The sequence below is a fragment of the Apteryx mantelli genome, chromosome 27 (assembly GCF_036417845.1).
Source record: "Apteryx mantelli isolate bAptMan1 chromosome 27, bAptMan1.hap1, whole genome shotgun sequence".
Taxonomy (NCBI): Eukaryota; Metazoa; Chordata; class Aves; order Apterygiformes; family Apterygidae; genus Apteryx; species Apteryx mantelli.
This window is the reverse complement of record NC_090004.1, coordinates 6,138,728-6,264,805: the sequence shown is the minus strand read 5'-3', so window position 1 is coordinate 6,264,805 and position 126,078 is coordinate 6,138,728. Positions and strand designations below refer to the sequence as shown.

Below are 126,078 nucleotides of genomic sequence, written 5' to 3'. Positions count from 1 at the left end.
ACCTGGGGGCATGCGCGTGCATGCGTGCGCACGTATGTGCATTGTGCAGGTGCATATGTGTGTGTGCACACGTGTGCACGCATGCACCCGCAGCCAGCGTGCAGGGGTCCCACAGCACACGGAGCCCAAGCAGGGACCGGAGCAGGGAGAAGCCCGCGTGCCCGGCCCTGGCAGGAGACCCCCCCCCCCCCCAGTGCTGCCCCCCCCCCCCCCCGGGCTCCCAAAATAAAACCAAGAGACCGGTTTAATCAGGAGGTTTACGGGCTTCGTTGGCTGGACGGTGCTCGCGGGCCGTGCCGCCCTGGCAGCTCGCTCGTGCCCTACTCGCTCGCACCTGCGCGCGCCCACACGCGCCCGCCTGCGCCGCGGCGCTGCCGAAAGCCGAGCGCCCCGCGGGGGCCGGGGGCCGGGTGGGTGCCCCCGCGAGCGGCGCGGCCCGGCCGGGGTGCAGCGGGACGGGACGGGACGAGCGATGCAGAGTTTCCTGCGGGTGATTCACTCGCTCCCTCGCACTTGCTGCCGTACAAGCGGCAGCTAAACTGCACAGGAAACCACAGGGCTTTCCAAAAGGGCTCGGAAGACTCTCCCAACCCCCCCTCCCCCGCCAGCACCGACTTTCATGTCCTCCCCCCTCCTGACCCTCCCCGGCCCTCGCCAGGGCTCTGCCCGTGGGCGCTGCAGGATCCGGCCTGGCAGCCCCCGGCTCGGAGCAGCCGGGCCGCTTTCCCAATGCCGAGACCTCCCGACGGGGCGCTCACAGCCGCACCGCGCTCCGCTTTCCCACGGGCCCCGGCCGACGGCTGCCAGCCAGCGCAAAGCCCCTTTCCGCGGAGGCTTGGGTTGGGTTTTTTTTTTTGCTTTTTTTTTTGCTTTCTTTTTTTTTTTGGAAATCACACGTCTTTGCAATCCCAAAATTGCCTCCGGGGCCTGCTTGAACGCAAGCAGCAGAGCAATAAATCCCGCCGCTCCCAGGGCTGCTCGCTCCTCCGCAGGTCACGGCCGCCGGCGGAGCGGCGCGCAGGAGCACAGGCGGCTCAGCACAGCGCCCCGCGCCGCCCCCGGCCCCCTCCCGCGTCGCCTCCGGTGTTTTTCCCCAGCGCCCCCCCGGCACCGCCAGCCCGGAGCACGCGGGGCCCCCGCTCCCGGCGAGGGGAGGGAAAGCGGCGGCGGCTCTGCCAGCGCACGTCGCTTTAGAGCAAGGGTTTGCGTCGCCGGGGGCGAAACGCGGCCCCTCGGGGGCGAAGGCGCCGTTGCGACCCCGCGGGGCCATCAGGGACGGCAACGCGCCCCCGCCGCGTCCCAGCCGGGCGCCGGTCCCCTCTCGACGATGCCGCCGTCCTCCCGGCCCTCCGGCCGCTTCCGGATCGATTCCCTGCCGTTCAGCCCATGCAGGCGAACAGGCGTTGCTGGGTTTGGCCATCGTTGGCTTCAGAGGGCTGATTTTCTTGGGTTTTTTTTATATTCTGCTTAAAAAAGGCTTCAACTGTTTTAATAAACGTCTCCCCCTCGCTTCTCCTGCCGCGTCGCCACCCGAGCAATCCGCCGCCTGCGACGGGGTTTGGACGGTGCGGCCAGGGCGGCCGGGCGCTGCGGCACGGCGCCGGGACGGACCCCGGGAGGAGGCAAAGCCTCAACCCCGCAGCCCCGCGTGGCCGAGGCCGCCTCCGGCTGCTCTCCCGCCCGGCACGCAGCCCCCGGCCGGGGCAGAGCCGCGCTCACCGAGGCCGCGGGCTGGCGAGAGCCTCGCGCTGCCCCGCTCAGCCCTGCTGCGGCCGAAGCCAAGGTGCCGCGGCGGCTAGATCAGCTATGCAAACGAGGCCAAAATTAAATCAGCCGAACGGAGGAGGAACCCGTTAACCCCTGCCGGAGCGGTGCTGCTGCAAAGCACCTGGCCACGCGCCCTGCGCACATCTGGGCAGATGTGCACCGGGCGGCTGCAGCCGGCAGCGCTGCAAGGGGCCGGCGCCGGGCAGGCTCGGCCGCCCGCCGCGTCGGCGCAGGCGACGGGACGAGGACGGTGGGTCACCCCCAGCGAGTGGGGGAGGCCTCAGGCACCCGGACACGAGCGCGGAGCAAGCCCCGCGGGCACACAGCACCCGGGACCGTGGCGGCACTCAGCCCCCAGCCCCAAGCGCTGCGGCTGAGGCCACACGCAGCCGTGACATGGACGGGGGAGGCGACGGGGGCGGATCTTCCACAGCTGCTGCTTCCCGCGGGGCCCAGAACGTGCCCTGCGCCGGAGAGCCCCGTGCGAGTGAGCGGAAAGGGTTAGAGGTGCCGTAGCTCCTCCCAGGAAACCTGCCCTTGCCCTTTTCCGCGGGCGGTCGGCGCCTCTCCGGGGCGCAGATCCGGGAGGCCGGGGATGCGCAGGGCGGCTCCTGCACAGCGGCAGCATCGCCGGGGCGAAGGCAGAGCCAAGCTCTCCCCGCGGGCACCCCGAAACCGGGGCTGGCGCGAGCGCAGTGCCATACCCCCGCTGCCCCGACCATGCACCGGGCCCGCGCGCGACGCTCGAGGCTCGCTGCCGACAGCGCGCCCCCGCGAGCGTGCACGTGCGTGTGCGTGCGCGTGCACGTGTGCAAGCGCCTGCAGGCAGCAGCCTGCATTTTATGCATTTTTTTCAGAAGAACAAGGTTAGTGGGTCACTCCAGCGCCGGAGGCTTTTCTCCAGCTGAGCTGCTCCGCTGCCAAACCCGTCAGGGCTGACAGCTCGGCGGCCGGCGCGGCGGCCGGGGGCCGGGGCGGGCAGGGGCAGGGGCAGGGGCAGGGCGGGCAGAGCCGCGGCCCCTCTGCCCCGCCGCCTCCCCCTTCCTCCTTGCCGCAGCCCTCCGGAGCGAGTCCCAAACGCACCTTCCTGCGCCTGCACCAAGCGGCCTCGCAAGCCTCTCCCTGCCCAGCCGGCGACCGGGCTGCACCGAACCCTAACCCTAACCCTAACCCTAACCCTAACCCTAACCCTAACCCTAACCCTAACCCTAACCCTAACCTTAACCTTAACCCTAACCTTACCCTTAACCCCGCCAGGGTGCGGCGGCGGGAGAGGAGAGGCCGCCCGGCACCGTTCGCCCCGCACACGCGCGTGCAAAGCAGAGCGCCGGGCATGCTGGTGCTGGCGGGAGGCAGCCTCTCCCGCGCCGCGCGTGCCGCCGGGATGTGCTTTGCACTCGGATACGCGCCGGCAGCGCTGCCGGAACCGCCGTGACTTCAAGCGCGGGGATGCTCGTCGCCCCCCACCAGCCGGCCCAGCCGCCCCCCCACCCCCGCCGGCACGCGGCCCCGCTGCCAGCCTCCGCCGCGGCCCCCCTCGCCCGGCGCCGGCCCTCCGCCCCCGCGCGCCCACCCCTTCTCCCGGCCCCCCCGCCGGATCCTGCAGCCGGAGCAGCTGTTTCCATAGCTACGGACATGCAAGTCTTGGCGAAGATGCATCTGTCATTGAAGTGTGCCGAGCGGGTGGGGGCGGGGAGGGCTCCCGCGCCGGCAGCGCCCGGCTGTGCCGGCTCCCGCGCACCCCGGCGGTGCCGGCACGGGGGGCTGGAGGCCGTGGGTCGCCGTGGGTCGCCGTGCCCCGGAGCACCGCTGTGGGAGAGCGGAGCGGCCCCGAAACCCGCTGAGCCAAACCGCCCCACGACGCCTGGGCTGCACGGAGGGGCTGGGGGGGGGGAGATGGGACACGCGGTGCGGCGTCCCCCTGGCACCACCCAGGACCGCGGTTCCCAGGCTCCGTTTCCACGGAGACCCACCAAACCCAACGGTTCGTTTCCGAAAGGGAGCACTGGGGCGCCTCCAACCCATCCTGTCCCGTCCCGCTGCTCTCGCCCACGGGGCCGCACGGCAGCGAGGGGCCTGCGGGGGCTTCTGAGCCCAACCAGCCCGCCGGACTGCCGGCACGTTCCCGACGGCTGGGCAGCAAAGCGCCACCCGGCACCCGCGGCGCCAGGCTGGGGCAAGGCGCAGCAGCGCCCAGGAGCCCCTCACCCGGGTCTCTGGGCTCCGCTCGCAGCCGGGCTCCCGGCCGGCGCAGGCACCCCCTGCCCGGCTCCCTGCCCGTGGTCATCCACGGAGCGGAGACGCCAGAGCCCCGGGGACGCTTTCGGTTTTGTTCTGAGAGAGAGGGGAATTTCGCTCCTGGCGATTGAGCAATCCTGGCCGCCGAGGGCAGCGGCCCAGGGAAGGAGGGGATTTCTGCTGGGAAGTTGCAGGCGCTCCCAGGGCTGCCTGCCGCCCTGCGGGAATCCCCCCGGAGCTGCGCTCGGCCGCCCCGGCCCTGCCCGAATCGCCCGTGCGATGAGCACAGCGGGCAGCCGGCGCTCTGCGGAGCGCGATGCCGCCGGTGCTGCGCACCAGGGTCCCGCCGCGGCCCCCGGGCTGCTCCCGATATCCTGCAGAGCATTGGGGCAGACGGCAAGGAGAGGATTTCTCTGGAAACGCTCAGAGAGCTGCAGCAGGGGCCCGGGGAGCGGTTTCTGCCGGGTGCACGCGGGGCAGAGCCCAGCTGCCGGGCGCAGGCACGGAGGGAGGCCGGGAAAACCGGCTCTGTGCCGCTGAGCCACTGCTGCCTCCGGCCCGCGCCGCCCCGCCGAGCTGCCAGGGGTTTCTGGTGGAGGCAGCAGCAATGAGAAGGTCGGCGGTATCGACACCTACGGGTTCCTAACGAGGCTTTGAAGTTAATAGTCCGTTAAGATGCCTGGGGCGGCAGGGCTGCATCTCAGGGACGCTTCCTCAGGCTGTTTGGGTACCGAAAGGTAACGACACCGCAGGAGAGGTGGCACGTGCTACCCCTGGGCTCCCATATTCCCCCGCATCCCGGCCACCCCCGGGCAAACACCCAGAGCACGGTGAGCTCAGGGCAAACACCGCGGCGCTGGAGCATCCTACGGCCGGGAAAACCAAGCACCCGGCAAAGCTTGCAGCCCCTTGGGCCCCGTGGAAAGGATGGGCCCGTCCTCCCGGGCGCCGGCACCCCAGCATCCCTGCCTGCCTCCTCCCAGGCACCAGCACCCGAGCATCCCTGCCTGCCTCCTCCCAAGCATCCCTGCCTGCCTCCTCCCAAGCACCGGCACCCCAGCATCCCTGCCTGCCTCCTCCCAAGCATCTCTGCCTGCCTCCTCCCAAACACCGGCACCCCAGCATCCCTGCCTGCCTCCTCCCAAACACCGGCACTCCAGCATCCCTGCCTGCCTCCTCCCAAACACTGGCACCCCAGCATCCCTGCCTGCCTCCTCCCAGGCGCTCCCCTTCCCTCCAGCCCTTCCTGCCCGGCCGCGGCGGAGGCCCGGCCGGGTCTCCGCGTCCGGCATCGCTGCGGCTGCCCGGGTTGTCCAAGTCCCTTCCCCCACCTCCGTCCTCCCGCGCACACTGGCCTCTCTCTGCCTGGGCCGTCAGATGTTGCTGAAAGGGAACAATGCGACGTATTGTCTCGCCCTGCTCCCAGGCATCGCAACCCGGCAGCACAACAAAAAGACACATTGACTCGCCGGGAGAAAGAGGCCCATACATCCCGCTGCCGCGGAGGGGGAGGCACCGCTGCGCCCCACCATCCCAGCGCCGCTTCCCTCCCCGGCTCCGGCCTGCGACGCGCCCGGCTCCCCAGCCCCAGGGTCCGCGCCAAGGGGGTCACCGCAGCCGGGTGCGGCGGAGGAGACCCACGGCCGCCAGTGCCCCATCACCGCAGCTCCCCCAGCGTCGGCACCGTCTCTGCCCGGGCAGAAGTAGGAAGATGGCTCGCGTGCAATGTGCACGCTGGACCCACGCCGGCTGTGCACGCATGGCCTGGACCCACGTTGGCCGTGCTGGACCCACGCCGGCCGTGCACACACAGGCTGGACCCACGCCAGCCTTGCAAGCACACCCATAACCCCAAGATCCTCGAACAGGAGCAGCCCAGGTGCCAAGAGACGGGTCTACCCTGGCTCTGCCACGGCGGGACGGCATTGCAACCCGGCCCCCTTCCCCGCGGCACAACCGGAGCCAGCGAGCGCCTTGCAACAGGGAGATGCCCAAACCCCCCCTTGGCCCAAGCACGTTTCCTCGCTGCACCCTCCCGCCCCGGCGGCGGGCAGCGTGCGGACACGTTCCTGCTGCACCTCCGCAAAGGGCTCCGGAGGAAACGGAACGGGAAAAGCTCCATTTGGACTGAGAGTCGCTTTTGTTTTCGTTATGAACTTCCCTTTTAACGAGGAAGGAGGCTTTGAACCACGGTCCCCGCTCAGCCCCCGGCTGCGGGGACCCTGCCAGCAGCCGGCAGGGAGGCAGCGCCGGCCGAGCCGGGAGGGAGGGAGTGAAGCCCAGCCGCCCTCCCGGCCTCCGCTGCCAGTTGGCCGCCGCAGCCCCTTTTCTCTCCGGCTAACCGCTGGCAGCTGGCCTGCCACCGTAATGCGACCGAACCGGCAACACACGGCTTGGTCAGGGTCAGGCAGCTCTTTATCAGCGCTGAAATGTAGCCTACGGCGGGGATGAGGGCGATAAGGCGCGTGGGGCGAGCGTCCTGCGCCGGCGGTAGCAGTGCAGCAAGTTCCTGCTCTCCCGGGAGGAATGGGGAGAGCCCGGCCGCTGGGAACGGCGATGCGGAGGCGCGTTCCCGGGGATGCCGGGCACGGCCTGGCACCAGCAGCGGCCCCCCGCCGCCCCCGGGACCGAGCTCACGGCAGGGAGGGAGCGCGGTGTCCGGGGCCCCGGGGCGATGCAGCCCACTGGCTGCACGCTGATTAGGTTAGAGAGCTCTGCGCTGTTTGCAAACGCTCAAACTCCCGGCCCAAAAGAAGGGCAGATGGTGTCAGAGATAAGAAACCGAGTGGATCGGGTGGATCGCGCTCTCTTTCCTCCCGGGCGACTCACAGCTGCCGCCCTCTGCCTCCAGCCTCCCCTCCGCGCGGGCGATAGCTTAGGTGGACGGAGGAGGTGAGGCAGGTCCCCGGGGCCCCCCGGCACCGCGGCACCCCTGCGCCCCGCGACGGGGGGGAGCCGGGCCGGCCGGGCCTCCCGCGCGGGACGGACGGATGCGAGGAGTATGTCAGCGCACTAAAAAGCAGGCACAGAAATAGAAAGCGCAGTTACACAAGGCTCCGGTTGCCATGGGATCTTCACAACCAAAAATGACGGGCCGCTGGCAAACGCAAGAACGGGCCCTTTTATGGGTTTCTATGGGAAGCCGGCGCCTTGCTGCAGCCGCCCGGGGCGGGAGCCTTTCCCAGGGCGGCAGCGCTCGGCGGCCCCTGCTCGCTCGCCACGAGGGGACCCGGCAGCGGCTCAGCCGCGAGCTCCCTCCGCTTTCCCCGACGAGTAACTGGCTCCCCGCTCGGCCCTGGCTCTACGCTAAATCCAAGCCGGGACACGGCCGAGAGCGGGCCGGGAGGTGACCAACTTCTGCTTGCGCGGAGAGCTGGAAAGACCCCTCAGCCGCTGCGCCGTCCCCGCTCTTCCTCCTGCCCTGCCTCTGCCGCGGCCCCGCGCTCTTCCCCCTGCCGAAATCCCCGGCTGCGAAACTCAGCAGATTCCCCTGCCGCGCTCGGCGAGCCGGACCGGGCGCACGGGCTTGGACCGCATCCCCAAGCCGTGCCGCAGGTCCGCAAGGCAAAGCCGAGCCGGGAAACAGCCGGGAGCGCACCGGAGGCATCCGAGCACGGTGTCGCCAGCCTGGGGGAGGCATCCCAGCGCGGTCAGACCCGGCACCTTCGCCGGCGGCTGCAATTTTCAGCGCGGCCTCCGGCAGCCCAGGCCTGCTGCGCTCTCCGCTCTCCGCGCTGAGGCCGTGCCGGTGGCAGGAGCAGCTGGGATCCGTCCGCCCCGGTGGCGCCCGCAGCCCGGCCCTGCACGCTCCCTGCTGCACTTCTCTCCCCGGGAAGAGCTAATTAGCTAATTCCTCCGCTATTTTTAAATCAATATGGAAATCCCTCTGCTTTATTCCCAGTGTCGCGGGCTGCCCTGGCTGGGCCTCCGCTAACTCAGTTAAGGGCCTAGAGCGGCCGATCGGACACTCGTGAATGGCTCTGGATACATGAATAAATAATTGCATTAATTCTTCACCGGGGCCGGGTGAATAGCGACGGAGGCAGGGTCAGGGCGCCAGGCCGTGAACTGCACCAGCCGCCCCCGAATCCAGCCGGCTTGTGCAGGGGCTGCGTTCGCTGCCACATCTTGCCGACTGTCGGTGCTTAACGCCCAATAAATTAATAATCAACAGCAGTTTAAGTAGGTCTGCAAAGTGGAAAATAACATCAGCAAAGATCTTTCCTCCCTGAGGCCTCGTAGGCAGCAGCGGCAGCGCGGGAAGGCAGATTTGTCTGCCTGTCCATCTGCTAGAGGCGCAGACAGACCCCTAATCTGTCCTTCTGCCTGCACCCTGCAAATCCCCGGTGCTTCCCGGCCAGCCGCAGCCCTGGAGCCAAACAAGTCCTCCCGCTCCGTGGAGCCAGCCCCAGCTCGGCCCGTCCTCCATGAGCAAAACAGCCTGTTTGCAGGTTAAAAGCTGGGAAAACAACATGCCCCGGGCGGGCGAGCGGGTCCCGGAGACCCCCAGCCCCTGCGAGGAGCACGGGGGCTGCGGCAGCAGCTGCCGCCGGCGCGGCACGAAGCCGATGCCGGACCCAGCTGAGCACCGGTGGTGCCACCAACGCCAGCACGCGCAGGATAGACACCTGCCGGGAAGACAGGCCTTCGGAAGAGGAGACGCGCTTGGAAGTCTGCAGGGGAATGGGTCTATTTATACACACATCCCTTATGCAGCTTTGCAGGAGAAGAGGGGTTTTAAGAGAAGCTGGGATCAAGGGAGATGCAGCGGCCGGGGATTCCTCCGAGATGAAAGCCGCGGGCGAAACGCAGGCGAGACGCGCCGCACGACGTTAAGGGGGGGCTGCCCCTCCCCAGCAGGTCTGCATCCTGACCTGCCTCGCCGCGCGGGCGCTCGCCCTTTCGAGACATCGCATCTGCCTCCCGTCCCTCCAGCGCCGGCCGCAGCGGGGTGCGAAGCGCTTTCTCCCCTGTGGCCAGACGAGGAGGGGATCTGGGATCTGCAGGGAGGGGGGGACGCAGAGCCACCGTGCCGGCCCCCCCGGCCCGACAAATCCCTCCCAAATAAATGAGCCCTGCCGCTCACCCGAGCTTCACCCAACCCTTCATCGAGGAAAACATCCTTGCAGCAAGCAGGGCCGTGGCGGACAGCACGGGCGCCTGCCCGCTTCCATGGGGGAGAAACACGGACCAGGACACACGCAAACAGGGGTTGCTCACACGGGGGACCGGGCTGAGACCCCCCGCACTCACTGCCGTGAACCTCGCGGGGCTTCCTGAGCCCGCTGAGCCCCCTCACAGCTCGCTGCACCCGCGGAAGGGGGACGGCGGGTTGCTCACGGCAGCGCTGGCCCTCGCTGTGCTCGCGTCTCTTACCGCGGTCTGGGAGCGGGCGGACGGGACCCTCCGGGGCCGTTTGGTGGCTCTGCGACACGACGGTCTTGGCCCATCTGCTCCGGTCTGCTGGGCGCAGGCCATGCTGGGTGCACGGCCGGGAAGCGCGCGGGCTCCGGTCCTCGCCATGGGAAGGCAGCGAGCACGAGGAAACTCCTCGCTCTGCAGGGGAAAAGCAGGACAAAATGGATCTCTGCAGACCAGACAGCAACGTGCCCCCACGAGCTGGGGAGGAAAGCGCCGGCCGCAGCACTGCCACGGGTGGGTTGGCATGAAACCGCCCGGCACCGGGCAGCGGGACGGGCCTGATGCGAGCGCTCGGCTTCTGCATCCCTGCCCGGCTGTGCTCCCCAGCGGGTAACTGGGTTAGGCTGGAGCTCCCGGCTTAGGAGCAGCAAAAAACCCGCAGCGGGTTTATTGCCCAGCGTGATGGACTCACTGGGACCACCGCTCTCCCCAGAGCAAGCGAGCGCCTCGCAATGCTTTCAAAAACGTGTGTTTTGGAGCCTGGTAAATCCTCCACAGCTCCTTTCACAGCCCTTATGGCTGCTTGGGCAACTCCAGATTTTACATATGGATTAAGGAGCAGGCGGACAAGCAAGAAGCTGCAGAGCAGCCATTCAAAGGGCTTTATCAACTGACAACCAAAAGTCAATAAGGAAGATGCCGCCTGTTTTAATTAACACAGAAATTTCGCTGTAGCGGGGGTGAGATGATGTGTGTCGGGGGGGGAGGGAGGCCAGAGACAAAACATGACCTTGTTGGCGAAGCGCACATAGCGGCGCATTGTTTTCCCCGCGGAGACGCTGGCCTTGATCCTGCACGTAGCTCGTGGCGCGCAGCTGGGCGCCGCGGCGGGGCGCGGGAGCGCGGGGCTCCTGCCCCGCCGGGCTGCAGCAGGTTCGGCAGGACCGGGGCCCCCGTCCGACAGCTTTTCCGAAAGGCGCCGAGGCTCGCGGCTATCGGCACGTCTTGGCCCACTGCAGGCCAGCGGGATGTGGGCCGGCGAGGAAACGCCGCCGCTCGGAGAGGCACGAAGGGGCCTCGCTTGCGGGAGCCGCCAGCGCCAGCAGCCCTGGCTGGGCACCACGGGGGCTCGACGCCCCGGGAGCGAGGCCGTCACCTGCCCGGCTGCGCCCAGGCGGCCCCGGGAAGCTGCAGGCCCCTCTCCGGCGGTGGCACCCATTTGGGTTCAGTCCTACTTCCCTTTCTCCTGCGCTCTCCCTTTCCGGGAAAGAGGGGAGGAGGAGGAGGAGTCGGAGGGGAAAATCCTACCCGTCCGCACGCGGGAGGAGCGGAGTGGAGTGAAGGGCAGGGCACAAGCCGCCAGCCGGAGCGGGACCCCCCCCCCCCCGGGGGCGGTGGGGCCGGGGCACCACGGGACCCTTTTGGGGGCTAGGGGGGAGCCGCACCCCGGGGGGGGGGAGCGGCAGCGCGGGGGCAGCTGCACGGCGGAGGTGACGGCGTCGGGGGCAGCTGCGTTGGGGACTCCCCCTCGGGGGCGATGGAGCGGGGGGGGGGGGGGAGCTGCCCCCGCCGCCCTTCCCCAGCGCCGCCCGCGGCCGGGGCGGGAGAAACCCCCCCCCCCCATCCCCGACGGGGCGGCGGCGGCGGCCCCCCGCCTCCGGGGCGGGCTCGAGACGGCGGCCCGCCCCCGCCCCGCGCCTTATTACCGGGGCGGCGGGGGGCTCTGCCCACTGCCTCTCGGCGCCGCTCGCCCGCCGAGCCCAGCGCCGCGGCGGGGCTGCCGGCTCCGCGCCGACGTGCCGCACCATGGGCAGCCAGGGCTCCAAGGCGGCCAAGGCGGAGGTGAGCGCCCAGCCGGCCGGGGCCGCCGCCGCCGCCGAGCCCGCCAAGGCCAACGGGCAGGTAGGTGCCGGGGGGGGGCGGGCGCCGGGGGGGCCCCGCCGGGGCGGACAAAGGAGGCGGCGGCCGCCGCGCACCGGCGCCGCCTGCCCCCGGGGCCGCTTCCCCCCCCCACCGTCCGCCCCGGCGGCCGGTACCGGGCGGGGGCGCCGCCGGCGGAGCCCCGTCGGCCGCCCCGCCCCGGCACCGGGCGTGGAGCGCGGGCGCCGCCCGGTGGCGGCGCAGCTCGACCCGTGCAACCCCCTTCTCTCCCCCCCTCCCCCTCCCCCGAGCCCCCGCACCGTCTGCCCGGTGCAGCCCCGTGCCCCGGCTCGGGCCACCCCGGTGCAGCCGCCGCCCCGTGCACACGGGCTGGGTTTTCCCGGCTGAGCCTCGCCCCCGCCATCGCTTGCTGCAGAAGGGGGGGGGGGTTGGGGGTGCTTTTTTTTGGGGGGGGGGGAGAGGGGGGGGTTAATTCTGGCTCCAGCGGTGCCTAACGCGGCGGTGCGCTCTCCGCAGGAGAATGGCCACGTGAAGCTCAACGGGGACATGACGCCCAAGGCGGGCGTCGAGGCTGCGCCCCTGAACGGCAACGGCTCTGCTGAACCCCTCAAGGAGGAGAGCAAGGGCGAGGCGGGCGGCGGGGATGCCATCGAGCCTGCCCCCGCCGCCGAAGGCGGGGAGGCTAAGCCCGAAGGCGCTGCGGCCCCCAAAGACACCCCCAAGAAGAAGAAGAAGTTCTCATTCAAGAAGTCCTTCAAGCTGAGCGGGATCTCGTTCAGGAAGAACAAGAAAGAAGCCGGGGACTCCTCCGCGTCCTCTCCCACAGAGGACCAAGGCAAAGCAGACGCCAAGGGAGAGGAGAACCCCGCTTGCTCCACGAGTGACACGGAGCCGACGGCTCCTCCCCAGGAAGGGAAAGCGGAGGAGAAGGGCAGTGCAGGGGAGAGCACTACCACTGCTGATGGGCAGCAGGAAGCTGAGCCCAAGAGGGAGGATGCAGAAGCAGGGGAAACCAAGGAGGAAGAGAAGCAGCAGCCAGGGGAAAGCCAGGGGGATACAGCCAAACCAGAGGAGCCCTCAAAACCTGCAGGGCCTGAGCCTACAACAACTCCTGCGGCAGCCGAGCAGAAGGAAGAGTAGAGCCCACTTGGTATTGTCCTAACTTAAGACTCTTATGCTGTCTTCTTCATCCCCGTAACACCACGGACTCGCTGCCTTGCCCACACACCTTCCGTATTCAACGTAGAACTGACAAACGCTCTCTAAAATTGCCCCCCCTGAGTTATTTCTTCCCCTCTCCTGTTAGAAAACTGGTCTGGATTCCCACCACCATCACCACAACTTGGAGTAGTTTTACCTGAATCCTTTAAAACTGTGGAGGAAGACTATCCTGGACATAACTGGAATTTACAGTTTGATAAGAACCCAGATTTTTACATCCTGCTCTGGTATCTCTGCTGGCCTCCTGACTGTTCCCACTATCTTCCAAGCAGCCTTTGAAGCCCAGCAAGCCAGTGACTGTTCAATGGATTCTTTTTCTCAGTTCACATTCCTGGTTCTGACTTCATTTAAAGTATTTTGTGCTTTTTATAGAAACCAATGGTTTAAAAGCTAATCTGTTTAGTTTTTTTATAATGTCTTACTATTGGCTTAAAACCATAAAGCTTGTAAGTCCGCTGTGTTTAATTCTGCTTCTAAGGGATAACTTTTGGGGTGTGGGGGTGGAGGGAGGGGGTGTGCCAGCTGTATAATGTGAAACAATGTTGTTTTCTCTGTAAATAATTTTTTAATGGCCAAAACACTTAATTTGCAATTTTCTAACTTCTAAAAAAGCTGTATGGGTTTTATTGTAACATTTGAAAGGAATAAATGGTGACCCCCTTTATGGGTGAGCTTGAGTCCTTCTTGTCTCAGATGCCAAACAAGGGCCAGTGAAGATAGCAGTTGCTGATTTAGTTCACCAGCTGCTGCATTTAATCACTCTAGCCCTAGCTCTGCTAGCAGTTAATTGACTTGCAGCAGATGTAGAGCTACAGCCACAAAGGACTTTCTCACACAAGCCTCTTGCCACTGCCTTAAGATCACTGTTCATCTAGCTGCTCCGGACCTCTGTTTTCTTAGAGGTCTACCCAAACTTCTCCTGGGGGGTGGAAGGTGAGCCCACTCTTTACTCAAACAGGTGCAGGAAGGTACTGAATGAAGTTTCTCAGTGTAGGTTTTTTGGGTTTTTTTAATGCATAGTTCCTTTAGAAAAAAACTCAGCATAAAATCTGTTCTTCTCTCCTAAAGAGGAGTACCAGATCATAACTATGGTCTTTGCCTCCTTCTAAGCACTGGGAGGGAAGATTCACTTCCCAAGGAAAAAAATGAAAGCAAAGCAGGTGCCTCTATCACTTCTACTGTGATCTGTGCAGGGATACAGGCCAGCTAGGCATAAAACAGGGTAGGAGCACTACCCTGCTACAGCAGCTCAGAGCATGAAGGTTACAGCCTCATTAAGAGCTCTTGCTGCCAGCTTATTGACTGTAGCAACAGTTCACAGCCTCTTTCAGTTGGTGGCCTACTTCCAATTCCCTGATCGATCAACTGCCTCTGCTATTTCAGCTGGCAGAGAGGAGTCCAGGGAAAAGTGAGGCCCACCATCGGCACCGTGCCTGGTAAGCCAGGGGCTGGTGCAGGGATGATAGATGCTCTCCCGCAGCCCTTGAGGTAGATGGAAGCGGCCTGACTCTTAGTTTTTTTACGCAGTGCATCCTATCAATGGTGCAAAACTAAAGCAAGGGACCTGCTCCCAGATTCAGCAGCTGAGGGGCCAAACCTGGTCTTTTAAATAGAGGCACTGTGATCTGCACAGCATTTCTAAGCTTGCAGGATTGCTCCGTGTGCCACGCTAGACGCAGCTGCGGTATGCTCCAGCTGAGATATCGGGCTCAACGCATCTGACAGGGCGAGCAGCATTCGCTACCATACAGCCTCACGGCAGCCATTTTAAGAAACACTGAAACAGAGAGAAGGACTGCAGTGGCACACGGGCAGGCGTAAACTTGAATTGTACAGTTATTTTTGTTGAAAGAAAGAGCATTTTGATTGTCTGCTATAGGAAGAAGGATAACTAAGTATACTGGAGTATTATTACAGCAATGAAAGTCAAGTGGGCCACTCAAAGCTTTTCTTTAACTAAATAAACAGAAGATTTTACGAACCTTCAGTCTGCATTTCAGCTATGTGATCAGCACTCAGTTCTAGCAAGGCAAAATTAACCTGCTCCTATTTCATTAAAGAAATTTTTTCACTTCAATACCAGATAAAAAGCGCTTAAATTCATCCAAAAAATGGTCCCTTCCCATGACTAATTATTCCCGTTCCAGATTAACATTGCTCTCAAAGCAAGAGCCAGCTGCATGAAGTACTAAACTCTGAACAAACCGCAAACCCAGTGAGCATCAGCAAAGCTGCTGGATGTGAACGCAGATGTAATTTAGGGAAGAGAGAAGAATAACCCAGTGATCTTTAGTGGAAGAGGTGTGAGCAAACAAAACCGATGGTATTTCCACTTACCTTTCCTGGAGAGAAGAGTCACGAGGAGAATTTCAAGGCTATTTTATAAAGTGGAGGAAAAAAAAGGCTACAAAAGGAACTAAAGCAAGCTTTTACATGTAGCACAGAGTATGTATCACATAAAATGCTATAGGCTTCGACGGATCAATTTTGGCCAACATATCTAGCCCCCTTCTGGAAAGAGGGGGGGGAAAATAATCCTGCCTCACCTTTCCCCCCAAAGCCTTATTTCAGCTGTCTTTTGTTGTTGTTGGAAGCTATACCACATCATGATCATGATCAAGCTACTGCACCATTTTCCAGCAATGACTGAAAACAAACAGAACTCCCACTCTAACCTAGTGTTTCCTCTCAGCAGAAAGCAGTACAAACTCACGCCAACCATAGAAATGTACCAGTTTTATTACAAAGATTCTCAAAATTCAAAATAAAAGCATCTTTAAAAAACCACAATATATTTTCCCCCCAGACACAAAGATACACTGATCTCTCTCGCTTCACATACAAACACTGAAGAGCGGGAGTGACATGTCACTCAGATTCAAAGAGACTAAAAAACTCACGGTGGAAAAGGGGAAAAAAAGTATTTAAAAAAATAAAACATTTAAAAAATAACCTGTGTTAAGTTAGCAGCATTATTAGAGTTGAAACCATCAGCAGCGCTCCGTGGGAGGTACAGATCCTCTTGTGGACAGAGGAATCCCCCTGAGAAAGGAGAGCAGTGAGTCAAAACTGCCTGCAAAACTTCTGCAAAGCTGGAGCTCAGCAAAGCATTTCACAGAAAACTCATCTAACAATCAGCTGTAAAAAGTGAGATGCAAGAAAAAGGCCAGTTCTGGTCACAAAAGACCTTTGGGGGTGAGATAATGTGTGGGAGCAGGAAGAGGAGTAGTTATAAAAATGCACAGAGCCCCATCTGCTGTTCCCTTGTAAAGATAACAGCTCAGACTGCAGATAAAAAGGTTCTCCATGTTTACTGGCCTTGACAGCAAGAGAGAGAAAAGGTTCAATTTGAAAACATTTGTACTTCACTTCAGAGAAGAATTTTTCAGTGAGTGACACACGTCGACAAGAGGTTTCAGCTGGGCTCTGTTCGGTCTGGTCTTTAGATGACTTGGGAATTTCTGCAGTGGTTTCGGCCTAGGACACAGATCGGTACTGAGAAAGCACGTTACAGCATACGTAGCCAAGGGCAGAACAAGCAGGGAAAGAGAAGTTGGAGGCCAAATGGGCAGTAACTCACTTCCCCCCCCGCGAAGAGGGGCATTGGTACAGAAAAAGAAAAATGTATAAAAAATTCATCCCTTTTCTTACTTGAGATGCATAATGTTGCCACACTAACTGGATCTGCAAGATCGTGGAAAATGTTAACCACCACATTAGGGTGATTTTCATTTTGTGTTTTCCAGATCTGCACCTGGAGGGCTCTTGGGCTGATTCACTAAAGCGCTTTTCAGATCTGCTTTTAAGCTGCTTCATCTCTTTCCACAAGTTTGCTGCAGGGAGGTAGCCAACTCTATTCAAGAACTGCACTATTTGACCCTGAGAAGTGGCACCAGCTTGCAGTTACTTGCCATGGTGGAATCAGACTGAAGACCAAAGGAACAGTCAGTCTCTCACAGGCTTCATTTGGGAACTCATATCTCCCACCAAACAAACAAAAAAAAATTTCATGGCCATCTTTCCACCTAACCTGAAATGCAGATACTACTTCTACTTAAATTATTCTTTTTCAAGGGTGGTTATTTCAGAGGAGAAAGTAAAGAAAGGAAGTGATTTTTTAAAGACACACCAAGGAGGCAGTGGAAGGCAAGAGTGAAACTTCCCAGTCACCAATTCTGGGCAGTGCAGGTCTGTCTACTCCGCAGAATCCTCCCTATCTGCTCCCAGCGGAGTGCAGCAAGGAATAATTTACAGTTCTCAAGTCATTTATATATTTATATAGAAATATATACAGAAACATATATAAAATATAAATCCTGTGGAATGGGAGGCAACCAGAGAAGCTAACCTATGATAACTACGCACTGACAGGTACTGTCCAGCTGCAGCCATCTTAGGCAGATTTAGTCTCTTCCTTCACCCTGTGAAAGCAAGAAGTGGAGAGTTTGCTTTAGACAAACAACTCAGGCTGTGCCAAAGCTTTAACAACAGGCTAGAGCCACAACACAAATAATGCTGCTTAGATGGCCTATCCTAAAAACACTTACCATACTCTGATGTCAAGCTTTATCTAAAACTTGCGCATTGCTGACATGCAAAATGTTACTGAATGAATGCCTGGCATTTTTCAGCCCTTTTCACTGAGGGCTCTTGCAGTGCTTTATCAGTTATGCTGTTCAACGCAAGCAAACTCCTTCCTATCACAAACACACAACAAAGCTATCCAAACTACCATGTCTCACCTCCAACCCTGCAAGGTACGCAACATGCCAACACAGGCATAGGCAGATGCATAAGGAAATACAAACGCAGCTATTTAACTGCCAAGCCAGGATACAGGGCTCACCCTTTGGGTTCTGCTTTCTCCTCTTTTGCTTTTTCCTCTTCTTTCTCATCTAGAAAAGAAAAAAAGACACATAGTAGAGCAGTAGGAAAACAGCCTGCAGGGACATGGGACATGAAAATGGAAAGAGGATGTTAGACCAGAACTGATTTTTTTCAGGCACAAATTAAAAATCAGAAAGTAGAGCTCCTCTCAGTCCTTCAGAAAGAATAAACGTCCCAAGCCATGAGAGAACAAGACAGAGCCAAGGGTATATGCATGCCAGAAAAAGTTCCATGAAGCTAGGAGGACTTACAGTCCTAGCTCTCATGCTTACCTTTCTTCTCCTCTTCCTCCTTTTCTTCTTCTGTTTTCACACGCTTAGCCTTCTTAAAGTTGGCAACATTTTTGCGGCCTCCTTCCCCTTCATCTTCAGAGTCGGAGAATTCTTCGTCACAGGATATTCTCTTATCAGAATTGCGGACTGAGAATGAAGGGGACAAGTGGTTGTTTCAGTGGGTTTAGAAGTCAGGAAACAGCAAACACTAACTTCTCACACTGGAATGAACTGAGCCTAAATAAGTCACAATAAAGCCACAAGAAAAACACTTCATCTTTCTACCTGCTTTATCTGTTAACTGATCGCTCTTGACTGCTTATGCCTAAGATCCAAGACCATATATGCAACTTGGATTAGGCACAGAGCAATGTTTAGACTTGACAGCATAAGCAGGTTAACCAACCTCACACTGAGAAAGTCTGACTGCCAGGTCTAAAGGCCATCAGCCAATCTGGATATAAACCAGTGTTTTCACTGTGGAAGGCAACTTCTGGGATCCAACCTGCCAGTCTCCTGGAAAGTACTCTGTCATTGCATCCACACCACAGTAATTGTTTAAACTCTCACATTAAAGCCCAGGTTCTTCCATTACAGAAATTATCTGGCAAAGGTGCCGTTTCTTCAAGGGAGAAGGAATCTACCGGCCCTGCAATGCTTAGCATCAGGGCTTGATTTTATAAAACCAATCACAAAGGTGATTCAAACTGAAGGACTCCAGAGTCAAGAGAGAAATCTGTATCATATATCCTCCTCTCTTTAACAGAGTAACTCAGCTTAGAGCCTGCACACCTCCCCAGCTTCCTGATCCTGTTCAGCTGTGGCACCCACAGGCTCTGCACAGCGTGTTTCCCAGCAACGCAATGCAACCATGCGCAAGGCAAGCACTCACTTGAAATGCGTTTCTCAGGATCTTCTTCCTCTTCATCTCCACTGTCTTCCTGAACAGCATCCTCAGGAATTGGCTGCATCTGGACGCCAGGGGCATGAGGCAGCATGCGCAAATTCTCAAAGAGACGTTGCCTAGATCCAGCCAAGAAAGGAACACCTCCATCAGCAAGGAGCCATCCACAGCTGTGAAGCCCCCAGCAGAAGATGCCAGTCTTGCTATGAGAAGCAAACACTTACTTGATCTTTTCGAGATACTCATTTGTATTCTGGTTGGTCATGTTTGAGGGACTGATGTGGAGTTTAAAGTCCGGCCCAAAGTACTCAAAATAATCATTATATGGAAGTTCTGCAGAAAAGTCAAACCAGAGCAAATACCAAATTATCACTGGACCACTAGTGAAATACACACTGCACTTCAGTGCAACGTAAAGACACAAGTGCACTACCCTAGAGGTAAGAGCTGAAGTTCTCATAGGCAAAACTCAGATCAAAGCAGACAACTCGGCAACAGTGAGGTCAAAGCTCACCTGGCAGTCAAACACTATTAGCATGCACAAAAGTTTTCAGTAGAAGGCCATCTCATTTCAGTAAGACAGCAAGACTGCTGGATACTTTTTGCTGGCGGTGAGAGCTACAGGACTAAAATGTAAACAAGAACAGCTACTACAAATTAGGTTTTCTAAAAACTCTTCCACAGTAATAATCAAGAGCTAGTGAAATATCTCAGGGTTGTTACACCTCACACAGCAACATCATTTTCCTGAGCTCTGTTACTACATAGTCATTTTCTTACTCTTGCTTCAAAGACTCCAGGGGAGAATTACCGTTTGGAATTTCAGTGTCCAAAGCCACAGCAGTCTCGTAGGTCCAGCATCTAGCCACATTGCGGATTGTATAGCCACCTCCTCCCAGCATCAGCATAGGCAAATTAAAACTTTTTACAAACTCCACACACTTGGCATGACCTGTAGCAAAGGCAGTGGGAAAAAGGTCATAACCTCATGGCATAAGGAAGAAAAACTTTTCAATGCAATCTAACTATATTAGTTATGCCAGTTTAACATGGACACTCTACTGCACAGCTCCAGCCTCTCAAGATCACAGACCCGGCCCGGCTACTTTGGTGGCAACGCTGTACTCTTACCTTTGATGGTCAGATTAAAACAACCCAGCCTGTCCCCTGACAGAGAATCCGATCCGCATTGCAAGACAACTGCACTAGGCTGGAACGTCTCCATCACTTTAGATATCACCTAAACAAGAAACCCGTTGTTACACACTCTCCACAGGACAGTGTCACAATAACACAGCAATGTCCATGTCAGTAAGTGACATGAAGACATCCCTAGTGTTCTCACAGCTGTTGACTCCCCTATACTGATAACACTGGGGCTCTTACAAACAGAAGTCTACAGATGACAGGCTGCAATTGTTAGGCAGGAATACAGCCCTGAAGAATCTTATAACAGAGGACAATCTCCCCAAAGAGCGCTCCCCCGAGCCACCAAGACGACAAAGTATCACCCCATCACTCAGCAAAGACGCTTACCGGCTTGAATATTGCCTCATACGACTCATCATCAATTCCGTCCCGGAGGGGATAGTTGACAGCATAATACTTGCCTTTGCCTGCACCAATATCCTATTAGAGTGAAAGACAGGAGAGACCACAATGTCACCAAAGAACCAAGTGCAACACACAAACCATGTGCCAACTTAGGAAGGGAAGTCTGGGATTCCATCAGTCTTATCCAAATCTAAGCCTAGGCTCTCTGGGACAAATACTGTCTTGGCATAAAAAGACAAGAGCCAGTTGACTCCAACAGAGCCATGGCAGAGCCATGGCAACGTGGCATAAGTGGGTGCACTTGGCCCTCACTATTCAACTCACTACCTAGACATTAAATGTCTGAGAATATTGTGGAATTACATTCAGAAAAGGGAATGAAACAAGCACCTTGGCATTCAACCTACACCATAATCATTTCCTCAACAGGTAATCACTCACAAGTGAAAGGCAAGAGAATTAGATCAGGGGAATGCAATTCCATATTACACTAAAAAGGGCATAAAATGAGTAAAGGACCTTTCACCCCGAGAACAGCATGCTGGCAACAGCAGAAGTCAAAGTGAACCACACCTGTATCTAACTTAAAAGAGTGCCACAGGTAACACCACATGATTCATTAACACTCAGAACTGACTCATAGGAGGAAATGCCGACAAGATATACCAACACACACAAAAGCACTCCCTGATAAATATACACCAAAAAGCTCCTGTGACCAAACTCAGTTTGCAAGTAGCTACAGATGACCAAGATGCCATCTTCAGAGTCACCTTTCTGAGCATAATCCCACCAGAAGGCTGCCAAATGACTGATATTCAATTCCTAGTTTTATTACTGTACAGACTATACATGATCACAGGAACAAAGCACCCACTCCAGGAGTGGAGCCAGCTGCCTCACATATACACATTTCCTCCTCAGTAAAAGGATGCTATTTTGAGAGCATACATTTAAAGGAGGAAAACCCAGAAGAACAATGATTTTAGTCAAATTAGCATGACAGCAAAGAGATGGAAGAAACCAAATTTCAAGGGAATTTTCTGTTAAGTCTTCATTCTCACCCTCAGGTCCCCTGTTCCTGGGAAGTATTCTCCATACTTATGAAAGGACACAGTCATGACACGGTCTGTGGTATAAAACGCTTCCTCCACGCCGTCTCCATGGTGAATATCAATGTCAATATACAGCACTCTCTGATGATACCTAGGATCAGAAGGGAGTCAAAATGCTGCATTTCTTCAGAGTAGAAGCTGCCTTCACCAGCAGAGCAAATGGGAGGAGAGCAAAGAACGCGGTGCTAATCCCCAGGCTGCACAGCTACCAGCCAGCTGTCTCTCTGGAGTCAAAGCAAAAGAGGTGCGCAGAACAGCCATATGCCTTGGTCAGCAGTGGAACAGAATCACCGAGGAAAACAAAGTGGCTTTTACCGCTGCAACTGATCTTTGAAGGCAGATTCAACTCATTTCATTCACATTCAACCAATAGACTCTGCGTTTTATGTTCAAGCCTCCCACTGAGGTTTGCCTTGAGCAAAAAGCTGTCAGGGTGGTAACCAACAGACACATCTTACAGCAGTGCACCCTTTTTGTGGGGGGGAAGAATGGTCTAAGAGCAGTCAGACAATGCTCCAAACCTTTTGCCTACTGCACAATGCCACAATTAGAGAGACCCCTTCTAGAGAGAGGGCACTGCATCCCAAAAGATATCTGATTAAACCCTCCCCAGAAAACACAGAGCTACAAAGGTAACAAAAGGAGCAGACAGGAAAAAGAAATGCTAAAATTTCAGAGGAAATGCAGCAGAAAGGACAAATGAAAGGGGTAAGTGGTACTGTGCATACTTCAGGAGCTCCAAGATAGCTAAGACAATGTCGTTGACATAACAGAAGCCAGAAGCCTCTGACTTCTTAGCATGGTGAAGGCCTCCTGCCCAATTCACGGCAATATCTGTCTGTTGCTTGTTCAGCTTCACAGCACTGGCTGTAGGGATAAAAATTATAAAATGTTAGCATGAGGGCAAAGGACTCAGGACAGAGACTGAGGGGCAAAACACAGGTCCTTTACGATCACATCATCGCTTGTGTGTGTGTGGAGAGGGTATTTTACAAAGCACAAACCCAAAGTTTTAAACACTGGATGTCTCAACAAACTAACAAAAGGCAAGGGAAAAGAAATTCAGCCTCTATTTTGCCTGCACAAACCTTTGACCACTTCCCACTTGTGCCTCAGAGCATAAAATCTGCAAAAACAAGCCCACAGCATTCTAGCTTGGGTCGCAGCTGAGCGTAGTCTAGATTTCTCATTGCCCCCGACAAAAAACTGTAACAAAAAGTTTTATCTAACATATATTTAGGCCCTCACAAAAATGCATTTAGGCAAAGGAAGTTCTCCTCTTCCCCCAGCTCCTTCACAAAGTTTCCGCAATTTTGCAAGTCTCCCAGGACGAAAATAAATGATATTTTCTGTGGGATCTACAGCCTTGGGACCAGAGACCATAACTATTTCAAAAACTGCTATAGTCAGTACTTGTATAACTGCTGAAGTGTGTTACAGGAAATAAAGATTTCTCGATGTCATTGTGGGAGTAGCAGCCACAAAGTTTTAACGCCTATGTACAGTAATAGAGTTCCGCAATACTTTGTCTTTCTGCAACAAAGTATCTGAAAACAGTGAAAGCATTTTAAATGTTCCAGCTTTCAGAGAGCTTTCTGAAACCTTTCAAATCCTATTTTGCCTCATATCCAGAGACAAGTAGCTTTTTGTTAAAAGCAACAGAAAAAGTAGTTTTCCTTTCCACATTACACCGACCTGGAACAAGGCTTTTTACAAACAAGGAAGATACCTTTTCTGTAAAGCTCACGTGAATTTTTTATTAAACCCTCATTGCTGTTCTTGTTTTTAAGTCATCACTTGCAATGTTGTTACATCACTCAGACATTTCTTCATACATTCACTGAAGTAACTTGGACTAGTGAAGATATGCTTAACAAATGTAGAGAGATCTGTCAATATGCAAAGCCTTCTCACATGAGAAGAAATATGGATCTAGTTTTTAAAGAAATTAGAAATAGGTTCACAGGGCTTCAGTGAGTTCCCCACTACCACCATCAACAAATTTCTCTCCTAGACAGAAATATATCACATACATCTGCTTAAGAGAAGAAGAAAAGCACATATGACTTGCGAGCTTACCAACTGAGCCTCCAGCAGAGAGCTGACAAAATTCAAACAACCCATCAAATACAGGGCAGTCTTCCCCAACATTGACTTGAAAAGAATACAAAAGAGTTAGTAAGAGAAAATCACAAATAAATGGCAAAGCCTATACTACCAACCTGATTTAAAAGCCGAGCGGATAAATTATCAAACATTTTAAGCAAAATGTCACGCGCGTACAATAAAAAGTTAATGCAATCAACCTTGGATTTCCCAATGAGGCAAAAAGGTTTACTGCTGCTACTTTAAGGAAGATGCTCCCGACCTTCCTACACTTTGTAAGGAAACATGAAAGCAGGTTCCACAAGCTCTGGCGAGAGAAGCACGCCATCTACCGGAGTATGCTACAAGGGGACCCAAAAACCAGTCAGTCGTGTTGGAAAATGAGTGGGCGGAGAAGAGATGCTATCAATAAAAGCTGTGTCATATTGATACACATCCTTAGCCGTAACTTGAATGTCATTTGTTGAGACTGCACATTTACAGTATTTTGTTCTATTCCAGCAGCACACGCTGGTCACCAGGGGCGTGTGATGCAAACGGCGCAAAATGGGCGCCAGCGCCCGTTGCTATCCCACGCGGGTCACGAACAGAACCGGGCCCGTCCCTGGAAGCTTACACCTCGCAGGAGCAGCACTGCCTAGCCCCCAGGCTCCGCGCTTCAGCCCCGGGAGAGGGCACCGCATCTGCTGGGGGGAGCGTTGCCATTTCAGGGACTACAGAGCTGACGCTGAGCTCCACGTCACCACCCCATCTCACCCCATCTCACCACGGTGAGCGGGAAAGGTCTTTGCTCCCGCTTCCTGCTGTACTGCTGACACGGAGCTGAGAAAGCAAATAGTGCCAGCACTGCTGGAGGAAAGCGGGGAGACAGTGGATAACTGGGTGTACTCGGGGAGGAATTCACATCCACATCTGTTCTTTTACACTTTGTATATTCCTTTTACTTCATATTGGACAGTCAACTTTTAAGTTCTCAGCAGTACTATCATTTTGGCCTGGATAAATTTCACAGCAAATAGTTTCATGATTAAAAATAAAAACAGTAACAACAAACTTGCACTGAATCTAAGATTTGCTTTTATGAACAAAAAAATCTGTATTTTTGTAACAACATCTGTAGAATATTTTCTTCCACGCTTAATGAGGAAGGAATAAATAGCACAGATCCTTGCAGCATGAGAAACTCCTCAGTGCATAGACTCCACAGAGATTGTATGGTCTGATAAGGGAATTTAAACGGTTTCAATTCAGGACTGAGTTCTCTGAAATGGACAACACCCATCAGGAGACCCAGCAGGAAATAATTGCTCCTGCTTTTCCAACCCTTTCAGCAGGGCACTGCAAGTGGCAGAGTTGAAATAATTAATTCAAAGAGGTGGTTGGAAGCTTTCCCTGTTAAGTGAGGAGGATTTAAGTTGTCAATTTCTGCGTGCTTCCCATTACAACAAATTAAGTTTCTTGCCCTTCAGGTTACAGAGGAGTCTACCCAAGGCCTCCGACAGAGAACAAGGCATTAGCAGAAAAAAATTAAAGACACTGCTCATTAGACACTTCCACTGGAAGGTGGAAACATCCTTAGGGAAATCCCAGCACCTACCCTTTCCTCAAAAATGAAGCTAGAGCACCAAGCAAGCTACAGAGACCTGCCACTGTACTTGGGAGTGGTGACCTTGCCTTCTGTATTGCTAATCTCTGTTCTAAGCCTCTTGAGCTAGTTCCCTAGCTAGGCAGAGGCTAGTATTTTGCAGATCTTGCTGAGAAAAGATCCATCTCCTGCATGTTTATGATTAGTTTTCATATTTTGCCTCTTTCAGGTAAAAACATTTCCGTGAAAGTACAGTGCAGAAAATATTGACTATCAGAGAGCGCAGAGTGGGTGTTTATGAGCCATATCAGCTTCAGGGGTAAACAGTTCAGTTTGTGTAAATATGTACTTTGGTACATTAAAGCATATTATTTTCTGTAGGAAGTCTTTTGACATATATTACTCATGAACCATATTACATTCCTCTTATGCGCTTGCGCCTAAATATCCTGTCCCTTTTGGCTTATACCAGATTTTCAAGTGCATCTGCTTCAGACTCGAGACCCATAATTCTTCCAATTTGGAAATTACACTTATTTCGCATAAATGAACCCCATGGGCTAACAACTGTTTTCTGCTCAAAGACTACAGTGTGCATGATCAAAACACTCTTTAAATGAACTTTGAGCCTTCCCCCACATTTGTCTATACTAGCTAGAAACCTAGTCTGCTGCACAGTAATTGCCAAAGAACATAAAAAGGTTTCTATAACAATAAAGTTGCAAAGAGATTCTTAGTACTTTCACAGACTCAAGAGGTTAGAATGAGAGATTAGCTCTTAAAATTCACCACTCTAACACAGACGAAATGGACAGTTATCACTACGCAACTCAGATAACCTGTATTTCCAAACCCTTCTCTGGACGTGAAAATCCTTCAGTGCTGCTGCAATTTTGGACATAATCAAGTACCTTCTTTAAGGGGGGAAAAAAAAATTGCACAGCCCTTTCCCACCTGAATACCTTTTGGTTAAAGATAAGCAATGACACAAAATACATGCAGCACAAATGGAGTAGTTTGGACATCTCTGAGCCAGGAAGATAATTTAGAAAGGCTCACATTAAAACACAAGGCTAAAAGAGACGGAACCATTTTTAAAACGCTTGATTTGCTAGGTAAATTAAAAATAAATCAGGAGATATTCAAGTTTCCTGGGCTTCCTCCTACTCTTTTTACCACAATCCTCTAAAGTAGACCCAGGAAGCAAGAATTTTACAATTAGCAGAAACTATACCAATATATACATAGCTTACATCGTTGCATCTGCTTGCTGTACTCAGACATGTTATCTGGGCGAATAGATCTCAGAAATTTTATGTAGTCATCACTGTGGTACTTGGTCATTTCTTCTGCATTTGCCTTGTGAGGACGCTGCAAGGACAAAAAGAAAGCAAGGTTTGTTTTGAAATATATCTCTTCTCTCTCCCTAATTCCTATCCGCAATCTCAGATTTACTCTCAGGAATAGCAGAAAACTCAAAACAGCAGCATTGAAGAAGAGAAACTGATTTTCATAGGCAAGATTTATTGGAGACTGGAACTTTTCACATATCCAGACAGAGAAAATATTTAAGTTACAGGGAGGAAAGCAATTTTCCAGTTTTCAAAGCTTATCTGAAGCAAAGAACATCTCACTACAAGAAAGCAGAAATATATCAACTCAACTATTTCCCCCCACCTCTCCTCTTTGGCTTGTCAAGAGAGAGCATGACCGTCTGAAGCATCAGAGCTAAAACCTTACAGGTAAAATAAGACCTCTCCTACACATTTTTCTTCATGACCAGCCCTGTACTTACATATATCTCCATCTTCCTGTAGAGGCCATAGTTCAGCAGTAGGTTGTGGGTCATCCGGATCCTGTGGGGTTTCATTGGATGTCCCTGGCCATAATAGTAGTTTCCAACATCACCTAGGAGCAAAAAGGATTCAGTTACAGCAGGGAAAAATATGAATTCCTTCAAACAGAATCACAGCTGAGCTTCAGGAACCACCATCAGTTCATCTGTCATTTTATCTGTCCTTCAGCACTGCATCTCTTCACAGGGTCTTGCTCGCACACATATCTCTGTAGATTCAGAAAACTTTATCCTCGACTCAGATGAGACAGACATTTGTAAAACAAGGTTTGGCCAAACAAGGGAGTTTTTAATGCTGATGCTGGGAAAGGTACTCCAGGTACAGACAGTCTGAGCAACTAAAATCGTACTGTAGAAGTTAAAAAGGGGGAGCTCCAGCTTCCCCTGGGCAGGGCAGCTTTGGGCACCACATTTGCCTATCCTCGCTCAACAAAGGACAATTCTCTAACACCCTCTTAAGATGGTTCTGATCCATTTATGACACCTCATATTTACAGAGCGTACAGATTTCACTGGAGAAATGCAGCCGCACTGGGAGCAGAGACGCAGGTGCCAAGAGGCCTGCAAGTTTAACCCCGGCTCAGGCAGTGACTCATCCCACACAGCAGGTCTGTCAGTTTCCTGCCATTTCCTCAACAGAAACGGGATACAAAGTAGCTAATTCTCACCCCAAGCAAAACCAATACAGCTGTAATTTTACAGCTCCAATTATTTTTGCCCTTTACCATTGCTTGAAATACTTCAGAAGAATCTCAGCCCCTATCAACCGCGCACCCCCACAGGTGCACCCCGATAAGCTGTTCTTTGGGCACCAATGTTAAGGAAGTTAACTTCCTACAAATGTGCCGCACGGGTCATCTCCCCATGTGGATTCTCTGACACCTAGCGAAAGCTGAGTTTGTACTGCAGTCTCCCATGGCAGGGGCCATTACCTGGTTTTTTTCTTCCTCCTCTCCCAGGGTACTTATTTTCATGAAACTTACAGAAATTTAACTTTTAGATTTCTGCTCCATCTGATTTGTTTAAGAGATGCACAACCTCAAAAGTTGCCGCGAGCAGGAAATAAGCAGACAGCCACATACTAGCAATATCATGTAAGCCTCATTTTCTTGGGGAACCAGACTAAGAAGTTCTTGTAGCTTTACAACTCTCAAACAGTTTAGGAAGCAAGAGACCCAATCCGGTCTGGCTGGTGACTCAGCTGGGAGTATTAATATTTCATCATTAATCTTAACATTCAGGAGAAACTGCTACTTCCTCACAGTGCACAGCTGTAACTCTTCCTCGTGTGGATATGGCTCTATTTTCAGTCAAGCAGATGAAATGGTGCAAATCCCACACCCAAATGATTCTGCTGCTGAAGTTTAACTGCATGTAGCACTACAGTGAAAATGGATGTTCTTTGTCTATGCTAATGTTTTTTACTGAGGCAACTATGTCTATACTAAAACCAGGTTAAATCAAGCTTTGGGGAGCTAGAGGTGCTCAAAACCCTATCTAGAAAACACAAATAAGAAATCACAGAAAGCTCTGGAGAATTATCATCTGCCTTCTTTACTGCAAGCTGTCAATGAAATGCCCCAGGCAAGCCCCAACTTCCAGAGTCTGTTTGGGTTCATTCTGCTAAATATAATGCACCAAACTCCCACAGAGCAGCAGACGAGCCTACAGCTTTTAGCAGCTTGCCTGCATGTTCAAGTCAGCGTAGATTAAGAATGTGTGAACTTAACAGATACCTCTTCCTGTCTGCTAGGGTTAAGTAAGTCCCCACATGGGAGTTAATAAAGGAGAAGTTACTGTTTAAATTCAGATCCTAACTTAGCAGTTCCCAGAATTTCCACAAAGGACCCTTAAGATACCTGACTACTTTTTCCCCAGCTTCCATCTCCTATCTAGACTCTCCCCTGTACTCAGGGAATAATCTCTATGGCAGTTTCCTTCTCCATCCCAGGACACCTTTCTGCCACCTGAAATTTATGCTCAAGGAACAGACCCACCCAGTATCCAGAACAGCCTCCCAAGTGCCCAGGGACCTCCCTTTTAGGAATTACTGCACTAGATTATTCCACCCTTTACCTCCCTGCGTAAGAAAAAGACCATCATAAGCCGGCCTCCTACAATTGCAGAGTATGCCTTCCCTTACAGTAAAAGCACACTCTCGCTCCAGGATGCACAGTGGACGCTTGCCAGCCCCTCATAAAAGAACAGCGGAAACAAGGCACTAAAACTTTACCACAGAGTAAATTAGTGAGGTCAGCTATAGACAAGACTGTATAATGCCAACTTCACATTGCTACCATGTAATAAAGACTACAAGGATATCATCTCTGCTTAGCATTTAAAAGCAAGATGACTAGTTATTTTGTGTTTAAAACATCATCTTGTATCTCTAAAGATTTTAGCTTGCTCACAAACTGACAAGCTCTTTGTGGAAACTTTATATTCTAAGGACAAGGAGCAGTTTGGACACAGAGTTTTCTTTCAACGCCTAGGCCACTTGCACACGTATGTCATTCTGATCCTTCCCGCAACTATTCTTCAAGTTTAAAGTAGGCATTTTAGGGCCCACGGCACCAGTACCCCATTGTATTTTGATCTGCTGGGTATTGCACAGAGATCAGTTGTATGCAGCACTGGGAAGGAAAAAGATGGTCTGTAGAAATCAGGCTCGTTGTTTCACTGCACCGAGAGTCCTAATTCACACTCTACCTTGCCACACTCCCCTGAAGACTCTGGCTGAGTCAGAGACCTGGTACAGCTATTATTGCAGGTTATAAACCTATCACTCAGATTTTGAAAAAATAAATGCCCTCACTATATGCCTGATACACTAAAGCAGTTTAAGAGAGCTCACTTTACTGCCTAATGAACACTGAACACGTCCACTTACCACAGGAAAAAGCACTGAGAAAAAGTTTTTATTTGACTTCAGAGGCTGAAAGCCATGACGAAATAGAGGAGAATTGCACAATACCTTTCACACAGGGTGAACACAGGCGGCAATAAAAATCAGCTCACCCACCACCAAAACACCAGTTTCCCCCTCCAAAGGGGGGGCAGTTGCAAATGCGCGCAGACTGCCCCTGCTAAAGGAGAGGCAGTTGTGAACGTGCACAGAGATGATGCAACTGTGATTTCTCTCAAATAATATAGGGGAAGATAGGGAAGCCACACAAGTTACCTTGTCTGAGATCTGGCCAGCTCTAATACCCTATTACTTGCCTACCCCGATGGGATGATTACATGGCCAGAAAGCAGTGTTTCACTATCCTCGTAAAAGAAAAGCAAAACAAAGCAAAAACACACAGTCTACAATCCAGCCAAGTTTAGAGACAGAATTAAACAATACTCCTAGACGCAGGAACTCCCTGCAAATAACCAAGCCATTGGTCTGGCTGCCAACGTCTTCATTTTGTCCCTTGCTTCATAGTAACACCACTGATCCAAATGGAGTTTCAGGAGTGCCTCTTCCTCTTAACATGGCTCACAAAGGCTTCATCTCCCCTTAACCCTTCCTGTCCCCCAGCATCTCCCTGAGCGCTCCCCATCCCCCCTCAGACACCTTCCTCAGCGTCTTGGCACAGCTCCCAGAGCTCTCTCAGCCCCTTGCCCTTCTCCCCATCTTGGCCCCTTCGGAGCCTTTCCTACTTCCACCCCACCTCCAATGTCCTAGTTTTCCACTCCTCCCCATTTTATTCCACCAACCTCCTCCTGTTTTCCACCAATGCTGCTCCCTATCTTTCCCTTGCCCCTCATCCTTCCCTTCCGCCCTCCAGCGTTCCCCCACATCCCTACGATGAACCCCACTCCTTTGCAGGCCTCCCAGTGCTCCCCTACATCCTTCCCATGCTCCCCACATCCTTTCTGTGACCCCCAGTCTTCCCCAACCCTTCTCCCACCTTCCAGTGTCCCCTACCCCTCCCCTCACTGCAGCCCCCCATACATCTTACCCCCATCCATGCCTTAACCCCTGTGCCCCCATCCCCCAGTGCAGTCCCCATCCCTTACATGCCCCTCAGTGTCCTCCACTAACCCACGCGTACCCCAGTGCAGTCCCCAGCCCCCTATGTCCCCCCTTTATCCATCCCCCTACCCCCCAGTGCAGTCCCCAGCCCCCTATGTCCCCCCATTATCCATCCCCCTACCCCCAATGCAGTCTCCAGCCCCCTATGTCCCCCTATTATCCATCCCCCTACCCCCCAGTGCAGTCCCCAGCCCCCTATGTCCCCCCATTATCCATCCCCCTACCCCCCAGTGCAGTCCCCAGCCCCCTATGTCCCCCTATTATCCATCCCCCTACCCCCCAGTGCAGTCCCCAGCCCCCTATGTCCCCCCATTATCCATCCCCCTACCCCCCAGTGCAGTCCCCAGCCCCCTATGTCCCCCCCTTTATCCATCCCCCTACCCCCCAGAGCAGTCCCCAGCTCCCCATGTCCCTCAGTGCCCCCGTTATCCAGTCCCCCATCCTCTAGTATAGCCCCCATGTCCCCCAGTGCCTCCACTACCCCACCCCCCTCCCCAACGCAGCATCCATCCCCCTATCACCCAGGTCGGCTCACACCCTCCCCATGCCCCCCAGGCCCCCTGTTATCCTCCCCCAGCCTCCAGCGCAGCAGCCAGTACACCCATTATCCAATTCCCAGTGCAGCCCCCAGCCCCCCACATCCCCCAGTCCCCCTTTATCTGTCCCCCAGCGCAGCTCCCAGCCCCCCACATCCTCCAGTGCCCCCATTACCTATCCCCAGTGCAGTCCCCAGCCCCCCACGTCCCCCAGTGCCCCCATTACCCACCCCCCAGGGCAGCTCCCAGCTCCCCAGCCCCCTTCGTTCTCCCCCCCCAGCCCCCAGCGCAGCCCCCCAGGTCCCCCGTACCCCACTGCCCCCCCCACCCCGTCCCCCTGCCGCCTCCCCTCCCCCCCCCGGCGGCCCGTCAGACTCCCGCCCGCCTCCAGCCCCGGCCCCGCCGCCCCCCCCGGCCCGGCGCTGCCCGCAGCCATCCCCGGAGGCGCCGCGCGGCCCCTCACCGTCGTAGTAGTAACAGACTTTCCGCTTGGTCCCCTGCGTCAGCGCCATTTTCCTGCCTCCCGACAGCGACAGACCCTACCGCCGCGCAACCGAACCCGCCCCGGGGCCAGGCGCCCCGCCGCCCCCCCGCAACCCCGCCCCCGCGGGGCAGCCGGCCTATCGGGGAGGGGATTCCCGCCCCCTCTCGCCAGCCGACCAATAGGAAGTCCGGGCGGCGAGGGAGAGCGGGCGCGGGGTAGCTAGCAGGCTAGTTCGAGCGCCAGGGTGCTTGGACCGTACCATTGCCGGCGGAGGAGGGGTCGAGGAGGGGGGGGAACCGGGGCGGACTACACCATCGCCGGAGAGCGGGGGGAGGATGGTCGGCAGGCTAACGGGCAGAGGGGGGGCCCAGGTGGATGGGGCGGAACCATTCACGGGGAGGGGGAGCGCCAGGTGGGACTAGACCATTCCCGGGGCGGGGGAGGGCAGCCCTCAGGCAGGGCCTGGCCAGGACGGGCATGAGGGGGCCAAAGAGGGCCAAAGGGGGCCAGGGTTGGCATGAGGGGGCCAAAGGGGGCCAGGGATGGCAAGAATGGGGCCCCGTGCCCCCCCCCCCCAGCACGCCGGTCCCCCGCTCCCGGCCTCCCCACGGCCATGCTCCGCAGGTCTCCCTCTCCCCGCAGCTGCCTCGAGGGGCTGGTTCAAAGGCCTTTATTTTCCAAAAATGAGACAGCAGTACGAGACAGGTCTTGGCGAATAAAAAAGTGGGGAGAAAGAGGATCCTACAGCCCACGTCCGGTCCGTCTGGGTGGCCCATTCCTAAATGGGGAGAGTTTCTGCTGGAAAAGCCTTTGATGGAAGCACGCGGAGTCCCCGGCGCCGCAGGAACCGGGAAACCTTCCCGGCTCCGGCCCTCGCCTCCGTGCAGCTCCTCCAGCGCTCCGGGGGCTGCAGGCCGGCCAGATCCCCGGTCCCCGCTCTGTCCACTGCTCCTCCTCCTGCGAGACCAAATCCGGAGGAACCGGGGGTCCGGGGAGGGGGGGGGGGGGTGCGAGGTGCCGGCCAGGGCGCATCCGTGCGGCGGCGAGGCGTGGAGTGCTCCGGCGCGGGAGCTGGGACAGCTGTTCTGGGGCTCTCCGGGCGGAGGTTGCATCCGTGCCTGGGGCGAGCGCGGGGACCGAGGAGCCTCCTGCCTGGAGGAGTCGTGCGACAGCTTTGGGTCATCACCGTCTTCTGGGGGGGGGGGGGGAATCCGCTGCTCCGGAAACGCATCAAATCTTTACTGTCGCCGGCGAGAGCGGCGAGGCGCGACCCGCGTTGGCGAACGAGGCGTGGGGACCCGGTGGACGGGGAGCGGGTCCCTCATGGCTGCTGCTGGTACTGGCCCTCGGTGGCCGTGAAGAAGTCCTCCAGCACGCTCTTCATGTACTCGAAGGTGGGGCGGTCCTCGGGCCGCTCCTTCCAGCACTGCACCATCAGTTCGTACAGCTCCCGCGGGCAGTTGTCCGGCTGCGGCATGCGGTACCCGCGCTCCAGGTTCTGGATCACCTCCGGGTTCGTCATCCCTGCGAGGGCAGCGCGTGCGGCGCCGGATTCGGGTCACCCCAGCGCATTCCCGGTGGCACCTTATATTTGCAAACCCCAGGGAAAGCTTTCCCCTGCCTCCCCCCCCCCCCCCAACCACCACTGCGGATATCCGAACCCCCTGGACGTCTTTGGGGCTGGCAACGTGCTTTGGAAAGAGGTCAAAGCCGTCGCGGGCCGGGGAGGCAGCCGGGGCGGCCTGGGAACGTGCGTGCGTGCGGGAGCGCATGTAGGCACTGGAGCAGCGGCCGTGTGCGCCTGCGCGCGCCCACCGCCAAGCGCCGCAGCTGCTGGGAAATCCTGACCTGGATACGGGATCCGGCCGTAGGTGACGATCTCCGTCAGCAGGATGCCGAAGGACCAGACGTCCGACTTAATAGTGAACGTCCCGTAATTAATAGCCTCCGGCGCCGTCCACTTAATGGGGAATTTAGCCCCTGCGACACAGAGAGGAGGAGAAAACGTTACGGCTGAGCTGGAAACAAGCCCTCTGCGCCGCCGCCGGATAGGGCTGCGATCCCACCGAAAGCGGGGCTGGGTGGGCAGGTGGGTCCCACCGATGCAGCCCAGGGGGCAGGAGGAGCCCCATGGGATGGGACGGGATGGGACGGGATGGGACAGGACGGGACGGGACAGGCCGACGCACCCTCGCGAGCCGTGTACTCGTTGTCCTCGATGAGGCGGGCCAGCCCGAAGTCGGCGATTTTGCAGCACAGGGTTTCCGACACCAGGATGTTGGCGGCCCGCAGGTCGCGGTGGATGTAGTTCTTGGCCTCGATGAAGGCCATGCCTTCAGCGATCTGCGGCGCACAGCGGTTGCGAGGGGTTCGGCGCCGCCGGCGGGAGCGGGGCAGCCCCGGATCCGCCGCCGGCCCCCGTTCCCACCCGCCGGCAGCAGGGACGTCCCCACGGTGCTGTGCCCCCTCACCTGCGCGGCCATGTCCAGCAGTTTGTTGACGGTCAGCTTGACTCCTTCCGAGGTCTTGAGGAAGTCCACGAGGCTGCCTGCAACGAAGCCGGCGGGTCTCAGCCCCGCCAGCAGCTGCTGGGGCTGTGCATTGACGGGAAGGACCCGGCACCCGCGCCGTCCCCGCGCCCTGCAGCGTCACCCCCCGGCGCCGGGAAATGCCCTGTGCCCGGGGAGCAGGGAGCTGCTCCCGGAGCGCGGTGGTCCTTGCAGGGACGCAGGGCTGGGGACGGGCCGGCTGACCCCGGGCCAGCAGCGCGCAGGCAGCCTCCGGCTGGGGACCTGTTGTCGCAGCCATGCATGGCAGATCCGGCGCGTTTCCTCCGGGAGGACTGCCAGCTTCCAGAGGAAGCCCTGGACCCGGAGAGGAGCCTGTCCTTGCCCTCGGGCTCTGGCCTCTGCAACACCGCTGCTGGGAAGCTCGCAGTGCCCGGAAGGGCAGGCGGGGAGCAGAGCGGGCGGGAGACCGCCGTGTGCGTGAGGTCCTCCCCTCTGCCAGGAATAACGCCGGAGCCTCATCCGCTGCCGGACTGTTATCGGCGCGAGGAGGCGAAGGCAGGCGAAGGCGGCCCCGGATGCAGCAGCCAAGGCCGGACAGGCGCGAGCGGGCGCTAGCCGGGAGCCGGGGTGGGGTTTCCTGCGTCTGCACTCACCGGGGACAGGGACGGGACAGGGAAGCACCCCAGCACCTCCCAAACCCTGGCCACCTCCCGGCACATCCCCACCATCCCATCCCCGTGCGGAGCAAGCGGCCGGCATTGTGTCCCCTCGGGAGCGCGGGGTCCCATGCCCCATCCTGCTGGCACGGGTGACGCCTGGTCGGCCGGCGGCAGGAGCCCAAGCCTCGGAGACCTGGAGCTGACCACCACGGCACGCTTCCTCACTGGCCACCAGACGTGGGGGGACAAGCGGCCCCGCGTGGCACAGACGCCACCGGCTCCACGTCACCCCTCTGCATGGCCCTGCCGAGCGGTATCCACCGTGCCGGGCCGCGTCCGGCGGCTCCCGCGCCCCCACCTTTCTCCATGTACTCGGTGATGATGTAGATGGGCTCCTTCGTCACCACGGCGTAGAGCCGCACCAGCCGCGGGTGCTGCAGGTTCTTCATGAGGTTGGCCTCCGCCAGGAAGGCGCTGGGCGACATGCTGCCCTGCTTCAGGCTTTTGACGGCCACCTTGGTGTGGCCGTTGTAGAAGCCTGCGGAGAGACGGGGCAGCGCGTGACGGGGGCAGAGGGACCCGCGGCGGGACACGGCCAGGAGGAGTCTGTCGAGCTGGAGCATCCCAGCCCGAAACCGCACAAGCCAGAGATGCTGGAGATGATCACGCGAAGGGCAGCTCTGTCCCGTCATCCCAGAGATGATGGAGACTGCAAAGACGGGCTCAAGCCCCGCCATGCCCGGCTGGGGATCACCATCCCTGGAGGACCATGCGACCGCATCTCTTGCAGCCAGGTGGGGGGGACGATCGCAGCTCCGTGCTGTGCGCTGCCGCCTCCCGCGGTAAAATCCCCAGCTGCGTTTGAGCCAGCAGGCAGAGATTTCACACGCGGCTTTTAGCCAGCAAGAGGAGAGGAAGCTGCTGGCGCCGGGCTTTTAGCTCGCCGAGGCTGCAGCCTCCCAGCAGGGACGAGTAGGGGAGCGGGGCTGGGATAGCAAAGCCGCCCCAGCCCGTCTCCTGCCGGGCACCCGGGGGGGCCCTTCGGGGGCTGCAGCACCCGTGGGAGCGAAGGCAGGCGCGGCGCGATGCGGGGGGACGGCGGGGAGCGCGGTGGCCGCAGCTTCCCCCCCCGCCGGGGAGCCGGAGGCGCGTTTGCAGCTCCGCCGCGCGCGGTGGCTTCGCGCTGCCTCCGAGCCCCCGGCTGCTCTGAGCCGTCGCAGCAGCGACCACAGCAGGAGCCGCTTCCCGCGTGGGGGGGGCGCGCGCGACGCTTGTGGCCCGCTGCCAAAACCTGCCAGCGGCTCACCCGTCCTGGCGTCGGGTGTCCGGCCGGGCAGCGGGCGCGGGGGTCCCGGGCAGCCCCGGACGGGGAGCCGGGAAGCCTGAGCCCGTCCCCTGCTAGGGCAAAGCAGAGCAGCCCCTGGGCTGCTCTAGCTCCGGTTTTAGCTCCTGCTCTTGCTCCTCGCGGGCCCGAGGATGTGGCGGTTCCCGGCTGGCAGTGCCCGTGTCCAGGAGGAAGCGCTCTGGTTTCCCCCTGACTCACCCATCCAGACTTCTCCAAACTGCCCCGCTCCCAGCTTCTCCACCAGCTTGAGCGACTCCCGCGGCACTTCCCACTCGTCCTGCCACCACGGCTTCTGCGGCTTCTGGGTCCGGCAGGGCTGCCCGAGGCGGGTGCACAGCCCGTCGGAGCTGCCTGCAGGGCGGGGGGGCAGAGCCGGCGTCATGGAGGGCACAGGGGGACATGTGGACCCCGCACAGGGGACCCCGGGCAAGCTGCTGCCACGGCTCCACCAAGGGAGAGGAAGGGCAGGTAGCAAACGGCGTGTCCTGCTCCTGCCGTCCCATCCCATCATGTTCCATCCCTTCCCATCCCATCCCATCCCATTGCATCCCATCCCAGCCTCCTCCTGGAGGTGAGACCAGCCCTTGGACCACTGGTGGTCCCTGCCATCCCATCCCATCATATTCCATTGCATCCCATCCCATTGCATCCCTTCCCAACCCATCCCATCCCATTGCATCCCATCCTAGCCTCCTCCTGCGGGCGAGACCAGCCCCTGGACCACTGGTGGCTCCTGCTGTCCCGTCCCCAGGGAAGGGGCTGGGACCCCGCCGGGCGCGAGTGGCGTCCCGCAGCCCCGTGCCCACCCTCCCCGCGGGGCTGGACCCCACGGCCCCGGACGGCGCGTACGTGTGTAGTACTCCACCAGCTCGTGCAGGCTGCCGAAGGTGACGCGGGGGGAGATGTAGTACCCGCCGTTGTCCATGTTGCGGATCTTGTAGTGCTTCACCGTCTCGCCCTGGTTCTGGTCAAAGTCCCTCACCGACAGCGAGTAGGAGCCTGGGGGGACAGGGCCGCGCGTCGGCGAGGGGCCCGGTCCCTCCTCATGCCCGTCCCAGGGGTCCCTGCAGCCGGGGACGACGGAGGGTCCCACTTCGTGGTACCTTTGGAGGTCTCGCTCTCGCGGATGAGGAAGGAGCCGTGCGTGTTCCCCGAGGCCAGGAGCTGCCGCTCCGCATCCTTCCTGCTGAGGTTTTTGAAGAACCACCTGGGACAAGGGCAGAAGGTGAGGGTGGGTCCAGGCCCCCTTCGCCCGCCCGCGCACCGGCGATGCACGACGAGTCCCGGGCTCCCATCCGGAGACATCGCCATCCCAACCCGGCATTTCCCGGGCTGCAGCCGATCCCCTACTCACGGCTCCGGCTCCAGGCTGTTGACCATGGCCACAAAGTTGTAGGGGATCAAGCCCTCCTGGCCGGTGGTGAGCGACTGCGCCTTCCACCACTCGCCCGTCCTGCAAGGAGACGGCGAGGTGAGTCCCCCCGGGATGCTGGGACCCCGCTGCCGCCCTCCCTGGCGGCACCAGGATGCTGGCCGGCAAGTGGGGGGACGCCGCCAGCGGGGACGGCGCTCGCTTACTCTTCGAGGATGCGGAGCTTCTCGCCCTTCTGCAGCCCCAGGTCTCCGTCGTGGTTGGGCTCGTAGTTGTACAGAGCCACCACCAGCTTTTCTGGGGGGGGGGGAAGCGGATGAGCAGGGTGGAGGCAGTGAAATGGGGGGGGGTCCCGCGGCCGCCCCCCGCCACAGCCGGTCCTTACCTTGCAGCGGGGAGCAGGGCGGCGAGGTGGCCTCGTAGGACACCAGCGGGTCTCGCACCTCAGAGCCGTTGCGGATCAGCCTCTGCGCGGGAACGAGGGGCCCCGTGAGCGGCGGCGCCCCCCGCTCGCCCCCCGCTCGCCCCCCGCTCGCCCCCCTCACCTGCCGCTTGCTGGCGGGGTCGATGGGGTAGTTGCAGCGCTCGCAGATGTCGATGTTCTCGATCCAGTCCTCGTCGTAGTCCGAGCTGCAGCAGCAGCCCATGGTGGCTGCAGCGGGGCGAGAGGCCCTAGGGGAAGCCGCGGCGTCCCTGCGCCCGCGTCCGTCCCGCTGCCCCCCCCCTTCATTTTATCATTAGTAGCCCGTTAGCAATTAAGAATTCCTTGCATGGCGTTGCATCAAGCGTTTTACAAGGTCTTTGGCCTCAAAAGCGGCTCCCGGAGGCAAGTTGAGGGGGGGGTGAGTGCTGGCGCTCTCCCCCGCGCACCCACGGCGTCGCCCCCGGGCGTTCGGCAGCCCCAGCCCCGGGGCCGGGGGACGAGCAGGCGCTTTACACCCCGCTCGCTCCTCGGGGGCCCCTCGTCCTCGGCAGCTCGCCCCGAGCCGGCGGGGACCCCCCGACCTCAAGCATCCAGCAGCTCCAGCTGGGCTGCAGTCCTGGAGGCAGCTGCCTTCGCTGGGGCTCCGCGCGCCGCCCGGGAAGCTCGTGCCTTCCCGCGAAAGCCGAGCGCGGCATGAAGCCGGGAGCGCCGGCGGCGAGTCCCGGGAAAGGGCAGCCCGCGGCCCTGGAAAAGGCTCTTCCGCAGAGTCCCCGTGCTGCAGCGCGGGCGAGAGCGCCCAGCCGCACCGCGGCGGTGGAAACCCTCGCGCGGCCGCACGGCTCCCACGGCCGGGGCTCCCGGGGTGGGAGGGGAGCAGCACCGCCAGCATCTGCCCCCACCGAGCCCTCACCCAGACCCCCCTCACCCCCGAGCAGCCGCGGGGCCGGGAGCGCAGGAGGGGGCGGAAAGCGCCCGGCGCCCGGCTGAGCCCTTGGGAAAGGGAGCAGCGCTGCCAGGGCTGCTAATTCCGGCACTACCTTTGCCATATTTTTTTCCTTCCTGAGAGGCCTCCCCTTCAAAAACGCACATCTGGTTTTACAAAAACATCCATTTAGCTTCGCCCCGGTACCTGCTGGGGGAGGGGGCGGAGGGACGCAGCCCTCGAGCTGTTTCGCTTGCATGTGCGTAACCGCGCGGGGCAGCAGCCGCCGGGGCGTGGGAACCGGGGGGTCCCCGGGGTGGCACCGGCCCCCCAGCACCCGCTGCCGGCGAGGAAGCTCCCGGGAAGCGCTACCGCCGCCTCGCTGCCACGTCAGCGCCCAGGGCTCGGGCTGCGTTTTTCGACATTTTGCATGTTTTCTCCTCCCTGCGCAGGGGCGGCTGCGCCAGGGGCGTTTTTGAAGACGGCGAACATCCTGCCTCGCCTCCGCGATGGCAAAGCGCAACGGGTTCGGCATGGCCGTCCTGGCGGGGGGACATCCGCCCCACAGCACGGGCTGCCCCTGCGGGCCAGCAAGCCCCCCGCGCCGTGCAGCGCCGCCCCGGGGCCTGAAACCCCCCAAAACGCCCCGCTGCTCTCAGCTTCTGGCTACACCTACGTATCGCTCGTGAAAACGCTCCTTGGCGTTGCTCGATGGCCCGAGGAGGGCAGGCGCCGGCGGTGCCCGCGCGGCATCAGGGCTGCTCAGCAGGGCACCGGCCGCGGGCAACCAAACCAGGGCGAAACCCTGGCCCGGCCGAGGAGAAGCCGTCCGGCCTCCCAAACCCGAGCTCGGAGCACTAACGCGCTCGAAGGCGGCAGGGCCGAGGGGTGTTTTTTCCTTTCTGCAAGAAGCCGGGGAAGGGAGGGAGGGAGGTGCTGGTACTGCGCACAGTTTTTTCTTTTTTGTGTACTCAAGCCACAGCGCAATTTCCACCGAGCAACCGTTTCACCTGCTCGGCATGAGGGGCGAGCTGTGGCGCGGGGCGTTTGAAGTCGGGTTTTGTGACTGCATCTGCGTAACCGAATTTCTCATGCCAAGGCTGCGGGCGAGTAACGTGTGTAGGCGCCCTCGCCCTGCGCCGGTGCCCGGCCCCAAGGTGCAGGGCTGCGCCTGGCGGCCCGCGGTGCCCGCGTGCGTGCAGGTACCTGCGTGTGCATGCGCGTGCCCGTGCGTGTGCCCATGCGTGTGCATGCAGGTGCTGCTCCCTGGATTTGCTCGTGAGCGTGTCCACATACACGCAACTGTTTCCGGAGGAGCTGCTGCGTGCCGGCCCGGATGCCGTGTTTCTGTGCACGCACTTTTTCGGCCAGGCCTGGGCTGGTTCATGCGCAAGCACGCGCAGGGCTGAGCGTGAAGCCTGGAGAGGGCTGAGCGCCGGGCTGATCCCCTCCCTCCGCTCTCCAAGGGGCCCTGGGGTGCCCCGGCGGCCCCCACACCGGCTCGGGTCATCGAGGTCTCGCGGTGGCAGCCACGAAGCCGCTCGCCGCAGGAAACCCTGCGCCTGGCGCTGCCCGCAGGACTGACCACAGGCGGCCGCACGGCTCAGCCCCAAGAGGGGCTGCCGCGGCCCCAGCACCCATGGGTGCCGACGGCCCCGCGCCAGCGCGGCCGAGCCTTGCAGAGCCGCCAGCGCCCCGAGCACCTGCCCCTTCCTGCCACTGCGGCACGGAGACGTTTGCAGGGAGAAAACGCCTAAAACAGTCACTCATCAGAGTCTAAAACCAGCCGGGTTTAACCGGGCGATGGGCACCGAGACCCAGCCTGTCCCTAGTCCCTGCTGCCCACAACAGGGAGCTGGGACCCGGCACCCGGCTTTGCCCTTGGAAGGGGGCTTGGGGCCGGCCCCACGCGCCGGGAACAGGCTCTCCTCGGCCCCAGCACGACCCGAATCCCCATCTGCCCCCGAGGCCGCGTGCCGGCAGCGAGCCTGAGCAGCAGCACCGGCCAGCTCCCTCCCAGGCACCGCTCCCACGCCATCCCCATCCCTCCGGGGTGACTTTGGGGATGCAAAGGGCCCCCCAGCCCGGCCGGGCTGCGGCAGCGCCCGCGGGGTCCCATCCGGGTGGCGCAGCGCCCGCGGCCCGCCGCGGCGCCCCGGCTCCCCGTTACCTGTCGGTGGCGAGATGGGAAACGGCCACACTCAGATTCCCATGGCCCGGCAGCGGGAGCAGAGGCGCCGTCGCCGGTCACGTCCTGCTCGCCATCCCCGGCGCGACCCGGCCGGGCGAGGAGGCGAGAGCCCGGGTGCGCGCTCGCCGCCGCCGCCGCCGCTCGCGCTCGCTCGCCGCCTTCGCCGGTTTCCTGCCTCGCGAGCAGACGCTAGAGAAGCTGGGGCGCAGCTCGCGCCCGACCACAAACGCGAGCGACAAACCCCGGGGCTTCCTGCCATCCCGGCCCGGCTGCTGCGGGCACCGGGCACCCCGCGCTCGCCCCAGGGACCCAGCCCGGCCGCCCCGACGGGGCAGCCCAAGAGGGGAAAGGATAAACGTGGGTCCCCATCGCCCCGCGACCGGGCAGGGAGCAATGCGCGCCGGGCCATTCGGGGTTGCTCCGACCCCCGAGTGACGGCAGTGCAGGGGGACGGGCTGCGCCGGAGCAGGCAGCGTCACCCCCGCCGTCGGCCACCCCGCCGGGACCCCGGCTGGAGCGGGAGCAGGGTCTCGCACGATGCTGCAAGGGGCTGGGCAGGATTTTATCGCGCCCCCCCCGGTGCCCTCCCTGGGGCGGACGGCGCGAGTCGCCCTGCACGTGGCCGCCGGCTCGGCTGCAGGGATGGGGGCCAGGGCAGGGGGCCAGGGCAGGGGGCCCGACAGCGGCAGTGGTGGGGGCTTGGGCGGCCGTGCGCGCACCGCCGTGCCACCTCGCCCGCCCCGGGTTTTCGGGGGGAGCGGAGCGGAGCGACCACAAAGCTATTGTCTTGGCTTCCGCGCTCGGAGGCGAAGCCGCAGGTAGCTGCAGGCTGCCGCGCTGGCAGGGGCAGGAAGCCCGGCCCGCGCCGGGGGGGCCGGGGGGGCTCGGCGGCGGCTGGCAGCACCCCCCCGGCGGGGCCGGTTCCCAGGGCTGGCGAGAGGCCATGGGAAAGAGGAGGGGGACGTAAGAGCCGGGGCTGGGGGCTCTCACCCTCGCGGCTCCCCCGCGGCGCAGCGCCTCCGGCTCAGCCCGCACGTGGTTTCGGCATTGCTTCCTGCCCCGGGGCACCCACCCGGCCCCGCGGGAGCACTGCAAGCCCCCGGCGCCCACGGAAGCGCTGCGAGCCCTCGTCCCGGGAGCGGGAGACGGCAGCCACAGCCTCCCCGGTGCCGCTTGCCAAAAGCATCCCGGGAAAACGGCAGCCCCAGTGACGGGCAGCGGCTCTGGCTGCGGTTTTGGGGTTAACGGAGGGGGGGAAGCAAGGAGCAGGCAAGGCCAGGGCTGGGGCCAGCACCGGGGCCACTCAGCCCCTGGTGTCTCCCGCCCTCAGCCCCCAGCTCCAGCCAAGCGGGACCCATCGGGAAAGGGGCATTTCCTGCAATGGTGCAGCCCCCCCGGCACCGAGGGGGCCTGAGGAGGATGCAGGAAACGAAGCCCCCAAAGTGGAGATGGTGCCTGCCCCCGCGCGGCACAGAGCCCGGGACCACCCCGCAGGGCGACGCGCCAGGTGCACAAGACACGTAACGTCCCCTCTGGCCATCGGCTCCATTTATTCCTTCTCGGAGGGTTGCTTCCCACATTTTCCACCATGGCTCCCCCCCATCTGTGGCCCCCGCTGGGTCTGGAGGCGCCAGGCGGGCAGAGGGAGCGGGACGGCAGCGGTGCCCACCCGGAGCGCTCAGCACAGGGAGAAGCGGCGGGAGTTGATGTTCATGCGGGTGACGCCGATGTGCTTGAGCGGCATGGAGAGCAGGAAGGCGGCCTTGGGCGGCACGTTGCAGAGCAGGTCCGAGTCCTCCTCGCAGCCCTCGAGGCCGAAGGTGGCGTCGTCCAGCATCTCCTTGTGCCGGTGGCAGGCCTGCTCCACCTTGAGCCGGTGCAGCCGCCCCCGCAGGCGCATCAGCTGCCGCGCCAGGAGCTGGTCAGCCGCCTGCATCTCCCGCTGCGGGGCGAGAGCGGGCCGTCAGGGCACCACGCGTGCACACGTGTCCCCAGGACTGGCACGGGGCCCGTGCACCATGCATGCACACACATGCACACGTGTCCCCGGGACCGGCACGGGGCCCCTGCACAGCTGTTGCCGCCTGTGCCACCTGCTGCAGAAGCCAGCGCGGCCATGCCACGCTGATGCCATGGCCGTGCCACCAGCGGAGCAGAGTGGAGGGGGTGATGCGCAGAGGCGGGCAGACCCCAAGCCCCCATCCACGGCGCCGCGCAGGGGAGACCGGCAGGGCCATGGCACCACAGAGCCATGCACGCCTTGAACAAATCCCCACGCCCGGCCACGCTGGAGCACCCTGCGCCCCGCACATCCCCGTGCCCCCAGCGCAGAGGAGCCCCGCGGCCGCCCCAAGCCCTTCCCCGTCCCTCGGGACCCCTGAGGGGCCGCACTCCTGGCAGCGGCTACTCACCAGCTCCGTCCTGAGCCACTCCAGAGCCTCCTCCATGGAGGCAAAGCCGCAGAGGCCACCGGCTGGCAGCTCCTCGGGGCACGTGGGGGCCCGCTCTGCCCCCCGCACGCCCCCAGCCCCCTCGGACACCCTGCTCTGCCAGGGCTGCCCCTGCACCCGCGCCTTCCACTCCAGGTAGGACGGCCGCCGCGTCTGCAGCTTCAGCTTGGCCGCCAGCGCCTTCACGCTGTCCAGGCTCTCCTCGTCCGAGCCGGGCTCCTCCTCACCCAGCTCCTTGAACTTCAGGTGGCCGAAGGGCATCCTGGCACGCCGCTGCAAACGCTGCCGTCCCCCCCGCAAAGCCCTCGTGCAAACGCTGCCGTCCCCCCCTCCCCCCCCAAAAGCCCCCGTGCAAACAGCGGAGCAAGAAGCACTAGCTGCTAGAAGCCGTTTGCCCCAGCTGTGCGTGAGCCGCGGCTATTTATTTATCCCTAGAACAATAAAGGTTGGGGACGTCGGTGATAATTATAACGAGCAGGAACTTTACTTATCCAGAGGATTGCGAAGGGTTGTTGTGTTTTTTTTTTAGCTCTGTTTCTTTTTTAGTGTTATTGTCTCCAGCTGGGAGGAGACTCCCCGCTCTCCGGAGGAAGCTTTAATGAGGACAGAGAGGCCAGCAGGAGTGTGAATGATTTATCCTTGGGCGCTCCTGCCCTCCCGCGCTATTATCGGCACAGGGCTGACACCGACTTCCCGCCGGGGCCGGGAGCGAGGGAGGGCTGCAAGGTCGCTGCGACTCGGGGCTGCTGCGGAGCAGAGCAAAAAAAAAGGGGGGGGGGGGAAAGGAAGAAAACAGGCTGCTGCCTCGGCTCAGTCCTGCAGCGCCGGGCTCCGCTCTCGGGGCTCGGCTCGGCGCCACGTGGGAGGGGGATGCTCACGCCAGCCCGAGACCCCGGGTCTGCACCCTGGGGTGCTGCTGGGCCCTCCCCGGAGGGCTTTGGGTGGCCCCGGTGCCAGCTGTGCAGCCAGCTGTGCACGGCCAGGTCGCTGCAGCCCTCGAGCTGCTGCTCGCAGCTGCGCCGCCGTTAAGGTGGAACCTGCCAGCGCTGGAGGGAGCAGCGGCCCCAGGAGCCCCGCGGGCCGGGCTCGGCCGGGCCCCCTCCGCAGCCCGCTCGTCCTGGCCCCGGGAGCCCCGGGAACGCTCCCTGCGGGGTCCATGGGTGCCGGCACCCGCCGCCGCGCAGCACCCGCCGCGGGGACCTGCAGGAACGAGGGCAGCTTGCGGCCGCTGCTGCCGCCTCCTGCCGCCGCCTCGGCGAGGAGAGCGTGTCCTGCCGCCTCCGACCCTGCGGGAAACCCGGAGACGTCCCCAAACACCCTGCCTGCAGCTCCCCTTGGCCCCCCGCGCTGAAAGCCCCTGCAGCCCCTTGCACCGCCGTCCACGCTGCAGTGCCCAGGCTGCCCGGGGCTCCCTCGGCCCCTTCCCCGCCCGGGTCCGAGCATCCCGCCCTGGCAAGAGAGCGGCGCCGAGGCCGGGCCACCTTAAACGCGACATCCTCCCGGGCGCGAGCGGGGCCGCGAGCCTCACCCGCAGCCCCGCTGCTCAGTTCCTGCGGCCGGCGCTCGCGGCGGCGGCGACCGCGCGGCCGTTCCCGCGGCATCGCGCCCGCCGCGGCATCGCCGCCGGCCCCGCTGCCGCCCGCGCCCGGCGAGCCCGCTCGCCCCGACGCCGCCCGCTCGCCGCCGAGGGCCGCGGACCGGAGCGGGTAAGCACGGCGGCGGCGGCGGCAGGGGCGGGCGGGCGCTGCCAGCAGCCCGGGCCCCGTCGCCGCGTCCGGGCGGGCGCCGGGGGCGGAAGGCAGCCCGCGGCGTTCGGCCCCCCCACGGCAGGCCCCGCCGCCGGCGGGGAAGCACCCGGCGCGGCTCCCTGCAAAGCGGTAGTTGCATTTTCGCCAGCCACCAAAACCCCCCCTCGCAGCGGGGACGGGGCGCGGGGGTGTCTGGCTCGGCGTCCGAGCGCTGCCGGGAGCCAAAGGATCGTCACCGGCTCAGCCAGACCCACCGCTGCCCCGTGCCTCAGTTTCCCCAATGACAGTGCAGCCGGGGGGGGGGGGCGGAGGAAATAAGTGATTTCCCCCCGCGTTTTGCAGCAGGAAGCGCCATATGCTATAGGTGCCGTGGAAGCCGGAGCCTCTCGCGTGCTGGGGGGCCGAGGGTGGGAGCCGCGCTGCCCCGGCCCCGCGCGGCGCGGAGGGAAGGGGGTTTCCGAGGCCGGGCCGGCGCGCTGCAGGGTTTCCCCTTTCCCTCCCCAGCCTCCGCGGGAGCAGCCGCCGGCGCCGCCATGGAGTTCGCGGAGCTGATCAAGACGGCGACGGTGGAGAGCGTGCTGCTGTCGGGCGCGGGGCTGCCGCCGGTGCGGGGCACCCTGTGCATCACCAGCCACCACCTGCTGCTGTCGTCCCGCCCGGGGGGGGACGGTGCACCGGGCACCGTCGAGCTCTGGCTGCTCATCCGCAACGTGGACGCCGTGGAGAAGCGGTGGGTGGCCCCGTCCCGCGGCGTCCTCCTAGGCAGTTCCCCAGGCTCAGCCGGGCCACGGCGCGGGCTTTAACCTCCTCTTCTCCCCCGTGACTCAGAGTGCAGAATCTAGGCTGGTACCAGCCCCCCCGGACTAACAGCTCCCAGCGAGACACCAGGTTTGGCTTTTCGCGCCCCCTTGACTCTGCTAACCTTCCCGGCAGCGCCCGGCTTCGCGCTAACCCGCGCGGCTCCCCGCTCACGCAGCAAAAACGTGAATTGCAGCTCCTGCCGCTGGGACACGCACGCGGCCCACGGGGGCGAGCGTGCCGCCCGGCCCCCCGCGCTTCGCTGCCCTGCGCCTCGGCCCCCACGCGGGGGGCTGCTGACCCCAGCCCGGCTTCCCCCAGGCTTGCCGGCTCCTCCGGCACCATCACGCTGCGGTGCAAAGACCTGAAGGTGCTGCAGCTGGAGATCCCGGGCATGGAGGAGTGTCTCAACGTCGCCAGCTCCATCGAGGTGAGTGGCAGGCCGGGGCGGGGACCGAGCCACCCGCGGTGTTTGCTCTGGCTTTGGCATTAACGTGGGTAAACATGCAGCTCCCGGCCCCTGTTTGCACAGGGCACGGCCCTCCGGGGCTGCTGGCATCGGCCCCTGCCCGCCTGGTCCTTGCTCCCGTGCCTGCTCCGGGGCCCCAAGCTCCCGGGGGGACCCAGCCCGGCTGCGGGGGCCGCGCGGTGCTTGCGGCAAGGCTGAGGGAAAAGCCCCGGCGACGCTGTGGGGGGCTTTTTCCTGCCCCCGCAGCGACGGCGTGGCCTCTGCTCCCGCTGCAGGCGCTCTCCTCCGTGGACTCCGTGATGATGATGTACCCGTTCTTCTACCGCCCCCAGGACCTGAGGCTCGAGGCAGGGTGGCACCTTTTCCCCCTCGAGCAGTACTACCAGCAAATTGCCACCCAGGTGAGCCCGGAGGGAGGGAGCGGGTGGAAAAGGGGCCGGAGCCAAAGCCTTGGCCCAGGGGCACGATGCCCCGGGGGGCAGAGCGGCCCTGCGGGAAAAAGCGCCCGTGGGAAAAAGCGCCCGATGTCGCTTCTCCCCCAGACGAGCCAGTGGCGGCTGAGCGGCGTCAACAGGGACTTTGCCGCCTGCCCCACGTACCCACCCGCCGTCATCGTGCCAGCGGCCGTGGACGACGAAGCCTTGAGGAAGGCGGCGCGGTTCCGGCAGGGCGGGCGCTTCCCTGTCCTCAGCTATTACCACCAGAAGAATGGGACCGTGAGTCCGTTTCCCCGTCCTGCCCCGCGGCTCTTCTCCCGCCGCTGCCGGGCTGCGGGCAAGGATGGCTCCCCGGGCCCCTCGCCCGCAGGTGATGCTCCGCAGCAGCCAGCCGCTGACGGGCCCCAACCGCAAGCGCTGCCGCGAGGACGAGCTGCTGCTGGGGACGGTCCTGGACGAGGGCGAGCGCGGCTTTATCATCGACACACGGTCGGCCCAGGCGGCAAAGCAGGCCCGCATGACGGGGGGCGGCACCGAGCCCAAGTCCTCGTACCCGCGCTGGAAGAGGCTGCACCGGCCCCTGGAGAGGTGAGCCCCGGGGCTGTGCTGAGGCCCGGCCCTCTCATGACATGAGTGATCATGCTACTCCATCGTCAGTGCCCCGAGTCCGGCCTGGGATGATTTCGCAAGCCCCTGATGGCACTTTCCATCCCTCGCAGAGGCCGGCCGCTGCAGGAGAGCTTCATTAAGCTGGTGGACGCCTGCAACGACACCTCGCTCACCATGGACCGGTGGCTGAGCCGGCTGGAGAGCTGCCGCTGGCTGAGCCACGTCAAGGCGGCCCTGAGCACTGCCTGCCTGGCCGCGCAGTGCCTGGACAGGTGAGGGAGGGCCGCGGCGGCGAGGGGCTGCGTGCGGCCCCGGCTTTCCCCCTTGCACCGCCGGAGCATCGCCTGCTGCGGTGCGGCGCCCCGACGGCCTGCGTTTTTCCGCAGGGAGGAGGCGTGCGTCCTGGTGCACGGGGCGGAGGGAACGGACACCACGCTGCTGGTGACGGCGCTGGCGCAGCTGATCCTCGACCCGGGCTGCCGCACGCTGGCGGGCTTCCAGGGGCTGCTGGAGCGGGAGTGGATCGAGGTGGGAGCCGCGGGGGGCTGGGGACCCCTCGGTGCCCTCGGTCGGAGCCGAGGCTCCGCATTTACTCCCCTATCCCTTCCTCCCTGGCGGGGCCAGCAGGCCGGACACCCCTTCCACCTCCGCTGTGCCCGCTCTGCCTACTCCCACGCCCGGCTCAAGCAGGAAGCCCCGCTCTTCCTCCTCTTCCTCGACTGCGTGTGGCAGCTGGGCCGCCAGTTCCCCTTCTCCCTGGAGTTCGGCGAGCGCCTCCTCCTCACCCTCTTCGACAACGCCTACGCCTCCTCCTACGGGACCTTCCTGGGCAACAACGAGAAGGAGAGGCGAGTGGGGAGCGCGGGGCTGGGGAGGGGGACGGAGACGGCACGGAGGAGCGGGGCCACCAGCGCCCCGTGCCCGTCGGGGTTACCCTGCCTTCGTGCTGCCAGATACGGCTGTCCGGCCCCGCAGACCCTCACCCCCGCACCCAGCACGGGTCCTGTAACCCATCCATCTACCCTGGCCCCAGCAGAACAGAGCCCTCACGTAACAGCTCGGGGTAAACCCGGCCCCACGCTGGGGGCGAGGGCTGAGACGCAGCTCAACTCTGCTGCAGGTGCCTGTGCAAAGTGAAGGAGAGCACACACTCCCTCTGGGCCTGGCTGAACCAGCCCGAGGAGAAGAGGAAGTACCTGAACCCTCTGTACTCGCGCAACGCCCTGGTCATCTGGCCCTCCGTGGAGCCCCAGAGCATCCAGCTCTGGCAGGGTGAGTGGGGGCCCAGTTACAGCGCTCAGGCAGCAGCGCTTCCACCAGATCCTCAGTCGGCTGCAGGGAGCCGCGCTCATCCCCGAGACTCCACGAGCTCGGCTGGGTCAGGCGAGGAGGGTCAGGGGAGGCTGCTCTGCTTTTCCCTCTCTTCACAAGGCTACGGCACAGCTAACGTAACACAAACCCACCGTCTCCTAGGTTTATTCTTCCGATGGATCCGTTCATCCAAATACCTAGACGAGGCCTGGGCAGAGATCCAGCGGTTAGTAGAGAACGACGACACCTCCGTGGAGGAGAGCGCGGGGAACAGACGGAGCCAGTCGCTCTCAGACACCGCTGCCCAGACCGAAAACGAGCGATGAGTGGCAGCACGGGTGACGACAGCAGGGCAGGCGCGGGTCGCAGCGCTGTCGCTCCCTCCTGCCGCCTCAGGCTCCTGCAGGCTGCCAGGCCCAGGCCAGAGATGCTGCAGCTTTCCGCAGGAAGCGCTGTGCGGGACACACGCCCGGAGGAGCCCAGACACGCCTGGAGCGCGAAGGACATCCTTGGGAGGGTGGGACGGACTCACGCTAGCAGCCTTTGGGCTACGCAGACTGAGCTTGTTACAGTAAAGTGGTCTCTGTCGCAGTCCGCTCCTGCTTTCCGTGCGGGGTGTTCCTCAGGCAGGAGCTGGGCTTGTTCCCGGTTTCCTCCCCAGCAATATTTCAGCAGCTTTTGCACCTGGACCCGCCAGTGGAGCAGAAGGGCAGGAGACAGCAGGAGGTCGATGTGCCCAGCAGCAACAGCCTCCGACAGCTCCCGCTGCTGCGCCTGCCTCGCAGCCCCTGCCCCGTCGCTGAGGCACGGTTGGCACAGCAAAAACTAAGTGGCAAAACACGCTAAACTCACACCACCCCCTGCACAAAGGGCACCTTGGCTGCGGCCTAGGTATTGCATCAGTCGCTCCGAAGGGGGAGCCAGCCTGAGAAATCTGCCCTTGAACCCAGTGTCAAGGAAGGAAAGAGATGCAAACCAGCCCTCCAGACAGGGAGAGAGGGTGGAAGGATCAGGAATTGCAACACAGCCTTCCTAGTGCAGGAAATAACTGTTCCATGAGGAAAGTTGGCTCAGAGTCAGTCCAGCAAATAAACAAAGCACCAGAACTGGGCGCGAGTGTCATCGGGAAAACAATGCCTGGCTACTACATTTCCAGCCTGTTTACAGATTCAGCGTTTCTAGGCTTTGGCCTGAACAATAGATGTAGATCATCACTGGCAGAGAGTTAACCTGGGCCTGGGGGTGGAGAGAGGCCCGGGGAAAACCAGCATTGCTGTCTTCTGACAGCTGGAGCGAGCAAGACAGCCAACACAGCCGGGAAAGCAAAGAAGTCAGGTTAGTTTTTTCCCAGGCCAAAAGAACAGAGGCACTTTTCATTGTGTTTAAAAAAGATTTCTATTTATTTCCTGTTGGTTTTTTTCCCCACTGATATATAAATATGCCCAGCAGGGCAGGAAGTTAGCATCCACAGGGGCAGGCAGGGATCCAGCCCAGCTCCTTTCCCTGCCTTCACTCTACCTCACGCGAAAGTCAGTCCTGCCATTTCAAGTTGGTTTGGTTCCTAGTTCACCACCTTCAGGCAGCCCCAGAGTGTGCTGCTAACCACTTCCTGCTGCCTCCCGTGGAGCCGACTAACTTCAGACCTTACAACAGTTCTGCAGAGAAGCCAATGGATTGGGAAATGGAGTGGAAGAGGAAAGAAGAGGGGAGGAAGTGCTCCTTTAAGCTTCAAATTCAAACTCGAAGTACTGGGGATCGAAGTAATGGATGCGAACATAGCCATCCTCACCACCACTGCTGTAACTGCATGGGAGAAAAGACAAGATAAAAATCACCAAACCTCGCCAGGAGCTCACTGCTTCTAGGTTTATACCAGCAAGCGTTAAGAGTCTGTTTTCATAACTCCCTCCCCAATAAAGGAGTCACAAGCTGAAAGCCCAACCAGGTATAATCTGTGCAAGGTGGGTGTCAAAGCACCCTGTCTGCAGGGGCAGGGGGAAGGCCTGAAGGGAAAGAGCCCCGAGTGTGCTTCTGCAGAAGTGATGTTAGAGAACTGTCTGCCAGCTCCTAGGAGAGGTCAGTTTTGCGTGTTGTGGCACTCAGGAAAATAGAGAGGAAAACAGAAGTTAGAAGTCAACAGGTGTAAATCAGGTGTTAAGCAGCCAGTTTATCAGCAGATGTTTTTGCACAGGCCCCACAGCACCAGCCTTGTTTAGCTAAGAGCCAGCCTAGCTGCAGGGATTTCTGTCCCCAGGACAGCAGTGCAGACTGCAAAGAACATGGTGTTTTCTTCTCCCAAGAGTCTGGAGATGCTGCGTGTTAGTCTGAGGAGTCAGACACAGCCAAAATGTGCAGCAGGGCATAAGTGAAACCCCCAGCCAGCTCTGAGGGAGGCAGCAGGGTTGGGCAAGGTGCTGGGTCTGTTCCTCCTGCAGAGCTCCTGTGAGGCCAGCCACAGTCCACACTTCGGTTAGGATAAGCTTGACCTGGCCATGCTGCAAGACCCACACAAATCCTCACCTCTTTCCATCAGGGTGAAAAGCAACGCTATTTATCGGACCGAAGTGACCCTTCACTCTGCCAAACTCTTCTTCAAAAGCCAAGTGGAAGAACCTGGGAGAAGGAAGACGGTTTAAATTATCGCAAGAAGTTGGGAGTCCTGACTGGGCACAACCAGGGTTTCCTGAATAAGCTCTGCAATTTTAATGACTCCTCCAACTCTGCCAGGAGCAAGATGCTCTGGGAACAGCATCCCCCAGCTGGGAGGACTACTTTGAGTGAGGAAAAGGACCAACCTTGCCTCAAATTTGCCAATCCTGGTGGAGGTCGTGGTCACATCCATGGCCTCTTGCCCACCACCAAGCACGACCTGCAAAGGGAGAAGTCACAACACATCAGCGCTGCTTACACCATACGCAGCCAGCAGGAGCCAGGAAAGCAGAGAGCCAAGTCTCAGGGAAGCCTCCTACTAACGCGGCAGATCCCACAAACCCGTTAACAGGCCAGGTTCCAGTCCCAGAGAAGTTCCTGCCTCCCAAACACCTTTTTTTGCAGATAGAGAACACAAAGCCTTGTTTCCTACAGCAGGCAGCAGCTGAGTTCCCTGGGCCCGCCCCACAGCCACATTTTTTAGCACAGACTGGGCTGGTGACACCATGCCTTCCTAGTGGAATTTCCCAAGGAGCTCAGCACGCCTCCCTCCCCTCCGCATCCCCAGCCGGCGTCATGAGGCGGGCGATAGCGTGGCTGCCGCAGTCAGAGCTGCCAGGCGGCACCACAATCTCACAAGTGTTTACGCTGATAGACACTACAACAACTCCGAGCAGGCCAGGCTCGCAGCCACGCTTCTCCGACGCTGCGCTGCTGGGAAAGTCCTCGCTCCCCTGCTGCAAGGCTCAGCAGGCAAAGCCTTTCCCCACCATGTTGCCTCTGCCAGAAACTAGTTTACAGGCACCTGCTTCACGCCAGCCCCCGCCGGCACACAGTGACAAACGGTGAAGCAACGCGCAGTGTATGCGCTTGCAGGGCTTCCTGCACCAGGGATACAGTGCGAGCACAGAGAAGGGAAAAGGTAGCAGCACTAGAGACACCAATAAATAGGATGAGTATCACTTTCTATAATCCTCCTCACATCCCCACACGGGAAACCCCAAGGAACTCCTCTATACGCACCCATGCATGTGCCTCCCATTCCCGCTACCTGGGACAATGCGGGAATCACAGTAGGGCCTAATAAGATCATTCTTACATGATCAAAAATGGGGGAGAGTGCTGCAGAGTTCACTGGTCGCTCTGTCCGGAACGTCTTCAGATGCTCAAGAGTTGTGCAATCAAATAGCTAGGAGGCAAAAGGAAGAGTGTGGTATTCTGCAAAAGAGCTGGGAGAATCGTCCACTTACAAGCAGACCCTGTGTTTTTTGCAGAGGCAACAAAAAATTATAAAGCAATTAACTCATACAAATCCCATCCCCTGGCTGCCAGTCTTCACCTGAGCAGATGTTAGCTCTCCAGTCTCTAAGGCCATTCATGGGCACCCAAATCCCCAAGACGTTTCCACAGAATCCCAAAATACCAGCCTAAGGTAACTCCCACCTCTATCACCTCCTGGAAGCAGCAAACTGCAGTCTCAGTTTTGGCAATATTGTCTCCAATGCCTGCGTGCTAATCTAACGCCTCCCCTCACTTGCTGAACTTTTCCACTGAGCTTTGACTTTATGCCTTCTCCAATTTCTAAGGAGTAAACCTCCGAGACAGCCATGTCTTTGAACAGGGTCCTGCAAGCAAGCGTCAGCGTCCACTGTGTTACCAACAGGAGGCCTCACCTTGGCTGTGTTGTCCTTGGAGGCAGTGATGAACATGGTCATGTCCCTGGAGGTCTGAATATCATTGATTTGCTTGGTGTGCTCCTTGATGTTTGAAAGCTGCTCCCCTGACTGAAGGATAAACAAGGCAGTTTCAGTGTGCTGGCAAGCAAAGAGAGCGCAGAAAGATCCCCCGTACATGCGACTTCTCCATTAAAAACAACTTAGGAGATGTCACCGTCAGCAGTAGGGCTGACACTGATGCATTAGCCTTGCTCAGAGAAGCCGCGTATTTTAACTAGTCTTTCCACAAGTCTGCTGGTTTGAGCCAAAAGTCCATATTCTGCCCCGTGGCCACAACAGGAACACTGCAGGATCCTCCCCCGCACACAGATGCCAGAGGGAGACGCTGCTTCTTATCGCACTGACCTTGGCACTGAACTGGTTCAGCTCTCCACTCTCGTGTCCCGCAATGATGAATTCTCCTAGAGGGCCCCACACAGCACTTGTGATTTTAGAGTCACTGCAGGGGATTTTCATGTAAGGCTCATTTTTCTCTGCAGGAAGGAAGGAAGGAGACAGACAGACAGAATGGCACCAGCTCCAGCTATCAACGCTTCCCCTTAAGTCCCTTGCGCCGGCATTGCCCAGATTCCTTACCAATCTGGCTGGAGTCACGAAGGTCAAAGAAGCTCACAAAACACTGATATCCCATCTGCTTGTCTGTGGAAAACATGATGATGTTTCCTCCAAAGTCAAAGCCACATGTCCTCACGGCTGAGCTAGTCTTCACCAGAGCAAGCTGCTTTCCTAAACACAGGGCAGAAAGTGTCACCTCACTTGGTCTTTCACGGCAAGATTAACGAAAATGATCAGTTTAAATACGAGGTTAGAGCAACAGTGAGAGCATCCAACATGCTGACAAGCAGGTTCGGTGACCTGCAAGCATTAACCGCGCACTGACTGCTTGGGCGGTGAGATGAGTAAATTAACTAAATGTTCATTAGAGACCAGGAACATAAACAAACCCTTTCCTCAGACAGGCTGAGTTAGGATTCAGACATCTTTCAGCAGGTTAAATGAGCACATGTTCTGCTGCCACCAAGCAGACTTCAAGGCAGAGCTGTGAGTCAAACACAACAACTTGGGGAAAGGGTCTTACCTGTCTCACAGTCCCAGAGCCGACAGCTGTTGTCTGCAGAGCCAGTGAGCACATGTCGTGTGTCCCCTAGATCATCAGTTAGGGAATCTCAACATGCTCCCAGTTCCAAAAAGCTACTGTCTAGATACACAGCTAATAGCTATACACAAGATAAAAAAGCATTATTACACAGAGAAATTGCAGATTGAGCAATTTCTCTTCCAGGACTGGCAGTAATTCAGTACAGACAGACACAGAGTCCAAGTGCTCCTATTGCAAAACCCCAAACTTTTCTACTTGAAGTATTAAAGAAAAAGGTTCCAGTTCCCACAGTAACATAACCTTTGCATGCTTCCATCTCTGTTATCTGCTGCTGGCATCAGAGACAGAAGATCTTGTGCGACTCAGGCACCCTCCCAACACTCCCAGGGCCCCGCCAGCAAAAGCAATGAAGCACAAGTGAGAGCAGAGGGCGCATGTTCCTCACCACTGCAAACTGTTCCAAAGAACAGCTGGGGAAGAAAGGAAAAATATCCACAACAGGGAGCAAGGGAAAGACATCAAGGCAGCTAACTGGATTGCAATACCCCTGCACTCCTCTTCAGGAAGCACGGCAGCACAGCTGAGAGGAAATCACCGACCGGGACAAGCTGGTTCGAGCAACCAAAGGATACAGTCTGCATCCACGCACCAGACAGCTCCCGTGTGGCCGTTGTACGTTCCAAGCCTCTCTCCGTTGACTGAATACCAAACGTTGACGATCTGGGAGAAGAAAACAGTCAAGCACTCCCCCCCTTCGCTGTACTGACGGACTAGCGAGGCCCGTTAAGCGCCTCTTTGCTGAATTATCACGACTTTTTACCACCGCACGCGCGGGGAAGGGGGGGAGAAACAGTCTCCGCGGAAGGGGAAAGCCGCACTCACGGGGTCCTTGGCCACGGTGAAGAGCAGGTCTCCCTCGCGGTTGTATTTGATCTGCGTGATGGAGCGCTCGTGGCCCTGCAGCAGGATCGGCTTCTGCGGGGAGGGGGGGAGACGCCATTTAACGCCTCAGGCAAGGCGCGGCCTCGGCCCCGACCGGGGCTCCGGGCCGCGGGGGGGATCGGGGGCGGCAGGTCCCTGCCGCCCCCGATCCCCCCCGCGGCGCTGGAGCCCCGGTCGGGGCCCACATCGCCCGGCCACGCAGCCCGGCCCCGGTCCCCCTATCCCCCACTCACCATGGCGGCGGCCCTGACAGGATGGTGAGGCGCGCCGACCGCTTCCGGGTCACAGAGGCCACCCTTCCCGCCGCCGGGCGGAAGTGCGTCACCGTAGCTATGGTGTCGGCGGGTGAGCTTCCGGGGTAGCCTGTTGCTAGGGGACGGTGTGGGGCTCTGGGGGGACGTGGCTCCGGGCCAGGTGTGGGGCCTTCCCTGGGGGGGGGGACATGGCGGCAGGTTGGGCCCTGTGTGGGGCCTTCCCTGAGCAGGGACATGGCGGCAGGCTGGACCCGGTGTGGGGCCTTCCCTGAGCGGGGATATGGCGGCAGGTTGGGCCCAATGTGGGGCCTTCCCTGGGGGGGGACATGGCGGCATGCCGGACCCGGGGTGGGGCCTTTCCTGGGGGGGGACATGGCGGCAGTTCGGGCCCAGTGTAGGGCCTTTTCTGAAGGGGGCTTGTCAGTGAGCCAGACCCAGCTGGGCCTTCCCTGAGAGGGGATTTGGTGGCAGGCCAGACCCAGTGTGGGGCTTACCAGAGGGGTACGTGGCCCCCACACGTTCCCAGCGTGGGCCCCCTTGGGGGGGGGACAACAGCCAGCTGGGCCTGGTGCTCGCTGGGATCAGCAGCCTGCTGATGCACAGCTGTGCTGCAGGAGAGGCAGCAGCGCTGGTGCTGGTGGCCGTGCTGTGGGGCAGCACCGGGCCGTTCCTGCGGACGGGCGCCGCGGGGCTGGAGCAGGTCCGGGACCAGGGCCGCCTGCGGCAGCTACTCGCCGAGATCCGCTTCCTGGGCCTCAACTACAAGGTGCGACCCCACTCTGGCTCCTGGGCCAGGGAGGTATCTGGGTGTTAAACTGCCTTTTGGGTCATTTCTATCCACTCACTTCTAGACTTGCTGTTTTTATTTGAACTACTAAATAATCCAGCTATCATAAGAATTATTTATTCTCTGTAATATTTCATTTACTTACCTACAGCACTGCTCTCCCCTTGCAGAATTTAGACCACTTTGTAGACAGCAAGTCATTAAGCCTCTTATTTTGCATAAAATAAGCACTGTCTGCACTGTCTGCCTTTTGCAGGTTAGGAGACTAAGACTTTGAACAGCTTGTTACTGGCAGCAGAATCATTAGCGCACTGTATTTCTGCTGCTAAACAAATCTCAGAGCAAGGGGGTCTGGGTTCCTTCATTGCTCCCTCCTGGGGCTGCTTCCACGGGGCGAGCGATGGTTTTGTGTGCAGCGACTGACAAGCTTGTATTCTCCTTGCAGTACGTGGTGCCCTTTCTGCTCAATCAGTGTGGATCGCTCCTTTTCTATCTCACCTTGGCATCCACAGGTTAGTTCTCATTGCTTCTGTGGAGTGGGTGGATTGGGACTTTGGGAGGAGCAGTCTTATTCATTAGTCTGGTGGCCCAGCTAAACATCCAGTAGCTGCCTTGTAATAGCAGCAAAGTCATTTACATACTTAATGCCTGTGATTTGTACAAGATCACTCATTTTTAAAGTGTGTTGAAACTGTTCCATTTCAGATCTGTCCCTGGCAGTACCACTCTGCAACTCTCTGGCTTTGATAGCCACACTGGTGACTGGGAAGATTCTAGGAGAGGATACTGGTGGTAAAAGTAAGTTAGACTGGAAATACATTTTGTCACAGTGCCTCCTGCATGTATTTGCTAACTTGATAGTGTAGGCTACCATGTTTTGGTGCGGTCTCTAGTGTTTTTGGTGTGGTTACTGTTTATTTCTGTAGGGGCTGTAGCAGGAATGCTGATCACTGTCCTAGGAGTCACACTCTGCGTAGCTGGTTCATAAACAAGACACAGTGAGAAACAGCAGGAAGAAAACCTATTCCAAGGTAACCCCCGGGTCTGAAGAGAGGAGTTTCCAGCTCAGCAGCAGACCATTGGGCTCAGTTGCATCTAGGAAGCTGCATTTTGACACACACATCTAAAAACATGGATTGTAGTCCCTTAGCACTATGGTGGAGCAAGGCATTTTTCAAGGACATCCTACTTGATGTCCTGGATTACGGAATTTTTTCCATGAGCGTTTCAAGGCAGGGATGACTGAATTATCTTGTTTGGCGCTAGAGGGATAATAAATTGTTAATAAATCCTTCAAAGAGACTCTCCTTTGAAAATGACTTTGCCTTAATTATGACCCAAATGATTTTCTGTAGAAGGAATCGGAAGGAAAGTCTCCTCTCTCATGGCTGAGGCTGTGAAAGCGGCTTCCTTCATTGCTCTCAGCTGCAGTGTATCCAGGTCATGTTGCACAGCCCAGAGGAATACCACAGGGCTCTTCTCAGTGTTCTTCATTTTGTAGAATGACTCTGAGCTGTAAAATAGCAAGTGTAGTTCGCTGCTACAAAAGGAAGTGTCTTTCTTTTCAGTGAAATAATCAGTCCAAAATACCAGATAGATCATTGAAGGAACATCTTCGTTACCCTTGTAATTAATCATGAACTCTAGGGAAGGATACATTAAGTCTTGCACAAAGAGTGTTGAGACAATAGCCATTTATTACTACGACTTTTCCTGAATTAGGCAGATATTCTTAAAACAAGTCTACCAAATTTGGGAGCAGATTTGATTGCTGCAAACATTATCCAAGCACTCCAAATTAGAGGGACAATGATGCTATGAAATATTTTTAAAAGAAGTATCTGACACAACAAAGTTTCTGGCAGATATTTTATTATAAAGGAGTAAATTCTATTTGGTAATTCTTCCTCCTCAAATTCAGATACAAACCAATTTCTTAATTAGAGTTCAGAAAAACAGCCCTGTCCTCTGCCAGATCATCATACTGTAGAGATGAGGAAAGGAGGAGTACTTACATTATTTAACAAAACTGTGCTTTTGATTCCTAGTTCACTGGTAGTTTCCCTCACAAGCCCAGATAATTAGGGTGCTTGATCTTAGAAGAGTTTGTTAATTCATCAGAAACCTTGGCCAGTCTTTGGTGTTACATAAATCTGAGGATCACACACTTTTATTATCTGCAGCTATCCAGAGAGCAATCTCCCTAACTGTCCCTCTCCTATCACAGTCCCTTTGTGAAGTCTTCAGAGTTCCTTGCTGCCAAGGAAAGACATCATTCAGTGCTTTTCATCCTTGGAGTCACTGGCATACCTTTGCATTGCCATGGTCTTTTGTGATTTGTCTGTACTCCACACCTTTTTGTGTTAAAAAAGAAATACAGTTATTAATGTAGCACTTTCTGCTGTTTCAGACAGCTTCTGGGACTAAACTGGATTCCATTTCCAGTCTTGCCATGGCTTTGGCATGCAGACTTAGGTCCCTAGGCATTAAGTAAGCCAACTTTGAATTTAATTGAATGATTCTATCCCACTGCAGGGGAGAGCTGTGAAACTCAGATACCACCACCTGTACAGCAGTGTGATCTCATGGGGGAGGAAAGGCCAACTTAAAGCAATGGCACTGGAGTGCCTCCCCACGCCCCGGTAAAGAAATGCTGGCCCAGCCTCTCGGGTAAATACAGCACATCAGACTCCACACTGAGCCAAGAAGTAGCTAATTCTTTACTAAGGCTTTCTCTAATTTAAGTTCAAAGGATGTGTTTTCCTTTGAAGTTTTAGTTAATCCACAGAGACTACCTAAGCAGAACTGTGAATCATCTTTAACATAACGCGTGCCATCCCATTACATCAATTCTAAACGTCCTTATGAAAAGTTTAAAACATGAATACTCCACTAACACTAAGCATCTTTCAGACATTTTTCACACTGATTTTTGTTTCTGAAGAAAAAAAATCATAGTGTCTTTTTAAAGTTTCAAACTTGTTATTACCTAACAAATGCGTTCAGTCATTTTAGGAATTACATGTTTATATCCTGCTGGCTTCCAATCTGCACCTGGCTAGAGGCAAGTTCTGCTTAATGGTTATATCTGAGGCTACTAAGTTTTAGTGTAAAAAAAATCTGCACTAGAACACAGCCAGGAAGGATCTTACACATTTCACAGAAACATCAATAAATACCTTGTCGTGGTTTCTCATTTTGGCTTTTTGTATAAATTCTTCCACAGTCTCTGCAACTCTCTGGAAGAGGGTAAAGGACAGAAGTAGGACCAAAAAAAAAAGTCTAGGAAAGCCTTTGATATCTCCACTCTAGTGGAGCAATGCTACTCTTACATACCAGGAAAAGTGAAATGTTCATTACCCAGATTACAATCTCCAGACTTTCTAAAATGCAGAGCCCTGCAGTAACCACTGTCCTCTGGCTTCTGAAGTTCCCCCTCGTGGTTACTTTTATTGTTACAAATTCCAGAGGAAAGTACTTTATAAACCTAGTGTAGAGCTTGACTGAAAAAAAGCGAGAAAAAACGAACCACTTCCTCAAACCATTGCTATAAACTACTAATTAATCTGTTCTCGGGGCCGTCTCACAAAAAGGAAGCATTTCTTTATTGGGATACTTCTGAGACGTCCCTCGAATGGCTGTCTCTTGGAGTCGGCCTCCCCGCTGTGCAAAACCAGGAGCCCCAGTAGATTCTAGTGGAACCATGAATATCTCCCTGGAGAGACTCCTGAGAGGGCAGAAAATTGTATCTCATACCTGATCAATGGGTACCTCCAGCTTTGTGTGTTCATCCTCTTTTACTTCCTTTGCACCTCGCATCTCCTTCCTGGGATCTTTGGCTTTATAAACACTTCCTTCTGCAAGGAAGAGAAAAGCTGTTAAATGGGTATTGCAGGTAGCCAAGTTACAGAAAGGTCAGGTCCTCATTATGTGCCCTGATGAGAGAGGAAGGAGCAGAAATGCAAAAGTTATTAGGTACACTGCATGGCTGCTTTCTTTTAGTGCATCTGCAAATATTTTGTCCTTTAGCATCAAAGTAAAGCCAGTCTTTCTGAACATTTATAGCAGAATGTCCTTTACCTTGATCAGGCCAGTGCTGCACATTCGTGTTACTCCTCCTGTTTTGTCCTGCACGGACAGGTTTAGCATGGAAAACAGATTCTTCCTCTTGGAGGTGAGATTTCCTGGCTTGCTTGTGCAGTGGTGGAAAAGTAACTGGGATCTTGTCTTTCTCTGTGGCTTCTGTGGTCTGCACCCTGTGACAGTCCAGCTGAAAGTATTCATCACATACTTCTGTTATGCCTTCATGATAGAGCAGTTTATGAAATGAGCAGTTTTGCAGGGCAATCCAGTAAAAACTCTGCAACTTCCTGCCCGTGAGCCCTAACCCTGACTGGTATGAAGCTGTAACATTGCATTCTCTTAACAAGATTTTAAGTTGATATTACAAGTGAATAGGTACAGGGAACACACAAAATTATTTCTGTAGTCACTACCTGTTGAGGTGGGAAAGCAAGAGCAGAGTCACTAGCTCTGTCTCGGGAGGCGGTGTAGAGTTTGCCAAACTGAAAACAAGAGGAAAATGAAATTTTAAAAGCAAAATAACACTTTCAAAATAACAGAGATAGCACAGATCCAGCTTTCAGTGGACAATCCAGCCCAGCTGCTGTACCTGCAGTCTCCACTGCATATTTTTCCCCACACAGCGAGCAGGAGAGAGCTCTCAGCCCCAGTATGAATTCTCCCTCTCCACCAGCCAGAAAGGAGAAGAGATGAGTAAAGCCACTTTAAGGAGATTTTCTTCAGGCAGTGAGATTTAATTCAAGTGCAAGCTTGCCATGTCTTCAGCTGCTCCTCTGAGGGTGGTGCCAAGTAAGGGTGCTGTAACCATGGCAATTGGGAATGGAAATTGCTATACCCACCCATTGCTCATGGACTGATGTCTGCACAAACTCGACTGTGCTCATAGCACATACAGTCCCACACCAGCTGAGCCACCTACCCTTTTGCTGTAGTTTTTGCGCCTGCTGTTTGGGTGGTTCCTGTAACAAAGAAGCAGCAGGTTCTCATTATCAGGCAGAAGTCATGGAAGACATGATCCCCCCTCTCCTTTTCCCACAAGGAAGGGCCCAGAGGCATGTTTGCAGCACAGGTAGAGCACACTCCGCAGCAGCACACGTTCCCCCACCAAGATGCCAGCGTCCTGTGCTGAGAGGCAGTTTGACTGTGGCTTGCCTGCTGAGACTGCATGCAGAAGCAACAGTTTATACCAACCAGTCACATTGTACAGGCCTCTCTGTATTGCCTGCAGCTGTAAGAACAAGCAAATCTGATACAGCTGAGGCAGACAGGATACAAAAGGCCATCCAAGAGGCAGATGGCTTTGTATCACACTGCTGACCACAGGCCTGTGAGATTCAGTGCTATTCCTAATGGGCAGGCACTCTTCAGTGCATGCTGAACACTTAATGAGAAACAACCAAAGCACTTGCTTTCTCTGGTGGTGAACTCTGGATTTCAGGAGCTAACTCTTACACCAAAAGCTCTGCAGCTACATTCTTTCTTCCTAAGCTTCCATCACAGGAAGCAGAATTCAAGCCTCAAGGCAGACAGCACTGAACAGAAGGGCTATGGAAGGGTTGGCTTCAGTTAAAGACTACCACAGAGATGATTCTTTAAGCCAGCCAGCCAGCCACAAATACCTGCCTACATACCATAGTGTCCCATTCGCAGAAGTCTGGGGCACCAACAGCTCAAAGTAAGGCAGGTTTTTGTATTTCTCAGCTCCCACTGCCACATAGTAACCACCATTCACCAGCTCCTCCCCACCGGACACCTGCGTTCCATCCAGCCTGCAGAGCCTCAAGGAAAAGATAACAGGGTTTAAACAGAGCATGCAAGGGGAAGTCACAACCCTTTCAGCGTGGAAGCAATCGAGCAAGTGCAAAGTGGTAAACACGACCAAGGCAGGTCAGAGGGGATAAATTTATTCTTAGCATTACTCTAAGGAAGTAGGTGGAAATATTACACCAGAGGATCAGTAAGATCCGGTAGATTTCAACTCTCCTTGGGTGTCAGCAGCCCATAGTAACTAGTTGCATGAGAAGGTGGACTGTATTTTTGAATAAAAGTGCCTCCCTCTTCCCTTCCCTGTAGATATAAACCCCTTTTTATGGCATGCCTTATTGTTTCCTTATTGCTGTTTCACCTGACCACCAGCAACATCAACCCTCCTCACAAAGTACTCAGGGCACTGGGGTTATCCCTGATTTAAGATGGGGAAACCTAAATTCCAGGACCATGAAAGCTAATGAGTTTACCAAAGCAGGTTAGGAGCAGCTGTCTGAACTCCCAGTCCTCTGTGCTAATCAGTGACACTTATGTCCCTGGACATAAGCGCAGAAGAGCCCGCAGTGCCTTGTCTGGATACCCACTTGTGAACAGCTCCACTGCCCAGGTTGGCTTTCCCTGTTAGCACGGTCAGGAGCGTGTCCCACTCCAGCAAGGTGCTCCTGGAGAGCAGCAGTCGGAAAGGAGGGCTCAGCAAATCCCCGTTCCGGAAAACGCTTCAGGAGAGACAACGCAGAGCATGTGGTGAGCCTGTATGCACGCAGCTCCCACAAAGACGACACTCACTGTGCCAGGGCAGTGACATCGGCAAATGTGCCACATGCATCTCTGTCACCTTCTCCCAGAGCAGGCAATACATGGAAAGTGGCGAAAAGGCATGACACCAATGCCTGGACAATATTTGCAACAAATACTTCTGGGAGAGACTGGGAAGCGTCCCTGTAGGGCAGTATTGCCAGGAACACACAGAAATTCCCTCCTCCAGCCTCTGAAAATGTTCCCAGAGACACCCCCAAAAGAGAAAACACTGAGGCACTTACTGTATCATGCAGGGCAGGTGGGTGTGCTTCTGCCATCGCGCCGAGATGTTCTGCTTCCAGGGCACTACAGTGCGGGGCTAGAGACCGAGTTCAGTGCACAAAAACAGTCACAGCCTTGGCACAGAGCCTCCCAGGGCTGTTCCCTCTTCTCTGGCAGGAGCTGCCTGCCCTGCCTTCACACTTGTTGCTGCTAGGTGGGGTTTGTTGTCAGCAACACCAAGGCCTGGAGAGGCTCTTCGCATAGCTGGGTGCATTCCAGGATCGCCAGCACCCGTGAACTGCTGTGCGCAGATCCTTCCCCTGCACTATTAAGGGGGATGGAAGGTACACAGCAGTGCTCCCTGCACTGTCACACACACACAGAGTCCTACTGATTTCTGTGGCATTTTTACCTGTCTCCACTGGGCACCTGGCAGCCTTTCAGCTTAACTTTTGTTTCATCAGTGACAGCCCTAGCATCTTTCACACTTCTTCCCAGCTCATTCTGCACTCCTGCCTGCCCCCGCTCAGCTCAGGGACTCACCTGCATGCCATTGCTGTTCCTTGTCTCACTGAGTTGCTTCATTCCACGATTTAAATAGCTGCAAGAACAAGAAGTTACCACGTACTAACTGGGACAGTTTGTGAAGGGCAACACTTCCCAGGAGCTGTGACCACTGGAATATGAACAAGCCAAAGGAGAAAGAACAGGCCACTAGCCATTGTGGCCAGATTTTCAGCTGCAGGCCAAACCATCCACATACAGTATTTGGGAAGTGGCTTGCTCAGTGCTGAAGCTCCAGCCTGACTTTTAGGTGATATTGCATACAGCAGAAAGGGTCCAGATCCACATCCATGCAACTTCCCTCCTAGCAGTCTCACTTTGAGCAGGTTCTTTCCCTTCCAGAATTACACATGGCTCACTAGTACTTTGACTTAAGGAGTGTTGCACATACAAAGTGAATCTGTGGTGCGACCAGAACTGAATCCTGAGCCACAGGTGGCTAAAGAGCAGTAAGAACATGACTGGCCCCTGCCTTGGTGCGTCACGACTGAGTATGTTTATTGTTGGGTCACTTCTGAAACAATCTTCCAGGCTTCTCATCTCTCAGGCCTCCAGAACTTCAGGCTAAATTTAAGTGTTGCATTTAAGAAATTCTTAGTCAAATTCAGAGCATTTCAGTTCTCCATGCTGAAGACATAGAAAACATTTTGTTCTTTGAGCTAATTGTTGATCTAGGCTCCCAGGGTTAACCAGTATTAATACTGCTTGGACCGCTTCCTCAATAAAATGCAATATGCACAGTGAGCCAAATTCAATCCCCCTACAGTATCACACAAATCCCCTGATGATTCAAGTGATGCCAGGAATCTTTTTAGCCCTCCGTCTTTCAGGATATACCAAAAGCTCCTCATACATGTTTCTGCTTCATGCAGGATTAAAAAACAAAAAAACACTCCACCAAACCAATCCAAAAGTATTTGTCAGAGTGGAGACAGTGCAAATGGTGACTCTGACAGGGAAGCTGGCAGCAGAACCTCCCACACGCCACAAAGCGAGATGTGTGCAAGGCAGAACAGCACCTCTTACAACATCCCCAGAGAATGCATTCCTCCCCCAGCATGTTTTCTTCTGAGAGTCAAATGACCTTACCAGGAATATTTGCACTTTCCAAGCAATCTGGAATATATCCAGTAGATTCCAATAAGAAAGGAAATTAAACAGAGAGATCTGCCTCTGTTTTTAGTTGGGTTTGTACCCCTTTTATCTCTTTTATTCATTCACACCCCAATACATCCCCCCACAGAGGTGATTTAAAGCTGCTTTCCAAACCCAGAAACCAAAGGTCCATCTACTCACTTGAGTCTTTTGAACCTTTCAAAGCCTGCAGCCACGTACTGGCACCCGTCCTGCAGGTCCCCCAGCTCAGCGACACGGTGGCCCTGCCTGGGCGTGTAGAGATTCCTCACAGCCAAGGGTGCACTGATGCTCTTGGTCACCTCATTCAGAAATGCCTCAAAGGTCAGGAACTGCCGCTGGTTCACCACAATCTTTCTCCCGTGGAAGAAGGGGTCCCCGTTGCGATACACCACCACATTCTTGGCTGGAGGTGCCAGAGCTAATCCACGGGAGCTCATCACCTGTGGATCAAGCAAGCTCCTCTGGCCAGAGAGGTAAAAGGACCAGCGTGGGGCAAGGAGAGCTCTGCCCAGCCTCACACTGAGCCAAAACCCTTCTGACCAGGTGCCTTTGTGTTCTGCCTCCCGCCTCAGCACAGCCCCAGGAGCGACTGGCCGTCTCCATGGCTGCAGGCCCAGCAGGAGGAAGTTGTGGGCCAGTCCGGAGACCACATCAATCAAACTGCAAAACATCTTTTTGTTTGAGAACCAGGAACCGCACGGCTCTTTAACCCTCACCCTCACCGCACACCGAGTACTGTGAGCTCCCTCACTGGCCAATGCGGCCACCAGACTCAGATTAACCAGCTCAGAAGAGCAGTAAGTGCCACTATATTTATGGCAGCAGCTCACATCCCATCCAGGGCAGTGGTATCCAGAAGCCCTCCCCACTTTGCTATCACTCACCACCTATGTGAGAAGTGCAGTGTGTTCCTGTCCTGCACCTATCGGACAAAGATCCACACCACAAGGGACACATCACCCTTTGCACTGAATGGATTGCCACAGGTCAAAATGGGCTATGGGCTCACTTGGCTCCATCCAGGAGAAGAAGGCAGGACAGATAGGGACAGGCAGGTTCAGAGACAAACTTCAGGAAAACTTTTTTATTCGCAAACAAGTCAGCATCATCAGGAACAAAAAGCTTTATCCGCCATACGGCAAGAGTGTCCGTTCAGGAAGTAGGAGCACAGAGTGTTTGCACAGAAGACTGAGGGTCACACTGAGGAACCACAGGACTGTGTGGAAAGTCCCTTTCTGAGGGCCACTGGACACCCCTGAACTAAAGCAAAGTGAGCAAAGCATCTCTCTGGACAAAGCACTTTCAAGGCACAACACCAAACCCTCTAAGTCCTTACTGGCTCCCTCAAGCAACAGGGGTTCTGTCCGAGTGACTCTGCCACATGTAGAGGTATTACCACTGCCAGAGACGTGCAAGTCAGGAACCAAGCCTCATCTCCTGAAGGTCAGATTTGATGTGCCATCTCTTCCCACCAATAGCACAGGAAAGCTAGGAAACTTTCCTCCTAACTTAGTACTTCAGCTAGGTGTTCCCCAAAACCTACCACAAATGCTTGGAGATCCCATATACTGCAGAGCTGAGACATACAGAACCATCCCAAATATACAGCTCAGATACCAATATGGGTCACCCCTAATTCAACAGAAAACTTGTTCCTGTAGGTTCAAAGCACCTGCTGCCATCAGGCAGTTTAGTTCAACAACAAGCAATCAGCTGGTCACTTGGAACTGGTCAAAAAGCACCTTCTGTAAGTGACAATCTTCCCAGCCTCAATTTACCTCTAGGACCATCCAGCCACCAGAAATGGGGTTCTTGTGGGAGAAGGCCTCACTGGGACTCCCTCCAGAAACACAGCCTCCCTGGCCTTGCAGTGATATTTAACCCCTGCTTTGACCAAATGTTCACATTTAAAAAAAATAAAAGGCTTTCTTGCCACATTCATCTGAAGCGGAGAACATCAACCCATGGAGCTGGAGTTCTCCCAGGCTGCTGCTGTCCATGAGGTCACGCTGTGACTATGGTCCTCCAGCTCAACTGCTTCTCCACACCAATACAAATTTCCTGCAACCTCCGGAATGTTCTCCTACGGGTCAGGAGTCGCCAGCTTCTTTTTCAGCCTCAAGTACTGCAAGAGGAAGAAAATCAAGCACTGATGATTAAACCTAGAAGTAGGAAAGCACCTGCCTTGGCAGACTAGCCAGTAAAATCGTTAACACCTGACCAGAACATTCACATGAGTCTCACCCTTAAAGCAATGCAAATAGCAACTTGCCGAGTGCCTAGATATGTACTAGCGTATTGTACAGATATGATATTTATCAAAGAAGCAAAGTCTCTGTAACAGGCCAGGAGCTAAGCTTGTAACCGAATCTAAACAGTCTCTGTTTTCCTTTATCATTCCTTATTTTCCGCAGAAGGAAAAGAAGGGAAAAAAACAAAACAAAACATTGCTATCATCTGATCCAATCCTTGAGTAACTGAACTTTCACTGTTCAATCCCCAGTCTCACCACAGACAGCACCTCTCTGGCTGCAAACAGGCACCAGTCCAAACCACTGTTTTGCAAGAGGCAGGGTCAGGCCCTTACATTTTTACGGCTCACAATAGCTTGTTGCAACCACAGCAACTCCATGATCAAGTCATTTCTATAGGACAGGAGGCCAGGCACAGTCCGAGGAAGCTCCTTGAAATCCTCGAGTGGAATTTCTGCAAAGAAACGGACAAATAAAGCATTATCAGAACAAACACTTAGTAGCCAGTTCCCTTTCCCCTGCAGTCAGAACCAGAGAGAGCTAAGAGATATTCTCCCAGATTCAGGCCACAGTTTCAGCATAGCTGGACACTTTGCCAACCAAGCTTCAGTTTGTCCTTAGCTATACCCATAGGTAAGTTACCTGTAGGGACTCTAACTGTGGAGAGCAGTGCTAAGCAGATATCACGCATCTCAGAAAAGGGATTTCAACCAAAGGCCCAGGCAAGAGACCTCAGATTGCATCTATTGTCTCTTCTGCAATGAGTTACTTCGACTTGCCAGCATATTCTTGAGGTTTTGGCTCTCCAAGGACCTGCTTTGCCACCTGCACTTACTGCTACGTCATTCAAACCATACAGGGAGAGCCTGCAGCCCTGGCGTGTCAAGTGACTCCTGTCCCTTACCCAGGCTGGCTCCGGGGGACTCCGTCTCCAGGACAGTGCTGTCCCATACAGAGGATACGCTGCTATTGTTCTTCCGCTCCTCGCCTTCTGCTGGGGCACTGCACCCCTTTGCAGAGGATTTATCTGTATCAGCCCCTATATTTGGCCTCACTTCATCGCCTTCACCTTTGGAAGTCACTTCCTCACTTTGCAGCTCAGCTGTAGGTTTCACGTTGCTGCCACAGCCCCAGTCTCTTTCTGGTTCAGAAGCCTCCAAGAGACATTTCTCCTCCTGCAATTTCTCTGTGCTGGCCTTATCACTTGATACAGTCTCTTGGGTAGTTGAACACTTTACTTCCACTGGCTTCTAGAAGAACAACATGCAAACAACTGAACATAGAGACAAAAATATAAAAATCTCAAAGGTTGGCTCTTCTGTGGGCCAGTGCTTTTGTCCCAGCCAGCGACCTGCAGTTAGCAGCAACTCTGGCATGATACCAACATGCGCTGGTTTGAGCCATCGCTAACATTTTAAAGGGCCTTTGTTCCAGAAGTGGTGAGCTCATTAAAGAGCAATGCTCAACCACCGCAAGAGCTGATCAGATCACTCAGTGTGAACAAGTGAGGTTGGTACACATGGGCAAAAACTGCAGGAGTCATGTGCACAGTTCAGATGTTTAATCTGTGACTAAGGTTCATCCACAAGAAGAAGTCCTCAGTCTGGAACTCAATGACACAAATTGGGGAGACAAAAACAAGCCCTTGCTACATAATCGTTGTTTTTTCTTTGGTAGAAATACAAGCTACTGAGACCGCGCTGCAGAAGAGAATCGTCGGCAGCTTTGCTGTCTGGACATCAGGCCCCACCACCCGCGTGGATCAGTTTGGTGCTGGCGCACTCTTCCCTCTCAGACTAAGCTGCGAAAGCCCCTGCCCGACCTGCAAACTAGCTTTCCCGGGAATGACAGCGCAGGCGAAGGCACGGACCTTCTCCACAAACACAGGCCTCAGCAGGTACTGCCCCCTCCACTCCAGCTGGTCCAGGTCTCCTTCGATCTCCTTCACCACGGCCTCATACTCTGCCCTCAAGCTCTGAAACTGCTTCCGCCACAGGTAGCCCCTGACGCAGGCCTGCAAGCACAGGGCAGAGGCGCCGGTGGAGCTGGGTGTGCCGTTAAGCTGCTGGATGCCAGCGAGACCCCTCCCCGTCCCCCCGCCGGTCTGTGACCATGTAGCCCCCAGGGGAAACGTCTTACGGACAAGGAATGAACACGTTCTCTGTTGGCTTTTTGGATGGTTTCAGTTTTAATGAAACAGTGCCTGCAAACTGTCCAGCTGGCCCAGGGCCCCCTCCAGCCGTGCAGCCTCCCCCAGGGGACCCCCATCCAGCGGTGCCCCTTGCCCAGCAGTGCAGCCCCCTCCGCGGACCCGCCCAGCTGTGCCCTGCGCATCCCCCTAAGACACCCAAGCCGCATCCCTGCATGGGAAGCGCCATCCAGCTGCGCCCCGGGACTCTGCCCAGGAACCGCCCTCGGGACCCCATCCCGCTGTGCCCCAAGGCTGCACCAGTAACCCCCAGCTGGGCCCCCCCCCACACTCCCCCAATACCCTCAGCGGTGCCCCAAGGGCCCCATCCGGCTGTGCAGGCCCCGGGCTCCCCCATCCAGCTGCCCCCCCCGGGCCCCCCAGCGGTTCCCCCCCCCCCCCCGTCCCCACCTGCAGGCGGATCAAGGCGCGCAGCCGCCGCCGCCCCTCCTCCCCCGGCCCCAGCTCCAGCTCCAGCTCCAGCTCCATGGCCGCGACCGCCCGGCGCTGCCGAATGACGTCACCCATCCGCGCCGGCGGGGGCGGTGCCGGGCGCCGGCGGGCCACGCCCCCTCCCGCCGGGCCACGCCCCCTCCCGCCCTCGAGCCGTTATTGTGGGTCCCACCAAAATGGCGGCGGGGGTGGGGGGGAGGTTGACCAGGCCGCCCCTTCCCCTCAGCCCCCACCAGGGCGATGAGCTGCCCCAGCCTCAGCGCGGGACCACATCCCCACCACGCCGCTTCCTGCCGGGGGGGCGCGAGGGCGGCAGCGGGGGCCCACGGAGGTCAGGCCGAGGCGGCGTCCTCCGGCTCCGGGTGCTCCGCCAGGTGCAGCTTCTGTCTGGGCCTGGCGTCAAGGGAAAGCGCGGCCACGCGGCCCCCACCGCTGCCCACGCCCACCCTCCCGGCGCCCTGCCCGAGGATACATGGAGTTGCTGAGCTCCTCCAGCTGCAAGGAAGGAAGGAGAAGAGCGGCTAGGACGCCGGCCGGCACGCTGCGGCCATGGCCAAAACCAGAGCAGGACCAGGCCGCACAGCGGGGTGAGCAGGAGGAGGAGGAGGAGGAAGAGGTCGTGCTCACGTTCGTCAGCAGCTGGTCCAAGTTCCTGTCAGCCACCGTCTTCTTCTGCTCCTCGGAGAGCTCCTCCACGTAGACGTCGAGGCTGAAGTGGAGGCGCGCCAGCTTCTCCTGCATCTCCCGCACGTGCTCCAGCTGCTCGAAGGAGCACTCCTTCCCTGCGCCGGCACCGAGGAGCCGTCACGGCCCAGCCTGGCCCGGCCCACGCCGCCCTGGCCCCCCACCCCGCGCGCCCCGGCCCCCGCACCGAAGGCCTGCAGCTTGCCCGAGTGGAAGTCGTTGAGGAGGTTCAGCAGCCCGCCCTCCATCTCGCAGACGTCGGAGACGTCGGTGAGGAAGCTGTGCTGCAGCAGGGCCCCCAGCGGGGCCCCCGCGCTGCCCCCGGCCGGCGCCACCTGCGCTTTCTCCTTGCTTGTCCTGCGTGGAGGAAAACACACGTGGCATCGCCTGGCCCTGGCGCCGGAGGGGCCGCGGGGTGGCCGTGGGGGGCTGCCGCCCACCCCCCCGGGCTGGCACTGACCGCCTGAGCTTGGCCCGCTGCTTGGGCAAGGGCAGGTGGGGCAGCGGCAGCGCGAAGGAGGTGCTCTTGCTGGTGGGCAGCGGCAGCTTCCGCAGCGTCCCGGCGGGCGCCAGGCACGCCTTGGGGCTCTGCTTCTTCTTCTTGTCGTCCATCGCGGGGCTGGCCAAGGGTTTGGGGGCAGCAGGGGGGAGACCCTGCGTGGGAAGGACACAAGGCTCTTGGCAGCCCCGGCCCCTCCGAGGTGCTTGCAGGGCCTCTCCGTGCCCCGAAGCGTTTGCGACCCTGCGGCTCTCCTGTCCTTGTGCCCTGGAGCTGACAGGGACTCGGGGACCCGCGGGGAGCAGCGCCCGGACAGTCCCTCCCAGGGCAGCGCTGCCCATCCTGCCCGAGCTTTGCTGGCGTTTTCCTGGGGGCTCGGACAGGACACCCCAGCGTGCGGCACGGCGCTGCCTCGGCATGGCTCGCCCTGAGACCCCGCCACGCCGTACCGTGCCGGCTACAAACGCAGCCGAGCTGCGGCAGGGCTCCGCGGGCTCTCGTGGTCTGGCCCCGCGCAGCGGCGTGGCACGGCGTGGCGACGGGCCGCAGCCCAGGCTCTTGCTGTTGCTCAGGCTGTGTTATCCCAGTGTCCATGTCAGAGCATCCCGCGGTGCGGAGCGAAGCCCGGGGGCCTCATCCACCCCCTCCAGGCGCTGCAAAGCAGCCTGGGCATTCCCAGCCGGGGGCTGTTTTTCGCTGGCATTCCCCAGAGCTGCGGACAAGGATTCCAGGCACATGCGCGCGCACCGAGGGCAGGGCAGGGAAATGCCCCGGCTGCCCTAACCGAGAGCCGGGGCAGAACCCACAGCAGGGGTTCGGGGGGGCTCCCTCACCACCCACCGCGTTTCAGCCCCAGCCAAGCGCCTCTGTCCCCCCGGGCCCCTGCGCGGCAGCGGGACAGGGGTGTCCGGCGGAGGCCGCACGAGCCCCTTTGCCCGCAGACTCCGGCCACCCTCCCCGAGCAGCGTGGCCCCGCCGGCGGAGGGGACTGACCTGCGCCAGGCCGCGGTGCCTGGCGTGCGGTGCCAACCCGGCTGCGTCCCCGAGCCCGCAGGACACCGTGTCCCAGCTGCAGGCCCAGGCTGGGATTTGCATTTAAAGGGGAAGGGAACTTCCTCCCACTGCCGCCTGTCCCCGAGGCGGTGGCACTGCCGGACACTGCGCGTCCGAGCAGCCCACAGCATGCGAACGGGCTGCGGGGCCTGGCCTGGACCCCAGCACCTGCTTCACACAGTAGGGATGAGGGCAGGATCCGGCCCCCGGTCACACAGAGCGATGGGCCTGTTTGCACAGCGAGGGCCGGTGCAGATGAGGGCCGGCTCCTGCGCACCTTCCCGGGGCGCCGGACGCCTGCCTGCGCTGCCTGCTGCCGCCTGGCATCCCCTTAAATCAGCTCGGGCTGCCACTCACAGGGGTTTACACCCCATGTCCCCCGCGCAACCCGTTTCTCTGATTTTAGCATCCAGGTTCGTGCGAACACAGGAGCTACTTTCACAAAAACAAGCCTCCAGCAGTCAGCCCAAAATACGAAGAACTGAGCACTGCTTCTTATTTAAACCATTGCAGGATTTTAAGCCGCTCTTAAGAAATTGGGGGTGATGTGAATGCCAAGGGCTGGCCATTCCGGGGGGGTTGATCCCACCAGGACGTTTCCACCTGCAGAGCTGTTCCTGTGTCCTGGCTGCCCTGCGGGACAAACCGTCTGACCCTCCCCGTGGGCAGGGATGCCCCTCTGCTCCCGGAGGAGTTGGGGCCTTTCCCCTTCCCTGCCAGGAGCGTGTAGGGCCGGGGGCCCGCAGAGCCCGCGAAGCTGTGCCAGTGTCTGCACGAAGGCCCAGTGCCCCGGACCTCCCTCCCAAATGCTGCCTGATTAACGCGGTAGCATCAGCTGCCACAGCAGAGCCGGGGCAGGGTGGCATCGGAGCACAGCAGCGCCTGCCGCGCGCAGCCCCGAACAGCCCGTCAAACCAGAGCTGAGCGGGACGGAGAGACAACACGGACGCCAGCAGCAAGTTTGTGTGCGTTTCTATTGGGTTTGCAGATACATACAACAGGCCCCACGCAGAGGCTTTCTGTACCATAACAAAAAATAAAGGGCTTGTGACTTGTAAGAGGTTTTTCTTTTACTCAAAGAGCAGGAAGGAAAGTCCCGCGACAGGCCGCAGCCCTTGCTCATGAGGAAACGGCGCAGTCCCACCCGGCCAGAGCTACGTTCGCTCGCTCAGGACAGGCCGGCTCCCGTCAGCGGCAGACGTGTCCCTGCGCTGGAAGAAGCAATACCGAAAGCGAGGGGCCAGAAGACAAATCCAAGCTGAGTCCCAGGGAACACGTCCCGCTGCACGTTTGAGACTGCAGCTCTGCAGAGGCGCGTTGGACCCGTCTGCAGATGACCACGTTTGTTAAAACTGAATTTGCTGGAAACCTGGTGGAGGAAGGGGGACGCAGAAAGGCAACTCCTGCAGGCTGCTCCCCACAGCAGCGAGGCAGGTCCTTCGCAACGGCACTGTACGTTTGCAGAGAGAAGACATAAGACCAACCGTGTTGCTAGAAGAGAAATTAAAATTGTTCCACTAAATACATCCACCATGAGGAATGGCTCAGGCCAGCTCACTTCAGCTTCACTAAAGCAAAAGGAAGGCAATGCTGAAAATAAAGTCTGTTGTAAAGAGAAGCTGGAGCAAGAAAGTTTCCAGACAAGCAGGGGCCTCCCAGAAAGAACAGGGAAAAGAAAAAGTCTTGAGAAACTAAATAGGAGTCCCCCAAGCACCCCGCTGGCAGGCCTCGCGTGTCTGTCCATAAATGAACTCTAAGCACAACGTGGTCCTTCAGGCAGAGCACTTCGGCGTTTGTCCGCCCCATCCTGCCGACAGGAGAGGCCACAGGCGTCCTCCCAGACGCGGCGGCGCAGGCAGGGTGACAGCGGGGCACTTGGGAGATGCTCTTCTGACAAAGCGAATGGGAAAAGAAGAAAGAGAGGCCTGTCATAGCCCCGGAGCACCAGCACAGCCCGACGGGAGGGTCCGACCCTGCCGAGGGACCAGCCCAGAGCACGGTCCTTGCGGTGGTCCCAGGGATTCAGCCTAAGCAGCGAGTCATGGAGCAGACACAGGGTTTATCCTCCTGGAACCCCAGCTCTATAAACACCTCCGAGACCGCCCCGCTCAGCACCGCGGGATGGGTGCCTGGAGGTCCAAACGCAGGGAAGAGGATTTCAGGTGGAAGGACTTCCCCGTCCCCTTGCACAACTGATCGCACGCGCTTGTGCAAAACACTTAGGAATTAGACCTTTGGATTAACTGTTTAATACACTTGTGCACATGTGCGTATAGCAAAGAGGCAACTGTGAATCATAAGGCTATTGAGACATTGGCAGGTTTGGGGAATAGCAAAGGCCCCGTGGGAGGCCTGCGTGTACCAGGTGCCCACAATTACTCTGCTTCTTTTTGTTCCCATTCAATACACAAAACCCAGACAACAGAGGAAAGACAGTCTCTTTCTCCCTCGTTTGCTCAGCTCACAGACGAGAGAGTTGCCAGTCAGGACATGAAAAAATGAGAGCAAGTCCAGGAGCTCCCTCCTGCCTGAGGCTGGATGCAGAGGAGAAAGGGAGAAGCCAGTGCTGGGAAACGCATCAGCTCTCCCCTGCTTAGCTCTTTTGCTTTAACTCGCCTTGAGAGCGTTGGTCTGAAGCTGGAGGAGGCGACACGTCCAGCTGTCCCAGTGCCACAGGCTGGAGGAGGGCCAGGGCAGTTCCACACACCTGCTTTCCTGAGCTGTGCTAGATTTTAGGGGAGTCACAGCCTGCCAATGACAAGGTCTTTTAGTGAGAGGGACAATCAGTTGAGTCTCCATATATTATTCACACACACACAAGGAGGTGGGTCATTCTAGTTGTCATATATATCCATATATAAAGTGTATGTTGCCCTGCACATATTTTATATATCATATATATATCATATATATATATATAATTTTAAAAACCCTCCAAAAACCTAAACTAGGAAATCTCAAAGCCCATGGAGGGCTTCCCCCTCACACTTGTCCAAGGACTGGGAGAGGGGTATCAGGTCAAGTCTGTGGAAACATTCATGTTACCCTCCCTTGCCCTACCTCTGGCTACCGCACAGCGGGCTCAGTCAGCGCCCTGAGTGCGTTCCTCAGTCCCACTCTGCCCCAAGGCTCCTATGCTCAGTTCTCCCAGGCTCTCCGCAGGGTCCGTGCTGTGTGTCGGCTTTCCTGAGTGAAGGCAATCCTCAGCCAGGCGCTGCTCTGCTGGCGCACTTCCCGCCGCCGCTGCCTCGGAGCCGTCCCGAGATGGGTCCTTCAAAGGCTCCGACAGGTCCGTGTCTGCCCGGGGCGCGTGGGCACACAGGTCCTGCACCTTCTTATTGAGGTCGTTGCGCTCTGTTTGCAGGGCCCGACACAGTTTCTCCAGGCGCTGGATTTTCACCTGAAGCCCCTCTAACTCCTTATCCCGAAGGGTTTTCTGCAAAGAGAAAGGCAGCTCAGACCCTGCCACTCTGGGAAGGGAGGCAGAAAGGGAGAGATGAAACCCCAAAGGGAACTCAAGGGGGATATATTTGTGACTGAGCAAACATTTAGCATTCAAAGGACCTGGTGCTATTGTCCCTGCTTCTTTCTCCCTTTGCCCCGTGGAGGCCAAGTGCAGCTGAGACTGTCTCAGACTTCTTCCAAGCACCTCTGCATTCATTAACCCTCACTTCTGCCACGCAATAGAGGGCTCCTATCATCATGTACAGGGAAGGAAGTCAAGCTGAAGGGAAAGACAATCCCCACCATACGACATGCCCACAACAAGACAGGAGTTGTCCTGCTATTCCTCAGCTCTGGCCCAAAGCTATCCAATACGTCACCAGCTGCCTGAGTCAGCACAGGAAAAAAAACAGCCAGAGCCTCCTTACCTCTTCAGCCATTTCCAAGAGAGCCTTGTTGCTGCTCTCCCAGCGAGAACGGTACATAGTGGTCTCTTTCTCTAGCTTCTTGATTTTCTTAGTCATCTACAGAATCACAGCAACAAAAAAAGAAACAAATAAGCCCCAGGCAGAGCGCTGCAGTCGGTTACGTGTAGGATACCCTCCAACAGGCACCCACTTTCCCAGCACAGACAGCGAGATGTTGCCGTCCTCGCTGGCCTGGGAAATGTCTCATCTTGCTGGAGTCAGCTTCTCCAGTGGGAAACACCAACCAGGCAACAACAAATCCAGGAGCCAGAAGTAGCCCCAGTTGTTCTGATACATATGGGGGCACAGCAGTCACCCCACAAGGATGGCATATCTTCTATAAGCAGCCAGCTCATGGCCAATTTTAATACCAGTAAAATTGAACAAAATCAAGGAGCTGCTGCTTCTTGGCTCACAAAAGCAGCGAGGAGAGACGGGCAGTGCCTCCAGCCCACGCTAGCTCTGCGGGGCAGTGACAGTTACCCACCTTCTCCATCTCCTGTTTAAACGTTGTGAACACTTCACTGCTTTTGGAAAGGGTGTTCTGGAATTCTTCAAACTTCTCTGTGTAGAGAGCCAGCTGGGGGAAGAGAAAGGGTTACAGTGCCTCACTGCTCACCACGGCACCCGACAGCCTTCCCACTCAGCCCTCCCCTGAGAGGGGGAGCTTTCAGCCAAGACTGAGCTAGTTATCTTGGGGCTGGACTTGACAACAAACAAGCTCACAGCACAGAGCTGCTTTGCCAACATAGGCACGGCAGAATGGGGAGCAATCCTTCCACTTTCTTACAGGCACATCCTTAGAGTGATGTGGATGCCCTGCAAACGTCTCCTGGCCTCAACACGAAGCACTTGCTGGGTCTGATTCAGCAAGGTACGCTCACACGAAAGCCCCCGGCACTGGGAAAGGTGCTGGTAAAACCAAGGCCACTTTCTCCAAGGAGGCAGAAGAGCTGAAGGAGGCCCCAGCTCACACTGTGCTTCCTGTGCTGACACGGGCTCACCAATGTCAAATTCAGGGACAGTCCTGCCCCCGTGTTTTCCAGCTTAAGGAGCTTAAGCGGCTCATCCCTGCGGAGGGAGGAAGGAAAACAAAGCAGGCCAAGCACACAGACCAGGTAACTCACCTGCTGCTTGAGATGGGTCTCCTGCTGCTTCATCAGCTCACACATCCTCTGAGACTCCACAGCTTCCTTCAGCAGCTAGAGAAGGGTAAATGCAGTTACCTTGCTGCCACTAGGGAAGGCTCTCAACATGCCCCTGCATGGCTGGTGCTTGGCCTGGAGGCAGCAGAGGGCTGGGAGAAACATGAAGAGCAGAGCAGGGCTCCAGTCTCGCTCCCGAGGCAGCTGGGGAAACGGTCATGGCTGGGTACGCGGCAGGCCTGGGATGGCCTGATCCGATTTGGGCTCTGCACTCAGAAGCTTGATGGTTACAAGCCTTCACAGAGAGATGAGGCAAAGAGTTTGCTGCCATTAAAGAATCGCAGTAAGACTTACAAAGTCCTTCTCCCGCTGGTGCCTCTCCTCTGCCTCCTTCAGCATTTCCTGCGCTTGCTGGAGCTTGGCGTCCACGAGCTGCTGCTGCAGGTCCTTGTGTTTGAACACCTTATCGATGTGCTGCCAAGGGAAACACGCCACCGGTCACTGACATGCTCAGCCAGGGCCCTGGTGCCCACGTGGCAATGGCAGTGATCCCAAGGGAAGATCCCAGGAACCCAGAGGTCCCCTCTCCCCTCTGAAGCCAGTAGCTGTCACTGCCCCAGGGACACACTCCGCTGGGCAGAATGGAAGCACCAGAGCAGCCCTACACCAGGCCTCCTGCCCTGACCCACCTCCTCCCGCAGCTCATACTGCTCGATGAGCTTCTTGAGTCTCTCCGCCAGCTCCATGTTCTCCTGGCGCAGCTTGGAGTTCCTCTCGTTGTGTTGCTCCATCTGGAGCTGGATGTCGTTCAGTGTCACCTGGAAGTGGGATGTCACCTCCTTCCGCTTCTCCTCTTCCTCCCGTGCACGCTGGACACCCTCCTCCTGCGTGAGGAGGGCAGAGACAGCAGGACCATGTCAGCCGCTGTGCTGGACAGGTAGGTGAGCAATCCTGCCTAAGCCATGATGAATCCACCTGGCCTCCCACTATTGCTCATATTGCTTGAGAAGGCACCTTGGGCCACTGCCGGACTGCCGTTCCTCAGCCTGCTCTGGCCTTTCCCCTCCATTTCTCCAGTAAACAGGCCCTGAAATAATGCTCGGGCATGCTGGATAAGTTATATTTTGCCTCCTAGGTGTCGTTATGAATTTACCTCAAGGGCAGAGGTGGGCAGCACTGCAGAGCTGTTTGGGATATAAGGACGTGCAGAAGTTTGCTGACCCCAGGGAACTCCCCCGTACAGCTGCAGCTCTAGCAAACAGCTGCACTGATAGTAACCAACAGTCCAGGTCGCTGCTAGTCACAGTCACCAAGAGACACGCTAGGTCCTGGACATTGCCCCACTTGCCTTCCCCCATGACATTTGAGCTAGTCCACAAAGCGCCCTGCTCTTCTCCACTCAGGACAAGACCATGGGTGCTGCCCCCCTTCCCTCCTATCACTTGCCTTTTTTGCAAGATGAGGCTTAACAGCAAAATCAAAGCGCTGCCCTGGGCAGTTGACTGCGGGCAAACACAGGTGAAGGTAAGTCTGCCAAAGTGGCTTGCAGCCCCACAACACACAATCCGAGTGCTTGGGATCAAACAGCTCCTGAAGCAGTGGGAAAACACAAGACACTTGCCTTGAGGGTGCGGTTGTGTCTCTGGAGCTCACGGCACAGGCTCTCCAGCTTGCTGCGGGCCAGGATGGCTTTGCTGTGCTCGCTATGCAAGTGGTCCTTCTCTTGTACCAGCTGCGTCTGCTTCTTCTGCAAGATCTTCATCTGTTTCTGGGAGTTACGGTGCTCTTCCAGCTACAGCAGAGGAGCAAAAGGAACAGATGCAGCAAAACACATCAGAGCAATGCTGTGCCCTTGGGAGGGGACTTGGGACATTGCTCAAACGGAGCAGAGCTCTGAGCGCACGGCCGGCTGCACGGCAATCCTGAACACGTCCACTTTGGACGCACACAGCAGGCCTGATACTTCTGTGCGCTGGATCTAGGCATGTGCCTGAACTCCTAGCCCTGGTAAATGTGGCGCATGAGACTCATCGGATTCTTTGCGTGCACATTCAGCCATGCAACAGGCACGCAGCAATGCAGTGACTCTGGCAAACACAAAGTTCTTGTCAGGAAATTATCAACAAAAACACGATGACTGAGTAATAGAGACTGGAGAAAAGCATTCGTGTTGTCCTCTGTCACAGCTGGGCTTGCCAACGCGCAGCTGAGCACTGCCTGCAGAGAGACATCAGCACACACAGGCCTCAGCATAACGGACCTGGCCACAGTACTCTCCTGAGACAGGATGGGCGAGAGATGCAATACTAAAGGAGGAGAGAGGAAACAGACCTGCAGTCCTCTCCCACGCAGATCTGCCAACAATACTCCTGTCCTCACTTGCTCCTCTGCAGAATCCCCAAACAGAGATGCCTGGCTGGACCAAGCAACAGCTGTCCTCTGGAATTTGGATATCCAGCATCGCAGGGATCCCAGAACATAACCTGCAAGGCTACACGAGCATGCCTGGACTGTCCCTCCCAACACCAAGAAAAAAAAAACAAAAAAACTACAGCCATCTTCTGCCTCGTCAAACAGTCTCAGTCCTCACTGTTGCGGAGTGTCCTTCCCCAGAGCCTGGAACGAAGAAATAAGGACTCACCAGCTCAGCGTATTTCTTGCACAGTGCTGCCAGTTTCTCCTCTGGCGTGCTCAGGGTGTTCAGCGTCTGCATCAGCAAAGTGATTTCTTTGCCTGGAACGAGACACAGAATTTAAAAAAAATACATCCTTTACACAGAGCTCTCGCTCATAAGGCAAGGACGGGAGAGAGAAACCAGGCATCTGTGCACACCCCATCTCACAGCCACAGCTACAATCTCCAGTGCCTTCTCTGGGCTCTGCCCTGTAGGTTTTACTACATACAGCCAGGGGGGAATTGAAGCAGGCGTGGGGAGACTTGGCTTTCAGAACAGGCACCACCACTGGGCTGACTAGGCAGAGCTGTGTCTAGCAGAAGGGAAATGCGCAGAATTCAGAGCTGCAGCAGCACTCAGAACCAGTCAGCGCCTTTGCAGCACTCAGTATGTTCCCTCGCACACCACAAGAACGAGATGCCATATCGTTTCCAAACACTGCTGTACATCACGCACATAAGGTGCTTATTTCACAGAGGAAAATCAGCGCAGTACAAAAAAAATTAAAAAAAAAAACAATGTCTGCACTGAAGTTCTCAAGCTGGCTGCATACCACAGCGGGGAACCTCTTACCAAGGCCTTTGGCTTTCTTCTTTTCCTGAGCCCTCTTCTGATCCCGCTCCCCACACTCCTCGCCGGGTCGGAACTCTTCGGTCCCCTTCGAGTTTTCCTTCTCTCCATTCATCTCAGGGCTGCCCGACTCCTGGTCGCCGTTCCTCGGGGACTCGCTACGACACTTCTCCGCTTCCTCCGGCTCCGCGGGCTCGCTCTGTCCGCCGTCCTCGCCTGGACCCTCCTGGCTGGCATCCACACAGTACGTGTTCAAGATGTCCTCAAGCTGTCTGCTTAGCTCTTCCGAGACGTCACGCACGGCAGGCCGGGAGGACTTCGTGTCCTCCTGTGCGAGAGGAGCTGTGGGAGACGGGAACACAAAAGCATGATGCTTCCCCCACACGGTCTATTCTCTCATCTCTGCTACGGCCCTATAAACCCAGAGCCCAGGGAAGGTTTCCCCAGCACCCCACCGCACCAGGGCAGGCTAAACTTGCAGCAACATAAGCTGCTTTGTTCTGGCTGCGTCTGCAGCCAGCTGCCCTGACAATAGAGGTGCATTCCTAACAGCCTCTCTTTTGATCACGAGAGCATGACCAAGCCCCTGACATCTGTCAAGAGCAAAATTTCACACCCCCCACCATCCTTGAACGAAAGCAGGTTTTGCATGAGTTTTCCTTCACAGGAACAGCCTGCTAATATCCCTGGAGCGAGGCTTTGTGAGACTACAATAGATTTAAAACCCGAGCTAGTCTCTCTTGTCACATATAGAACAGCTGTATTGGGTCAGATCAAAGGTATCTTGTCCCTAAGAGCAACCAACAGCAGATGCTTAGGGAAGGAGTAGGCAGCACATCCCTCAGCATGCTCCTTAGCTTCCAAACTTCCCCCAAATGAGACTCCTTGATGACAGACAGCAGTTGGTTATTAAACTAACTCTACACCCTGGGCATTTGCTACATCCCACACTTACAAGGCATCAGAACATAAGGCAGGGTTAATCTTAACTAAGCACCTACTTTATTAGACGTTTTTCTTCTTCCAGAGAATTATTTTTATGACTTGAAAAGTGCCAGTAACAGGGCAGGTCACTCAGCATAACACTGTCCCAAGGAAAGAACTGTCTGACTTTTTCCCGTATGGGATCCTTAAGGTCTAAGCAACAGTAAATAACCCATCGTGTTCAGGTCGGGATCAGAGGCAGATGCAACTCCAAACTTTGGTAACCTGTTCCCCAAGGAAGCAGTAACTACTTCAGAACTGCGCATACACAGAAGCGATAAGAAACAAGGATTTTCTGCTCCTGACATCACGGCTGCTCTTATTCAAGTCAAAAGGGCTGGATACAATGGCCCACCCTCCTACGGAGAAAGCAACAGCCCAACTCTTTTCAGGCTTGAAACCTGCCCTCCCGCTTTTCCTGCGCCTCGCTGCTCCGGCTGTCAGCACCATCCGCAGCCACCGACAGGGAGCTGCGCGTCCCGGGACCTGCGGACTCCCCACCTGCAAGGGGTGCTGCAGCCTCAGGTAAGTCGCCTTCCTCCAGCACCAGGCTGCTGCTCATTTTGGAAGAACTAGCAGGCCGCGGGGCAGCTTTGGTCTCGCCACCTTGGTTCTTCATCACGACTTTGCTCCCCACTCAGTCTCAACAAGCCCTAGTGAATGAGAAACAGCAACCGTATTTAATTTTAAGAAGTAACAGTTTGGGGGATTACAGCAGGATTCATCACCTTGCTGGGGAGACAACCGGTGCACTCAGAACGGAGAAACGACTCGTTCCCAGGGAGGCTGCTTCCCCGCTGCCAGCTGCCACTATCCCACCTGCGGCTCAGCACAGAGGAAAGCAGCATTTCGTGATTTGCGCCTCACTGCAAAGGCCTCTATGTCAGAATAATTATTCTTTCAGTTGAGAAATGCTAGAAGCAGCCCCTGCTAGGGCAGGGAAGCAAATCCTGAATCACGCACAGCATGTAGCTTTCCTAATCTGTAGGGTACAACCTTCTCAGCACTGTTACTCTCCCCTGCCCCCACCACACTTTCCTCTTAGAACATTTCTCCTCCTGCTAACAAGCGTGTTTCACAGCTGAGAGCGATCTGTGCAGGCTGACAGCAAAACCCCCTCCCTACGTGGAAGGGCCAGGGACCAAAGCCTCCACGGGAGAAAAGTCAGCACCGACTAAAACAATAACGCATACCTGGCCGGAGAAAAGCGTGCAGCTCCCAGGCAGAGCTGGAGCTCAGCACTGAAAAGATTAACCAGCCTCACCACGAGCCACAACTAACAGACGGAGCTCAACTCCCAGCTCCTCGCTCATCTTCCTCCTCTCCCCCCCAGCAGGGTATGTTCTCTCCGACTCTTCCCCCCTGCACCCTCTGCTCCAGTTATGATGCTAATTACAAAGCAGAGGCAGCCAGTGCTCCTAGTCTAGAGCTGAGGGATCCTTCCGCAAGAGGTGGGAAAAACCCTTGCTGCAATTTCGCAGTAGTCACCCAGCGAGACCTGGGCTCTTTCTCAGAGAGCAGCCCAGGACATGGCTTATGAAGTAAAAACGCAGGAGAAAATTAGGAGCAGGCGCAGCAGCCGAGCACATGTATCATCCACCCACGGGCTGGCGAGGCTGCGCCCCCTCCCAGGCAGGCCCGCAGCCCCCAGCACGCTGCTCTCGTGCCCTCAGGAGCTCCTTTTCCTCGGCTGCTGTAAATAGCGCAACTCCCGTGTGCTTCCCCAGGCTCCGGCAGGCGATAACCGGCTCCGCGGCACCCCACGCACCCACCCCGGGCTAGAGGCAGCTCCTCTGACCCTGCCCCGGCCTTTGCCTCTCCGACCGAGCCCTGCCCGGCCACGCTGCCCCGGACCCGGCACCCCGCGCAGCCCCCTGCACCCCCATGTCCTGCCCCACTGCCACGACAGCCCCTGCCCTCGCTGTTAACACCCCTGCGCCGCCCCACAGCGAACGCTGCCACTCCTGCCCCTCTCCCCGGTCAGTACTGACCCGACCCCCCAGTCAGTACCCCACACCTGCCCCCCACGGCAATACCCCTACCCTGCCCCCCCCAAGTTAATACCCTGCCCTGTCCATTATACCCCAGCATCTGTCCCCCGCCCAGTCAGCGCCCCATCCCCTGTTATGCCCCATCCCCTGCCCCCCCCCACTCGCTGCCCCCGTCCCCTGTAATACCCCGGCATCTGCCCTCCCGGTCACTGCCCCATTCCTCCGTTAACACCCCAGACCCGGCCCTACCCCCCCCCGTGGCACCCTCAGGGCCTTGCCCCCCCCCACATGACGTTCCAGGCGGACACACGCCCCCCTCTCCCCAAAGCACCGCAATGACGTCATGCACGTACCCCGTGACGTCACCGCCAGGGGGGTCTGACGCGGCCCCCCCCCCCCTCCTCAGCCAACCAGCGAGCAGGAGCCAGCGGCGCCCCGGCACATCGGAGGGAAGCGAGGACGGAGCGGCCCCCTCCCCGGCGCCGCCCCGCCGGTCCCGCTGCCGGCGGCGGCTCCGCGGCGTCTCCTCCCCGCCTCCCCCCGGGCTCCGCGCCGAGACAAGCGGCTCCGGCCCGGGCCTCCGAGCGGGCGTGCAGCGCGCATGCGCCTCCTCGCGCCGCCGCCCAATCAGCGGCCGCGGCGCCGCGTGGGCCGCCGGGAAATACCGGCGAGAGGCGGCAGCGGCGGCGGGCAGCCGGTGACACTACAGCTCCCAACGCGCCCCGCGCGGGGCGAAGGGCGCGAACTACCGCTCCCGGCGTGCACCGCGCGCGAGAGAACTACAACTCCCGGCGTGCCCCGCGCGGGGCGGCCGTTCACGGCGCTGAGGGCCCGCTTCCCCCCCTCCCCCCCGTAATGGCGCCGGGTGCCCGGTGGTGCCTCGGGAACCCGCCCAGAAGAGGGCAGCGGGCGGCCCCGGCCCGGCCCGGCCCTGCCCCGCTCCCCGCCGCGAGCGCACCGCCACAGCCACACCGCAGTCCGATGCACAGATGTAGTTTATTCGTTTAACAGCAAAGGGCTCGCGGCCAGCGCCGGGCCTCGCCTCTCCCCCACGCGCGGTTCGCTACTTCACCAAACGCCAAAGCGGCAGCCGCTGCAGGCCCCGACCGCCGCGCTCCTCCCCGCACGAGCGGCGGTTTTGTTCTCCACAGCCTAGTGTGGTCAAGGGTGGTTTTTTAAAGGAGATCTTGGCTAAGTAAACTCAAGTCTGGCAGAGGAGTTTAAGACAGATCTATGTTTGCTTATACAGTACGTGAGTAAACAGAGGAAAAGAAGCAGGACAACCAGTGAGTGAGTTCACAGACCGTCATTTCCAGGTGTGCCTGCCTCACAGTATGCTATTTACATAAATTACAGAAATTTCATATATATTGTTCTCTGAAGCCCAATTAGACAAATATCTACCTATATATAATATAAAAAATACAGGAATTTGACTCTTCCTTTTGAAGTAAAATGTACATGATCCAACTGTGAGCAGGAGTTAAACCTGAAAACTCAGGCCTGTTGCTACTGAAGTTAACACCGCACACAACACTGCTGTCAAGTGTAGCTATGTCCTCTTCCTCCCCATATAATGATCCACCCAACCCCAGGCAGAAAAACCCAAAACTCAAAACATGTTTTTTTTCATGAAAAAAAAAAAAGTTTTTTCAAGTAAAGATGAAGATGGGTTTCACCATTTCAACAGTTTGTGACTTCAATCAGTAGCAATGCAAACAAAGCCTGTGCAATGGCAGCTGTGCTTCCTCTTTCAAAAGCCACCCAAGCATCCCACCCTCTTCATAGTTACCATCTTTGGGGTTTTGTTGCTTTTTTCCTTGTAGATACCACTAGCAGTTCTTCAAAAAAAGAAAAAAAATCTAGACAAAGGGAAGAATCCTTCCCCCAGAAAGCCTTCCCAGGAGTGGGAGACTTTCCCCCTTCTTTGTCCATTTGCAGTATATTTCAGGGGAACTTGGCCCAGGTCCAACAGGACTGTCCACTGAAGGAGGGTCGCAGAAAGGCCAGGGCTAAACTTTGCTCTTGGCAAATTAGAGTCTTTAATAAAGAGTAACATGTGCAAAAAATTAAATAGATCAACCCAGGTTTCCAGAATTATTGTTGTCAGAATGCTTACTTTCTATTTGTGTTCTTACCCAACCCAATGCTGAAATCTCAATTAAGTACCCGAGGTAAAAAGTGACATTTGGGAGAGATCACCAAAAAGAAAAAACCAAGATGTGCAATCTGTTACCTCAGTGTCCTTCCTCCACCCAGATGCCTGCTTTAAAGACACATATGCAGCAGCAAAAAGAAAAAGTGTGAGAACATCCCCTTCTCTCCATGAGGACAAAGCACTGCTTCTAGTTGTTTCTGAAGGAAGAATTGTTTCCTAACAGGTGGAGTGGGTGTTTAGCCTTCCATTTGCAAGGAGGGGGGTAGGACCATCAGCTGCTCCCAGTTGCTTTCTGGCAAGTTTGTGGTGTTCTTTTTCCCCTCTGGGCACATTATAGCTGGAAACCTTCCATCGGGGCTTCAGATTGCTGGAAGATGAATTGCTGCTGGTTCTCATCTACTTGGGGAGCTAGAGCTGAGTCATCCTCTACTCCAAAGTAGTGCTCAATCAGGTCAAAGGCCTTCTGGTAGATCTCTTGGTTCTCATGACTCTGCAGGAACTCTATCTTATCCAAGCCTTAGAGAAAAGAAAAGTGGCATGTGATGAAACAAGGAGATCCTAATGTTTACACTGTCCCACATCCACCCTTGCTCCTATTCAGGACAAAACCCCTGCCCGTGTTAGATCTGCATTTTGTCAGCAGCACTGACATCTAAAGCTAACTTTTCCTGTTACTCTAGAGTTGCTTGGGGATTTTATCTGTATCAGACAGCATTGACATCTTTACAAGAGTAGGTTTAGCTGATACAGCTCAAGCAGATTTGCTCACAGTTCTCTGCTGAAGACTAAACTGAAATCAGTGGAATTAATACAACTGGCCATGAACGGCTTGACAGTCCTGGGGTTGGAGGGGGAAAGAAGCAGGCCCAGCCTCCCTCCAGCAGGAGGGCAGTGACTGCTTTAGCTCTCCAAATTAAATCCACTGCTGAAAAGGAAGCATCCAAGCAATATACACTCTTGGGAATTTCAAGAATTGCTCTTACTGGGAGAACTGGGACACATTGCCAAAGCTAATTTGGAACATAATCCCTTGTGAGATACACATTTAAATGCTGAGCAGAAGTGAAACCCATGAAGTCAGGCACCTGTCAACATATCCCACAGTTTTCAAAGTCAATAGCAGCAAGACCACCAGGCACAACCTACCATAGGCCTCCTCAATCAGGCTGCAGTAAGGGTTGATGCCTGTCCCGCTCTGGTTGGCCTCCTGCTCTCCAAGCCTCAGGATGTTCTCCAGGCCATTCAATGCCACCTGAACAATCTTTGAGTCCATGACAGTCAGCAGGTCACAAAGAGGCTTGATACAACCCAAGTTTACCAGGTATCTACAGAGAGCACCAAGAACATACACTCAGCTTTCAGGATAGCAAGCATCACTTTCATTTAGAAAAGCTCATGAGAATGAGTCAAACTAAAATAATGTTACCTACTAATACAGTAGTATTTTTACTGTTTTGCAAGCTTAACCTTTATCCACTTATTTCTATTCATAAACAAACCTCCTCTAAAAAAACCCTACCCACTCCCTTTGAAATCCAGGCGATACTCAGATTAAGTCCACACTGAAATTTAATTTGTAAATGAGATTTGGACATTTAGCCTAGTTTAAGCTATTTAAAAATGTGGGGGGAAAGCAGTTTGGATTAGTCTGACACTTGCTTATCCTTTTCCAGAAGGAAACTGCAGTGCACAGCAGAGCACACTGTCTAGCCACAACTTTGCCTGTGTCTCAGATACTCTCCCAGAGGTTCTCCAGCCTACTCCACTCCCTTACTACTTTGCCTTGCAGTTCCCAAAGACATAAAGCTGCCATACATTCAGAATGATTTCCCCTAAGAGGAGCCATAGGGAGTACCTGATCTGCTCTGGAGTTCCTCCTGATGTTGCATTTGTAATAGCCCATGCTGCCTCTTTCCTTGTACGGAATTCTGCTTTCTGCAAGATTTCTATCAGCACCGGGAAAATGTTTGCATCTATGACTGCCTGGAGAGAGAGAACAGTAAGAAGTGTTTGAATTAGCAACATGGTTTCCAAAAGCAGCTGAAAGAAACCTCTATCTCTACTTTCCAATAAACTTTCCAGCCTAAACCTTTTTCAGTGATTCCTCCATTTTATTCCTCTACTAAATCCTATTAGTGTAGGATATTCAATTCCATAACTAGCACAGTAGACAACCCCTCCTTATTACATCAGTACTGTAGAAAGTCTTTCGTCATTTTATCTGCCTTTATATGTAGGCCATTAAAAGGCCAATTAAACCTCAACTAGCTACAGCTTTTCAACAGGGTATCTCTGAGCATGGACAAATGGGGGCTTTATGTCCTTTTCTTATTCCAATGATCCAGCGGGGGGGGGGGACTCATTTCAGAGTAGTCTCTTTGTAGGTACGATTAGCAGATTTTAGCTACTTTATTTGGCAGACAGCTGAGAGCAGCCTGCCTGCAAAAAACATGCAGAACAGAAGTGAAGCTAAAAAAGCCTCTACATGTCAGATAAGAAGATCTGCGAACTCTCAACACTGAACTTGGAATCCAAGCTCACTACACATGAAATGGAAATGCCTCAAAGCTGTACCTGTATTTGTGCTCTGTTTCCTGCTGTGATGTTAGAAATAGTCCAGCAGGCTTCTTTCCTAATTGACTCCTTGGGACTGCTTAATAAGTGAAGGAGACAAGGCAGTGCTGAACAGTTCAGGATCACCTTATGAGAAGGAAAGCAGAAGTGAGGTCACCAGTATCAGGTACAGAGCTAAGTTTTCCACCTTCTTTCAATTTCTACACAGTGGATATTTTATATGGGTGCTGCATTTCCCTCCCTGACCTTTTCAGAAAGAGGAGAGGAAAGGTACTTCTACTATTATATAGCTGTGAAAAAAGGTACCAAAAAAGGTACTTTGCCCCATCTCCCATATATCTTGAAATGAGCCTTTCTGAAGCTCCATTTAAAAACACACAAAAACACACACACACACCACACACATCTAAAGTAACAGAAAGAGAAAAACAGATGCTGTTCTGATGCACTTTGCTTCTAAAAGCTTGCTGCAGCAGTCAGACTAAACCATGCTGATGGAAAACAGACTGCTACCAACTAAAGCACTCGCATTGAAAGAGATCATGCACTGATATGTAAGAGACATACTTTCTGACGACCATAAGTGTCATTAGTATCAAGAGCTGTACTCCTCTTTAGTTGCATCTGTAAGACAGTCAGATCCCCTCACCTGGGTCTGGATGTCATCACCTGTCACTATGTTGCCAACAGCTCGCAAAGCTGGGGAGGCCACTTTGTAGTCATTGTGCCTACAGAAAAGATGTAGGGATAAAACAAGTCTGTCGGATCACATGCACCTGAATCTTTAAGAAATTCTCTCCCCAGTTTCTCACCTGCACAATTTAGAATTCCATCCCCTAGCATACAGGGGACACTATGGACAGAAGTTTTCCATACTACCACAGGATTAGCAGAGACTGAATATAAACTTGTGATAGAGACAGTTTTGAACTTTTACAAACTAACTGCATCACCTTCATCTCAACTAACTATCTGACCCCCTTCCTGAACACAGATGTTGTTAACCCAGAGAGAAAACAGTGAATTTTTCCAGGAGAATTTTGGAAGCAAGTAGCTATTTGTTCTATCAATTCTCAAAATTTTAAGTAAAGAGAAGAGGCCCATGCATTCAATCTGCAAACAGAAAACATTTTTGTCCAAGTTTCCATGTAGATATCAAAAAGACAAAGCTAAGCTTGCTTTTGCTAGACGCTGTTCTTATTGTCTGATTTGTCTAGTGACTAGGCTTCCATGAGCACACTTGAGAAGTCTGAGAGCATGAGACAAACTACGCTAATCAGCGCAATACTCTCCTTTCAGAGAGTGGCCTAAGTGTCAGTCTGGACTTCTGCTCATAAGTTCTTCCCAGTGTACAGTATTAATTGGTATTCCAGCACTAGAATACTCAGTTTCTCTCAGGAAGAAAAGCCAATAAGCTACAGTCCTCAGCCTGCATCAGACCTTAACGTAACTGCTCCAGATTTAGCTAAGGTATCCGAACCATCCTAGATAGTGCCTGGATTCTGCACCCACCAGAAGTGGCAAGTACGCTGTGGCAAATTTTGGTATGAACACATGCTCAGCCACGTGCTGCCCCCTCTCACTGCTTCAGCCCTGTGAGAGACAGGATACTTACATTAACAGCTCCACCAGTCGTCGGCACACACCAGAGTCAATAACTGCTTGAATTTTCTCATTCGGGCCATCTGATAAATAGGAAAGAGCCCAGCATGCATCTGCCAGCAAGTCAGAGTCACTGTTGAATAATAATCGGGACAACACTGGCAGGCAGGGAGATACCTACAACAACAGCAACCACCCGGGAAGGTTAGTCACATTCTGTCAAGGACCACTGCATTTGCATGTAAACATCATGTGGCTACGCTGACTGCTAAGATAAGTGTTGAATGTCCACAGTTTCCTTCCCCAAAGTCAGCAGCTTCCTAGCTGGTTTACACAGCTCAGAGAATCTAAGATTGCCTCAACAGCTTTATTACTAAACAAAAATTATATCCCTTCCTCTTGGACCAAGTCTAGACTTCCGAGACAAGTGCTACTGTGCATGCTACAGTTTGGAAACTGCTTACATTTCTTATATAAGAGCACGCTCCATTTCTTGCTCTTAATAATCCTAAATAGCTCAGTACACAGAGCTGCAACCATCAGTAGTTGCACCTCCGATTACTCTGCTCATTTTTAAGTGTCTTTATTTACACTCAATTCAGATTTCAACCCTCACTGCAGACTCCCCAGCTTTGACAAGTGAACTTTCAAGTGAAATAGATCTTAAACCATTTTAGTTCTACAAAAAAGGATGGGACAGATCCAAATGGCCAGTAGAGCCCCTTAGTGACAGTGGCATAGCAGGAAAGGGAAAACTATCACGGCTCTTAGGTGGCTATAACAGTTTTGAGGGAGTCCTGTTTTGGAGGATTTAGATGTCTTGGAATGAGGTTTTAATCATGATTTGGAACGAATCTCAGACTTCCAGAGTTCATAACAAAAGGGTCCAGAGAAGCCCAGAGCATGTGCTCCTTGCACAGAAGTCAGGGTTCACGCCCCACTTGAGCAGCCCAGCTATGGGCTGCCAACTGAGTGATGTTAAGAGGTTGGCAGAAAGCTAAGTGGGCACTCAAATACCTGCTAAACAACAAGATCTCAATCTCAGCAGGAAGAACCTCACCTTATTCCTTCCTGGAATGGCTTACGAAAGTCCAATTGCCAGAAGTAATTTGGACTAACACCTTGACTGGGTGTCTCCCCACCAGCTGCCTGCCAATAAGATATTTATTCTCACCTTATCAAATTCGGGTGGTGGGTTCTTTCCTCTGCACAAGTTTGACAAGGCCCAAACAGCATTTCGTGTCATCGTCAACCTGGTGGACTTCGTAAGGAGCCTAAAGAGACAGTTACCATGAATTATAGCCTTAGCGTAGAAAGTTACTGGAAATCACCAAGGGAATCAAAACTGAAGAGAGAAAACTATAACTTCAAGGAAGCCAAGCTACTACAATACTTGCTGAGACTCAAGCCATGCTGTTTGTCACTTGAGCCTCTCAATAAGCAAGAAAAATGAAATGCAGCTACTTCTAGGATGAACAGCTCTTGTTCCTAACGATGTAAAGAAACACTGAACAGGAAGGCAAATAACATGGTAGGCAAGTTGCAGAAGGAAGTGTATGTTAGTAGAACGCAGTTCCAAATTTGAATTCAGCCAAGGCAGACACACATTTATCTGAAGTCAGATGGTTCTCACTAGAGACCAGCTGACAGGAACTGCTCTGTGTCTCAACTCTGTAATGACTACCATGAGCCCTGCTGGCTGAGGACTTCAGTCAGCAATTGCTGCTGAAAGAGGCAATTGACAGAAGTGTAGCAACTTAAAAGTCATTTGTGACAAAGCATCAGTATGCCAAGGACAGGGTAAAGTAAACGTTATTTTTTCCAAGAGCAGTAAGTAGTACTTGAGAGCACACTCCCAAGAAAGACACCACACTAGCTGCAGAGAGAAGGCAGTATGCAGAGACCTGCTCCCCTTCCTCAGTCCTAGAGGAGCCCATTCAGACAAGCTTCTGAAACTCGGAGCACAAGCATGAGGAGCAGGCATCCAAAAGGACACACACTGAAACAGCAAGCCCCGTGACCTCAAAGACGAGCACACTGCGAGGGCACTCACTTCAGATTCAGAGCGGCATAAAGGCTTGTGAGAAGGCATGTTATCTACCAAGTCCCACTCTACTTTATCAGATATTGTCTGAACAACTGCCAGTTTATCTGTTACCAATGGTTTGATTCCCAGTAAACATTGACACATATTGCTAGGGAACCTATTGACTTAGCATGCATGTTGCTCTGCTGTAGTACAACGGGACTTCAAGAACTGTATTGGCAAGTATTCATGGCTACTCACATTAACAAGGGAGGAAGAATAGCGCAGTTAAGGACATAATCTCTACACACAGAGCTGTCTCCAGCAATGTTCCCCAATGCCCAGACAGCCTGAAAGGAAAGAGCAACAGTTTTAGCATTCACAAAGTCTCTAAACAGAAGAAGAAAAAGGCAGTGTGCTAGGAAGGCATTTGCCTATAACTCCAGGTAACTGATACTTCAATTCCTGGTCTGAAGCCAGTTGTTAGATACCACTCATTTTGAACACTGCATTTTAATCATTTGTGGCCCACTGTGGTTCTCTCCTACCGCTAAAGAAAGAAGTGAGCCTTACCTGTTCTTGAACATCCTCAAAGTCAGAGTTTAACAGCTCTATAAAGATAGGAACTGCCCCAGCCTCAATTACTATTTTCGTTTGTTGGGAGGTTCCTGATGCAATATTCGTCAGTGCCCAGGCTGCTTCAAACTGAAACAAGCAAATAAATGACACAGGCATGAATAAAAATTCTGATACAGCAAGATATTCACCGCTGAATTTTGGTTGTTATTCTTTTGTCCTCTATTAAAGGTTGTGAGAAGGGGGGAAAAAAAATTACTCCATGAAACACCTCAGTACCTGAAGAACAGATTTTACTGCCTCGAACAGCAAAAACATGTCCGCTAAATGCTTTCTCAGAGGCTATAGCTTCTCAAAGGATTAACAAGTGAAAACACTGTCAGTCACACCACATCATCCCACTTGTATGACCACTTTCCAGTACGACAAGTGAAAACATGTAGCCTAGAATACACATGAAGTAGAAAGTTTCATCTATCCAGCACAGACGGCCAGTTCTAGTCCACCCCCTTGTCTAATACTACAGAGATGCCTTAAGTTCAAGTGAAGTTGAGCAACAAGTTCTCCACTTTTGTTGCTCATTCATTACTTGATTTAAATATAGATTTCCATTCAGTTCTCCTTGAAGGTAAACCCCTATGATATGAGGTCTTGGGCTGGAGGGCAGGAAGGAAAATTGTCATCAACTCTGACATCAAATCCCATGTATGGAAGTATTTTTAACTCTCATAAAGTAACTATAGTTATTACCAAGCTGGAAGGAATCTCAAGAAGCCATCTAGTCCATTCCTCTGCCCCACAGCAGAATCAGCTCTACCTAAGCCATTTCTAACAAGATACTTAGCCTGTTCTTAAAAGCCTTCCAATAATGGAGATTTTTCCCTACACAGTTTTTTCCTTACACAGTTTATTCCAGGGCTTAAGTACCTACTAGCAGAAAGGTCAGACAAACTTTCTTCTGCAACTTAGATATGATTTCTTGTCCTACCCCAATGGACAGCATATGTAAGTTATCGTTTTTGCTAGTATTCTTCCAGGAATTGAATTTAGGGCAATTCATAATTCCCTTTCTTTTGCCTCTTTACAAGCTTTATGCACCATCTTTATCTTTTCACATCCACAATATGATCTGCATCTTTTGGGTTCAAGACATCACTTTTCCCTAATGGCACTTGTGGGTTCATGTTGCTCAGCTGTGAAGTTAATGGTTACATGCCATGAGGAATTCATACCACAGAGACTCTCCCTTACCTGTAGCGTGCAGTTTTCACTTCTTTTCAGGAATTCAACAAATCTGTCCACCACTCCCTGAGTGTTTATCACTTCATCTATTGGAGGATTTGGCTCTGAAATAGCAAGGCAGCGTCAAAACAGTATATAGGCCTAGTACAGAGGAGTAAACAAGCATGGACAATTATGGAACTGAATGGTTTCCAAGCTGTGCTCAACTGGACAGGTCAGCTCCTTAGAATCACCTTCTGAACAGTTCATCCAATCATAAGCCATTAGCAAATTTACTAGATGATCAAGTTTCTAGATTAATACTTTCCCCAAACCCAAAGTTGCTAAGCTTCTGTATAGCACAAGTCCACAAGTGTTCTCAACAGAAAAGCTATGTCGGATCTTGTACCATGGATAAAATCAGCTATATTTACCTTTGGACAGTAGCTTCCTGAATTTCTGGGTGGTTGCTAGCTGAAGATCAGGGTCATCTGAGAAAAGCATCTCTACCATCTCTCTTGTAATCACTCCCTCCTGAAAGGGCGGAAAGGGGACAGAACCATTCCATTTCACACCGGGGTTACTAAAGGTATTGCAGTCAAGGCCACCTATTGATTTTGTGCTTAGCTAGTAATCCAAAGATTCACAACTCAAAATTACAGCACACTATTTTGATTCCTGGAAGACACTTCCAGTTCATCATAGGAACACTTGCAGCATTCTCAGAAGTGGGGAAAACAAAGGCAAAGCTTGTCAGTTCTATGCACTCTGCAGCATTAAGTCTATCTGAAGGTGTGATTGCAACAAGGAAAAGGCACCTTACCCCACATGTTGTGGAACTGACATAGGAATCCACAAGGAGGCTATCAAACATGGAGGCATCTTCATTAATCAGTTCCACATTTCTTCTTTTAAAGAGCTAGGGGGAAAAAAAAAGAGTCTTTATTAGAAAGCAATGATGAACAGTCTTCACAACTAGATATTCTTGTTCCACAAACAAGATACTGTCAGCTAGACTAAACGCAACCTGAATAGAAAAGCAGTCATTAATAACAGCTCTGCACTCTGAAGACTAGTTTGACATACAAACCTTGATAATAAAACAAGTCAAGTCTTGCCCTCAGATATGCAAATACCCAAATCACTGAAATACTGATATAGACAAGTGCAGAATTTAGCCTAACAAGCTCAGGAAACTAGGGAGAAGACAGCTTGTAGATGACACACTAGAGCAGCACATATTTAGTCAGAGCCACACACATCACTGGGAACTCTCACTTTCACAGACCTCCAAGCTAAAAAAACAGCTCAGAGTTGAAAAATACTTTCAGCCCATACTTTCATTTATTTATCCTGCTTCTTGAGGAAACAATCCCATTCACTAATTGATCAAAAGTCTTAAAAGCAAGGATCTATGAACAAAAGCCTCCAAGACCCCAAGGACAAAGAGCTTGGAGAGCTCTTGATGTGAGCTATAGTCTGTACTAGATGCACAGCAAAAAACAAACAGTAAAATCTCAGTTGGAACAGGAAAATAGGACTGCCAACAAGACTTAATACACCAACCCTTGAAGGTTCCAGTCTAACAGGAGCACATTCCCGATTGTGTTAAGGCTGTATACAAGCTAGTCAAGGTGAGTTACCTGTTGCTCTCGTTTCTGTTTGCGCAGTTGGATCCCTTCCTCTTCTCTTCTCCGACGCATTTCCTCAGGATTTAGGGCTTTATTCTTGTAACTCTTCATTCGATAGTTATCCTTTGCAGGGCTCGCCATGGTTTCTGTAAAGAGAAAAATATCTGCTTCAGATTTCTTTTCATTCTCCATTCTATAACCCAGCTGCCTTCCTCAAAGTCAGCACACATGAGAACAGGCATGGAATAGCCAGATCAAACAGCCTTTAAGATTAAAAAGCAAGAGTTGTCTTCTTAAATGCTGAAGCAGAAGTTTCAAGTTAGAATGTGATTCTGACCTTAGTTCACATGATATGTTAAGACAAGAGTATTATAAAGTTTCTAGGAAGCACAAGCATAATTTATTGCTCTGAAAGCAACCTCGACCTGACTTCAATATCAAGCACGCTACCTATATGAAAGACTTCTACTTAAACAGCTTCATTGTCCTCGAGAGGTGTATATCTAACTTCTACTTGGGTTTTCAGCAGAAACTGTTTCCCTATCATCATGGCATAAATCACATCTTAAAGCTTCTTTCCCAGATTCAAAGGCCTATTGAAGACCATCTGGCAAGAACTGGATTGTCAATCAACACGACTACATCAACTTCAATATTTTAGAGCAGCCTGTGAAAGCATCCAAATTTGTACGCATGACAAAAATACAACATAATTCACAGCAAACACTGAGGCCTTGATTTCACGCTTCTAACAAACATAAAAGAAAAAAGAAAAAAAGCTGTATGTAACACAGTAGCCTGGTGGGACAAACATGGCCTAAGTGTTCAGTTCTTGACCTACTTATTTTGCTGCTTCATATTTATCTGACTACTGCAGTACTTCAGACTTGATTACTTGTTTATTTCCCTCCCGGTCAGGGAAGTGACACTCCGCTGCTTGGCACAGTGAGAGCAACCAGGACCAAGCAGTAACCTGAGCACAAAAGGATATCAACTCCTTAACTGCATCCAACTATAATCCACTGCTGTGACCAGATCAACTCCTTGCATCTTCCCAAAGGCTCCCTTTCTCCAACTTATGAAACAGGTTGTTTGGCTTCATTTCTGTGACCTTCAAAGGACAGGAAGGAAACAATTATGATATACAGTATCAAAGTGCCAGTTAACCCTGTGACCAACAACTTACTTTACTCTGTCAGTCTGCTGGATACCAGTATCTTTGTTTTCTTCCACCTGCCTTTAGCACTTGGAAGGAGTGTCCTGTGAAAGTCTGCAATGCTATCTCATTATACTTTTTCTTTCAAACTTTGAGTGCTCCTCAGCCACGTTGCTTACAGAAAATTTAACTCTGACTGTTATCAACTGCCTCCAGCCGTTCTGGAACCATTCCAAAGTCAGCTGTAGAAGTTTCAGAGCTCACTGCCCTACTACTGGGAAAGCCCACAGCCACGCCAGGGAAAGACACACAAGCAAGGCATAAATATCCAACATTTCATTGTCAAGGAAAAAGAAAACCACTTGAATTCATGTGTTATCATGAGAGGCAACAAAATACTTTCGTTCTATGATTTCAGAGAAATAGCTAAAAAAGACAGAACACTAAGTATTCTGAGGAAAAAAAACTCCGTTTCATAGTATCTGCTTTCTAAGAGGACATTCCCTTACCTAGCCAAAACATCAAGAGGCTGTTCTTGTGAAAAGCAATGGAAAAAGCAAAAACCCCACTAAGATCCAAGTTCCTCTGGTCATCTGCACTGTGACAAACACGCATGTCCTTGGCAGACAGCCCTGACCCCATGCTGTCCAGAGTTGCGAAACCATTTTGAAGCTTGGCAACTGACAGCTGCAGCAAGAGACAACATCATGCTTGAAGAGATGATGTAGCATGATGAGCTGTAAGTTTACTGGTAACTCTGAAGTCTGAAAAAAACAACCATAACTCTTCATCAGCAAAAGCAGTATTCCAGTGCAAGACTAGAAAGCCCTTTTCAGTAACCTGCTTAAGAGACACTAACAATCTGAGCATCTGCTTAAGTGGTCAGAATTTGTAAGAAAAAGTGACTACATCATCCTAAGCACCACTAAGGAAGATGTATACAGCCTTAAAAAAAGATTGCAAGACAAGCAGAGGCTGAAGACCGCAGAGAAACTATTCAACTGCTCCCACTCATCCATCCCTCTTCCCAGCAGCCCTTTAGGCCAAAATTGCAGGGAAGGCATCTTATTTACTGAATAGCAACTAATTCAGAAGGTAGAGAAGATTTAGGAACAAAATCCATAGGCTTTAGGGGTTTATATCTGCTCTCACAGTAGCAAGATGCCATCTATACACAGATTTTAATTCAGGAAATATTAACTACTGCTGCTTGTTCTGTAGGTGTAAGTGTTCCTATTACTATCCCAACACTAATGGCTGTTGCATCTACACAAAAGAGCAACAGTTGCTAGTTTAATTCAGAAAGATGACAACAGAACCCCTAACGAAGTCAAATTTGTTACCTCCCTTTGGAAGGTGAGGTCCCCAATTAAAAGGTAGTTTTAAGAAAGGGAGGAGGGGAAAAGTGATTAAGTGGGTTAATACTATATACAGGATTACCAGCCAGTTAGTCATATAAATAGCTAAGGGACACATGACAGTTCAGCTGCCTGGAAGCTTGCACAATCCCACTCAGCTAGGCACACCCTGCGCACCGCTCTGCACAACCTGGCTTCTGGGTGTCAGGAAAACAGCTACGGAAGTTAGGCCACGCTACGAGCTCTCAGAGCACACTAAGCATGCCCTGTACCTCGTATGACAGAGCTAAAAACACTGTTGTGCTGCCAGGGAATCCCCCAAAAATACAGCTAGCCACTGAAGAGGGAGCTTCGTGACAGCTGTATAACTATACACCACTGTCCAGTGGTGTACCTTGCACTTGTTTTTCTACTATATCTGGCACACATTTACCACTACAGATGCTGCTGACTTTTTCCAGTCTGTCATCTGTCTCATTACTTTAATGAGATTGTAATGCTAATTTGTTATATTACATCTAATTTCTATGGAAACAGATGAATGTCACAAATGCAGGATTATGACTTCACTGTGAGCTCAGCAGATGCTGTAGGCAGCACAGACTGCAGCAAGCACAAACCTACGAAAAACAGAACAGCCAGTAAGAGGCCAAGCACATACAAATTCTTTACTTGTAGTGTTTCAGTACAAAACATCTAGCTAATCCAGCATACCTGCAAGTCAGGCTTCAGCGTTAACTGTTAACTCCAATTCTATCAGTGTAAACACCCACAAAACTATCTCACTAAGTCAGACTACTGGAGTAATTTGGATTTTATTGTTAGGAAAAGCATCATCTACTCAGAGGAGTGATGCTCAGACAATGCTCAGGCCAGATTTTCACTTTGCATTTTAACTGTTGCTCTGAGAAGTTTCTGCTTTTAAAGAGGCATTCTTGATTGCAAGACAGCCATGAAAACCTAACCAGACCAAATTTCTTTTAAATAAAAGCTCTAAAGCTTTAGTTGCTGCATTTAGGCAGCTGCCCTAACCTCTTAGAAGTGCTGTCCTACAGTAGTGTCCTGTATCTCTCCTAGGAAAGGTTTTTCTTTTCTAAAAACCTACTAAGCCCTACCTTAAATCAAGATAGCATCAGCTCACACCTTGAATTACAAAGTTGTTCTGATGTTATTCCAATCAGGACTTCTGGACTCCGAGCTTAACTACAGTGCTCGAAAAACTACGCGAGAAGACCGTTTCCTTCTGCACCGCAGTGGTTGAGCCACAGCCTGTCAGCCGTCTGCAGCGCGCCCAGAGCAAATCACACAGCCTGCAGCTGCTCCCGGTACCCCTTTTCTGAGGCCACAAGCAGCCTGCCGACCAGATGAGCCGCTCTGGCAGTGCCTGCAGCCTGCTCATCACCACTAGCCTCTGCCCTCAAGCCCTGACCAGCCTCCTGTTGGGACAGGTACACGCACCCATTGCCGGCACGGAGGAAGAAAACTGCAGGCACCCAAGCACAGGTGCCTTGGGGCACAGCTCTGAGCCAGCAGAGCCAATCCAACAGCTCACTGCACAAGAAGGGCAGACCTATTGCACGTATTATATATATATCTCAGTGCAAGACAGAACAAGGAGAAGGCTATGCAGCCACCTAGCTAGAATGGCCGGACACCACAATCCCTTCACAACAGGCACAAGACCATATTTTTCACTCCGAGCTGCTCATGCAACAAGGTAAGCTCAACTGAGTTTGCCCAGAGTAAAGTGAAGCGGGGGAGGAAGCCACCCACACGAAACAAATCCCAAAAAACAAAGCCACACGCATGTCTTTTTCAGAGCAATACTGTTAGACAAGGGCCAGAGCTTGCCCTGTTCTACTGAAAGATCAGCACAGCATGAACACATTGGCAGAGAAAGGAAAACAGTAAGAATTAGGAGACAAGAGCCTTAGTAAAGGCACCTCCTCCACCAAGAGGAAGAACAACAAATAGTCTTTCCAAGTAACAGCAAAAGCCAGTCCAGCTACTTATATTTCAGGCCCTTGCTCATACTTTGTTCCTACCATCCTAATCCCCTGCTGCAAAAAACAGCCTAGCTTTCTAGGAACCTAGTTTCCTCTAAATTTAGCATCCCTTGGATTAACCTAAAACATTAAAACCTCTGTCTTTTCCTTTTTCACTGGTCAATTAAACCTGATTACTGGAAGTTCCTTTGAAATATCCAAGTTTCCTTAACAGTATATGGCCATTCACCTACCACTGGTTACAAAATTGCTCAAACTGCATTACCCTTAGGTTAAACTCTTCTAGCCACGTTCGTCTTCCCCAGTGCAGAGGTAAAAAACAGCAGAGATAAAGCTTGTACTGCCTGTTAAAAATACAGCCTGCAGAGCCTTCAACCCATCTCTTCTTAATACCTCCACAAACAGTTCTACTAATCTGCAAGAGCATTAACTCACTTTCCAAATATGAAGATCACTTGAGGATCTGCTATTTCACAATGAAAAAACTCATGCTGTTCACTCAAGAAAAGCACAAGGAGACTTACATAGTTAACCCCACTTAAAATAGTGTTCTGACCAAGCCTGGACCAGATACCACTTCTGCTCTAGGAATCCCCTGACCTCACATAGTCCCCTAAATTGGGGCCTTTTATAGCCAACTATCTCCTTGCAGTAGTGAGGCTTATTCACAGCAGCTCCACTGAAGAAAAGTGATGGTATTTGCATTTAAATAGAGCTCTCCTATTGAGCATCTGAGCTCTGCACCTCCAATCAGATCTGCCAACTATTAGCCCCAAGATGCCAAACCAGATATTAAATTCAGTGCTAACATGACACATTAAATAGATTTAAGGATTATCAGGCTGCATATATAAAGATTTATTTCTATATCCTGAACATACAGCAGCAGGTAACCCTGGCTCTGCAGGACAAATTCTGAAATCCGTTTGTACATGTTTGACAATTTGCTTTAATAGAGCTCAGCCACAAAGCTTTGCTTAGACACCTCAGAGACCACGCAGCTGTAAGGCTCACTGAAGAGCAAAATGCTTCCTAGCCCTGGCTCAGAAGGACTCCTTTGTGCTGATGAAGAGCAATAATTGGTGAGTTTTGCAGAAAGACCAGAAGAGAACATGTACTAAGTGTCATATAAACTCAAATATACCCTATTACCCCCCCCAGGCTAAACTGAAAATACCAGGGATGACCACTGCACAAAATCAGCTTTTTAATAACTTTTTAGAAGACTGGCCTACATCGTCAAGACTCACATTATTAAAAGTCCATACAAAACAATCAACTTCTCTATTATTCTTCATTATTTTCTCCAGAGGGGGGAGAAAAAAAGAAAACCCACATGGGATTTCTAAAGCCCTGTAAGATCTTGCCTCCTGGTACACAGCACATCTTCAGCACACACAGTTAAAGTCTTCATGCCAACGAGCTGTGGATGCCAACACCTTTGGAACAAAGTTATTGACAAGAACTATGCAATTTAAGTCAAAGCAAGGCTTTATCAAGCTAATCATAATTCATACTGGGAAGGACTTTAGGTATTCTGTGAGCTGAGAATCCTCTTATAAGAGTTACAGAAGCAGTCAAACTTAGGGACAAAGTTTAACTGAGCAATACCTTTTCCTTTCAATTCTTTGTATTAAAGAAACCCTCAGGAGATGGAAGAATCTTGGCTCCTGCTGTAGGTCTTGTTGGTAAGTTTGCTTCACTGAGGAAAAAAAACCTTTTTTGTTCTAATCATTCTTCAGTCCCTACCATATATTGAATGATGAAGAGTATTTACAGTTTAAATAAAAGAACAAGGAAAAGCAGTGATAAAAATTTGACTTTGAAGGCTCAGCAGAGCACTCAAATCCTGTAAGCATCTATGTAAAGGCCAACATAAGCTACAGTTTTCAGCTAGAAAACTTTAATTCCAGGGCCATTACCGCCACACCAAGATTATCGCAGCTTCTTAATGTTACTGGATCAGAAACCCAATCTCACTTTTCTCCAGATGTTGTTCCTCCCATTTCTCTGCGTTACAGAAAGCATTTGCTTCAAGCATTTTTCAGCTGCTGATTAAAGCCTCCCAGCTGAGTCACTGCAGGGACTCATATGTCTAAATCAGGACTTGTGCTGCTGAGTCAGACTGAAGCGATAGAACAGAGAAACAGTTACACTGACAAATCTGGCAACACTTTTAAGCCTAAACACCCTTTCACAAAGGTAATCTTTATAAGATGCCCAGTAATAGAGCTGTAATGGGTATAAGACACATACCCCTAAGACAAAGCCTGCCAGCAAGGAAGGCTGACAGCCACGTGTTCAGGGTGGGATATGGTAGCAAGATTATACAAGTGTAACCAAATGTATTTGATGAATTCCATTAGCTTTGATCAATTAGTGCCTACATGGTACATTTCAAAGCCAGCCCAGCTGAGAGCGAGGGCTGGACCAGGTGGCCTCTGAAGGTCCCTTCCAATCTATGTTTTCTTGTGATACTATAAACTTGGTCAGTTACAATTAAAAACAAAAACAAACCTAACTTGACTAGCAAAACACAGCAAGTGAACTACAAAGTTTCATTTGACCAGCCTCACTTGCTACATTCCTTGGATTTTTTTCCACCTGGCAGCAAGTTCGTCCATTTCATATACTGGCCTGAAAATCCAGAGGATTTCCAGGCTCCTCCTGGCCTGCCTCCCTGTTTGCACAGGCTCCGAGCTAAGTACCTGCCCCTGCGGCATCACACCCCTGCCCTGCTGCTGCAAGGCAAACTGCCACAAGTACAGCAGGGGTTACCACTCTTTGCTGTCCTCACACTCCTCGTATTCATGGTCCAACACATCAGTCAGCGCAACAAAATCTGCTCCGAGTCGCAGGGGGATTCAGAAAGCCACTTCACAAATTCATACACCTTCAGGGTACCAAGGAGATTCACAAACTGAACGGGAAACACAGGACTCTCCATTGGAACAATTATCAGGAGAAGCAGCTTGGTAGATTTTTCTCTGTAGAGTTTGTTTTCAACAAAATGCCTGTGCTTTCAACACTGTGCCCTTCAGGAATAGCACAAAGTTTAAATTATTAAGCTGATTTAGTAGTAGACATCAGAGCAGTTCAGATCATACAGAGTGAACATTTTACAATTAGAAGAACAAGAGAGCAGTACTAAAACAGAGATTGAAGACTCTCATATTACCTGAAAATGTTGACAACCTCTTGCGTATATTACAGTTAATGGGGCATTTCTTTAAGAAAAAAGAAAGCTTTTGTGATATTCTTAGAGCTGGGGAAGGAGAGGACTGGAAGGATATGCCAATCATTATCTGAAGCTACAAAGAGTCAATAGCAGGCAATGGGTATTAGGCTGACTACACATTATTGCTTCATGATCTCTCTTTTCTCCAGAAGGCTTAATGGCTAACATTTGTTCCTCAAATTCTCATTATTTCTGCAGTCAGCTAGTCAAATACAGCTCACAAGAACACATTGACAGTTAAGCCTTGGAAACTTGATTCAGTATGAGCTGAATGCCCAGCTATATCAAGTATTTTGCTTTTTTGAGTCAACCAAGCCAATTGGTAGCTGTGGTATGAATCCAAAGTACTTGGAGATCACTGATCAGATGGCATTATAGGTCTGTCATGCTAGTTTTGGACATGAATTTCTTATTGCTATCATCTATTTACAGCTGGAAAGAAAGCCGCTGGCCACTTCTACATTCTTTCTCTAATTGACACTTCTTTCCTCAAACTGTCGGCAAAGCTGCTGTTTTAAGTGAACAAACAAAACCATTCAGTGTAACAGGGACAATGGAACAGTATTAGGTATTTCTGAAGTGTTTCAAAACCTAACCCCTCTCTGGCATATTAACATTAATCAACAATTTCTTTGTAAATTTAAAGAGCGTCACTTTGAAAGCCATAGCTGAAGTCTTGCAGCTGTAGTAGTAGTAACATCTGAGGTTAGCTTAAAATAAATTATTAAAATTACTTCTAAGTTTACAATTAGCAGTGCTTAAGTGAATTTTCTGTGTTTCTTCTGTATGTCATTTTCTCATTTGTGAAAAAGTTCCTTAACTTTGAGAAGCAACAGAAAAAGATTCATCTGCAACTCAGATCATGTAAAGTATTTTACACCTTTCTGACCACTGAGATGTCCTTAGTTGAGCACACTGAACTGAAACACCTGCTTTACAAGGTAACAGAAAAATTCTTTGTAACAGCAGCTACAGATAGGGACATATCAACTTCTCTGCAGAGAGTTCTCTTCTAAAAAAGTGCATCTCATACAACTTAACTATTTCAGTTGAGACTGTAGAAAGAAAAGGGTAAACAATCCATGCTTCTTAAATACAAGTCAAATGTATTCTGTAGAATTACCTGTATACACCCATATAAAAAGACAGCTCTAAATTTCTATAGAAAATTAGCTAAGAATAGGTTCTTATATTAAATCTGTTATTTTATCTACCTGTGATTTTTGATAATTTTACAATGAAGAACAAATTGCAAAAAAAAAAAAATCACTTCATTGCTCAGAAGATACAGAGGGACAAGAAAACCAAACAGCTATGCACACGGGAAAAGACAACTACATAAGTCCTGTCAAAGACACAGCAACTGAAGACCTTTCCTTCATGGTTTTGAAATTATCCCAGCTGGTGTTAAACCCTGGAAAAGTATCAAGGGTTTGTGGTCTTGTCACTTGCGCACTTCTGTTTCGAATGTTTTAACTCTGTTGCTTTTACGCTCTCATGCAGGTTCTTCGAGTGTTTACTACGAATGAGCACCGCACAGATTCAGTAATCTCCAAGAGCTGTCTTGAACACAGCCTGCCGCTATCCCCGAGCTGGGTGCTTTGCACACAGTACATTCTGTGCTAGTAAAACGCTTATCCATGCAGTTATTTGGCTCTCTGGTGCAGCAGTCACCATTGGCTCATTCCCTTCTGTTTTAGCTACCAAGAGCCAGTGATGTGATATCATTACTGGAATGCGCAACCGCTTTGCTGATGGTGCTGGCTGCAGAGGGGGAAGGGAAAAAAGCAAAAAACGTTTTCTTTGAGAGAATTAACAACCATACAGTGTACTTGTCTTTCATTAGGATCAGTCTAACATTAAGACTCCTTTTACCCTACCTGTGCTCCAATGTAAGGACCCACCTAATCCTCAGTCCAGCTCTCAAACACTAATTTCAACTCTACCACCTCCTAACCTTTTCACCCCAAATCTAAAGTTCGGGAGCTTTAAGTTCTTTGCAACCCGATTCCCATGTTCCGAGACATTCAGATTTCCTTAAGAGTGTACTGATGATCTACCAGATATAACAATCTTTCACCTGAGGCCAGACAGTCCTTTGTAACAGTTCTGAAAAAAAACAAACAGTAAGTCTTTGACTAAGCCAACTCAAACTCAAGACACGCATGAGTTATAGGAGTTAAAGCAACCAGAAACAGTGGACAGCAGTGAGAGAGCTGTAAGATCCTGACAAGCTCATCATTCCCCACATGTGCTTTGCTACAGAAACAAAACAAACAATACTGGCTGATTTTTGATGAGCAAATTTGAGGTTGAGTCTCACTAGTTGAAAACTGAAAGGATGAAAGAATTAGTACTTTCACTATTACACTAGCCATTTTAATGATTGAGCTCCCCTTTACAAAGTTCATGTTTGCTCTCTGCTAAACACAAGCAAACAAAGCAAACTAGCCAAATAACTAGTTAAACTCATCATCCATCAGCCACAGAAGTTTTGGTTTAAGAACTGAGATTACATATTGCTCCATACGCTAAGCGCCACAATAAAGATATTAGACATGTAATTTGCACAGTGACCGAAGGAAGACCTGATGACCATTTCCAGTAACACTGGCAAGTCCAATATTCTATGACTGCTTACAAAGCACAACTGTATTCAACCTGCAACATACAAAAGAAAAAGGGGTAGCAATGTTGTCCTTCCAAAACATAGCCGCATTACCCCAAAATGCTGACAAAGCAGTCCTGGTTTATTAAAAAAATAAATAAAAAACAGTAACACTAGAACAACTCAAAGGATGAATAGTATTAAGTTGTTGCTGTCAAGAAAAAAAGTCTGCTTGAAGCTCCAACAAGAAACTGAGGAGCAGGAGGGAAAAGGACAAGAAAGCTCCTTTGCATAAGTGTCCTCAGCTGTGGATAACACACAGTTTTCAGACATTCACCAACAGGCCTGAGGGCATTTTTCTACTCAAAGTTGCCAGTCAAGATTCTAAATCTCAAGCTATAATTTAAGTTTTAAAAGCTACTCTAGACTGGGTAGTTCTGTAGCCATTGCATATGCAGACTTGCAGCCACTAACTTCTTCTGGAACATCACAAGAGGCGTTTGAAGATGGAACAAGAGCTTCTGACAAGGTCATTTTGATCAAGCTGCATCCCACTATGAAGGGCATTTTTAAGACTTCTGAAGGCAGGTCTGGTTAAAAGATAATACTGCTGCTTAAAATGGATAAGAAACTAGTCCTTACTTCACAGAGGAACCTTATTCTATTTTGTAAGGGATAAGCCTGCTATAAGCTTGCTTTTCACATTTACCTCATCCATTCAAACCCTGCCTTGCTACTTTAAGCCTCAAAAAAGTGACATTCTTGCTTCCTTGAGTAGGGAGCCTTGATTTGGAGCTATGTCGAAGACAACAAAAGCAGTCTTCTGTTATTGAAATGCCTTTTGAAGGGCAATGCTCAGTTATGATTTATTTGTAGCTAGCAAGATAGCTATCTGCTATCTCTCTGAGCCCTTGCTTAAGTATATTTAGTTATACGCTTATGAATATACAAAGTCACCCACTGTATTTGTTTCCTGTACAGTGTCAGGAGACGTATTTGTTTGTTTGGTCTACAGTGACATGCTGTAGAGAATCAACGCTACCTGACAGCCTCTGTGCATTTATGCTCACATTTCAAACAACATCAGCAGCAGCGTAAAGAGTTCACTCCAGATTTTCTACCATGGCAAGAGAAAAAACATAATCATGTGCAAGGAGGGTTTCCATCTAGCTTAGTTTGGAATTATAACTCGTAATTGAGATTTATACAACATGGTGTGGTAAAAATTGTATCCTACTGTATCAGTATAACACACAGAATAACATGCAAGGTAGAATAAGCAGGGCCCTGCTAGGTTATTAGAACACCGAACAGTATAGTCGGGGCTCATTTCGTCCTAGACTCTTGCAGACTTCCGAGTTTAAATTAACCAGACATCAGAGATGTGACAGCAGGCCACGGGCACTCCGAGGAAGCTTCAGTAGCGGCAGCTCCCTTCAAACACCACCGTCTCTGAAGGCTCCGGCTCCGTGCCCGGGCCGGAGGGAGCTCCCCGCCCCCAGGCCCCCCCGGTACCGAACAACCCCGCTACCCCCCGGCAGCCCCCGCCGCGGCGGGGCCGGAACCGGGCCGGGCATCACCAAGCCGCTCCGAGCGCCGCGGAGGGAGCCGGCAATAGCCCCTAAAACCCCTAAAACACCCCCAAAACCCCCGGCCCCGCCCGCAGGGGGGCGCCCCGGGGAGCTGCGACCCTCCCGCCCGGCCCCGCGCGCAGCCCCAGCGCGGCCGGGAACCGCCGGAGCGGGGCCGCCCGCGCCCCAACGCGGCCGCGGCTCCCCCGGCCCGGCCTGGCCCGGCGCCCCTCAGGGCAGCGCCGCGGCGAGGGGCACGGACGGGCTGCTGCTGCCGCCGCCGCCCTGCCCGGACCCCCGCGGCCGCCCTCACCCATCGCGGCTGCTCCGGCTGCGGCTCCCGAGCTGCGGCGGCCACAATATGGCGGGCAGCGGGAGAGGGAGGGCGAAGGGAGAAGGCGACGAACGGCAGCCGCGAAGGGACAAACCTCCTCCGGCGCCGCGGGCGCCCCGCCCCTTAAAGGGGCAGGGCGGGGAGGGGGCGGGGCGACCCGCGCCGACAGGGCGCCCCCAGCGGCCGGGGTCGGCACCGCGGCGGCACCGGGGCGCCGCGCGTGGGGCCCGGTCCAGCCTGGCACCGGCCCCCCGAATCCCGCCGGCAGCGCGGTGGCGGACAACAGGCCAGGACAAGAGGCGCCGAAACGCTCTAAGAAGTCCTTTTATTATAAAGTTCATCGCCGATCCCACATGTCCTTCGCTGCTCCCCTGCTCTGCGGCTCTTCGTGCCACCCTGGCGTGGGGGCCGTTAGGTGGTGCGGGGCCGGCGGTTCCCACCCATGGCAATGAAAATGTCAATGGGGATGTTGGGCAGGGTCAGGCAGTGGCTCCCGGGGCATCGTCGCAGCTGCCTGCACAGGGAGAGAGCAGGGTTAGCTTGGCAGCATGGCGCAGCATGGCACAGCATGGCGGAAAATGGCACGGCACAGCCTGGCATGGCACAACACGGCACAGCATGGCACGGCACGACACAGCACAGCATTGCGTGCCGTTGCTTGGGCTGCACTGCATGGCACAGCGCAGCACTGCTTGGGCTGCATGGCACAGCATGGCGCAGCATCGCATGGCACGGCGCAGCATGGCACAGCACGCCATGGCGTGGTGCGGGACGGCACGCTGCCTGCCCCGAGAAAGCCCTGGGGCAGCAGGCATGGGGGAAAGCAGAGAGCCGACCTGGCCCACCCCGCAGGACTGAGGGGCTCGGGCCGTCGGGGCGATGTTTCGGGGAGCAGAACAGCCGCGTTCGCCAAGGAGGGGGCAGGGGCTGCGTGCTGGGCCCTTACCTTCCCACGGTCTGCTGAGCGGCTACCGGCTCCTGCGTTTCGGGAGCCACGGCCAGGCCGGGAGAGTCGCCCGCCTCTATGGGAAACCTCCGAGCTTGCGGGGTCTCCTGGGAGCTCATGTCCAAGCCCCAGACCTGCGTGAGCGGAGAGCAGAGCGGGGGCGTGAGGGCAGGCGCACGGGGCGGCAGCCGACCCCGGCCGCTACGCTGCCAGGCGCTGGCCGGGCCCCGTGGCACGCGCGGCGGCTCGGCGGCGTCCCCGGCTGAGCGCGGTGGCGGCAGGGCCGCGAGCGAGGGCAGGTGGCAGCGGGGCCGGGCGCTCTGTGACCCGCCGCGCGCCCCCGCATCACAATGCCACCGGCACCGGCACCGGCACTGGAACCGCAGGGACATGCAGCCGGGAACCCCCTGCTCCCCGCTTCCCCGGCTGGGAAAACTCGGAGCAGAGCCAGATTCGGCGAGGCGGGAGTGGGGGGCCGCTGCTGGAGGTGGAGGACGCCGTCAAGGAGCGGAGCATTTTCCCGCTCCGGCTGCGTCGCCGCCTGCTCCGAACCCCCCCCGCCACCTCCCCAAATCCTGCCCTGGGGCGGGGGGGAAACAGCAGCAGGGGACGGGATGCAGGGAGATGAGATGCGGCAAAAGGAGGGGAAGCGCTCGGGAGGGACCCCCCAGCCCCGCGCCCCGGCCGCCACCTGCTCACGGCACCCGCCAAGAGGTCGTTTCAGCACAGCCCATCGCCGCCGCGACCGCCCGTTTCGGCGCCCCTCCGCCACCCCCGCTTCGCGCAGCGTCACCTGCATCACAATAGGGCGCCCGCGTCTCAAAATGTCCCCTTGCTCGGGGCCTTTGTCCGGGCCGGAGGGTGGCGGCGCGGTGGCTGCCGGCCGGGGGTGCAGGTGGGCGCCGGGGGCTCTCGCGGAGTCGCTGCAGGATGACCTGAGCGAGCGGACGGGCCCGGCTTGCCAGAGGACATGGAGGAGATTTTGCTCGCCAATGGCTACCAGCTGGGCAGGACCATTGGGGAGGGAACCTACTCCAAAGTGAAGGAGGCTTTCTCCAAAAAGCACCAGAAGAAAGTGGCCGTTAAAATTATTGATAAGAGGGAAGGTCCGGACGGTAAGAGGCGACCCCGGAGAGGACTCCGGGCTGAGGCTCGGTCCCTCCTTGGAGGCTTCTCGTTCTTGGCAGAAAACTAGTTTCCCAAACTTTCCTCCTCGGAGCGGACGGGGAGGCAGGGGCTTGGGGGGCACCAGCTGCCTCCGAGCTCCAGGGGGGTGGGAGAGCTCCCGCGTTTCCCCACTGCGGGCGGAAGCCACAGCCCGGAGCATCAGGCCGTGCTTCCTCCGCATCCCTGCGGTGCCCTGGGAGCAGCCCTGCCGGGATGCTCGGTGCAAGGCCATGAGGGACCCGCGACAGGACCTTCCCTCGCTCCTCGGCCAAGTCCAGCAGGAGCCAGCAGCTCGGGGGCGAAGGGTCCACAGCGTGAGCAAACCGCCCTTCTCTGGCCGCAGAATTTATTCAGAGATTCCTGCCCCGGGAGCTCCAGATCGTCAAGCGCTTGGACCACAAGAACATCATCCGCGTGTACGAGATGCTGGAGTCCGCCGAGGGGAAGATCTACCTGGTGATGGAGCTGGCGGAGGACGGGGACATCTTCGACTGCGTGCTGCACGAGGGGCCCCTGCCTGAGCGCCGCGCCAGGGCCCTCTTCCACCAGCTGGTCGAGGCCATCCGGTACTGCCACGGCTGCGGCGTGGCGCACCGCGACCTCAAGTGCGAGAACGCCTTGCTGCAGGGCTTCACCCTGAAGCTGACGGACTTCGGCTTCGCCAAGCTGCTGCCCAGGAGCCGCAAGGAGCTGAGCCAGACCTTCTGCGGCAGCGCGGCCTACGCGGCGCCCGAGGTGCTGCAGGGCGTCCCCCACGACAGCCGCAAGGGCGACGTCTGGAGCACCGGCGTCATCCTCTACGTGATGCTGTGCGCCAGCCTGCCCTTCGACGACACGGACATCCCCAAGATGCTGTGCCAGCAGCAGAAAGGCATCTCCCTGCCGAGGCACCTGGGGGTCTCTGAAGAGTGCCAGGACCTCCTGAAAAGCCTCCTGGAGCCAGACATGATCCTGAGGCCTTCCATTGAGGAAGTCAGCTGGCACCCGTGGCTGACTAGCCCCTGAGAAGGGCTTGTCACGCTGTCCCCAAATAAAGGGGACAGATTGCTTCTAAAACGCTGATGCATTTTGATGTCAGTGTTTCCCATCCATCCATCCACCCCTGCGGGGGGTGGGCCAGGCCTTGGCTGACAGAGTCAAGGCGATGATGGGTCTAGGCCATGCTCTGTTCACTCAAAGCCCTTGGTTTTCAGGGGTTGAGGAGAACAAGGCACGCTTTATATGAGCTCCAAGGAGCCTTGAGCAGTTTGCCCACCTTCCCAAAGCCATCTCAAGCACTTGCATGTCCCCCAGGGCCGGTGGATCCACAGCAACGCATCCCTGGCCATGAGCACAGCAGGGAAGCTTCACACCCGCCCTTCTTCTGCCTGGTTAGCTGCTGCAGGGAAGGTGCAGCCAAGGCACTAAGCCAAAGGACAGTCCAGCATGTCCCATCCCTCTCTCCCAGGATCCTCCCAACCAGGCACACATCCCTCAGGGCAAGGTGGGAGGGAAGGGAAAAGGAATTAAAAGCAGCCAAAGAGACGCAGACCAGACCGTCTGGGTACAGTCCCCCGCCCCACCGGCGGACAAAACGAGGACACCCAACGCAGGCAGCGACTCTGTAGAATTCCTTTAATTGCTGTTAACTGCAAGTCTGTAAAAGGTTTGGAGAAAGTCATTACAAAACTACCAGCTGTTAGAATTGTTTCTGGTTTTCACCCCAGCTAGAAAAGGCTCAGGGAGATGCGGAATAGTTCAGAACAGAGAATATTGCACAGACAACCAAACGGTTAATTTGACTAAAGAAAAAGAATGACACAGATGAGAGTGCTGCACCCTCGGCAGCTCCACTGCAGGCCCAGGGGTGCAGCCAGGACTCGCCGTCACACCCCACAGCAACGCAGCCTGGCAGCCCCTGCCCCAGCAGCACCCACGCAGCCCTTCAGCAGAAACAGTCCCACCAGCATCAGGACACCAACCTACAACAGGTTTCCCACTGTAGCTAAGCTTGGCTTCTGCCTCTGTACAGAGAGAACACTGCTGCCTGTTTGGGCCGGGTCAGAGCCCAGGGCAGGGCAAGGCTGCAGCACAGCTCGGAGGCTCTGCTGGGCCCCTTCGACACCACGAAGCAGGAGCTGTGCTGCAGCACGATCCCAGGACCTTGTGGCTTTTGCAGTACCAACAGTCACCCTTAACAACCACCCAGCCATGCAGGCAGCTGCATTTAAGTACCTCCCCAAAGGAAAAATAACTCTCCCAAGTACCCCTAGGTTAATGCTCTCCAGAAATGGAAGAAAACCCATAACTCCAATTAAGCAGCCTTCAAAGAGGCAGAATGACAAAGGTAGCATAGATAAAAATCAATGCCTGAAAGGCCAGACAGGGGTGCGGGCTCTGCCCCTTTAGGATGACTGTACATTAGCAACATTCATTGAGGAGCATTTTATGACATTAGAAGGTAACTGCCGTGGGGATAAAGGCCGTGGGTCCAAAGGAAGCATTGCAAGCAGTGGAAACATGGTTTAAGTGAAGGATAGCAAGGGTGCACAGCAAGGCTGGTAACCCTCGTGGCCATGTGAAGCCTGGTGCAGCTGGAACGTGAGGGAGGGTCAGACAAATTAACACACAGTCTCAGCCAGCAGGTACCATCCACACTCACCTCCCCCTGGGAGAAGAGAGGATCAGCTGAGCCTTGCAGCCAAGGCAGAGGTTGAAGTGGTCAGTGGGCAGAACTGGGCACCACAAGGAGAGGTTCTGCTCCCAGGGTGACCCAGATCACTGCCTGCCCAGAAGTGCTCAGGTAACAGCAAGACAGAAGTACTTTGCTTGGAGAATTTAACTAAAGTACTCAAAACCCAGCAGAGGAAAGTAGTGCAGCTGGGATGGCTGCAGAGGGGAAAGCAGCCACCCTTGACTCTTAGAGAAGCTGCTGCTCTTGCAGCAGGAAACAGGAGTTTCCATTAGAAAAAGCTTCCAAGACAAAAAGCCAGGCCAGGCAGAAGCTCAGGAATTGGCAGGGAGCTTGGCTCCTTCCAGGAGGGCCCAGCTTTGGACTAAAGCCACGAGCCAACTGCTTTTCCTTGCAGTGGTGAGTGGAACAGCAGGAGCTACTTCAGCTGCGGCATCTCCAGCCCCTGGCCAGGCCCCGTTCAGGGGCTTTCTCCAGGGATGGCTTGGCAGCGCAGAGCGGCGAGCGAGCAGGAGCAGCTTGCCTTGAAGAGCCTTTGAACTGCTGTACGGTAGGTTATGCGCACACACAAGCAGACAATCAGCCAACCGGCAGGCTGGGGGCACCAAGCAATCCTGCCAGGCGTCTCAGTGCCCAGCTCACCCCAGGGACCCCTCACCGCACCACACCTGCCTCCACCCCACCGTCAGGGGCAGTCAGTTCTGGCCTTGCCAAGTCTCTAGGACCTACTGAGAAGATGGGCTCCCTAGCAGCTAAGTGTACAAGTGAACTCCTGCTTCCTCCTCCTCCAGATCTGAACAGGTCATTTGAGTTGCCCACAGGATTTAGCAGGGATGAAACTCTTCCAGCCTGGAACTGCAATCCCCAGCACAGTTACACACAAAGGAATAGCCAGTCCGTGATTTAATTCACATTCGATGGTGGAAATGAGCCTGACAAACACCAGAAGCAGTCGCTTTATTCCCAGTCTTCCCACTCTTCATCTTCCAGCTGCAAACGAGAGAAAAATCCCTTAGTTTGTTTCTTCAATTTACCAGCCATCTACCAGTAGAGATCCTCCTGCCCAGGACACCTGAGTCAGTGCAAAGCCTGACATATCCACACACATCATCCATGCCCTCACAACAGGGATTTGCTTGCCATGTCCCCCCCCCTCTTGGGGAACTTACACATTCACTTCCCTTTAAGCACACCCAAAAAGCCATTCTCTCCTTCTCCAGCTAATACCCACATGACTTCCATGCAAGATCCCAAGCTAAATTTGTCTTCCTCAGAAAGGAACCATGCCTTTGAGAAATTCGGTGCTGGAGACTGGGTGCTGCAGGTAGCCAGGTACCTACTGCAGCGCTGCCCTGGCAGGCCAGCAGCAGCCACGTCTCATGGAGACACGCTGCATAGCCTTGGTTCCTGCACAAGTGCTGGAAGCAGTGCTCAAGCCAAGGGATTTGCCCTCTCTCTCTCTCCAAGACACTGCAGTCTCTCTCCCCACCTGGCCCTAAGCCCAGGGGAAGCCCTCAGCAACACAGAGCTCTCAATATCACCCCAGGGAGCTGCCGAAATGCTGACGCCTTTTGGGAGGAACTTCCTAGCCTATGTGAGCTAGCACCTCCTCTTCACTCACCTCCCCAGACACTTCCACCTTCGAGAGCGCCAGCTGCACCTCCTCTTCAGTCATGTCCAAATCAAAGTCCTTTTCCCAGTCCTCACTGATATCAGTGCTGGAGCCTGTAACCACAAACATCGGGATTGAGCCCAGCAGGTTTTTTCTGGGAGGACCCAGAGCTGTGCATGCTCTCCAGGCACTCTGGCCAAAGTTACTGGGCAGCCACACAGCTGTCCAAGCAGGCTTATAAAGCCCATATATTTGCGAGGCTTGGCTCTAACACAGCCTGGCCAAGGACAAAGTCTACCCATGCTGTCAGCTTGCTAACAGAGATGTGATGACTGAGCTGGACTTCTATCACAGCAGTGACTGTTTCATTTAGTACAGAACAAGTGGGAGAGGTGAATGCCAGAGCATGTTCTCCTCCAGCCTCAGAGAACTAGGTTGTGTCATGCTTTGGTCACACAGAAGATATAGCAGATAAGGAATGTCAAGAGTGACCTAGGTATGGGAACTGAAATGAACCCCAAGAGAAATCACAACCTCCCAGGGCAGAGGAGCAGCAGGGGCACTCAGAGGTGACGTGAAGAGGGGAGGACACACTTGTCCATACACAGACCTCAGCCTGGCCCCCTAGTATCCAGCAAGCCAGGGAACTAAAGGCACTGTCTACTCAGTCCAGCAAGGAGACTTTTAATTTCTTCCTCATCTAATTTGATTCTGCTCAACATGAAAACAGATCCAGTGCACAATTCTGAGCCACCTTCCCCAAGCTTGGGTTATTTCCAGCTGCTTTATAATCCTACAATTAGCATAACCATTACACTGGAAGACCTACAGCAGGCCCTGCTGATGGCAGCATCCCCTGCAACAAAAGGTTTGTAAACAGCATCAGCCAGAGCTATAACTCTTCCCCCTTCTCAGAGCCAGGCAACATCATTGAGGAGTCTCGTCCTCCACCCTCCCGAGGAATGGGGCTCCCGAGAGCGAGACAGTGCTCGGGCCAGAGCGAGCCACAGCACCAGCTCAGCTGCCTGCTGACAGCAGATACCGACAATCTGCCTTGACCAATCTGACCCTGCCCAACAGCACAAGGATTCATTTCCACTTTAGTTCAGCTATTAGACAGTGTTTGGATCTAACCCTCCCCAGTGACTTCTACAAAATTCCTTTTCCCCTCCCACATCAGGAAAAACAGAGAATCCAGCCCTGTCCTTTGGTATCTTCTGGACACCAATTTGGAGAAGGGATAGGGTCAGGACAGGGCAGAGATCTTTTCCATTGCAGAAACAGTCACAATGGGTCAGTGCTGCTGCCAAAACAGGCATATCAGCAACACACTGAGCTTGATGAATCAGGTAGTCCTAATGGGAGATCATCAGAAGTACTGAACTGACCCAGTGATCTATGACCAGCAACTACAGCTCCAAGCCCAAAAAAGGAGGCACCCAGGTTCCCTTTCTGACTTTAGCCTCTAGCCCCTTCCCCAAGGGTCACCATCCCCAGCAGAGGGTTTCCAGGCACAGGGCTGGTCCCCTCATACGCACCTTTCTTGCCGTTGTTGGAGGGCGTGGATTTCCCACTATCTGAATTCAGCTCAAAGACTCGTAAATCTGTCGGTCCTTCCTCCTTCAGAGTCTCTGTCCTGCCCTGGGCTTTGGCCTCCACCTCCTTGAGCTCTGTGACAGCCGGCCGCTCTGAGGATGCTGCCGACTCCAAGGCAGCCGCAGAAGGATGGCCAGGTTCTGCAGGCTTTGGCAGGGAGCCCTGCTCTTCCAAGGTGGCCTCCAGCAGCCTTTGGGAGAGGTCCTGGGCCCCAGCTGGTTGTACTCCAGTCTGTAGCTGTGCAGCAGGCACAGAGGCAGGGTTTGCAATCTGAGTCACAAGGGAGATGCTCTCACTGCTCTCAGAAGGGCTCCCCTCCACTGGGGCTGACTCAGAAGGGGGGACAGCCCAGCTTTCCTCTGAGGGTCCCTTGAGGGGGGTGGGGTGGCTTCCCTCCGGGGCTGCAGGGGCAGATTCTTTCTCTGCTGCTTCTGGAAATTTCACATTTGCACAAGGCAGGGGTGACATTCCCAAAAACTCCTCTGTAGGAAGGCAGAAGAGAAGCAAGAGATGTTTCAGCAAGTGTGTCATAAGCTGGGAGCAGCAACAGCACCGCAGCCTGGCAGTCCCCGACACCGGGCTTGAAACTACTGCAGGCCTCTTCTAACCAGGCTCAACCAGCCTCTTCTGCCCAGCCCTCCGGGGAGGCCTCCCACATCACCCCACCTTTCTCCCCCCTCCCACCACCCTCCCCAGGGGGCTGCAGGGCTGACTCCCCCAAGGCTACAGCACTGGGCACCTCGCAGTGTTCGATCACTGGCGCTGTGTAGAGCAGATCCAGCCAGCAGAGCCCAGGGGATTAGCTTCCTCCATGCTCCAGGCAAGTGAAGAGCAGCTGATCACAACCACTAGCAGTTGGAGCAGCTGATGGTCCAACTACTAGTGCAGCAGCAGCTGACAGTGAGGCAGGAATGGCTGTGGCCAGGCTGGGAGCCAAATTTGTGGGAGTGAGAAGGAGCCACTATCCTCTCCGCTCAGACCTGCTGGGGTCTGCATGAGCCCTCCCCACAGATCCATCCCTTGCCATCCAACCCACCTTCATCCTCTTCCCAGCCTGGCTCCTCTCGGTGCATGCTCTGCTCCACTCTCTGCTTCAGAGCTTCCCTCCGGACCTCATCCTGCAAGGAAGTCAGAGTCAGCAGGCAGTCATGTCCCCAGTCCTTTCTTCCCCAAGGCAGTCCAGTGTCAGCAACAACAAAGACATGGAAAAGGCAGCCCAGAGCCCTGTTTTTCTGGGGAAGACATCTTCCTCCCTCTCTTTGGTCTGCATTAGAGAGCTCCTCAGCCCAATGAAGAAAGCACCCTCCTCCTGACCTACCTGCTCCAGGCGATGCACTTTATAGAAGTAGCGCTGCCAAAATTCAGAATGAGAAACAGCCACAGGGACCTGGGAACAACACAGAAGATGCAATGAGTCACTTTAGAGGGATGGCTGTGGTTGCTACCTTGCTCCTCTCTCCTCCTGAGCCTTGCAGTTACCCCTGTAGCCTACACAAGTCACCTGCATTCTTCAGGGGCTCAGTCCCACACAGACTTGGCACTGAGCATCAGGTACACACCTGCAGATGCTCAGTCCCAGACAGCTACAGAGGAACTTCTGCTCCAGGCCTGTGACAAGCAGGCAGGGGAGAAGAATCCGATATGCTGCCTTATATCAACATGTCCATTTACTACACAACCACAGTCCTGCCAAAAGCTCCAGGGCCCAAGCAGCTCAGAGCTTCCTTGTGTCATACACAACTCCCGGTCAAACAGAACTTGCCCACTACAGGTGCCTCACCATCTTGCTGTAGAGCGCACGGATGGAAGGGCTGGTCGCCAGCAGCTCTGAGATCTCCCCTTTCTTCTCCTCTAGGTTAAACTGAGAGAGCCAGGCCTCAAGGAGCTCAGCAGGGCCTGTAAAGGACAAGCACAGAGATAGCAAAATCCTTGGCACAAATAAGGCAGGATAAGTTTCATGGGAAAGATGCTACAGACCAGTCCAGCTGGGGTGAACAAGGAGCAAACAAGGAAAGGCAGGAGAGCAGCAAGATGTGCAATGCTGAGATGAGCACACCACCTTTTAGAGGCCTCACACTGCAGACAGCAGCTGGGGTGGGATTCCCAAGCTGGATGCAGTCAAAGCAGAGTAACCAGCACAGCTTCATAACTCTTTAAAAGCCAAGGGCAGTCAAGGCATCCAGGGGTGCGTGCATGCCCACTCACTCCCTCCTCCACACACTGGACACACTTCCCTTCCCCAGGGAAAGGGAGCATTTCTGCAGCTCAGTGAAGACCCTGCTGCTGCAAGGGACTGGACTGCCTGCCCTGAAACCCCCAGGAGAGGCTCAGCAGACAGCACCTGAAGGTCACACACTAAGTGACAGGCACCAGAATCTCACTGGAAGGGCTGAGGGAGATGTGGGTCCCTGAGCCCATCCTACACCCTGGGTTCTCCACCAGCAAGAGGCCAGACAGCATCAGCTGTGGAAGTGGTTTAAACAGACCCAGCAAACAAAGCACAGGTTAGTCCTCCAGGGCAGCAGACAGATCTGCTTTCTATCACTGGTGACCCAGGCTACAGTCAAACCAGCAGAACCATGGGTGAAAGGCCCTGGGCAATTCAGGACAGTCCACAGACACCCGCACAAACACCAGCTTTGCTCGGCAGCCCTGTCCAGCCCCACACATACCATCAGGTTCGTTGCAGTAGGTGGCTGGGTCTGACTGAAGACTGTAGAGACGAGCCTGGAGGAGAACACGAGAGAGAAGACCTGTCAGCAGAGGAGCAGCAGCTAAGCCCCAAAAGGACGGGGCTCAGGACTCTGCACCCCTGGTGGAAGCTCCAAAAGGGGACACTCACCTTAGCGCTGTCATAGGGCTCTGTGGTACCTGTGGGTGTTGCCATCAGCGTTATGACATCGCAGTCAATGGTCTTATCTGGCGAAGGAGCAAACGTGTCCGAGATGACACCCAGGAAGTCAGAGATCCCTTTCCTCACCTTTTCAGTTGCACCTGAGGGACCTTCTGTCTTCTTGAAGAAAAAAGCAACATGACATAAGTTACTGTGCCTGAAGCGACAGGACAAATCTCAAATAGTCTTTTCTGGCTAGGTTCCTTTACAGAAGGAGGATTTTTCACCCCTCAAAAACATGCTAATGAGGCAATTGGGTGGCCAGGGCTGGGCTATGAGAAGGGTGTGGTAGCAGGAACTAGCCTCAGGTGGCAGCAGGCAGGTGTTGGTAATAAGGTGGTAGGGAACCAAGCCTGGGTTGTGAGATGGGAAAGACACAGCCAGGTTTGGGAGCTGGACAGTCGCAACAACTACACAGGATAATGCTGACAGTCTGTAAAGAGATGTGATGTCATATTACAGCAACACTGCCAGTAACCTGTCTACATGGCACAGGTGGAGAAGGAAAACACAGCAAACCCTTCTCCACTTATCTCCAAAGGTTCCTCCCCACAACACAGCAAGGAAATCACACAGGGCTTGGTACTGAATTTGCACTGGGGAGAAAATCTGAAATCTGAAGCCCAAATTTACATCTTGAGGTTTGTTTAGAAAGGATTGTGTCCTCAGAGGCAGGACCAATCTGCCCGCTGCAGGTACATCTTACTTATCCCCTAGTTCTGCTTTCTGCAACAATCTTAGCTCTCTTACTCCTGTACTCACTGCCAGTTTGTCCTTGACCACACTGGCCGTAGCAGCAATAGTGCAGGCTGTATCATGCTGCACTACTTGGGTGAACTCAGCCAGGTCCCGTTTCATGAATTCCAAAGCTTCTGTCGACTGTAAGAAGGAGAAAGACAGACTGCATGATCTTTTGAGTCTCCCACAAAGCCCCTGTTGCCCTGAGAGCATGTGATACATTACAAATGTCAGAGTGTCAGAGCCTTTAATGCAACTGAGGTTCATACCCAACACATGCAATGGGTGAGACCATAATAACTATAATAACAATGGAGCACAGCTATTCCCAAATCATTGGGTTTTTTTTTTTTAGCTAAGGATGGAAAAAAACAGGTTAGGAAAAGCATTGTTCTGAGTCTTATATATAATTAACATACGCAACGCTGTCACAGGCAGGAAATTACACACCAGCAAGCAATGCTACGAGCATACGTCCTCCCCGTTCAGACAGGGAGTCTCACGTCCCCAGCAGAGCTCCCAGGAGCGCTGGGATCCCAGCGAAGCGGCCGGGTCCTCTGCTCCCGGGCCGGTAACAAACGCCCGCGGCGGCTCCCTTCAGGCGCATCGGGGTACCGGCCCGGCGCCTCGCAAGGGGCCGCAGGCGCCTCGGGGGAAGGGAGCGGGCCGCGGAGCCGGGGCAGGTGCGGCCCGGGCAGGGAGGGGGCAGGGAGGGACGCCCGCCGCCGCCTACCTTCTCCTTGACGGCCTGGTAGCTCTGCTGCAGCCAGCTCCGCCACCAGCCCGCGTCCTCCCTGCGGGCACACGAGAGTCAGGGGGGCCCGGGCCCGGCTCCCGCCGCCGCCACCACCCACAGCCCGGGCCCGGGCCCGGCCCGCCGCCCCCCGGGCCCCTCCCCGGCTCCGCCTCCCTCCCTCCGGACCCGGCACGTTCCCCCGACCCGGCCCGCTTCCCGCCGCCCCCGGGCCCCGCTCGCCGCTCGGCCCCGCCGCACGGAGCCGCTGCCGCCCCGCGGGTCCCTCCCCCCTTTCGCCGCGGCGCCGCGGCGCTGCCCTCACCCCTCCGCCATCTTGGCGGCCTGACGTCACCACTATTTACCGACCCCTCACCCCGCAGGCCCCGCCCCCGGGGCGGGCCGCCGCGCATCCCCGCGGCGCCGGGGGAGGGGGTCGGGCCTTGTGGCCGACGTCACTTCCGCCTTCCGGGAGGGCCGGCGGCGGTACGGTGGCGGGGGGGGGCGTGGCTGGCGGCGGCGGCGGCGGGGAAGGTGAGGGTCGGGCCGGGTCGGGCCGTCCCCGGCTCGGGGCCGCGAGTCCCGCGCTGCGGTCGGGGCCGGGGGCAGGGGCGGCCCAGGGGGGTGAGGGGTCGGTAAACAGTGGGGCTTAGCGCCCTGGGAGCCTCGGCGGGGCCGGGGTCTGGCGGCTCCCCGGTTGGCGAGGCCTCGCTGGCGGCCGCGCCGCGGGCTGCCCCGGGCGGAGGCGCTGGCGGAAGCGTCGCGGCTTTGCTCGCGGGGCGGGGCGGGGCGAGGGGCGCGGGCCCCGGCGCCGTTTCCCGTGCGCTCTCAGGCTGCGCCCCCTTTTCGGGAAGTTCGCGGCTGTGGCGCGGCGGCTGGCGGGAGGGAGGGACGCGCCGGGGCTGCCGCCTTGGCCGTCTGCCCCCAAGGGCTTCTTGCGCTAACGGCTTCCTCTTACTGACTCTCGACAGCAACCGGAGGCGACAGCAGGAGCAATGGAGATGCAGTCGTACTACACCAAGCTTTTGGGCGAGCTCAATGAGCAACGGAAGAGGGACTTTTTCTGTGACTGCAGTATTATTGTGGAGGGGAGGATCTTCAAAGCACACAAGAACATTTTATTTGCAAACAGCGGCTATTTCAGAGCCTTACTGATTCATTACATCCAAGACAGCGGACGACACAGCACTGCTTCTTTGGACATTGTTACATCAGAGGCCTTCTCCATCATCCTAGATTTCCTTTATTCAGGGAAGCTAGATCTCTGTGGGGAGAATGTTATTGAGGTCATGTCTGCGGCTAGCTATTTGCAGATGACTGATGTGGTCAACTTCTGCAAAACGTATATAAGGTCGTCATTAGATATTTGCAGGAAAATAGAGAGAGAAGCTGCTTTCTATCAGGCCGATAGCGGGAGTGCTAGTTCTGCAAGAGAGGGCACTTCTTACGGTTCAAAGAGTCAGTGCTCTGCCTCTGTCTCTTCTCTGCAAGAAAAGGAAAGGATTTCAGATTGTCAGAGAGATCCTCCCTGTGGTGAATGCAGCAGCTGCCATCCCTTGGAGCTCGTAGTGAGAGACCCCGTAAGCAGCGACTCTCCAGATGACATTAATTCTTCGCTGCCCAAGGGGGTAGAGCCCAAAGTAGAGTTTGACTCAGATGGAGTAGAGGTGGAAGTGGGGGAACGGCTGCAGCAGTATCCGACTCCATTGTCCCTTGAGCAGATGGAAGAGGGGCTGCACAGTGGGCAGGCGATGGACCTGGCCTGCAATAACTATCACATGAAACAATTCCTAGAGGCCCTGTTGCGCAACAGCACAGCTCAGAGAAAGGACGATGTGGTTCACCACTTTGTTCGGGGCTTTGAGGGTAGGCCAGAGGATGCAGGGGTAGCCATGAGTTCCATGATGGACATTCACAGCGACTGGTATGGTGAGGATGCAGGTGAGAGGACTCCTGAGGGTGTAGCGCATCTGTGTAATTGATGAGGAAACTGCTTAGTTGTGCAACTCCCGTTGTTAATTGAACAGTTGCTCTCATTCTTGTTCAGGAATATATTGCTGAATTTTATGCCATAGCAAAATAAACTATTGTTGTGGACTTCAAAAGAAAGCTGTACTCATTTATTCAGTGCAGCATTTGGAAGGTAAGTATTTGTGATAGTTTTTTACAATCTTTTTGAAGCAGATCCTGGAGCTTGATGTTGGTGACCCTGCTTTAATAAACAATCTCATCTGGGACCTTGTTGGAATGGCAGGTGGATGTTAAAAGACAATCTTCATCTCATAATTTTAGTGGTATAAAGAGCAATCAGAAAAATAAGTTGGGCTGCCCCGAGAGGGATGTACTGTAGAAACCGACACACCAGAAGTAGCTTTTTCCACTGGAGCTCCTGTCAGCTAATCAGTTGCTGGGTGATAGCCTGTTTGCTGATACTTACTTTGGACTTCAAAAAGGCAGAAATCGGTTTTATTCAATACTAAGTGGTACCTAGAATGTCTTTAATGCCTAAATGTCTAAAGCACTGAAAGCTTTAAATTCTGCATGGTATTGCTTAAAGACTTAACTTTTTTCTTCTAGAGGCAGACTCTTTTTTTGGCTGCTGGTCATCTGGGCTTCTGCTGTTTTCACTAGCCCAGTGTCTGTTGGGTTGTCTTAGCACTGGCAGGAATGTTGCATAGCAGCAGTGTCAGGGACCTGCAGAAGTTCATGTCCATATATGTATCTCCTGAAATGGACACTTAGGATTTGGGCATTTTATCTGCTTACAGTAATGCTGGAGCAGCACTTACCTTGTACAAACTGTCTTTTGAGGGAGGGAGGGAGGCTGCTCTGGCATACGCTGCAAGTGTTACAGGCTTTCAGGATGTAACGAGTTAAATAGAGGTGTGGGCAGCACAAAGGAAATCTTTCATAGAGCTAGACAGCAAGCTTTCATTCATGCCATTTCCAGTTCAAGCATGCATGTGTGATCTTAAAGCCAATAAAAGCAATATATCCTCTCACTGTTTTAAAATAACAAATCTGATAAAGTCACTAATCCAGTTTCAAAGCTTCACCAAAAGACTAAAGTTATCAGAACAGAGTACTGTCACCAGATCACATCTACACCTTTTAAGTGTTGCAGCAAGGCAGGGGCATCTAACAGACAAACTGTACTTACTATTTTCCTCTTAAAATCTTCAGATGGTTAGTGTAGCATTGAAATGTTTCTAAAATTTGATAGAGAACACGAGGTGTTATGACAACATATTAGAAATGTTAAAGCTAGAAGTGCTTTAAATAGGAAACAACCCCCTTCCATTCAGTTAATGTTTCTCTGCTAAAAATGAACATCACAAGCATACAGTAGAACAGGAATATCTCTTCACTGCTTTTAGCACTCCTGGTATCTTCAGCGTTTTCACAAGAAACAACCATGAAGGCATGTCTGATAAACAAAAGAATGACTCTCTCATACACTCAAGCTTTTTGAATGCAAGACAGATGAGGTAAATACCATTTAACTTTAAGCATCCACATCTGTTCTAGACATCCTGGTTATCTTCCTATCTGGTGGAGGGAAAACAGGCACCTCTAGAGAATGGTTCTTCTCATCCTGCAGACACTGGAAACCTTGTAGAGCTCTAGAATTGGGCGAGCTGAATTTCTCCTGAAGGCTACATGTCAATACTAAACATCTTTTTTTGAGACTGATGGACAAAGCTTAATTCAAAGAATGCTCTAAAGCTCCATCTTCTTTGGTGTAGCTATTAAGGAGCTCACGGCTCAATATGCAAATATTTTCCTAAATCAGTGCTTAAACTGTTAGGGAAAGCTAATCTTTTAATGTAACACCTCAACCTTTATGCTACAAAGGAAGCTCAACATGTGGGCTGCTACTGAAAAACTTCAAAATACTCACGTTTATGTAAAATATAATCTTCAAATTAAAGTCTCAATTTTTGCATCTGACTTCATAAATATTTATTATGTATATATAGTCTTATTCTAGGAAAAGTAAAACAAAACTAGCAAATATATTGGAATCCTTCATCTGTTATTTCCAGTAGAAAGGCTAAAGTGAATGAGAGTAGAAAAAAATCTTCATCTTTTTAGATGGGTTCCCCACGTCTGAATTAATGCACAGTGTAAAAGCATGTGGGAAGCATTGCACTACTTCTGCCTGTGGTTTATGTTAAAGATTCTAATATCTAAGGCTGTTTAATGCTAATGGTATCTTAAAAAAAAAAAAGAAGAAAATAGGAGACTTTTTGTGGCTGGGATAGTGGAGAGGCCCCCTGCTCTAAACACAGATTTTTGGCACTTAATTAAATGGCTTTTTTAAAATAAAATTAATTTGTCTTTCTATTGTGAGCCAAGTCGCTCAGAATTGTGATCCATAGAAGTATAGTCAGCCTGATTTTCAAGGGACTTGATCATCTGCAGCTGCATTAATGTTTTGACCTACAGAAATTCCAGGTAAGCCAAATACAAAAAGAGGGGAAAGTACAGTTACCTTGATTCAGATTTGCAATAAGGAGGGTAAGAAGCCAACAGAGCTAACATTGCTGAACTGCCTAATCTAATGCACTGTTTTTTTTTCAAAAGGTGATGTGTTAGTTGTGCCAATCAAGCTTCACAAATGTCCATTCTGTCCCTACACGGCTAAACAGAAAGGAATACTAAAACGGCACATTCGCTCTCACACAGGTGAGAGACCCTACCCCTGTGAGACATGTGGGAAACGTTTCACTCGGCAAGAACACCTGCGGAGTCATGCTTTAAGTGTAAGTTTGAAAGATCTATTAGGAGATTTAAAAAACCAAAGGGTCTTTGTTTTTTGCAATCATTATGCTATCCTAGGTAAAAACCATATTCATCATATTTTGAATTAAGGCTGCTTTAAAATACATTGGACCAAATGCTTGCTTCCACCATGGGAGATAAACTTTGCCAATACAATAATAAGTTTATGCACCTGCCCTATAGCTTAAGTGTAGATGTCTTCCTGTTGTAGGAATATATGTAAACTAGCCCCCTGGAAAAAGCTAAGGCAAGAAGGCAGATTGAGTTTTTACCGTGACATTTTATTTTTAACTTTAGGTGCATCGATCAAACAAGCCAATTATCTGCAAAGGTTGCAGAAGAACGTTCACAAGTAGCATGTCTCAAGGATTACGACGCTTTGGCTTGTGTGACAGCTGCACGTGTGTGACCACTACACATGAGGACTCAATGCCCATTAACCTCAGCCTAATGGAACCTTCCTCAGAAGGCCAAGAGAAGGGTGATACAGATAATGATTGGCCCATATATGTGGAGTCTGGAGAGGAAAATGATCCAGCTGATGATGATGATGCCGATGGTGATGATAAGCAGGAAATCCACAGGAGTTTATCAGACCGAGAAACACTTATATAGCAGTGAGACAAGTGTGGGAGGATTTAAAGCATCTCCCTGACAGCGGTCAGTCTGCAACGGAAAACTGGGTATTTGTCCAGTTAGTGAGACTGTACTGTTTTTTATCATTCCATTTTTTAAAAGAACAGTGGGGAGAATTTGAATTTTTAATACTTTTAAGTTTTCAGTGCTGTGCACCGGAATTCTCTGGAGAATCTTCTGTCTAGGGTTCACAGAGAGTGTACTCGAACAATCTCCCGTTGTGTCTCTGCATCCCAGCTTTAAAGAAGAGACAGCACATTTTGCAAGTGGAACATCTCTGTGTTATTTTGATACCAGGTTTCTTCCAGTACTGTTCTCATGGCCCTTAATCCCTGATCTCAAACAGGCATGGTCTTCTCTCTGAAAAGAGATGTAGATTAAAAGAAATGTAGTTTTCATCCATTATTACCTTGGACTTCCAAACTAAGTTGTGATCCTTTTGTGTTAGGATGGTATTATCTAAACTGTAAACCTTAGCTGTTTGTTTAGACAAAATTTGACCTGGAAACCAGGGTAGACCAACCAGGCTAACAAAAATATGCTGCAGATGAAAGTATAGACAGTAAGAATAAATATATTTCACATATCTTCAATCATAGGTATTTAGAGAGCAAGCTTCTTTTTCTGAATTGTTTTCACTGCATCTTCCTCTCTTGAGACTGGACTACAGATCTTCAGATATGTCTTTAATGACATTTAGACAACACTAGATCTGGCTTAAGAAACACTAAGCACACTTAAGATGTTATAACATTATGGTGTCTA

The 126,078-nt window shown here is 54.3% G+C and overlaps 15 protein-coding genes across 37 annotated transcripts; 5 read left to right on the top strand and 10 right to left on the bottom strand.

Moving 5' to 3' along the window:
* The first annotated feature begins 11,083 nt into the window (after positions 1 to 11,083).
* On the top strand, positions 11,084 to 13,132 carry MARCKSL1 (MARCKS like 1). The gene is made up of 2 exons (XM_067311384.1): positions 11,084 to 11,268; positions 11,764 to 13,132. The coding sequence occupies exons 1-2, from the start codon at positions 11,173 to 11,175 to the stop codon at positions 12,385 to 12,387; spliced, it is 720 nt and encodes a 239-aa protein (XP_067167485.1). The 5' UTR covers positions 11,084 to 11,172; the 3' UTR covers positions 12,388 to 13,132.
* A 2,057-nt stretch (positions 13,133 to 15,189) lies between these two features.
* HDAC1 (histone deacetylase 1) lies at positions 15,190 to 31,878 on the bottom strand. Its single transcript, XM_067311364.1, has 15 exons — positions 31,770 to 31,878; positions 26,687 to 26,799; positions 26,145 to 26,262; positions 23,280 to 23,354; positions 21,929 to 22,067; positions 21,150 to 21,291; positions 20,068 to 20,160; positions 19,663 to 19,771; positions 19,343 to 19,483; positions 18,756 to 18,864; positions 18,520 to 18,650; positions 17,628 to 17,774; positions 17,315 to 17,363; positions 16,817 to 16,889; positions 15,190 to 15,945 (listed from the first exon to the last, which is right to left on the bottom strand). Exons 1-14 carry the CDS (start codon positions 31,816 to 31,818, stop codon positions 16,862 to 16,864), a joined length of 1,443 nt encoding a protein of 480 aa, XP_067167465.1. The 5' UTR covers positions 31,819 to 31,878; the 3' UTR covers positions 15,190 to 15,945; positions 16,817 to 16,861.
* Positions 31,879 to 32,454: 576 nt separating this feature from the next.
* Positions 32,455 to 38,472, bottom strand: LCK (LCK proto-oncogene, Src family tyrosine kinase). Its single transcript, XM_067311452.1, has 12 exons — positions 38,222 to 38,472; positions 38,062 to 38,143; positions 37,883 to 37,973; positions 37,659 to 37,757; positions 37,408 to 37,511; positions 37,154 to 37,303; positions 36,503 to 36,655; positions 35,318 to 35,497; positions 34,262 to 34,338; positions 33,980 to 34,133; positions 33,639 to 33,770; positions 32,455 to 33,314 (listed from the first exon to the last, which is right to left on the bottom strand). Exons 1-12 carry the CDS (start codon positions 38,321 to 38,323, stop codon positions 33,112 to 33,114), a joined length of 1,527 nt encoding a protein of 508 aa, XP_067167553.1. The 5' UTR covers positions 38,324 to 38,472; the 3' UTR covers positions 32,455 to 33,111.
* Positions 38,473 to 42,724: 4,252 nt separating this feature from the next.
* Positions 42,725 to 45,230, bottom strand: FAM167B (family with sequence similarity 167 member B). The gene is made up of 2 exons (XM_067311685.1): positions 43,625 to 45,230; positions 42,725 to 43,155 (listed from the first exon to the last, which is right to left on the bottom strand). Exons 1-2 carry the CDS (start codon positions 43,922 to 43,924, stop codon positions 42,892 to 42,894), a joined length of 564 nt encoding a protein of 187 aa, XP_067167786.1. The 5' UTR covers positions 43,925 to 45,230; the 3' UTR covers positions 42,725 to 42,891.
* An 85-nt stretch (positions 45,231 to 45,315) lies between these two features.
* Positions 45,316 to 49,626, top strand: LOC106493325 (myotubularin-related protein 9-like). Of its 6 annotated transcripts, none has more exons than XM_067311665.1 (11): positions 45,316 to 45,369; positions 45,916 to 46,141; positions 46,240 to 46,639; positions 46,954 to 47,079; positions 47,221 to 47,394; positions 47,486 to 47,703; positions 47,835 to 47,996; positions 48,111 to 48,252; positions 48,349 to 48,572; positions 48,845 to 48,996; positions 49,198 to 49,626. In XM_067311665.1, the coding sequence occupies exons 2-11, from the start codon at positions 45,945 to 45,947 to the stop codon at positions 49,359 to 49,361; spliced, it is 1,959 nt and encodes a 652-aa protein (XP_067167766.1). In that variant the 5' UTR covers positions 45,316 to 45,369; positions 45,916 to 45,944; the 3' UTR covers positions 49,362 to 49,626. The 6 variants fall into 6 exon arrangements, with proteins under 6 accessions (XP_067167766.1, XP_067167769.1, XP_067167768.1 ...); XM_067311668.1 differs by lacking the exon at positions 45,316 to 45,369 and having other exon boundaries at positions 45,418 to 46,141; positions 46,240 to 46,299; positions 46,531 to 46,639; positions 48,352 to 48,572; XM_067311667.1 differs by lacking the exon at positions 45,316 to 45,369 and having other exon boundaries at positions 45,418 to 46,141; positions 46,240 to 46,299; positions 46,531 to 46,639.
* Positions 49,627 to 50,458: 832 nt separating this feature from the next.
* Positions 50,459 to 55,758, bottom strand: EIF3I (eukaryotic translation initiation factor 3 subunit I). The gene is made up of 11 exons (XM_013953343.2): positions 55,695 to 55,758; positions 55,402 to 55,494; positions 55,152 to 55,239; positions 54,499 to 54,564; positions 53,997 to 54,146; positions 53,766 to 53,893; positions 53,358 to 53,468; positions 52,784 to 52,873; positions 51,831 to 51,904; positions 51,556 to 51,648; positions 50,459 to 50,838 (listed from the first exon to the last, which is right to left on the bottom strand). Exons 1-11 carry the CDS (start codon positions 55,695 to 55,697, stop codon positions 50,757 to 50,759), a joined length of 978 nt encoding a protein of 325 aa, XP_013808797.1. The 5' UTR covers positions 55,698 to 55,758; the 3' UTR covers positions 50,459 to 50,756.
* On the top strand, positions 55,701 to 57,804 carry TMEM234 (transmembrane protein 234). Of its 2 annotated transcripts, none has more exons than XM_013953382.2 (5): positions 55,701 to 55,806; positions 56,330 to 56,481; positions 56,948 to 57,014; positions 57,208 to 57,300; positions 57,429 to 57,804. In XM_013953382.2, exons 1-5 carry the CDS (start codon positions 55,716 to 55,718, stop codon positions 57,488 to 57,490), a joined length of 465 nt encoding a protein of 154 aa, XP_013808836.2. In that variant the 5' UTR covers positions 55,701 to 55,715; the 3' UTR covers positions 57,491 to 57,804. The 2 variants fall into 2 exon arrangements, with proteins under 2 accessions (XP_013808836.2, XP_013808837.1); XM_013953383.2 differs by lacking the exon at positions 55,701 to 55,806 and adding an exon at positions 55,903 to 56,005.
* A 78-nt stretch (positions 57,805 to 57,882) lies between these two features.
* On the bottom strand, positions 57,883 to 66,105 carry DCDC2B (doublecortin domain containing 2B). The gene is made up of 12 exons (XM_067311686.1): positions 65,233 to 66,105; positions 63,916 to 63,973; positions 63,393 to 63,469; positions 62,937 to 63,068; positions 62,217 to 62,363; positions 61,505 to 61,544; positions 60,999 to 61,067; positions 60,583 to 60,772; positions 60,259 to 60,359; positions 59,682 to 59,741; positions 58,518 to 58,856; positions 57,883 to 58,015 (listed from the first exon to the last, which is right to left on the bottom strand). The coding sequence occupies exons 1-11, from the start codon at positions 65,742 to 65,744 to the stop codon at positions 58,779 to 58,781; spliced, it is 1,464 nt and encodes a 487-aa protein (XP_067167787.1). The 5' UTR covers positions 65,745 to 66,105; the 3' UTR covers positions 57,883 to 58,015; positions 58,518 to 58,778.
* Positions 66,106 to 66,142: 37 nt separating this feature from the next.
* On the bottom strand, positions 66,143 to 70,002 carry IQCC (IQ motif containing C). Its single transcript, XM_067311758.1, has 5 exons — positions 69,925 to 70,002; positions 69,196 to 69,339; positions 68,230 to 68,575; positions 67,661 to 67,779; positions 66,143 to 67,198 (listed from the first exon to the last, which is right to left on the bottom strand). The coding sequence occupies exons 1-5, from the start codon at positions 70,000 to 70,002 to the stop codon at positions 67,157 to 67,159; spliced, it is 729 nt and encodes a 242-aa protein (XP_067167859.1). The 3' UTR covers positions 66,143 to 67,156.
* Positions 70,003 to 70,139: 137 nt separating this feature from the next.
* Positions 70,140 to 73,076, bottom strand: CCDC28B (coiled-coil domain containing 28B). Of its 10 annotated transcripts, XM_067311681.1 has the most exons (6): positions 71,599 to 72,231; positions 71,111 to 71,304; positions 70,838 to 71,007; positions 70,594 to 70,748; positions 70,439 to 70,461; positions 70,140 to 70,353 (listed from the first exon to the last, which is right to left on the bottom strand). In XM_067311681.1, exons 2-6 carry the CDS (start codon positions 71,260 to 71,262, stop codon positions 70,299 to 70,301), a joined length of 555 nt encoding a protein of 184 aa, XP_067167782.1. In that variant the 5' UTR covers positions 71,263 to 71,304; positions 71,599 to 72,231; the 3' UTR covers positions 70,140 to 70,298. The 10 variants fall into 10 exon arrangements, with proteins under 10 accessions (XP_067167782.1, XP_067167779.1, XP_067167776.1 ...); XM_067311678.1 differs by having other exon boundaries at positions 70,838 to 71,304; positions 72,143 to 73,076; XM_067311680.1 differs by lacking the exon at positions 70,140 to 70,353 and having other exon boundaries at positions 70,360 to 70,461.
* A 1,352-nt stretch (positions 73,077 to 74,428) lies between these two features.
* Positions 74,429 to 84,002, bottom strand: TXLNA (taxilin alpha). 3 transcript variants are annotated; one of them, XM_067311673.1, is made up of 12 exons: positions 83,831 to 84,002; positions 81,988 to 82,139; positions 80,506 to 80,844; positions 79,900 to 79,991; positions 78,880 to 79,050; positions 77,948 to 78,142; positions 77,613 to 77,732; positions 77,241 to 77,315; positions 76,601 to 76,693; positions 76,075 to 76,170; positions 75,263 to 75,638; positions 74,429 to 74,950 (listed from the first exon to the last, which is right to left on the bottom strand). In XM_067311673.1, exons 2-11 carry the CDS (start codon positions 82,103 to 82,105, stop codon positions 75,285 to 75,287), a joined length of 1,653 nt encoding a protein of 550 aa, XP_067167774.1. In that variant the 5' UTR covers positions 82,106 to 82,139; positions 83,831 to 84,002; the 3' UTR covers positions 74,429 to 74,950; positions 75,263 to 75,284. The 3 variants fall into 3 exon arrangements, with proteins under 3 accessions (XP_067167774.1, XP_067167772.1, XP_067167773.1); XM_067311671.1 differs by having other exon boundaries at positions 74,429 to 75,638; XM_067311672.1 differs by lacking the exon at positions 83,831 to 84,002 and adding an exon at positions 82,215 to 82,286 and having other exon boundaries at positions 74,429 to 75,638.
* Positions 84,003 to 84,454: 452 nt separating this feature from the next.
* On the bottom strand, positions 84,455 to 107,634 carry KPNA6 (karyopherin subunit alpha 6). Of its 4 annotated transcripts, none has more exons than XM_067311617.1 (15): positions 107,516 to 107,634; positions 96,269 to 96,376; positions 95,278 to 95,411; positions 94,458 to 94,553; positions 94,069 to 94,168; positions 93,665 to 93,759; positions 92,411 to 92,542; positions 92,099 to 92,187; positions 90,986 to 91,085; positions 89,825 to 89,988; positions 88,859 to 88,937; positions 88,210 to 88,335; positions 87,491 to 87,618; positions 86,782 to 86,960; positions 84,455 to 86,151 (listed from the first exon to the last, which is right to left on the bottom strand). In XM_067311617.1, exons 3-15 carry the CDS (start codon positions 95,404 to 95,406, stop codon positions 85,967 to 85,969), a joined length of 1,602 nt encoding a protein of 533 aa, XP_067167718.1. In that variant the 5' UTR covers positions 95,407 to 95,411; positions 96,269 to 96,376; positions 107,516 to 107,634; the 3' UTR covers positions 84,455 to 85,966. The 4 variants fall into 4 exon arrangements, with proteins under 4 accessions (XP_067167718.1, XP_067167717.1, XP_067167716.1 ...); XM_067311616.1 differs by lacking the exon at positions 107,516 to 107,634 and adding an exon at positions 96,452 to 96,643; XM_067311615.1 differs by lacking the exon at positions 96,269 to 96,376.
* A 1,818-nt stretch (positions 107,635 to 109,452) lies between these two features.
* On the top strand, positions 109,453 to 110,654 carry TSSK3 (testis specific serine kinase 3). The gene is made up of 2 exons (XM_013953363.2): positions 109,453 to 109,597; positions 109,993 to 110,654. The coding sequence occupies exons 1-2, from the start codon at positions 109,453 to 109,455 to the stop codon at positions 110,652 to 110,654; spliced, it is 807 nt and encodes a 268-aa protein (XP_013808817.2).
* A 1,336-nt stretch (positions 110,655 to 111,990) lies between these two features.
* BSDC1 (BSD domain containing 1) lies at positions 111,991 to 120,257 on the bottom strand. Of its 3 annotated transcripts, none has more exons than XM_067311355.1 (11): positions 120,218 to 120,257; positions 119,893 to 119,953; positions 119,172 to 119,300; positions 118,371 to 118,541; positions 118,201 to 118,255; positions 117,309 to 117,424; positions 116,847 to 116,915; positions 116,565 to 116,646; positions 115,471 to 116,010; positions 113,942 to 114,045; positions 111,991 to 113,310 (listed from the first exon to the last, which is right to left on the bottom strand). In XM_067311355.1, the coding sequence occupies exons 1-11, from the start codon at positions 120,226 to 120,228 to the stop codon at positions 113,278 to 113,280; spliced, it is 1,371 nt and encodes a 456-aa protein (XP_067167456.1). In that variant the 5' UTR covers positions 120,229 to 120,257; the 3' UTR covers positions 111,991 to 113,277. The 3 variants fall into 3 exon arrangements, with proteins under 3 accessions (XP_067167456.1, XP_067167457.1, XP_067167458.1); XM_067311356.1 differs by having other exon boundaries at positions 119,184 to 119,300; XM_067311357.1 differs by having other exon boundaries at positions 118,371 to 118,538; positions 119,184 to 119,300.
* ZBTB8B (zinc finger and BTB domain containing 8B) lies at positions 119,312 to 125,412 on the top strand. The gene is made up of 4 exons (XM_067311358.1): positions 119,312 to 119,730; positions 120,864 to 121,833; positions 124,480 to 124,658; positions 124,975 to 125,412. The coding sequence occupies exons 2-4, from the start codon at positions 120,888 to 120,890 to the stop codon at positions 125,290 to 125,292; spliced, it is 1,443 nt and encodes a 480-aa protein (XP_067167459.1). The 5' UTR covers positions 119,312 to 119,730; positions 120,864 to 120,887; the 3' UTR covers positions 125,293 to 125,412.
* Positions 125,413 to 126,078: the final 666 nt, after the last annotated feature.

Coding starts and splice junctions, on each gene's coding strand:
- FAM167B (XM_067311685.1), bottom strand. CDS start 43,924: ATGCCCTTCGGCCACCTGAAGTTCAAGGAGCTGGGTGAGGAGGAGCCC. Junction 43,156..43,624: donor AGTGGCTCAGGACGGAGCTG/GTGAGTAGCCGC, acceptor CTCGCCCCGCAG/CGGGAGATGCAGGCGGCTGA.
- EIF3I (XM_013953343.2), bottom strand. Junction 53,894..53,996: donor TCGTGACTCCAGCCAGATTG/GTAAGGAATCTG, acceptor TCCTTCCTGCAG/AGAAAAATGAGCCTTACATG. Junction 50,839..51,555: donor TTTCACCCTGATGGAAAGAG/GTGAGGATTTGT, acceptor TCTCCCATGCAG/TTACAGCAGTGGTGGTGAGG.
- TMEM234 (XM_013953382.2), top strand. CDS start 55,716: ATGGTGAGGCGCGCCGACCGCTTCCGGGTCACAGAGGCCACCCTTCCC. Junction 56,482..56,947: donor TCCTGGGCCTCAACTACAAG/GTGCGACCCCAC, acceptor TTCTCCTTGCAG/TACGTGGTGCCCTTTCTGCT. Junction 57,015..57,207: donor TCTCACCTTGGCATCCACAG/GTTAGTTCTCAT, acceptor GTTCCATTTCAG/ATCTGTCCCTGGCAGTACCA.
- BSDC1 (XM_067311355.1), bottom strand. Junction 116,647..116,846: donor AAGTGCATCGCCTGGAGCAG/GTAGGTCAGGAG, acceptor ACTTCCTTGCAG/GATGAGGTCCGGAGGGAAGC. Junction 114,046..115,470: donor CTCCAACAACGGCAAGAAAG/GTGCGTATGAGG, acceptor TTGTGGTTACAG/GCTCCAGCACTGATATCAGT.
- HDAC1 (XM_067311364.1), bottom strand. CDS start 31,818: ATGGCGCTGACGCAGGGGACCAAGCGGAAAGTCTGTTACTACTACGAC. Junction 23,355..26,144: donor CAGCAAGCAGATGCAACGAT/GTAAGCTATGTA, acceptor ATTCTTTTCAAG/TCAATGTTGGGGAAGACTGC. Junction 16,890..17,314: donor GAGAAAGCAGAACCCAAAGG/GTGAGCCCTGTA, acceptor TTGCTTTCACAG/GGTGAAGGAAGAGACTAAAT.
- MARCKSL1 (XM_067311384.1), top strand. CDS start 11,173: ATGGGCAGCCAGGGCTCCAAGGCGGCCAAGGCGGAGGTGAGCGCCCAG. Junction 11,269..11,763: donor CCGCCAAGGCCAACGGGCAG/GTAGGTGCCGGG, acceptor CGCTCTCCGCAG/GAGAATGGCCACGTGAAGCT.
- LOC106493325 (XM_067311665.1), top strand. CDS start 45,945: ATGGAGTTCGCGGAGCTGATCAAGACGGCGACGGTGGAGAGCGTGCTG. Junction 47,080..47,220: donor ACCAGCAAATTGCCACCCAG/GTGAGCCCGGAG, acceptor CTTCTCCCCCAG/ACGAGCCAGTGGCGGCTGAG. Junction 48,253..48,348: donor TGGAGCGGGAGTGGATCGAG/GTGGGAGCCGCG, acceptor TGGCGGGGCCAG/CAGGCCGGACACCCCTTCCA.
- LCK (XM_067311452.1), bottom strand. CDS start 38,323: ATGGGCTGCTGCTGCAGCTCGGACTACGACGAGGACTGGATCGAGAAC. Junction 37,512..37,658: donor AACAGCCTGGAGCCGGAGCC/GTGAGTAGGGGA, acceptor CCCTTGTCCCAG/GTGGTTCTTCAAAAACCTCA. Junction 33,315..33,638: donor CGGCCGGATCCCGTATCCAG/GTCAGGATTTCC, acceptor CTGCCCTCGCAG/GGATGACGAACCCGGAGGTG.
- TSSK3 (XM_013953363.2), top strand. CDS start 109,453: ATGGAGGAGATTTTGCTCGCCAATGGCTACCAGCTGGGCAGGACCATT. Junction 109,598..109,992: donor TAAGAGGGAAGGTCCGGACG/GTAAGAGGCGAC, acceptor CTCTGGCCGCAG/AATTTATTCAGAGATTCCTG.
- ZBTB8B (XM_067311358.1), top strand. CDS start 120,888: ATGGAGATGCAGTCGTACTACACCAAGCTTTTGGGCGAGCTCAATGAG. Junction 121,834..124,479: donor CTGGTATGGTGAGGATGCAG/GTGAGAGGACTC, acceptor TTTTTTCAAAAG/GTGATGTGTTAGTTGTGCCA. Junction 124,659..124,974: donor TGCGGAGTCATGCTTTAAGT/GTAAGTTTGAAA, acceptor TTTTAACTTTAG/GTGCATCGATCAAACAAGCC.
- IQCC (XM_067311758.1), bottom strand. CDS start 70,002: ATGGAGCTGGAGCTGGAGCTGGAGCTGGGGCCGGGGGAGGAGGGGCGG. Junction 68,576..69,195: donor GGCCTGTGTTTGTGGAGAAG/GTCCGTGCCTTC, acceptor TTGTTCTTCTAG/AAGCCAGTGGAAGTAAAGTG. Junction 67,199..67,660: donor CTATTGTGAGCCGTAAAAAT/GTAAGGGCCTGA, acceptor TTCCTCTTGCAG/TACTTGAGGCTGAAAAAGAA.
- KPNA6 (XM_067311615.1), bottom strand. Junction 92,543..93,664: donor GTGAAAACTGCACGCTACAG/GTAAGGGAGAGT, acceptor TGCTTGTTTCAG/TTTGAAGCAGCCTGGGCACT. Junction 88,336..88,858: donor GTGATGACATCCAGACCCAG/GTGAGGGGATCT, acceptor CCTTCTCATAAG/GTGATCCTGAACTGTTCAGC.
- CCDC28B (XM_067311674.1), bottom strand. CDS start 72,333: ATGCTGTGGGCTGCTCGGACGCGCAGTGTCCGGCAGTGCCACCGCCTC. Junction 71,305..72,142: donor GGCACCGCGGCCTGGCGCAG/GTCAGTCCCCTC, acceptor CTTCCCACGCAG/GGTCTCCCCCCTGCTGCCCC. Junction 70,749..70,837: donor GGGCAAGCTGCAGGCCTTCG/GTGCGGGGGCCG, acceptor GTGCCGGCGCAG/GGAAGGAGTGCTCCTTCGAG.
- DCDC2B (XM_067311686.1), bottom strand. CDS start 65,744: ATGTTTTGCAGTTTGATTGATGTGGTCTCCGGACTGGCCCACAACTTC. Junction 60,773..60,998: donor TTGCTTTCCCACCTCAACAG/GTAGTGACTACA, acceptor GAATACTTTCAG/CTGGACTGTCACAGGGTGCA. Junction 60,360..60,582: donor GCAGCACTGGCCTGATCAAG/GTAAAGGACATT, acceptor TCTTCCTTGCAG/AAGGAAGTGTTTATAAAGCC.
- TXLNA (XM_067311671.1), bottom strand. CDS start 82,105: ATGAAGAACCAAGGTGGCGAGACCAAAGCTGCCCCGCGGCCTGCTAGT. Junction 79,992..80,505: donor GAAGAAAGCCAAAGGCCTTG/GTAAGAGGTTCC, acceptor GTCTCGTTCCAG/GCAAAGAAATCACTTTGCTG. Junction 79,051..79,899: donor GCAAGAAATACGCTGAGCTG/GTGAGTCCTTAT, acceptor CCTCTGCTGTAG/CTGGAAGAGCACCGTAACTC.